This window comes from Anomalospiza imberbis, chromosome 1 (genome assembly GCF_031753505.1).
Source record: "Anomalospiza imberbis isolate Cuckoo-Finch-1a 21T00152 chromosome 1, ASM3175350v1, whole genome shotgun sequence".
Lineage (NCBI taxonomy): Eukaryota > Metazoa > Chordata > Aves > Passeriformes > Viduidae > Anomalospiza > Anomalospiza imberbis.
In genome coordinates, this window is record NC_089681.1 from 151755904 (window position 1) to 151858591 (window position 102688).

The 102688-nt window shown below is 66.5% G+C and overlaps 9 protein-coding genes, 1 long non-coding RNA gene and 2 other non-coding genes across 13 annotated transcripts; 5 read left to right on the plus strand and 7 right to left on the minus strand.

Annotated features, from left to right (window-relative positions):
• The first annotated feature begins 785 nt into the window (after nucleotides 1–785).
• Nucleotides 786–12480, plus strand: CCM2 (CCM2 scaffold protein). Of its 2 annotated transcripts, none has more exons than XM_068176678.1 (10): nucleotides 786–1044; nucleotides 5104–5277; nucleotides 5545–5628; nucleotides 5956–6139; nucleotides 6581–6717; nucleotides 7462–7597; nucleotides 8991–9048; nucleotides 9747–9874; nucleotides 10623–10761; nucleotides 11567–12480. In XM_068176678.1, the coding sequence occupies exons 1-10, from the start codon at nucleotides 1015–1017 to the stop codon at nucleotides 12342–12344; spliced, it is 1848 nt and encodes a 615-aa protein (XP_068032779.1). In that variant the 5' UTR covers nucleotides 786–1014; the 3' UTR covers nucleotides 12345–12480. The 2 variants fall into 2 exon arrangements, with proteins under 2 accessions (XP_068032779.1, XP_068032787.1); XM_068176686.1 differs by having other exon boundaries at nucleotides 788–1044; nucleotides 9736–9874; nucleotides 11567–11933.
• An 833-nt stretch (nucleotides 12481–13313) lies between these two features.
• LOC137465115 (nascent polypeptide-associated complex subunit alpha-like) lies at nucleotides 13314–13991 on the minus strand. Its single transcript, XM_068176880.1, has 2 exons — nucleotides 13743–13991; nucleotides 13314–13455 (listed from the first exon to the last, which is right to left on the minus strand). The coding sequence occupies exons 1-2, from the start codon at nucleotides 13974–13976 to the stop codon at nucleotides 13441–13443; spliced, it is 249 nt and encodes an 82-aa protein (XP_068032981.1). The 5' UTR covers nucleotides 13977–13991; the 3' UTR covers nucleotides 13314–13440.
• Nucleotides 13992–14020: 29 nt separating this feature from the next.
• On the minus strand, nucleotides 14021–19986 carry LOC137473107 (NAC-alpha domain-containing protein 1-like). Its single transcript, XM_068188871.1, has 7 exons — nucleotides 19947–19986; nucleotides 15498–19136; nucleotides 15031–15207; nucleotides 14860–14948; nucleotides 14702–14785; nucleotides 14287–14433; nucleotides 14021–14215 (listed from the first exon to the last, which is right to left on the minus strand). Exons 1-7 carry the CDS (start codon nucleotides 19969–19971, stop codon nucleotides 14036–14038), a joined length of 4341 nt encoding a protein of 1446 aa, XP_068044972.1. The 5' UTR covers nucleotides 19972–19986; the 3' UTR covers nucleotides 14021–14035.
• Nucleotides 19987–23284: 3298 nt separating this feature from the next.
• On the minus strand, nucleotides 23285–31055 carry TBRG4 (transforming growth factor beta regulator 4). The gene is made up of 10 exons (XM_068189001.1): nucleotides 30720–31055; nucleotides 29343–29657; nucleotides 28584–28755; nucleotides 27908–28065; nucleotides 27154–27264; nucleotides 26642–26786; nucleotides 25778–26000; nucleotides 24562–24699; nucleotides 24173–24287; nucleotides 23285–23418 (listed from the first exon to the last, which is right to left on the minus strand). The coding sequence occupies exons 1-10, from the start codon at nucleotides 31053–31055 to the stop codon at nucleotides 23293–23295; spliced, it is 1839 nt and encodes a 612-aa protein (XP_068045102.1). The 3' UTR covers nucleotides 23285–23292.
• On the minus strand, nucleotides 24744–24876 carry LOC137465369 (small nucleolar RNA SNORA5). Its single transcript, XR_010994627.1, has one exon. It is a non-coding gene; the product is annotated as a small nucleolar RNA SNORA5 (small nucleolar RNA).
• LOC137465363 (small nucleolar RNA SNORA5) lies at nucleotides 26394–26527 on the minus strand. Its single transcript, XR_010994626.1, has one exon. It is a non-coding gene; the product is annotated as a small nucleolar RNA SNORA5 (small nucleolar RNA).
• A 2157-nt stretch (nucleotides 31056–33212) lies between the features above and the next one.
• Nucleotides 33213–63511, minus strand: LOC137473231 (SCO-spondin-like). Its single transcript, XM_068189116.1, is given in 61 exon segments — nucleotides 33213–33266; nucleotides 33894–34044; nucleotides 34154–34284; nucleotides 34374–34434; nucleotides 34520–34615; nucleotides 34705–35108; nucleotides 35352–35704; nucleotides 36086–36227; nucleotides 36303–36416; nucleotides 36504–36668; nucleotides 36837–36886; nucleotides 36959–37114; nucleotides 37444–37720; nucleotides 37801–37932; nucleotides 38138–38305; nucleotides 38684–38804; nucleotides 38806–38882; nucleotides 39979–40179; nucleotides 40789–40889; nucleotides 40992–41149; nucleotides 41598–41761; nucleotides 43164–43658; nucleotides 43748–43839; nucleotides 44186–44314; nucleotides 44811–44985; nucleotides 45289–45468; nucleotides 45911–46231; nucleotides 46308–46510; nucleotides 46605–46686; nucleotides 46825–47060; nucleotides 47128–47278; nucleotides 47437–47637; nucleotides 47715–47855; nucleotides 48205–48357; nucleotides 48655–48868; nucleotides 49224–50227; nucleotides 50528–50758; nucleotides 51315–51715; nucleotides 52018–52111; nucleotides 52268–52417; nucleotides 53020–53129; nucleotides 53212–53339; nucleotides 53779–53978; nucleotides 54424–54558; nucleotides 54944–55200; nucleotides 55298–55645; nucleotides 56217–56463; nucleotides 56922–57093; nucleotides 57161–57382; nucleotides 57837–58009; nucleotides 58299–58425; nucleotides 58570–58708; nucleotides 59018–59258; nucleotides 59335–59542; nucleotides 60180–60265; nucleotides 60353–60511; nucleotides 60658–60760; nucleotides 61139–61497; nucleotides 62224–62306; nucleotides 62375–62569; nucleotides 63426–63511. Coding segments are annotated over 61 exon segments (11676 nt in total). The 3' UTR covers nucleotides 33213–33243.
• Nucleotides 63512–64994: 1483 nt separating this feature from the next.
• On the plus strand, nucleotides 64995–66008 carry LOC137465133 (uncharacterized). Its single transcript, XR_010994566.1, has 3 exons — nucleotides 64995–65434; nucleotides 65528–65608; nucleotides 65916–66008. It is a non-coding gene; the product is annotated as an uncharacterized lncRNA (long non-coding RNA).
• Nucleotides 66007–83546, plus strand: LOC137473308 (zinc finger protein Xfin-like). The gene is made up of 8 exons (XM_068189214.1): nucleotides 66007–67556; nucleotides 67770–67964; nucleotides 70284–70411; nucleotides 71002–71139; nucleotides 77121–77684; nucleotides 78404–78515; nucleotides 78788–78901; nucleotides 79445–83546. Exons 1-8 carry the CDS (start codon nucleotides 66197–66199, stop codon nucleotides 82417–82419), a joined length of 5586 nt encoding a protein of 1861 aa, XP_068045315.1. The 5' UTR covers nucleotides 66007–66196; the 3' UTR covers nucleotides 82420–83546.
• On the plus strand, nucleotides 69049–69954 carry LRRC61 (leucine rich repeat containing 61). The gene has a single exon (XM_068176817.1). The coding sequence runs from the start codon at nucleotides 69105–69107 to the stop codon at nucleotides 69948–69950; it is 846 nt and encodes a 281-aa protein (XP_068032918.1). The 5' UTR covers nucleotides 69049–69104; the 3' UTR covers nucleotides 69951–69954.
• RARRES2 (retinoic acid receptor responder 2) lies at nucleotides 70759–73103 on the minus strand. The gene is made up of 5 exons (XM_068176856.1): nucleotides 72915–73103; nucleotides 71780–71881; nucleotides 71185–71289; nucleotides 70998–71111; nucleotides 70759–70904 (listed from the first exon to the last, which is right to left on the minus strand). The coding sequence occupies exons 1-4, from the start codon at nucleotides 73086–73088 to the stop codon at nucleotides 70998–71000; spliced, it is 495 nt and encodes a 164-aa protein (XP_068032957.1). The 5' UTR covers nucleotides 73089–73103; the 3' UTR covers nucleotides 70759–70904.
• On the plus strand, nucleotides 83119–89859 carry LOC137473427 (zinc finger protein 747-like). The gene is made up of 5 exons (XM_068189245.1): nucleotides 83119–83194; nucleotides 84586–84741; nucleotides 85830–85925; nucleotides 86113–86967; nucleotides 89753–89859. Exons 1-5 carry the CDS (start codon nucleotides 83119–83121, stop codon nucleotides 89857–89859), a joined length of 1290 nt encoding a protein of 429 aa, XP_068045346.1.
• The last annotated feature ends 12829 nt before the right edge of the window (nucleotides 89860–102688 follow it).

A 102688-nucleotide genomic window follows, 5' to 3' on the forward strand; every position in this document is an offset into this window, starting at 1 on the left:
TTACGGTGCTCGGCCCCTCGAATCCACTTCCTTCTTGCTGGCGGCTCCCTGAAGCCCGCTGGATGCTCGCAGCAGGAGCCTGGAACGGGGAAGGGCAGGAGTGTCACCGCCACCGGCCCCACCGCGCCGGGCCCGGCCCCCCAGCTCCCACCGAGCTCGGCCGTGTGCGGGGATTCTATGACCGCCCCCGGGAAGCGCCGGCAGCGGCCTCAAACGGCCCCGCGATGCTCTGGCAGCGCCACAGGAATGGCAGGGGCCACGCCAGGCCCCGCCATGCTGGAGCCTGCGGCGGGAAACCGCTCCCGAGGGAGCCGCGATGCCCCGGGATGCCCGGGACAGCCCTGCCTAGAACGCGCCGCGCCGCGCGGCCCTCACGACCGCGGCGGGGCCCGGCGGGCGGGGAGCGCCGCAGCCCGCGCGGCCCCGGGAGCCACCGGAGGCGCTGCGGCCCGCGGCGGCGGCCCCGGCGGCGGGGGGGCCGCGGATGGCGGCGGATGCGCACGGGCCGCCATGCCCCCTCACCTGCTGCGGCGGCGGCCATGGCGGAGAGAGCGGGCGCCTCCTGATGACGCCACAGGGAGGCGCGTGTGGCGCACGGGGTGGGCGTGGCCAGCGAGAGGGGCGTGGTCTGATAACGCGATGTGACGTCACGTTTGAGGCGGGGTTATGGGGCGTGGTCAAACCGTGCTGGGCGTGGTCAGCCGGGTTCAGCGGCGGTGGGCGTGGCTTGGGGTGCCGGCCGTTTGGCGCAGGCGCGCTGCGCTCGTCTCCCCCCGGCGGCGGGACGATGACGTCACGGGAAGGCGCCGCCCAAGATGGCGGCGGGGCCGAGCCGCGGGCGCTGAGGCGGTGCCGGGACCAGGAGGGGGATCGGGATCGGGACCGGGACCGGGAGGCGGGGCTGGAGCGGGAACCGGGCGCGCCATGGCCGCCGCCGCTGCCGCTGCGCGTTGAGGCCCCGCCGCTCAGCCGGGCCGGGATGCCCCGGGGGGGGCCCGGGCCGCCGCCGGAGCCATGGAGGAGGAGGGCAAGAAGGGCAAGAAGGTGAGAGCGGGGGCCGAGGGGCAGCCGGGGTCGCGCCGTGCCCCCCGAGGGTGGCTGAGCCCGGGCGGGCCCCGGCCCGGAGCCCTCCGGCGGTGCCCGATCCCCTCCCGGGGCTGTTCCAGAGCCCCTTCCCGGGAGTCACCGGCTGCCACTTCCCGGGAGAGTGCCCGCGTCCCCTTCCCGGGGGCCCACCCAGAGCCCCCAGCCCGCTGTGACTGAGGGCTCGGAGAAGGTCATTAATGGACGGGGTTGATAGCTACGGAGCGATTAATTTATGAGTTTGCTAATTCATTTAAATTATTACTGGTGCGAGTTAATTGAATTCCTTCCTCTACTGGCTGGTGCCTTTGCGATGGCTCCGGGGCTCAGCGGCTCCAGCCGTGCCCGAGGTGCCCTGGTTTCCCTCCTTTCGGCCCATTTCCGCGTCCTCGGGAGAGGCTCAGCCAGGGCTGCTCCGCACGCCTGCAGCAGGAGCGTGCATTTGCTCCCAGCGTTCTGGGGAGAAGCTGGAGATTCTGGGAGGCCCTGGCCTCGCAGGGATCCCGGGAGGTGGCAGCAGGCTCCCGCTGGAGCCCTGCCCCAGTTCCAGAAGGAGTGAAGCCGAGTGGGGTTGTTTGGGGAATTGCCCTCCAGGCTTCCCAGACAGTCCGGTTTGGGAACTAGACCCCCGTGATGCCACTCTGGGAGGAATTTTTCACCTGGAGACAGCATGGTGCTGCTCTTGGGAAGGAATCAGCTCCCGAGGCTCCAGGGGGGTTAGGCAGAGCTCAGGCGTGTCTGAGGCACCCCACTGTATTTCCTGGCACGGGGAAGAGTCCGGATCCTTCCATCCTCCCTTCCCCAGGGACACGTTGGGCTGGTCCCCTCACCCTCTTATCCCACCTGGATAATCCCGACGTGTCTGATCCCCAAAGGCTCCTGGGGCCGTTTCCCAGGGCTGCTCCCACTGCTGTCCTGTCCTGTCCCATCCCGATGGATCAGGAGCTCCGCGGGCCCTCTGGAGCAGGGCTGAGCTGGCACCTGGCCCTGCCTTGGCTGTGGCCTCTCCCGAGCTGATCCATGGCCTTGTGGAGCTTCCTGGAGCAACTTTCCCGTGGTTTTGGTGGTTAGTTAACCCTTGGAGCTGCTGCCCGTGGATCACCATTAGACCTGGAGGATTTGGCTGCGGAGATGGGAAGATCCGTCCTTGTCTTCCTCAGGTGTTCCAGCTGCAGGGAGAACTCTTCTTCCTGCTTGTCCCGCTCTGTGGCTCGCTCCAGCAGCGCTCCGAGCTGAAGTGAAGGCACCGAGTTCCCCCAGTGCCGATGCAAAGGGAGTTCAGGGCAGGTTTGGTTGGGATAAGGAGGAAAATCCCAGCCTGGCTTTGGGGCCGAGTCCAGCTTTAGATAAAATCTGAGCTGGTTTAAACTGGAGCCCTGGAATTCCTTCCAGGAGCTCACTGGTGGCTATCCCAGCGGGAAGGGGAGCCGTCCTGGGATGAAATAGCATTTCCCACAAGTGTTGGGAGGCAGAATGGATCCACCCGGAATTCCGGCGGGCCATGGGAACCTGCTGGGTCTGGCAGGGGCTGGTGTCACACCTGGAGCCTCAGGTGAGGATGGGTGCTCCCAGGAAGAAGTGTGGGGGGAGGGGAATTGTCTGGGAGTGATGTCCCTGCTGCTCTGACTCCACAACCCATGCCAGGGATCCAAAGCTGGCACGGTTTCCCTGAGGGAATTCCCTGTGCAGTCAGCTGTTAGTGTGAAATTACCAGCTTTTCCAGCTCGGGGATGCCCTGGAGAGCTGAGGCTGGTGCCATCTGCCTCTCCCAGCAGCTGCTTCAGCATCTCCCTCCTGAAACATGGAGCTGCTGAGCTTGGAGTTTCATCTTTGGGGGAAATTCTCCTTGAAACTCCTTTGTTATCCCGCATTTCCAGCCCTGTGCCTGGGCTGATCCCCAGCCTGGGCAGCAGGAATGGGGATTGTGCCCCTCTGCCCCTCAGGTGAGACCCCACCCGCAGAGCTGCCCCAGCCCCGGATCCAGCAGCACAAGGACCTGGAGCTGCTGCAGGGCTGCAGCCCCTCTGCTCTTCGGGATAGAGTGGATTTTGGAGTGTCCATGCTGCAGGATGCAGGGGCAGTGTGGATGTGCTGGGAGACTGGGAATTGGGGTGGTGGAGGAGCTTCCACTGTCCCAGGCTGCTCCCAGCCCTGCTGGGTGTTGGAACAAAACAACTCTGAGCTTGGAAGAGAAACGAGGGCTCAGCCTCCCTTGGCACGGGGATATTCCCTCCTGGGCGTGGCAGTGGATGAAGGATTTGGGGTGTTGCCGGGGATTTAGGGGTGCAGGAGGCAGGATGGGAGCCGGGAACGGGCTCGTGCCCCGCCGTGGGTCCCTCCCCAGCTCAGTCTGTCACGTGGGACAGAGGAAGCTGTGGCCGTGGCACTTCCTGGCCCCGAGCGCCTCGACGGCGGCACCCCAAAACAAGGAGAGCGTTCCCTCATTCCCTGCGGCTCCCCCAGCACAGCTGGCTCCTGCTCTCCTGGGGAGTTCCATGGAGGACGAGGTGGGTGCTGGGCTTTGGGGTGCCCCGAAAGCAGAAGCTGTTTCAGGCTGCGTCACAGCCGGAGGTGCCTCCACCCGGGGTTTGGAGTCCCCAGTTCCCCCCAGGAGAGCACGGAATCGTCCCAGCCCTCGGGGTGCAGCCACATCCTGGAGGGAAAAGGGGGTTTTCTCTGGGTTGGGCTGGGTCTGGATCCTGCCTGGCGGAGGGGGAAGTGTCTGGGTGCAGCCTCGGTCCCGGTGGCGCATTCCTGCATTGCTCTGCTTTGAATTCCTGAAAGATTCCTGTGGAACTGCAGCCTTGGGCATTGGCAGGCAAGATTTCGGGTGGGACATCCCAAAGTTGGAGAGTCCCCAAATCTCTGTTCTTGGTCAACTGACCTGTTGTGTCCAGGATTCCCTTTTCTCCAGAGTCCCAGCCCCTTGGCAGGATGATGGAGTATCCTGATCAAGGATCGTGGGGTCCTTCTCCTGGATGCTCTGTGTAGGGATGCTTCCCAAAAATCCACACTGCTGATCCTGAGGCAGGGCTGTGGAGCTGTTTCCTCTCCTCTCTGTCCTGTAAGATGCCTTCATTTCTGTCTCCCTGATCCAGGGGATGTTTTTCCAGGCCGGGCTGTCCCCAATGTCCTTGCGTTTCCTTGTGAGCTGGTAATTCCCGTCATCCCAGGAGCTTTTCCTTGCTTTAAAATTAAATAATCCACCACTGGAAGCATGTTCTCTGCCCCCTTCAGATCCCACATTCCTTTCCCTTGCCCCTGAGGATCAGAAAAGCCAGGATGTGGTTGTCCTGGGGGGTGGGAAGCAGAGGCCCCCAGGGAATGGAACACTGAAGCCACATGTCCGAGGAGTTCCTAGATCCAGCCATGGATGTGTCTGCTCCAGACATCTACTTGCCCTGGGAAACCTGGAATTGGGGCAGTTAGGGGATGTTCCCAGTCATTTATCTGGTGCAGAGCTTGGTGAGATCCACATGGCATTCCCAGGCTGAAGGACAGCTGTGTGTTGGCTCCAGTGTTTTTCCAAACCTGGCACTTCAGGGTTTGGAATTTCCCATTTTTCCCAGGGAAATCCACTTTCTGTGTCATTTTCTCATTGTTTGGGGTCTCACTGGAACATTCCTCCCTGTTTCTTTGGCATTCCTTGTTGAGTTGCCCCATCAGACCCTCAGGGAGGTACAAAACCACGGAGAGTCCCTGTGGATCCGTTGCTCACCTGGAATATATTGCTGTGTATGAAAGCTGTATTTCTCTTACCTGGAAGGTTGAACATAGTGACTTTGGGGGGAAACCACTATATTTTGGTAGTGGGAACGCTCAGCACCTGTGCTGTGTCCCAGGAAAAGGGTTTTCTCTGGAAAGCCATGGATTTATCGCTCCAAACCGAGCGTTGTCCATGGGGCAAAAGCAGCAGGATGGGATTGAGGGTCGCTGGGCAGGAGGGGCTGCCAGACCCCGCAGTGCCAGTGCCAAACCCCCTTCTCACCCCGATCCTGGTGCTCCCATTCCTCTCCCCAGCCTGGAATTGTGTCCCCGTTCAAGCGAGTGTTCCTGAAGGGGGAGAAGGGCCGGGATAAGAAGGCTCAGGAGAAGGTGACGGAGCGGCGGCCGCTGCACACGGTGGTGGTGGCGCTTCCCGACCGCGTGGAGCCCGACCTGCTGCTCCACGACTACATCGAGAAGGAAGTCAAGGTACCCACAGGGGCCCTGCTCCTTGGGAATTCCTTCCTGATATCCCAGCTGGCAGTGGGAACCCCTTCCCCCTTGTCCAGAGTTCCTCTCCAGCTCTCCTGCAGCCCCTTAGGCACTGGAAGAGGCTCTAAGGTTTCTGTGGAGCTTCTCCTTGAACATTCCCACCTCTCACCCATCTCAGTTTTCCTTGGAGCATCTCCATGACTCGTTCTGCCATGTCCAGGATCGTGTCCGTGCTGTGGTAACGGTTTGGCTCTTCTGTCCCAGTATTTAGGGCAGCTCACTTCCATCCCGGGATACCTGAACCCCTCCAGCCGCACGGAGATCCTGCACTTGATCGACAACGCCAAGGTGAGCGCTCAGCTGCTCGGGGACTCCCTCCCAGCAGGCACAAATCCAGGCTCACGGAGCTCCCCCAGGCCTGGGCCAGCTGCTGCTGTTCCGTGGGTGGGAGGGACGGCTGTTCCCAAAGGGGAAACAGCCCAGTGAGGGAGTGGAATGGATTTCCCAGAGAAGCTGTGGCCCCATCCCCTGGAAATGCCCCAGGCCAGGTTGGATGGGAAGCGGCCTGGGATAGTGGAGGGTGTCCCTGCCCATGGCAGGGAGCTGGATCATCCTTAATCTCCTTCCAACCCCAACCATTCCACGACTAAATCCATGTGGATCCTGGTGTTCCAGAGAGCCCACCAGCTCCCGGGGCAGCTGACCCCGGAGCACGACGCCGTCATCAGCCTCTCTGCCTACAACATCAAACTGGTGTGGAGGGACGGGGAGGACCTGATCCTCAGGGTGCCCATCCATGACATCGCCTCCGTGTCCTACATCCGGGATGACTCCGCACACCTGGTTGTGCTCAAGACAGGTGAGCTGTGGCCATGGAGTTGGGATTGTCCCCCTGGGGGTCACCTGGGACAGTGGAACATGTCCCTGTCCATGGCAGGGGGTGGGGCTGGGTGGTCTTCAAGGTCTCTCCGATCCAAAGCATTCCGTGAGGGTTCCATGACACCTCGTTCCCTGTGCATGCCACATCTGCATGGTTTGGGAACAGGGAGCTGGGGAGAGCTGAGCCAGGGATTTATCTGAGTACAAACCTCATGGATAGGCTGGGGAATAAAGGAATAAATGCCTCAGGGGCTGGAAATCTGGTGGAAATTCTGAGCTGTGAGAACAGCCGGACAACTGTCAAAACCAGCTCCAAACTGGAGGCTTTTCATCCCATTCTCCTGCTTCAGGGCTCTTCCTCACCTGCAGGACTCCTTCCCATCCCGTCCCTGCCCTTCCCTCACCTCTCGTCTCCCCTCAGCTCAGGATCCCGGGATCTCGCCGAGCCAGAGCCTGTGTGCCGAGGGCTCCAAGGCGCTGACGTCAGGCTCGCTGTCCGAGAGCGCGGGGGGGCCCCTGGAGTCCTGCTGCCTGGTGGTCCTGGCCACGGAGAGCAAGGTATGGCTATCACTGCTCCATGGAACCCTGGGAGCGCCCCGGCCTGGGCTCGGAGTCACTGGGGTTGCTGGGACGTTTCTGGCTCTCAGATTGTGGTGATGGTGGAGCCACAAACGCCACAGTGGCCAAGTCCTGTGGTGCAGCTGGATCCTTCGCTGCTCTCACACCTGTGGGACACAGATTTAGGGATGGCAGGTGTGGTTGGCATTGCTGGAGCACCTGGAGAAGGACTCCTGATCCCTGTCCCAACCCTGGGACACAAGAGGGTCTCCAGGAAGCGTTTCCCTTGGTCCCTGTTGCCCAGAGCCTTCTGCAGCAGCACAGAATCCACGAGGACAATCCCACAACGGGGATTTGCTGACCAGGGTGTTTTCCCTGTGCTGTGCTGACCTGGGAATTTGTTTTATCCAGTGTCTGGATCCAGGGATTCCAGTCTCAGCCTCTCTGGTCTCCACTGAAGCTGGAGCTTCACTCCCCTCATTCCCGGCTCTGACATTCCCTGGGGCACCTGCACCCCTCTGGGATGAGCCAAAGTCCCAGGGAGCTGCATGGAGGAGCCTTGGCACAGAATGTGGGGGGCTCCTGGGTTGATGCTGGAGCATCCCAGCTCCTGCTGCCGGGTGGGAATGCTGGGAGGGTGATGGACCTGGGCTCCGTGCCATCCCTGATGCCCATCCCGCAGAGCCAGAGGGAGAGGGGGATGTCCCTGCGTGGGATCTGCCACAGCTCCCTGCTCCTTCCCAGGTGGGTGCCGAGGAGCTGTGCTCCCTGCTCAGCCAAGTCTTCCAGATCGTTTACACCGAGTCCACCATCGACTTCCTGGACCGCGCCATCTTCGACGGCGCCTCGACGCCAACGCGGCACCTGTCCCTGCTCAGCGGTGCGTGTGTCCTGTGCCTGGGGCTGCTCCGGCCACCCAGCGCCTCCCCAGGGCCACACACAGCCACAGCCGGGGGTGGCTGAGGCTGGGAGAGCCTCAGGAGCCCCCGAGCCCACACCCAGGGCCACACAGCCACAGTCGGGGGTGGCTGAGGCTGGGAGAGCCTCAGGAACCCCTGAACCCACCCAGGTGCCACACACAGCCACAGCCGGGGGTGGCTGAGGCTGGGAGAGCCTCAGGAGCCCCTGAGCCCACACCCAGGGCCACACACAGCCACAGCTGGGAATGGCTGAGGTTGGGAGAGCCTCAGGAACCCCTGAGCCCACCCAGGGCCACACACAGCCACAGCTAGGAATGGCTGAGGTTGGGAGAGCCTCAGGAACCCCTGAACCCACCCAGGTGCCACACACAGCCACAGCCGGGGGTGGCTGAGGCTGGGAGAGCCTCAGGAACCCCTGAGCCCACCCAGGGCCACACACAGCCACAGCTGGGAATGGCTGAGGTTGGGAGAGCCTCAGGAGCCCCCGAGCCCACCCAGGGCCACACACAGCCACAGCTGGGAATGGCTGAGGTTGGGAGAGCCTCAGGAACCCCTGAGCCCACCCAGGGCCACACACAGCCACAGCCGGGAGTGGCTGAGGTTTGGAGAGCCTCAGGAGCCCCCGAGCCCACCCAGGGCCACACACAGCCACAGCTAGGAATGGCTGAGGTTGGGAGAGCCTCAGGAGCCCCCGAGCCCACCCAGGGCCACACACAGCCACAGCCAGGAATGGCTGAGGTTGGGAGAGCCTCAGGAACCCCCGAACCCACCCAGCCCCACACACAGCCACAGCTAGGAATGGCTGAGGCTGGGAGAGCCTCAGGAACCCCTGAGCCCACCCAGGGCCACACACAGCCACAGCCGGGGGTGGCTGAGGTTGGGAAAGCCTCAGGAACCCCTGAGCCCACCCAGGGCCACACACAGCCACAGCTAGGAATGGCTGAGGTTGGGAGAGCCTCAGGAGCCCCCGAGCCCACCCAGGGCCACACACAGCCACAGCTGGGAATGCTTGAGGTTGGGAGAGCCTCAGGAGCCCCTGAGCCTGCCCAGCCCCCAGCACTGCTGAGGCCACCACTGACCCTGTCCCCAGGTGCCACATCCCCAGGGATGGGGACTCCACCCCTCCCTGGGCATCCTGTTCCAATGCCTGACCGCCCTTTCTGTGAAGGAATCTTTCTGAGATCCAGCCTAAACCTCCCCGGCACAGCCCGAGGCCGTTTCCTCTTACCCACTCGCTCATTCTTGCCTTTCTCCCTTCCAGCCAAGTCAGGAATCACTTTTTGTCTCTCCTGGCTTGGGAAGACACCGAGTTTGTGCCTCTCACATTCCATCTCCCAAATTGTTTCCCTGCAGATGACTCTTCCACCAAAGTGGACGTGAAGGAGCCCTTCGAGGCAGATGCCAGCACTTTGTGAGTGATCCATGGCCCCTGGAGGCGGGATTAGCACGGATCTGCTGCCATCAGCACACCGGGAAGCTCAGCTGAGCCCGGCCGGGTCCCGGGGGGGTTGGCACGGATCCTGTCTGGGCCTGGATTGTTCTGCATTCCAGGAGTCATATCCACAGCGAGCAGTCCCTGTGTCAGCACGGAGCAGGGTCACCCGCTGGAGCTGGGAGAAGGGTTTTCCCCAAAACCTTGTTATCTGGGGAACTTCTCCCTCCTGGTCACTGGAAACATCGACAGTGTTTGTGGGATGAAATCCTAACGCAGACCGTTGGTTAACCATTGCTCCTGGAATAGCCAGCATAAAGGGATACTCGAGGAATGTTTAACATGGGGGAATTGGGAACCTTACTGAAAATTGCACATTTAAGCCCAAGGTGTGGAGTGTGGGGGTTTTTCCCTGTGTTGCTCCCAACAAGGAAGCAGCCAGAGGGATAATTCCCCACAGAGGGCTTCATTGTCACTGTCACCAAAGCAGTGTTCACTTCCCTGGGAGTGTTGGGGTGCCCTCAGGAGCTGGGGGCTTCCAGAATCATGGACTGTCCTGGGTTGGGAGGCACCCCGAGGATCACCCCCGGCCCTGCACAGGCCACCACCAGCACCTCCCCAGGCAGCCCGAGGAGGCGTGGAGAGCTCACCCGTGCTCGGTGTCAGTTCCTTTGCAGACACGCTGGAGGCAGGGGACACGTCCCCGTCGTCCTTCTCGGCGCGCCCGTCCCCACACGTCACCACGGCCAGCGAGAGCGAGCTCAGCACCACGGCCACCGAGCTGCTCCAGGACTACATGATGACGGTGGGGTTGGGATTTGGGATTGGGGGGGGGGTGGGATCAGGCCCCGGGGGCAGGGACAGCTCGTCCTTCCAGCCAGGCTGGGCTCGGAGGGCCTGATCGTGGGCTCATGTCATGGAATCGTGGATTGGTCTGGGAAAGGGGCAGTAGGGATGATCCCATCCCACGCCCTGCCATGGCTGGGACACCTTCCACTAGCCCTGGCTGCTCCAAGTCCCATCCAACCTGGCCTGGGGCACTTCCATGGATGAGGCAGCTACAGCTTCTCTGGGAAATCCACCCAAGTCCCTCACTAGCCTCCCAGCCAAGAACTTTGTCCCAGTATCCCATCTAAATTGCCACTTCTCCAGTGGGAATCCATTCCCTGTGTGCTGTCCCTCCATCCCTTGTCCCCAGTCCCTCTCCCGCTCTCCTGGAGCCCCTTCAGGCTCTGGCAGGGGCTCTGAGCTCTCCCTGGAGCTTTCTCCTCTCCAGGTGAGCATTCCCAGCTCTCCCAGCCTGGCTCCAGCCCTGGAACAGTTCCAGGCCTCCTCTGGATCTCTCTGCTTTTCCCACAGGAGCATTCCCCCCCCACACTTTTCCCTTTCCCAGCATCCAAGTCCCCTCGTGCCCCGAGGCTCCACGAGTCACAGTCCCAGTGTCCCCACAGCTCACCCCTGCTTTCCCACGGGGTTCCTGGCGCTCCCAGTGCCATTCCCAAGGCTCCCAGCGCCCCTTGCCAGGTGCCATGAGGGCCCTGCTGTCCCCACAGCTCCGCACGAAGCTGTCCTCGCAGGAGATCCAGCAGTTTGCCATGCTGCTGCACGAGTACCGCAACGGGGCCTCCATCCACGAGTTCTGCATCAACCTCAAGCAGCTCTACGGGGACAGCAGGAAATTCCTGCTCCTGGGTGAGTGTGGCACGGCTCCAGAGCCAGGAGCCCAGAGGCTGGAGGGGTGAGGGGGTGGGGGCACAGGGAGGCCTTGGGGTGCCACCACCAGAGAAGCATCCCAGTCCATCTCCTGTGGAGATTCTTCCTTCCTGAGGACAGCTGGTCCATCCAGCCCTGCTCATCCCACAGCTTCAGGCTCTCCTCGGAGCTGTTCCCTGCTCCCACCTGCCTGTGAGGCACCTGGGAACCTCCTCCAGACCTGAGACTCTCTCCCAAACCCAGAAACCTCCTCCAGAGCCAGGGAATTTAATTCAGAACGAGAAATCTCCAGGCCAGGAAACCTCCTCCAGAGCAGGGATATTGAAACAACCTGATATCCTAGGAAAACGGGTCAGGAACACAAAACCCTCCCAGCACAGGAGCAGTGTCTGACCGCACCTGGGGAAAGGGGTCAGCAATTCAGACTGCCCACACAACAGGAGTAGTGTGTCTCACACGGTCCCCCTCACCCTGGGGACACCGAGGGGATGGGACAGATGTCCCTGAAGCGACAAATTATTGGGATAAGCTCAGCAAAGCCGAGCAAGATGCCAGGTGAGGAATTAGATCGTTTGGAGCTCAGAAAATCCCACTTGAGCCGGATTTTGCCCTCAGTGAGCAGTGGCTGCAGTCTCAGGTGTGAATGAGTGGGGGACCCTGGAGGTCCCTGTCCCTCCCAGGGACAGAGAGGCTCCCGGCCTCTCCTAGAAAGTTCAGGAACCCCCCGGGTCCCCGTGCTCACCGTGCCGGCCCGAGCCGTGTCCCTGCTGTGTCCCGGCTCCAGGCCTGCGTCCCTTCATCCCCGAGAAGGACAGCCAGCACTTCGAGAACTTCCTGGAGACCATCGGGGTGAAGGACGGCCGCGGCATCATCACGGACAGCTTCGGCCGCTACCGCCGCTCCCTGGGCGCCGCCTCTGCCTCCAACGGCACCGGCGCCGCCGGCAGCTCCGACGAGCAGTCGGTGCCCTCGGAGGAGGACGAGTGGGACAGGATGATCTCCCACATCAGCAGCGACATCGAGGCCCTGGGCTGCAGCCTGGACCGGGACTCGTCCTGAGGGAGCCCGGCATCCGCAGCTGCTCCCGCCTGGAACTCGGGGCTGCCCTCGGGGGGACCCCGGGGCACAGAGTCACCCCGGGGGGGGGACGTGGGGCTGCCCCCTGTGGGGACGTGGAGTGTGGAGCTGGTCCCAGGGTGATCCCGGGATGTGGAGCTGGCCCTGGAGGGACCCCAGAACAGGGAGCTGCCCTCGGGGGGATCCAGGACACGGAGCTGCCCCTGGAGCTGCTCTTGGGGGGAACATGGAACTTGGATCTGCCCCAGGGGAACTCTGGAGCTGCCCGAGAACACCAACCTGTGCCCTCATGGAGATCCTGGAACATGGAGCTGCCCTTGGAGGGATCCCAGAGCCCTCCTGTGGGATCTGGGGGCTCCAGCAGGGTGTCTGCACTGCCCCAGCCTCATTACCAGCGCCAGGGGCTCCAGCTGGGATGTGGGGGACAGACCTGGATTTGGATTTTGGGGACAGATCTCCTCCCAGAGGGACAGATCTGCTCCTGAGGGATGTCCTGAGTGTTGGGATCTGTTCCCAAGGGCCTGGATCTGCTTCCCCCCCAGTTTACAGTTTGCACAGCGGGTCCCCCAGAACTGCCCCCCCAAATGAAGTTTTACCACAATGTGAATTTTTTTCACCCTCTCATCCATGGTATTGGAACATTCCTGAACATTCCAGCTGCCCCACTCTGGGATTCCCCCAGTCACTGCCCCCCTCCTGATCCTCCCCAGGGTCCTGCTGGGGAGAGGAGCTTGGTGAGCCCCCAGAGCCCCCTTTATCTGCATCCCCTGGGGGGCTCCCTCCCTGGCTGGGGTCCCCAGCTGGGCCTGGAGGTCCCATTATCCCACAGCCACGCCCAGGGGCTCTGTTGCCTCCCCGCCTCTGGAGCCAGGTGCTGACTCAGCACTTTGGGGATCCAGCACATTCCAGAGGCTCCAAATCCCCCCAGTGCCCGTAACCCCTCTGCACCCAGCTCTGCCCCCTTCACGCTGCCCACCCTGGGGTGACCCCCCACACCACTACCCCACTGGTGAGCCCCCCCTCCTTTCCCAGGGGTATCCCTACCCCTCCCTCCCTCTGGAATTCAGGTGTTCCAGGAGCTGAGGCACCTCCAGGGAGTCACCTGGGGGACACAGAGTGTCCCGTCCTGCAGCCTTTCCCCTTCCAACACAAGAAAATGGAGAGCAGGAAAGGGTCCCTGAGACTCCTGGGATCTGGGGACCAAGAGTTCCCTCCCTTCCCAGCCCTTGGAGCTCAGGGGCTTCATTCCCATCCCAGGCCACACCCCAAATCTGGAGGGAAATGGGGTATCCCTGATCCCCAAGGATGCTGGGAGCACCCTGGGGTGCTGCCACTCCCCCAAAACCTGTCCTTGTACCTCCCCCATCCCAGTTCCACCCCTGGGCGCTGCCCCCCCATCCCACTGCTGGAAAAGGGGCTCCCCAAGCTCCCAAAATCAGGCCTGGGAGGCGAGGTGCGATCCAAGGGGTGCAGGAGGCCTTTATTGAGCAGTCCAGGGGGCCAGGAGGAGGATGGGGGGCAGCAGGAAGGATTTGGGGGGGCTCTGTGCATCTATACAGGGGGCCAGGACACCCCCGGCTGCTACATGGTCAGTTCCTGTGGGAGAGAGCAGAGGCAGAAATTCCAGGGTCACCCCCAGTTCCTGCCGGGGAGAGGGGTCACAGCCCCAATTCCCAGTGGGAAAAGGGGTGGGGGTCACAGCCCCAACTCCCCCTGGGAAAAAGAGGGGGGGGGGGGGGGGTCACAGCCCCAGTTCCCAGGGGGAAAAATGGTGGGGCGGGGGTGTCACAGCCCCAATTCCCAGTGGGAAAAGGAGAGGGGGTCACAGCCCCAATTCCCCCTGGTAAAGGGTGGGGGGGGGTGTGTCACAGCCCCCCACTCACCATGATGGCGTTGACGATGTCGTTGTTGTTGTGCCGCAGGGCCCGCACGGCCTTGGGCCGTGACACGTTGGCCTGGGCCATCACCAGCTCGATGTCCCGCACCTCCAGCCCCGTCTCGTCCACCTGTGGGGGGCACGGCGCTGTGAGACCCCCGCCCTGTGGCACACGCCCAGCCCTGAACGCCAGAGACCCCCCCGCACCCCTCCCAGGCCACTCCACCCTGGCCTCGGCCATCCCCAGCTCAACACCTGCACCTCCAGCCCTGTCCCGTCCACGCCAGGGTCACAGCACTGTCACCCCCCACGGCACCCGGGGGGCTCTCGGAGCCCCCCAGCACTCGCCTCCTCCTCCTCCTCGCTCTCCTCCTTGATGGCCAGGGCAGGAGCAGCGTCGGTCACGAGCGCCGAGTGCTCCAGGGGCACCTTGAACTTCTCAGCCGCTGCCTTGTGCACTTGCTGGGACAGGTCCTCGATCTGGGGGAAACACGGGGTCACCATGGGCCCCCCCGAGCCAGCAGCTCCCCCCCAAAGCCCCCCGAGCCCACCTTGGCCTCCCCAAAGACGATGTAGATGTCGGACGCGGGGCTCTTGAAGACGTCGGGTTTGGAGATGACGAACAGGATGTTCTTGGATTTGCGGATGGTGATGCGGGTGACGCCGTGGATCTGCCGCAGCCCCAGCTTGGACATGGCCTGGGGGGGGGCACAGAGTGACCCCCCGCACCCTGGCACAGCAGCTGGGGGAGGCACAGCCCCCCACAGCACCCCAAATCCCCGGGGTAACAGGGAGCCAGAGATGGGGGATGCTGTCCCTCAGCGCGGCCAGGATGGGCCCCCCCCAACCCACAGTGAGTCCCACCCCAGAGTGAGGACCTGCCCCTCCGAAGTCCCAGGACTGGCCCCCCTCCCCAGTCCCTGGGATGGGACCGCAACCCTAAGGGGCACCCCAGGGCCCCCCCACCTTCCGGGCCTTCTTCTCGCTGCGGCTCTGCTTGGCTTTGCTGAGCGGTTCCTCGCCGGGGCCAAGGGCGTGGCCAAGGGGCACCTGCGAGAGGTGGGGTCAGTGGGGCCCCCACACCCCGGGGGTCCCCACCTCCCCCGACCCCCCCAAAACCCCACCTGGGGCTGGGCAGGGGGCAGCTCCGAGCCCTCGGGCTCCTCCAGCTCCGGGATGGACTCGTCGTTGCTCTCGGACTCGTTCCCGGACCCTGCACAAAGGGGGGGGTGGGGCGGTGAGAGGGGCTCCCCGGACCCCCCAGAGGCAGGGGTACCCCGCGGGACCCCCCTCACCTCGGTGGTTGGGCTGGCAGCGCTGGGGGGCCGGGGGGGGCTGGGGGGCCTCAGCCTCGCTGGACGAGCTCGACTCCGACTGCAGAGACCCCCGGGGGGGGGCCCGGCCCCCCCCAGCCCCTGGGCCCCCTGCCCGGCCCCGGGGCTCCGGCTCCTTCTGCGGGGAGGGCTGGGGGGCTGTGAGGGCAGAGGGGCTGAGCTGGGGGGCCCCCAAAACCCCTCTGGGGGCTCAGCCCCGCCTGCTCGCCCCCATCGCGCTCCCTGGGACCCCCAAAGGCACCCCCAGCTCTCCCGACTGCCCACCCTGGTCCCAACACCCCATAGAAGGGGGGGGGGGGGGCTGAGCTGGTGGTGCCCCCCCCAAACCCCCCGTGTGGCCGCACCCACCCGGGGACCCCCCAGCGTCCCCCCGGGGGCAGTGGCCAGCCCAGCCCCACAGCCATGGGGGGTTTGGGGGGCTCTCTTACCTTCGAGGTGCTTCCTGGAGAGGGGCAGCCTCGGGGGGGGCTCCTGGCGGGGGGGGGGCCTGGGCAGGCTCGGGGCCAGGGCGGCAGGAGGAGGCACTTGGCTGAGTTTGGGGGGTGCAGGGCAGGGGGGCTCAGGAGGAGGAGGCCCCGGCTGAGCCCCCGCAGCGGGCAGGGGGCTGGCTGCGACCCCCCCCACGGGCTCCTCTTCCTCCCGCTGCTCGGGGGGGCCGGGGGGACTCGGGGGGACTTTGGCATCGGTGTCCCCTGCAGCGCGGCCGGGGGGCTCAAGGCCCGGCCGGGGGGTGGGGGGCTCCTGCAGGGCGGGGGGCAGGACCCCCGGGGCCCCCCGGAGCGGGGCGGTGACACCCGGCCCGGCCCCGCGCCCCGAAAAGGCACCGGGTGGTGGGAGCAGTTCGGGGGGGGCCGGGGGGGTCCCCACAAACACCTCCCGCTCCGAGGCCGTGAACCGCGGCGAGGGGGGCGCGGGGGCCGCATCCTCATCCTCCTCTTCCTCCTCCTCGGGCTCTCCGCGGGGCCCGGCGGGGCTCGGGGGGGCCTCTCCGGAGCCGCCCTCGGGGGCGGTGACGGTGACAGAGCTGGAGTCGGTGCGGGAGCGCGACGTGTCCGGCAGCTCCGGGGGCAAATCCTCGGCCGAGGCGGTGGCCGCGTCCCCCCCCTCCTCAGGGACATCTCCAGGGGGCTGTGACAGCGTCGCCTGTGCCAGGGGACACGGGGGGACAGCCGGGGACTCGCGGGATGGGGCCACCCCGGCTGCCAGCACCACGGGGGACACGGCCCGGGCCGGGGGACATGGGGCAGGGACAGCGGCCAGGGGGCTGGGGGCCACCGGGTCGGTGGCCACGGTGTCCACCGGGCCGGGGGTTACTGCATCAGCGGTCACGGTGGCCGTCTCATCCTGGGGGGAGGTTGGTGTCACCGGTTTGGTGTCCGTGGTGTCCATCACGCTCGGGGTCACTGGGGCAGCGTCCGTGGTGTCCATCAGGGCAGGTGTCGCTGATGTCACCAGGCCGGTGGCCGCAGTGTTACTCTCATCCAGAGCGGGTGGTGTCACTGATGTCACCAAGTCAGTGGCCACAGCATCCTTCAGGGTGGATGTCACTGGTGTCACCAGGACAGTGTCCACAACTTCCATCTCGTCCAGCAGGCTGGGTGTCACCAGCTCAGTGGCCATGGTATCCAGCTCACGTGGTAGGCTTGGTGTCACCGGTGTCACCAGGCTGGTGGCCTCAGTGTCGGGCTCATCTGGGGAGCCAGGTGTCACCAGTGGGATTGGTGTCACCAGGTCTGTGGCCACAGTGTCCGGCTCATCTGGTGGGCTTCGTGTCACTGTTGTCACCAGGCTGGTGGCCACAGTGTCCGGCTCATCTGGGAGGCTGGGTGTCACCAACGCCACGACATCAGGGGCTGCAGCACCCGACGGGCTGGGTGCCACCAGGCTGGTGGCTGTGCTGTCCATCAGGCTGGCTGTCACCGGAGCAGCGGCTGCAGCGTCCAGCTCATCCAGCGGGGTTGGTGTCCCTGGTGTCACCAGGTCAGTGGCCACAGTGTCCAGCTCATCAGGCGGGCTGGCTGTCACCGGGCTGGTGGCTGCAGCATCCATCTCATCCAGGGGGGTGGTCGGTGTCACTGGTGTCACCAGGTCAGCGGCCACCGAGTCCATCAGGCTGGGTGTCACTGGTGCCACCACGTCACTGGCCACAGTGTCCATCTCATCCAGGGGGGTTGGTGTCACTGGTGCCACCACGTCACTGGCCACAGTGTCCATCTCATCCAGGGGGGTCGGTGTCACCGGTGCCACCACGTCACTGGCCACAGTGTCCATCTCATCCAGGGGGGTCGGTGTCACTGGTGCCACCACGTCACTGGCCACAGTGTCCATCTCATCCAGGGGGGTCGGTGTCACTGGTGCCACCACGTCACTGGCCACTGAGTCCATCAGGCTGGGTGTCACTGGTGCCACCACGTCACTGGCCACAGTGTCCATCTCATCCAGGGGGGTCGGTGTCACCGGTGCCACCACGTCACTGGCCACAGTGTCCATCTCATCCAGGGGGGTTGGTGTCACCGGTGCCACCACGTCACTGGCCACAGTGTCCATCTCATCCAGGGGGGTCGGTGTCACTGGTGTCCCCAGGCCGGTGGCTGCAGAGTCCAGCTGGCTGTGGCCGTCAGGGCTCCCCACTGTCCCCGTGCTGAGCTCAAGGTCATTGTCACCATCACTGTCACCCCCAGGGCCATCCTGGGGCTCCCCACTGGTCCCCCCCAGCTGGTGGCTCTGGGGGTCCCGGGCACAGAGCACAGGGGCCTGGGGGACAGGGTCGGTCACTGCCAGCTCTGGGCACGGTCCCTGGCCCAGCGTCGCTCCAGAACATTCTGTGGCTGCCACCTCCTCCTCCTCCTCCTCCTCGGGGGGCTCCGGCGGGGGCCACGCCCCCGCGATGGTGACAAAGGCGTCGCCGTCCAGCTCTGCGTCCCCTCCAGGGGGTGCCAGGGGTGTCCCCAAGGATCCGGGAGCCGCGTCGTGGCCGGCGGGGTGACACGGGGACCCGGCTCGGAGGTGGAGCTCGACACCGGCACGGCCGGGGGAGGCCGGGGGGGTCCCCGGCGGTGTCGCCGCGTCCCCCGCGTGCCGCTCGCTGCCGTAGAGCCGCTCGTCCTCGTCCCCGTCGTAGGCGGCCGAGTCCGAGGAGGCGTCGGTGTCGTCGCGGAAGGCAAAGGCCTCGTCCCCCCCCTCGGGGATGGAGCTCTCGGACAGCGAGCGCAGGAAGGAAGCCGAGGTGCTGCCTTCATCCTCCTCCTCCTCCTCGGCGGGGGCCCGGGGCGAGATCTCCACGGCCTCGGCCTGGAAGAGGAGGCTGCCGCGGAACGGGAGCAGCGCCGCCGGGATCAGCCCCGAGCCCTCGTCCTCATCCTCCTCCTCCTCCGGCGTCTGCCCGTCCTCATCATCATCATCCTCGTCATCTGCACAGCCCGGCGGGGCGAAGGGACCGTCCTCGTCATCATCATCGTCATCCTCCTCCTCGGGGGACAGTGGGGGGAAGGCCGGGGGGTCCCCCAGGCCGGGGGGCAGCACCAGGCCCCCCCCCAAACCTTCGGCCTCACCCTCAGCCTCCCCCAGGCCTTCGGCCTCGGCCGCCAGGTTGGGGGAGCAGGACGGGGAGGTGCTGGCGGTGCCCGAGGAGCCCCAGCTGCCGCCCTCGGCCGTCATGTAGGAGCCCGAGGGGGACGTGGGGGGCGAGCACAGCCCCTCGCTGTCCCCGTCCGTCGCCTCCTCGGGGGGCGGCGGCCGCGCCCCCCCCGCCCGCACCGGCGTCGAGGGGGCCGTGAAGAACAGCTCGGGGTCCAGCGCGGGGGGGCGGCCCGGGGGGGGCTCCTTGGGGGGCGCGGGGAAGGGACAAGGCACGGGGGGCCCCCCCCGCGGCTCGGGCGGGGGGCAGCGCGTCTCCTCCCCCATCACAATGCGGGTGTCCAGCGGGTCCGCGGGCGGCGGCGGCCGGCACGGAGAGCCGGGGGGGGCGGCGGCGGCGGGGCCGGGGTCACAGCTGGCCCCCTCGGGCGGGGGGCGAGCCTCCTCCTTGGCCGGCATCGGCGGGGGGGTCGCGGGCATCGGCGAGGGGGCTGTGGAGAGAGGGGGACACCCCTGAGTGCCACAGCCCTCCCGGGGTCACCGCGGGGAGAGGGGGACACCCCTGAGTGCCACAGCCCCACCCGGGGTCACCGCGGGGAGAGGAGGACACCCCTGAGTGCCACAGCCCTCCCGGGGTCACCGTGGGGAGAGGGGGACACCCCTGAGTGCCACAGCCCCCCCCGGGGTCACCGCGGGGAGAGGAGGACACCCCTGAGTGCCACAGCCCCCCCGGGGTCACCGTGGGGAGAGGGGGACACCCCTGAGTGCCACAGCCCCCCCGGGGTCACCGCGGGGAGAGGAGGACACCCCTGAGTGCCACAGCCCCCCCCCGGGGTCACCGCGGGGAGAGGGGGACACCCCTGAGTGCCACAGCCCCCCCCCGGGGTCACCCTGTGACGGGGGAACGGGGGACAGCCAGGGCAGTGCCCGGGGGGCGGGCTGCTGTCACCCCCACCCAGGCAGGGGTGGGAGAACAGGGTGACCCCCATCGAGAGCACCTGCGGGAGGGTCCCTGAGGTCTGGGGGCACGGGGTGGGGGGGGACAGCAGCAGCGCCCCGTCCCCAAACCCCTCTCTGAGGGGGGCACGCGGTTGCACCAAGGCGGGACCCCGACCCAGAGCCCCCCTCCATGGGGTGGGGGGCGGAGGGCGCGTCCCCACTCACAGCCCCCTGCCCGGGGCGCCCCGTGCCCACACCCTGCGCTCAGTTTGGGGGTCCACAGCCCTGCCGTGCCCACCGCCACCCCAAAAAACACCTGCACCCCCCCAACCCCCCATCACCTGGGCCCCTCCCTGCGTCACCTGAGGCGCCTGGGGCCGGCTCCATGGGGCGGGCGCGGTGGGACCCGCGGTCGCCCCCGGCCCTGCTGCAGCCCAGACCCCTCGCCCCCCCGGGCGTTATAAAGGGGCGGGGGGCGGCGCGGCGCGGGGGGAGCCGGGAGGGGGCGGGGCCCCGCGGGGGTCTGTGCGGGGCAGGTGCCGCTGCTCCCCCCAGTCAGAAATGGTTCGGTCCAGCACAACCCCCCCGCCACGTGCTGGGGACCCCCGAAAGGCTCACTGAGGGGGGGGTCCTGTCCCACTCACACCCCCGGTGCCGTTTTGGGGGTGACTGTGCCCCACAAGGAGGGGGGGCTGCCGGGACCCCGTTAATTCGGCGCGTCCCTGCCCGGCCGCGGCTGCCCCACGCCTTGGGCGCTGTTTCGGGGTCCCCTCTGTTCACCCTGGAGGGCACACCCTGACCCCCCTGCACAGACCAGACCCTCACCCCTTTCTTGGGGACGCCCAGCCTCAGCTCTGGGGGGGCACTGAGGCACAGGGGCAGGGTGACACTGGGGTGTGTCCCTCTCCCCGTCCCCGCTGCCGCCAGCCCCGCAGGAAGGTGCGGATGGCCCTGGCGATTTCTCCCGGCTGTCCCCAGCCCCCCCCCCCGACACGTGACAGTGGCCCCCCGGGGACACCGGTGTGGGGTGACCTTGGGCTGTGCCTCAGTTTCCCACCATGGGGGTGGGATGGTGCTGCGGAGGGGGGGCGAGCCTCAGCCCCTCCGGTACGGGGGGCACAACCCGATGCCGACCCCGCTGCGTTCCTGGGGTTGAGGGTGGTGACCCCGGAGCGAGGTCCCCCAAGTGCCCCGTGCCCCGCCGGGGGGCCCGGGCCGGAGCCCCCCGGTTGTGCCAGGCCCGGAGCCCGGGCGGTGGCGGCTGCCGAGAGCCGCGGCCGGGCCGCGTCCTCCCGCTCCATCCTCATCCTCCCGCTCCGTCATTCCCGCTCTGCTCCTCATTTCCCCGCTCCATCCTCATCCTCCGGCTCTGTCCTTCATCCCCCAGCTCCATCCTCGTCCCTCCTGCTCTGTCGTCCATCGCTCCCGCTCCATCCTCATCCTCCGGCTCCATCATTGCACCTCTGTCCTTCATCCCCCACCTCGATCCACCTTCCCTCTGCTCCATCCTCACCCTCCCATCCTGCAGCCCTTCCTGCTGCGTCCTTCATCCCCCAGCTCCATCCTCATCCCTTCATCGCTCAGCCCTCCATGGCTCCCGCTGTGCCTTTCATCTCTCCATCTCCATCCCGATGGCTCCGGCTCCCTCCTGCCTGCTCCGTCCTTCATCCCACCGGCTCCATCCTCCTGTTCCATCCTCATCCTCCTGCTCCGTCCTTTCCGCTCCGTCCTTCATCCTTCCGGCTCCGTCCTTCATCCCCCCGCTCCATCCTCATCGCCCCGTTCCATCCCCATTCTCCGGCTCCATCCCGCACCCCCATCCCTGCGCTTCCATTCTTCCCGCTCCCTCCTCATCCTCCCGCTCCAGCCGAGCCCCCCGCGCTGCCCCCGGCCTCACCTGCCTCCGCTCCCTCCGGCATCCCGTTCTCCTTCTCCGATCCGCCCCCCCCGGCGGATTTCAGGGATTCTCCGGGCTCGGCGCTGCCCGCGGCCCCCCCCGGCCCGGCCCCCCCCGCTCCCCCCGCTCGGCTCGGCCGGGCGGACGCGGCTGCGGCGGCGGCGCCGGAGCATCAGCGGGGCTGGGGCGGGGGCGGGGGTCCCGGCCCGGCTGATGTCAGCGGGAGTCGCGTCCCGCCCGGCCCCGGCTCTGTCGCGACAGAGGGTTTGTGCCGGAGGGCGCGGGGCGGGCGCCAGGCGCTGCGGCGGCGGGGGGGGGAGCCGGGCCCACCCAGCGCTTGCATCAGCTCCGGGGGGGGGCGCGAGGGCGGGGCCCGGCCTCAGTTTCCCCCACTTTGTCTCCTAAAGAAGGGGGATGAGCATCCCGCGGTGTCCTGGGGGGAGCTGGGGAGGGGGACACAGGGCGGAGCCCCCCCAAAGCGTCTGCGCGAGCGTGGTGACAGCGGTGGGGGGACGGAGCGAGCCGCGTGTCCCCCCCGCGTGTCCCCGGGGGTGCGGGATGAGGGCGGGCATTGTCCCCCCCGGCTGGCCGTGCCCGCGCTGCCGGTGCCAGGCACAGCCCCGGGCGGTGACTCAGCAGCTCCCGCCCCGCCGTGTCCCCCCCGTCACCGTGTGTCCCCCCCCAGCCGGCCCGCGTCCCCCTCCCGGGGGGGCCGGAGGGGTCCCGGGGCCAGGTGGCCACTGATCCGTCCCCAGAGCCCTTCCCGGCCGCGGTGTGTCACCCCCAGGCTCGTCCTGAGCCACCCTTGTCCCCTCACCCCGTGCGGGGACTCGCGGCCCGAGGGTCACGGGGGACACGGTGGGGGCTCCGGCCGGGATGTGCCCCCCCAGAGACACCCCCAGACCGCGAGGGGTGCCCGCCCCCCTGCTCCCCCGGAGCCAGCCCCGTCCCTGTCCCCGTCCCCCCGGGGACAATCCCGGGATAATCGGGAATCAAGGCCGGTGGCTCCTGATGCCGATCCCGGCTCAGACCGGCGGCCCCGGGCACACGGCTGGGGGACACGGGGGGCGCGGGCACAGCCACGTGCCACCACCAGTGATGGCACTGACCCCACTGACACCCATCCAGTGTCACCCAACCCTGATGTCACCCAGCCCCAATGTCACCTGTCCCTGCTATCACCTGGCCCCAAGGTCACCTGGCCCCAGTGTCACCCAATCCCAATGTCACCCAGCCCCCATGACACATCCCCCATGCCAACCCCCACAGATGTCACCTGGCTCCCATGTCACCTGTCCCAGTGCCACCAAGCCCCAATGTCACCTGGCCATGATGCCAACGAGTCCCTACATCATCCAGCCTGGAAGTCACCTGGTCCCAATGACACCTGGCACTGATGGCAACTGTCCCCGGTGTCATGTGTCTCCAATGCCACGCATCCCCGCTGTCCCCAAAGCCTCCTATGACATCCCTCCCCAATGTCATGTCCCAAATGACACCCGTCCCCAGTGTCACCCATCCCCAATGCCACCTGTCCCCTGTGCCACCATGGCCACCACCATCCCTGTGCAGTTCTGGGTTTATTTGAGCCGTTGGTGACACGGAGCAGCAGCACTGGAGCCACACGGGGACACGGGGACCTCGCTGTGGGGACGTGCCCACCCGGGCACGGCGACCTGGTGACGTGACCACCTCGCTGTGGTGGCGTGGCCACCTGGGCTCAGCCACTGGGCCACCTCGGCATGGTGACCCACTCACATTGGCACAGGGACGCGCCCACCCGGCTGAGGTGAGGAGGCCACGTGGGCGGGTCAGGCGGCAGCGTCGGTGGCCGTGTCACCGGCCGTGTCACTGGCCAGGGCCTTGGCCACCTTGTCCTTCAGGTAGGCCACGCGCTGCCGCTCCAGCTTCAGCTCCAGGAACTCGTAGTGGGGCACCTGCAGGGGACAGGCGTGTGACACCAGCGCAGGGGGTCCCAGCTGTGTCCCCTCCTGTCCTGGCCCTGGCTGTGCCATGGCACCCCCCTGGGTGTCCGCACCGATCTGGGGTCCCGGTGCCCACCCTGGGACGCGCCACCACCCACCCAGGTGCGACAGTGCCACTGCCAGGGGAGTGACGATGAGACCAGGGGCTGACAGTGACCCCGGGGGGTGACACGTGGCTGTCACACTCCCCCCGGGCTATAATTACCCCCGGGGGTTAATCCTGGATGACCCTACAGGATCAGCTCGTCTGTGTCACCTCCCTGTCACCCCTGTCCCCCCCAGCACCTGGCAGGTGGCCCGGGGGGATCATGGTGGCTCATCCCTGCTGAGCCCCAGGCTCAGGCTGGTGTCAGTGCCTCCATCCCAACGGAGCCAGCTGTGCCCAGGTGTGCCAGGGGGACAATGGCACCCGGCTGGTGTCACCAGGGTGGCCACAGGCACAGGGACCATCCCCCGGGCTGGGCACAGGTGAGGCCACACCTGAGTCCTGGGGGCACCTCACAGGATGGGGGCTGGGCTCTGCTCCCAAGAGGGAGGTTCAGGTGGCATTTGGGGAATATTTTTGGGAACATTTTGGGAATATTTCTCCTGGAAAGGGCTGGGAGGGTTCAAGCGCCACGTGGATGTGTCACCCGGGGCCAGGGCGAGCGGTGGCCCTGGAGTGCTGGGCACACGCAGGTGCCGTCAGGGTGCTCCCGGTGCTCACCTCGGCCAGCAGGAAGCCGGCGGCTCGCAGGTGCCTGCGGGCCAGCGAGCCCCGGCCCAGCAGCTCCCGGCCCCGCGAGCTGAACTGCGGCATCTCCCAGCGCAGCACGGCCACCCTGGGGACAGGGGACAGGGGACAGGGGACAGGCACTGAGCACGGGCACCCCGAGCCCGCCCTGCGGTGCCTGAGCTCTGCCCCTCCCATCACCTCCTGTCCCCTGTCCCCTCCTCTTGCTCTCCCTCTCCTCCCACACTGACCCCTTCCATTCCCCCTCCTCATCCCCTCCCTGTTCCCCTCCTCTCGTGCCCCCCTTCCCCTGCTGTCCCCTCCTCTCCCCTCTGCTGTCTCCCCCTTCCCCACCCCCGGGAGCCCCCGCTGTCCCCACACACCTCCTGGCCCCCGGTGGCAGTGCCTTTGTCCCCTCGGAGTGGGACAAGTGGGGGGCAGCGAAGTCCCTCACGGGCAGGGCTTTGTTGTCACTGTCCAGCACCGCCTCGGCATCTGCGGGGATGGAGGGGACACGGGGACTCAGGGCCGCCCAGGGGCTCCCCTGACCCCAGCCCAGGAAGGGCCGTGTCCGTGGGGATCCGCCTCCCCGGGTCCCAGGCAGGGGACAGGGGACTTGCGGGGCACGGAACTTGCTGTGGCAGCCGGTGGCCGGTCCCCGACACTGGGGGACGGGGACCGAATTTGACTGGGCTGCAAGAGGGTGACAGGGGGTGGCAGAGCCAGGAGGGCAACAGGGAAAGGTGACAGGGCTGCGGGGTGACACAGGAAGGGAACGGGGTGACAGGGCTGGGGGGATTGGGGGTCACAGGGGAAGGTAGCAAGGGTGGGGGTGCTAGGGCCAAGGGTCAAGGGTGCCCAGGGTGGGTGCCAGGTGGCACTGGAATGTTCCCAGGTGGGTGGCAGGCCCGGAGGAGGCACTGGAGGGTCCCCAGGTGGGTGGCAGGCCCGGAGGTGGCACTGGAGGGTCCCCAGGTGGGTGGCAGGCCCGGAGGTGGCACTGGAGGGTCCCCAGGTGAGTGGCAGGCCTGGGGGTGGCACTGGAATGTCCCCAGGTGGGTGGCTGGCCCGGGGGTGGCACTGGAGGGTCCCCAGGTGGGTGGCAGGCCCGGAGGTGGCACTGGAGGGTCCCCAGGTGGGTGGCTGGCCCGGGGGTGGCACTGGAGGGTCCCCAGGTGGGTGGCTGGCCCGGGGGTGGCACTGGAGGGTCCCCAGGTGGGTGGCAGGCCTGGGGGTGGCACTGGAATGTCCCCAGGTGGGTGGCTGGCCCGGGGGTGGCACTGGAGGGTCCCCAGGTGGGTGGCTGGCCCGGGGGTGGCACTGGAAGGTGCCCAGGCGGGTGGCTGGCCCGGGGGTGGCACTGGAGGGTCCCCAGGTGGGTGGCAGGCCTGGGGGTGGCACTGGAATGTCCCCAGGTGGGTGGCTGGCCCGGGGGTGGCACTGGAGGGTCCCCAGGTGGGTGGCAGGCCCGGAGGTGGCACTGGAGGGTCCCCAGGTGGGTGGCAGGCCCGGAGGTGGCACTGGAGGGTCCCCAGGTGGGTGGCTGGCCCGGGGGTGGCACTGGAGGGTCCCCAGGTGGGTGGCTGGCCCGGGGGTGGCACTGGAAGGTGCCCAGGCGGGTCCCCCAGTGCCTCCGGCAGCGCCTCCCGCAGCCCCCGCTGCAGGGGGGTGGCCTTCTCTTTGTCCTTGTCGCCGTCCCTGTACCCCCCCAGCACCTCGGGAGGCAGGAAGGGCCCCTCGTAGCCCGGGGCCTCCAGCCTGGCCGTGGCGTTGATGTGCAGCAGCTTCAGCCACGAGCTCTGCGCCCGCGGGGAGGTGTCACCTGCAGGACGGGTGGCGACACGCTCAGGTGACACCCGGGGACACAGGGACGGTCCCCGGCGGCGCCGGGGAAGGCTCAGGTGGGGCAGTGGGAACGTTCCCCACGGAAAGGGCCGTGCACCCCCAGCCTGGACGTGGCTCCTGGCACAGGGGCCGCGTCCCCAGGGGCTGAGCCAGCTGGGGCCGGGCTCAGACGGCACCCAAGGGCCAGGGGAACGGCCCCAGGCAGTGCCAGGGGATGCTCAGGTGGCACGTGGGGAATATTCCTCCTGGGAAGGGCTCTGCAGCCCCGCCGGCTTCGACAGCCACGGGGCTGTGACACCTGGGACACAGTTTGTACCCCCAGGTGAACTCCAGCACCTGAGAAGCCCCCCCAGCCCCACATTCCCAGATTCCGTGTCTCCAGTGGGATTCGCCCCCCGGGTCCCACGGGAGGGGACGCGGGGCACGTGGGCACGGAGGTCACTGTGGCAGCCGGTGGCCGGTCCCCGCCATGGGGGGACAGGGACCGAATTTGACTGGGCTGCAGCTGCCAGCAGCACCTGCTGCAAGGGTGACCCCACCCACCCACCCCGCCCAGCTCCTGCCCAATCCCCGAATCCCGGCGCGGGGCGCGGCCGGCGCCGCCCTGCCGGGGCTCACCTCGCAGGCGGGCCTGGAACTCGGGGGACAGCACCTGGCGCAGGTGGGGGGCCCGGGGCTGCTGCAGGACGCACAGGGACCACACCACATCCGTCAGCAGGTGCACGTCCAGCTGCTGCTCCTGCCCCTGCAGCCGCTCGTGGATCTGCGCGGGGAACAGATCACGCAGGTGTCCCCGTGTCCCCCAGGTGGGGCTGCGGGGCCCCTCCCCGGCGATCCTCTCGCCCCACGGATTCAGCCATCCCACAGCCCCTTTCCCATGGGAATGTGCCAGGGGAACACCTGTGCTCCGGGACAGGTGACAGCTTGGGGGGGCACCTGGAGGGGCTTCCAGGGCCTCTCCCGGTGCTGAAAACGGGATCTGGGAGGGATTTGGGACACCTGGATTGCCAGGACATGGGAAAACGGGGAATTTGGGAGGCTTTGGGGAAGGAATCTGTAGCTGCGGGGGGGTCTCGGAGGTCCCTCCCCACCCAGACCACTCGGCAATTCCGGGATCCCAGGGACGTCACCATGGAGAAGAACTCCTCGCTGGAGCTGGGCTGGAAGTTGAGGCGGGCGAAGGACACGAGCACCCCGCAGAGCTGGGTGATGGACAGGTTCTGCGTGTTGTCCAGGCAATACTGTGGGAAAAACGGGAATGTGGGGCTGCCCAGAACAGGGGCGGGAGGGAGAGGTTGGACACATCAGCCGGAGACACCTGCCAGGTGGGAAAACCAGAGTGAGGGAATCTTGGGACTTTCTCCAGGTACTGAAACACCCCAGTGATGATGGGAAAGAGCAGGGGGATGAACCTGGAAGGAACTGGGCCGGAAGTGGCAGGAAGCTGGGAGAGGAGCAGCAAGGAAAAGGTTGGAAACATCAGCAGGGACCGTGCTGGGTGGGACAGCAGGGGTGAGGGATGCCTGGGATCTTATCCAGCCACAAGGGCAGGCCTGGGATGTCTCAGTCTGGATGGGGACGTGCAGAGAGGTGAACTGGGACACAAGTGGGACAGAACCAACACCAGCAGTCACAGCTCAGGGTCTGGATGCAGCCAAATCCAGTGGGAAATGATCCCTGATTCCCACTGGGAAAGGTGACAGAGCTTGCACAGGGAGGGGCCCTCACTGCCACCTGCTCCCAGGTGACAACGGCCCAGACCTGCTGGAGGAACCTGCTCTGCCCGGATCCTGCTGGGAAAGGTGACAACACCCCCTGCACAGGTGAGTGTCCCCTGCCTCCCCCATGGCCAGGTGAGGTCCCCCCTTGTCCCCCAGGCCTCACCTGAGCGATGGCCTCGGCAAGGGGCCGGCTGAGCCAGCGCAGGCTGGCGAAGGAGCGGGCACAGCGCGGCACCTGAGCCGGGCTCAGGCTGCCCAGGTGAGGCTGCAGCTCCAGGGACAGGCGGTGCAGCACCTGCGGCTGCTGGAAGCTCAGCTTACCTGTGCCAAGGGGGGACAGCTCAGCACAGGGGGCTCCGAGCACCTCTGTCCTGTGCCCCCCACACCACAGGTGACAGCTGGGAACGGTCACCTGGAGAGGAGAAGGCTGCAGGGACACCTCAGAGCCCTCCCAGTGCCTAAAGGGGCTCCAGGTGAGCTGGGGAGGGACAGGGGACACCCAGGGTGATGGAATGGCCTCACGCTGAGCTCCCAGGGATTTGGGACACCTGGAGTGACAGGACACCTAGAACAGCCTCCCCGATGTCCCTGGTTCCATACCTGGAGCACAGAGCTGACCTGCAATGCCCGGCCCCCTGTTCCCACTCAGGACTGGGATAACCCACCGGGGACCAGCTGCTCGGGCTCACCTGGATTCCCTCACCCCACCTGGCTGGGAGAGGAAAGGTTTGGGACCTCAAAGCTCACCTGGCGCCCCCCACACCCACTGCCAGCCCAGGGACCGCGACACGGAAGCACGGATTTGTCCCCAGCCCCCACAGGTGGCCCCTGGCACTCACTGAAGGCGAAGAGCAGGTCGGTGAGCACGGGCAGGGGCAGCTCGGCAGGTTTCTGCAGCAGGTGGTAGGACAGGGCCCGCAGCAGGGGCACGCAGCGGCGCTGCTGCAGCGCCAGCGCCAGCGCCACGCGGCGCAGCTCGTCGGGGTCAAACTGCTCTGCCAGCTCCAGGGCCTGGCAGGGACAGGGACAGGTGAGATGGGACAGGTGAGACAGGGACATAGGAACAGGGCTAGAACTGCCCTGCAAGCTCCAGCACCTGGCAGGGACAGGGACAGGTGTGACAGGGACCGGGACACAGAGGACAGCGACACAGGGGAGACAAGGACGGAGACACAAGGAAGGGACACAACTGCTTGGCCAGCTCCAAAGCCTGGCACGGGTACAGCGACAGGTAAGACAGGGACAGAACTGCTCGGCCACCTCCAGGGCCTGGCAGGGACAAGGACAGGTGAGACAGGGGACAGGGACACAGGGGCAGGTGAGACCGGGACAGGGACACAGGGGCAGGTGAGACTGGGACAGGGGAGACACAGACAGAGATCAAACTTCTTGGCCAGCTCCAGTGCCTGGCAGGGACAGGACAGGGGAGGCAGGGACAGGGGAGGCAGGTCACAGGTGGGAGAGGGGAGACAGCACAACTGGTGCAGGTGACCCCAGGGGGGACTGCTGACCCCAGGTGACCCCACCCAGCCCAGGCCGAGGGCGCGGGTCCCCCCCAGCGTCCCACCCGCTGCCGTGCCCGGGCGTGCGGGTCCCACCTTGTCCTCCAGGCGCTCCATCAGGGCGGGGGACAGGTGTCCCACCTTGGCCATGAGCGTCACCACGGTGCGGGTGCCGTCCAGCTCGGTCCAGCGCAGCTCCAGCTTGCGCAGCACCTCGGGCAGCAGGAGGCTGTCGTGGCCCTGCCCCGCCAGCTGCTCGGCCAGCTGCACCAGCTGCCGCAGGGGCAGGCGCCGCAGCCGCCACAGCACCTCCTGCTCCACCGAGCGCACCTGGCGCCCGCCCCGCGCCAGCCCCAGCGCCGGCAGGCTGCGCAGCAGCTGCAGCAGCGGCGTGTTCCACACCTGCGAGATCTGCACGGGACAGGGACAGGGGTGACACAGGGACACCAGCTGTGCTCCACACCTGTGAGATCTGCACGGGACAGGGACAGGGGTGACACAGGGACACCAGCTGTGCTCCACACCTGTGAGATCTGCACGGGACAGGGACAGGGGTGACACAGGGACACCAGCTGTGCTCCACACCTGCGAGATCTGCACGGGACAGGGACAGGGACAGGGGTGACACAGGGACACCAGGTGTGCTCCACACCTGCGAGATCTGCACGGGACAGGGACAGGGACAGGGGTGACACAGGGACACCAGGTGTGCTCCACACCTGTGAGATCTGCACGGGACAGGGACAGGGACAGGGGTGACACAGGGACACCAGGTGTGCTCCACACCTGTGAGATCTGCACGGGACAGGGACAGGGGTGACACAGGGACACCAGGTGTGCGCCACACCTGAGAGATCTGCACGGGACAGGGACAGGGGTGACACAGGGACACCAGGTGTGCGCCACACCTGAGAGATCTGCACGGGACGGGGACAGGGGTGACACAGGGACACCAGGTGTGCTCCACACCTGTGAGATCTGCATGGGACAGGGACAGGGACAGGGGTGACACAGGGACACCAGCTGTGCTCCACACCTGCGAGATCTGCACAGGACGGGGACAGGGGTGACACAAGGACACCAGGTGTGCTCCACACCTACGAGATCTGCACGGGACAGGGACAGGGGTGACACAGGGACACCAGGTGTGCTCCACACCTGCGAGATCTGCACGGGACAGGGACAGGGGTGACACAGGGACACCAGGTGTGCTCCACACCTACGAGATCTGCATGGGACAGGGACAGGGGTGACACAGGGACACCAGGTGTGCGCCACACCTGCGAGATCTGCACGGGACGGGGACAGGGACAGGTGTGACATGGGGCCCATCCCCAGCAGGCAGGTGCAGGGGCTCCCCTGGCCCTGTCCCCAGCAGGCAGGTGTGTCCCCAGGAGCACTGCCAGGTGCGTCCCCAGCAGCCAGCTGTGTCCCCAGCAGCCAGGTGCGTCCCCAGCCCGGTCCCCAGCCCACCTGCGCGTCCAGGGTGGCCAGCAGCTGCTGGAAGCGCGGGTCCCCGCGCAGATCGGCGCTGTCCAGGCGCTGCTCGCCGCTCATGCGGGCCAGGCGGCCGATGGCCAGCGCCGCCAGGTTGCTGCTCAGGGCGGGCCCGCGGCTCAGCTGCAGCAGCTCCTGCGGGCTGCTGGCCGCCCGGATCAGCTCCCGCAGCCGCTGCTCCTCGCCGTCGTCGCGCGGCCGCGCGCGGGGCCCCTCGGCCGGCCGGGCCGGGCCGGTGCGCAGGGCGCGCTCCGGGCCGGCTCCCGGCGGCAGCAGCCGGCGGCAGCAGCGGCGGAGCAGGTGCGCGGCCATGGGCAGGGCTCAGCGCCGCATCCCGGCACGGCTGCGCGGGCCGGGCGTTGGAACGGGTTACCGCTCCCGGCCTCCCCCGCCGCGTTCCCGCTCCCCACGGTCCTTCCCCGCGCCCGCTTCTCCTCCCCCGTGTCCCACGGTCCCGATCCCAACACCGCTCCCAGTCCCAATCCCGATCCAAACCCCAATCCCGATCCAAACCCCAATCCCAATCCAAACCCCAATCCCGTTCCCATCCCCGATCCTGTTCCCATCCCCGATCCTGTTCCCATCCCCGATTCCGTTCCCATCCCCGATTCCGGTCCCATCCCCAGTCCCGATCCCATCCCCGATCCCGTTCCCATCCCCGTTTCCGTTCCCATCCCCGTTCCCGTTCCCATCCCCAATCCCGATCCTATTCCTGATCCCATTCCCGATCCCGTTCCCGTTCCCGTTCCCGATCCCGATCCCGTTCCTATCCCTGATCCCGTTCCCGTTCCCATCCCCATCCCCGATCCCGTTGCCATCCCCAATCCCGATCCCGTTCCCGTTCTCATCCCCAATCCCGATCCCATTCCTGATCCCATTCCCGATCCCGTTCCCGATCCCGATCCCGTTCCTATCCCTGATCCCGTTCCCGTTCCCATCCCCATTCCCGATCCCGTTCTCATCCCCAATCCCGATCCCGTTCCCATCCCCATTCCCGATCCCGTTCCCATTTCCGTTCCCGATCCCATTCCCGTTCCCGATCCCGTTCCCATTCCCGTTCCCATTCCCGTTCCCGATCCCGTTCCCATCCCCGTTCCCATTCCCGTTCCCATTCCCGATCCCATTCCCGGCCTTCTCTGACCTCTCCCGCCCCGGCCCCGCGCACGGGCCGCCACCGAGGCGCGCAGTTACGACGTCACCGCGCCGCGCCCGCTCGTTATTGGCCGCTCGTTATTGGCCGCTCGTTATTGGCCGCTCGTCTGCGTCATCACGCGGCGGCGGCGCCTTTTCCGTGACGGGACCAGAGCGCGGCCGCCATCGGCGCCGGGGTCCCCCGCGGTGTCCCTCTTCATCCCAGTGCCCCCCCAGGAGATCCCCAGTTCATCCCAGTGCCCCCCAGGAGATCCCCAGTCCATCCCAGTGCCCCCCAGGAGATCCCCAGTCCATCCCAGTGCCCCCCAGTTCATCCCAGTGCCCCCCAGGAGATCCCCAGTTCATCCCAGTGCCCCCCCGGAGAGCCCCAGTTCATCCCAGTGCCCCCCAGGAGATCCCCAGTTCATCCCAGTGCCCCCCAGGAGATCCCCAGTTCATCCCAGTGCCCCCCCCGGAGATCCCCAGTTCATCCCAGTGCCCCCCCAGGAGAGCCCCAGTCCATCCCAGTGCCCCCCAGTTCATCCCAGTGCCCCCCAGGAGATCCCCAGTTCATCCCAGTGCCCCCCCAGGAGATCCCCAGTTCATCCCAGTGCCCCCCAGGAGATCCCCAGTCCATCCCAGTGCCCCCCAGTTCATCCCAGTGCCCCCCAGGAGATCCCCAGTTCATCCCAGTGCCCCCCCCCCGGAGAGCCCCAGTCCATCCCAGTGCCCCCCAGTTCATCCCAGTGCCCCCCAGGAGATCCCCAGTTCATCCCAGTGCCCCCCAGGAGATCCCCAGTTCATCCCAGTGCCCCCCAGGAGATCCCCAGTTCATCCCAGTGCCCCCCAGGAGATCCCCAGTTCATCCCAGTGCCCCCCCCCGGAGAGCCCCAGTCCATCCCAGTGCCCCCCAGTTCATCCCAGTGCCCCCCAGGAGATCCCCAGTTCATCCCAGTGCCCCCCAGGAGATCCCCAGTCCATCCCAGTGCCCCCCAGTTCATCCCAGTGCCCCCCAGGAGATCCCCAGTTCATCCCAGTGCCCCCCCAGGAGATCCCCAGTTCATCCCAGTGCCCCCCCCGGAGAGCCCCAGTTCATCCCAGTGCCCCCCCCGGAGATCCCCAGTTCATCCCAGTGCCCCCCCCGGAGATCCCCAGTTCATCCCAGTGCCCCCCCATCCCCCCCCGAGATCCCCAGTTCCAGTGCCCCCCAGGAGATCCCCAGTTCATCCCAGTTCGCACAGTGCCCCCCGGGTGAGGTTATCGGTTAATGATTCATTATCGAACTCCATCGATTATCGCTCGTTTATTGGTATCGATAAGGATCGATGCCGACGCAGGGCGGGGCCGGGGGCGGTGTCCGGGGGTCTCCTCAGCGCCGGCTGAAGTCCCCGCCTGCGGGACGGGGGGTTCCGGTGTCACCCCCGGCGCGCTGCCTGCTCCCCGAGCCCCGCACAGACACCCAAGGACCCCCGGGACAGCCCACCCTCCACCCGCAGCGCTCTGAGCCGTGCGGGGGCCGCGGGTCCCCGCCGGAGCCCGGCAGGATCCCCCCGAGCCCCGGCAGGATCCCCCCGCTCCCCCGAGCCCCGGCAGGATCCCCCAGCTCCCCCGAGCCCCGGCAGGATCCCCCCGCTCCCCCGAGCCCCGGCAGGATCCCCCCGAGCCCCGGCAGGATCCCCCCGCTCCCCCGAGCCCCGGCAGGATCCCCCCGCTCCCCCGAGCCCCGGCAGGATCCCCCCGAACCCTGGCAGGATCCCCCCGCTCCCCCGAGCCCCGGCAGGATCCCCCCGCTCCCCCGAGCCCCGGCAGGATCCCCCCGAGCCCCGGCAGGATCCCCCCGAGCCCCGGCAGGATCCCCCCGCTACTCCCGAGCCCCGGCAGGATCCCCCCGCTACTCCCGAACCCCGGCAGGATGCCCCCGCTGCCCCGAGCCCCGGCAGGATCCCCCCGCTCCCCCGAGCCCCGGCAGGATCCCCCCGCTCCCCCGAGCCCCTGCGGGATCCCCCCGCTGCCCCGCACCCCGGCAGGGCTCGCAGCGGCACTCGGCGATGCGGGGCAGCAGCGCGGGCCGGGGGCGGCCGCGGGGGCACGGCAGCAGCAGGGCCCGCACGGGCCGGCCGGGGTCCAGCCGGTAACTGCAGCACTCGCACAGCGACCGCACGTACGGCTCCTGGGGACAGCGGGTCACGGCGGCAGGGACAGCCCCGGACAGCCGCGGGCCGGGCTCCGGGGGCAGCGGGCGGCCCTGGGGTCCCTCCCGGCCCCCGCGCCCCCCGTACCTGCGCGCTGACGGCGGTGCGGGAGCGGCACGCCCCCGCGCAGTAGGTGACACGGACGCCCCGCAGGACACACGCGCCCTTGGCGATGGTCCGGATCGCCGTGAGGAGCCGGCACGGCCCGGGGGGCTCCTCTGCACCGTGGGGGGGGGGGGCCCGGCGTGAGCGGGGGGGGGCTGCCGGGGCCACCCCACTCCCGGAGCCCCCGGGTGCGGGGTCTCACCTGGCCACTCGTCCCGGCACACGGGGCAGCAGCTCCCGGGCTCCCGCACCGGCTCCGCGCCCTGCGGGGACCCCCAGGCTCAGCCCCTGCCCGCGGGACCCCCTCCCCCCCCCCGCGCCCCCCGGGCCGCCCCTGGAGCCCCCCACCTCCGGGCAGGTGAGTGCGGGGCAGGAGGTGGCGCAGGTGACGCGTCCCTCGGAGCAGCGACAGGTCCCGCACGGCTCCTGCCACTCGCTGCCGGCCTGCAGGAGGGCAGGGACCGCAAATATTGGTCAGGGACCCCCCGACACGGGATCAGGGACCCCCGCCCCGCGCCCCCCGCCCTGCTCACCGCTCGCAGCGCCCCGCGGTACCGGCAGCCGCAGCCCCCCGCGCTCACGCACTGCCCGGAGCCGTTCCGGTACCGCCCGGGGGCGCAGGCGCAGCGCGGGGGGGTCGAGGGGGTCCCGAGGGTCGCGGGAGTGCCGAGGGTCGTGGGGGCCGCGGGGATCCCGGGGGTGCTGGAGCTGTCCGGAGTTACGGGGGTCCCGGGGGTCGCGGGGGATCCGGAGGTTCCGGCGGTTCCGAGGGTCGCGGGGGTGCCCCCGCAAGTCCCGGGGGGCTCCGCCAGGTCCTGGCAGCTGCGCTCGCAGGCGGGGCCGGGGTCCAGCCATACCTCGCCCGGGGGGCAGCCTGGGGCCACTGGGAGTGGCACCGGGAACGGCACCAGCACCCCCTGATTCCCGGCTCTCCCTCCTTCCATTGCCCTGGCCCTCCGTCCACCACCTCCACCCCTCTCTCCCTTCCTTGCTACCTCCACCCCTTTCCCTCTCCCACCCCTCCGTCCCCCTCTCCCGTTCCCCCACCTCTCCGTCCCCTTGTCCCGTTCTCCCACCCGTCCGTTCCCCGTTCCCTCCCCCGTTGCCTCCATCCCTCCTTTTCACCGCTCCACCCCCGTGCCTGCCGTCCCTCCGTGCCCCGCGGTGTCCCCGCTCTCACCGGGGCACGCCTGGGGGTTACACGCCGCCGTCTCCTCCCCGGGGCTCTCCCCGCACGGCGGCCCCGCCCCGGGGCCCGCCCGGCACTGCCGCTGCCGCCTCCGGGTGCCGCCGCCGCAGCTGCGGGAGCAGCGGGACCAGGGGGACCAGGGGGACACGGCGGGGGACAGGGGGGTCTCGGGAGACAGGGGGAGCAGGGCGGATAGAGGGGGCGAGGGGGACAGAGGGGACACGGGGTGTGCGGGGGACAGGGGGGACACGGAGGACCGGGGGGACATCGGGATGGCGGGCGTGGCGGGCCCCGGCGAGGGACACGCCAGCGCTGGGCACGTCAGGGTCCCGTTCTCGCAGGTGCTGCACCGGGGGTGACACGCGTGTCACCGTCACCGCACGTGGGGCCCTGCCGTGTGGCATCGCCACGGTGCCCGTCCCACCAGCACTGTGCCGCTCCCCCCGTGTCCCCCGTGTCCGTCCCAGTGTCACTGTGCCCGTCCCCCCGTGTCCCCCGTGCCCGTCCCAGTGTCACTGTGCCCGTCCCTCCGTGTCCCCCGTGCCCGTCCCACCGTTCCCGTGCCCGTCCCGCTGCCACCACCGTGTCTGTCCGCCCCCTATCCCCCCTGCCGTGTCCCCCCCACCCCTGTCTGTCCCCGAGTGACGGTGCCCACCCACCGTGTCCCCCACGTGTCCCCGGCCGTGCCCATGCCGCCGCGTGACACCCTCCGCGGTGTCACCCACCAGTTGTGACACCCGATCTGGGTCAGGGTCCCCGGGGACACCTCGCGGCTCCCGTGCTCCCCGCCGGGGGTCCCGCAGCGGCAGCGGCTCAGGGGGACGCAGCGCCCGTCTTGCAGCAGCTGCCCGGGGGGGCACCGGCACCCTGGGGGCACGGGGGGCACCGTGGGTGTTCGGGAGCCGGGGGACGGCCGCGGGCGCCGGGGCGGCGCCGCCCTACCTGGCTCGCAGGGCCCCTGCAGACACAGCACCGGCGCCCAGGTGTCCGCGCAGGTCCGGGGGCAGCGCCCGGCGCAGGGGCTGCGGGTCCGGCCGCCCCCGCCGCAGCCGGGATCTGGGGGGGCACGGGAGCCCTGAGCGCCCCGGGGGGGCTCCCATGGCTGCAGGGAGGGGGCGCCCAGGGTGGCGGCGCAGGGGTTACCGGGGCAGGCGCTGGAGGTGCAGCTCTCGCTCTGGGTGCGGACCCCCGCACACGCCCGCCCGGGGGTCTCGGGGTTCCGGGGGTGCCGGTGGCGCAGGCGGGACCCCCCCACACAGGGGTCTCCGCAGGGTCCCCAGGGCCCCCAGGGGCTCCAGTCACACGGCTCTGGGGGGGCACGGGGGGGGCACCGGGGTCACCGGGACCCCCCATCACCCCCCCGACCCCTCCAGAACCCCCCATCACCCCCCCGACCTCTCCAGAACCCCCCAATGCCCTGTGAGACCCCTCTGCCCTCCCCAGGACCCCCCGGTCCCCCCTCCGGTCCCCCCATACCGGCCGCACACGCGGTGTCCCAGCACTCGGGTCCCTCGGGGGTGCAGGTGCTGCGGGGGGGACACAAGCGGTGGGTGGGGGGCGCTCAGACCCCCCCGGCCCCCCAGCCCCCCCCAACTCACCACTGCCGGCACGGGCCGGGGCTCCAGCGCTCGCCCAGCCCCCGCTCGCCCCCCGCCCAGGGGCACACGGGGGGGCACGGCGTCTCCTCGCAGCGCCGAGCCTGCTCCTGGGGGGCCCCGCAGGGTCCCGCCCCGCCCTCGGGGGGGATGGGAGTCCTGGGGGGCGGGGGGGGGGGGGGTCACACGGGGCATCGGCATGTGACACCCGCAGCCCCCCCAGTGTCACGTCGCCCCCGTAGGTTTCGCGCCCCCCCCATCTCCAGGTGCGTCCCCAAGGAGACGTGGCCCCCCCACCGGGTGCCGTGTGCCCCCCAGGGTCACGATCCCCCCAGCACATACCGCATTCCGCCCAAGTTCTGTGTGCCCACAGTTCCGTGCCCCCCCGCGGCTCTCACGGGTCCCCAGGGTGCCGTGTCCCCCCCACAACCCCCGTGTCCCCTCCGCGTCGCACCCCAAGCCCGTGTGTCCCCCCCGCCCCCGCTCACCTGTACCGCTCCTGCCGCCCCCCCCCGCAGGTGACACTGCAGGGTCCCCACTGGCTCCAGCGGCTCCAGGCGCAAGGGGAGGTCCCGGGGGGGGGTCCCGGGGGTGGCGCTCGGGGGGGACACCTCCCCGGAACGCAGCGCAGCCGCCCCCCCGCGCAGGTGCAGTTCCGGCAGCCGCGGGGGTGGCCGCCCCCCCCCGGCACCCAGAGGTGTCCCCCCGCGTCCAGGCACTCGCACAGCGCGGGGGGGACACAGCCCCCGTCCTGCTCCAGGGTCCCTGGGGGGGGACAGGGACGGGGACAGGCTCAGGGGGGCTGGGGGTCCCACAGGGGTCTCACGGGGGGCGCCGGGGCTCACCGGGAGGGCAGCGGCAGCCGGGCTCGCAGGGGGTCCCCCCCTCGCAGGACACCCCCTCCTGCAGGTCCCGGCAGCTCCGCGGGCACCGGCTGGCACAGGGGGACACCGTCTGCCCGGGGGGGCACCGCGGGCCTGGGGGGGCACCGTCAGCGCCCCGACACCCCCAGGGACCCCCCCATCCCCCGAGCCCCCCCAGGGCACCCCCAGCCTCCCGCAGCTCCCCCCGACGCTGCTCTCCAGTGGAGAGCCCCTGGGTGACCCCGCCGGCCCCCGCAGACCGCCCGAGTCCCTCCCGGCGCGCCCCAGTCCCTCGCGGTGCCCCGCCGCGCACCCGTACCGCAGGGCCGGGGGTTGCAGACCCGCAGCTCGTGCCCCGCCCCGGGGCAGGGGCTGCCCCCGTTTTTGGGGGGGGGGCGGGAGCAGGAGCGGCTGCGCACGGAGCGGCCCCCCCCGCACGTGACGTCACAGCGCGACCAGGGACCCCACGGGGACCACGCGCCGTTCACTGCGGGGGGACAGGGCGGTGACCCCCGGAAACCCCGGCTTCGCTCTGAGACCCCCAAAGCCCCCCAGTCCCCCTGAACCACCCAGACAGCGCCCCCGAGCCCCCCCGGTTCCCACAGCCCCTCCCAGCCCCGAACCCCCCGGTCCCCCTTTAGCCCCCCCCTCTCCAAAGCCCCCAGGGGTCCCCACGCCCCCCCAGTCTCCACAAGCCCCTGATCCCACCCCAGCCCCTCGGAGACCCCCCAACATCCCCCCCCGGGCCCCGCTCCCCCGGCCCCCCCAGTTTCCCCTCAGTGTCCCACCATAGCCCCCTCATGGCCCCCCACATCCTCCCAAATCCCCCCCAGCCCCCCGATACCGTCCCCAGCCCCCCCCGCACCCCGACACGCCGTCACCCCGCACGGCCGCCGCTGCTCGTTCCCCCCCCGGATTTGGGGGCACCAGGGGTCCCCGGGGCCGGGGGGGGCGAAGGCCCGGAGCCGCCGCTGCTGCCCCCCCCCCGCAGGGCCGCGAGCAGGACCCCCAGGGCCCCCAGGGGCTCCACTGGCACGGGCAGGGGGGCGTCACGCAGGGGGGAGCTGCGGGGGAACCCCAGCGTCAGCGGGACCCCACAACACCGCAGAACCTCCCACAGAGGGGCAGAGACCCTCCGGACCCCCCGCAGTGGAGCAGGACCCCCAGAGCCCCCCAAACCTCCGGACCCTTACAGGGGGGCCGGCTGCAGGGACCCCAAAGCCCCGCCAGACCCTCCAGGGCGCCCAGGGACCCCCAGGACCCCCGGCTCAAATGGCCCCCCGTAGCCCCCCCATAGCCCCCTACCCTGGCAGTGGGGCAGGGATGACCCCAAAGCCCCAGCCCCGTACCCTGGCAGTGGGGCAGGGATGACCCCAAAACCCCAGCCCCGTACCCTGGCAGTGGGGCAGGGATGACCCCAAAGCCCCAGCCCCATACCCTGGCAGTGGGGCAGGGTGCAGGGATGACCCCAAAGCCCCAGCCCCGTACCCTGGCAGTGGGGCAGGGATGACCCCAAATCCCCAGCCCCGTACCCTGGCAGTGGGGCAGGGATGACCCCAAAGCCCCAGCCCCATACCCTGGCAGTGGGGCAGGTTGCAGGGATGACCCCAAAGCCCCAGCCCCATACCCTGGCAGTGGGGCAGGGATGACCCCAAAGCCCCAGCCCCGTACCCTGGCAGTGGGGCAGGGATGACCCCAAAGCCCCAGCCCCGTACCCTGGCAGTGGGGCAGATTGCAGGGATGACCCCAAAGCCCCAGCCCCATACCCTGGCAGTGGGGCAGGTTGCAGGGATGACCCCAAAGCCCCGGCCCCATACCCTGGCAGTGGGGCAGGTTGCAGGGATGACCCCAAAGCCCCAGCCCCATACCCTGGCAGTGGGGCAGGTTGCAGGGATGACCCCAAAGCCCCAGCCCCATACCCTGGCAGTGGGGCAGGTTGCAGGGATGACCCCAAAGCCCCAGCCCCATACCCTGGCAGTGGGGCAGGTTGCAGGGATGACCCCAAATCCCCAGCCCCATACCCTGGCAGTGGGGCAGGTTGCAGGGATGACCCCAAAGCCCCAGCCCCGTACCCTGGCAGTGGGGCAGGGATGACCCCAAAGCCCCAGCCCCGTACCCTGGCAGTGGGGCAGGGATGACCCCAAAGCCCCAGCCCCATACCCTGGCAGTGGGGCAGGTTGCAGGGCCGTCGCTGGGTGCTGCCCCCCGCCCCGCAGTTTCCCCCCGCGCAGTCCCGGCGGCGGCTCCGGCTCGCGGGGCTCTCGGGGCGGGTGCAGGTGTGGCTGCAGGGCCCCCACGGCCCCCACGGCCCCCACGGGACCACCGGGACCGCCGGGGACCCCCCGGCCTCCTCGTCGTCCCCTGCGGGAAGGGTCCGTCAGTACGGCGGGGCGGGGCAGACCCCCGGGGTGGGCGGCACAGGGGGTGGGGACCCTCACCTGGGGCTGTGGGGCTGAGATCCGCTGTGGGGCCGAGACGCGATATGGGGCTGACATGCGATATGGGGCTGAGATCCGCCGTGGGACCGGGTTCTGATATGGGGCTGAGATCCGCCGTGGGACCGGGTTCTGATATGGGGCCGAGATCCGGTGTGGGGCTGAGATCCGCCGTGGGGCCGGGCTCTGATATGGGGCTGAGATCCGCCGTGGGACCGGGTTCTGATATGGGGCCGAGATCCGGTGTGGGGCTGAGATCCGCCGTGGGGCCGGGCTCTGATATGGGGCTGAGATCCGCTGTGGGGCCGGGCTCTGATATGGGGCCCAGATCCGCTGTGGGGCTGGGCTCTGATATGGGGCTGAGATCCGCTGTGGGGCCGAGATCCGCCGTGGGACCGGGCTCTGATATGGGGCCCAGATCCGCTGTGGGGCCGGGCTCCGCTGTGGGGCACAAACAACCGCTGACACCCCCGGGACCCCCTCGGTGGGGCTGGGAGCCCCGGTGCGGGGCGGGGGCTGTGGGGCCGTGACCCACCGGCGCACGGGGGCCTCGGGCAGGTCGGTGTCGCCGTGGGGGTCCCGTTGCAGGGGGAGCCCCCGGGGGGGCCGCAGCGCAGGCGACCCCACAGGCACGTGCTGGGGGGCAAAGGGGGAATCAGGGGGGCGGCAGGGAGGGGAAGGGGCGAGGGGAAGGACCACGGGGACGTGGGGGAGGCTCCCGGGGGGTCCCCTCCTCACCAGCGGGCGCAACGCACGGACAGGGTCCCGCCCGGCGGCAGCTCCACGATCGCGGGGTCCCCAGCGGGGCTCCCGGAGGGCTCCGGGCCGGGGGTGGTCCCGGGGGGGGTCCCGGGCGTGCCCCCCCGCAGCAGCGCGGCCGGCACCGAGCAGGGGCACTGTTGGGGCTGAGCCGGGGCTGGGGGGCGCCCGGGGGCACCCACAGACCCAGGGACCCCAAACCACCGCAAACCACAGCCCCAGGGGCCCCCATGAACCCCCCCGCACTGTTCCGGCGGGCACCCACGACCCCATAGAAGCACCTTGGGGTTCCCCCACTGCCCCAGGGGTCCCTCACCCCATCCCGTGATCCTCCCCAACCCAGGGACCCCCCCCGATCCAGGGACCACCCTGCCGGGGGGAGCCCATGTAGCCCCCATGGCCCAGGGACCCCCCGCACCCCCAGGACACCCCCACAAACCGGGAACCCCACGCCGGGACCCCCGACCACTCTGAGGGGCACCCGTGGATTTGTGGACCCCGCCCTAATCCCCAAATCCCCCCCCTTCTTTCCCACCCCAGGATTTGGGGGCAGCACCCATGGGGGGTGTCTCCCGGGGGTCTCACCTGCAGGCAGGTGCGGCGGTGCAGGAAGGTCCCGGGGGGGCAGTGACAGCCCTCCTGGCACCCCCCCGCGCACCCCACGGCCCCCCCAAGGTGGGCGCAGCTCCGGGGACACCCGGAGCCCCCCCCGCACTCACGGAAGGTCCGGCCCGGGGGGCACCCCGCCTCTGCACCCCCCGAAAAAACTCTCAGTGCCTGGGGGGCAGGCGGCCTGTGCCCCCCAAACATCCCTGAGCACCCCGGGGGCACCCGGCCTGTGCCCCCCAAAACCCCCGGCTCAGGGTTCCCCCGGGGGTGTGGGGCGGGGATGAGGGGCAGCGCTGTGGGACAGGGCAGGGCTGTGGGGCACTGTGGGGGTCTATGGGGTCTTTGGGGCAGCGCTGTGGGGCACTGTGGGACAGGACTGTGGGGCACTGTGGGGTCTATGGGGTCTTTGGGGCAGCGCTGTGGGGCACTGTGGGGTCTGTGGGGTTTTTGGGGCAGCGCTGTGGGGCACTGTGGGTTGTGTGGCACAGGGCTGTGGGGCACTGTGGGGTCTGTGGGGTTTTTGGGGCAGCGCTGTGGGGCACTGTGGGCTGTGTGGCACAGGGCTGTGGGGCACTGTGGGTTCTATGGGGCACTGTGGAGTCTGTGGGGCAGGGCTGTGCTCGGAGGCTCTGGGTGACATCTCTGGGTGACAGTGTCTGGGTCGGGGTCCCTGTCGGGGTCCCTGTGTCACGGTCCCTGTGTCACGGTCCCGGTGTCGGGGTTCCATGTCGGGGTCCCTGTGTCACGGTCCCGGTGTCGGGGTCCCTGTCGGGGTCCCTGTGTCACGGTCCCGGTGTCGGGGTCCCGGTGTCGGGGTCCCGGTGTCGGGGTCCCTGTCGGGGTCCCTGTGTCACGGTCCCGGTGTCGGGGTCCCTGTTGGGGTCCCTGTGTCACGGTCCCGGTGTCGGGGTCCCTGTCGGGGTCCCGGTGTCGGGGTCCCTGTCGGGGTCCCTGTCGGGGTCCCGGTGTCGGGGTCCCTGTCGGGGTCCCTGTGTCACGGTCCCGGTGTCGGGGTCCCTGTCGGGGTCCCTGTGTCACGGTCCCGGTGTCGGGGTCCCTGTGTCACGGTCCCTGTGTCGGGGTCCCTGTCGGGGTCCCTGTGTCACGGTCCCGGTGTCGGGGTCCCTGTCGGGGTCCCTGTCGGGGTCCCGGTGTCGGGGTCCCTGTCGGGGTCCCTGTGTCACGGTCCCGGTGTCGGGGTCCCTGTGTCACGGTCCCGGTGTCGGGGTCCCTGTCGGGGTCCCTGTGTCACGGTCCCGGTGTCGGGGTCCCTGTCGGGGTCCCTGTGTCACGGTCCCGGTGTCGGGGTCCCTGTGTCACGGTCCCGGTGTCGGGGTCCCTGTCGGGGTCCCTGTGTCACGGTCCCTGTGTCGGGGTCCCTGTGTCACGGTCCCGGTGTCGGGGTCCCTGTCGGGGTCCCTGTGTCACGGTCCCGGTGTCGGGGTCCCTGTGTCACGGTCCCGGTGTCGGGGTCCCTGTCGGGGTCCCTGTGTCACGGTCCCGGTGTCGGGGTCCCTGTCGGTGTGTCCGTGCGGCACTCACCACGACACACGTGGCTGTGGCAGCTCTGGCTCTGCAGCGCCGGCCCTGGGCACGGGGGGGTCCCGCAGCCCCGGCGCCGCCAGCGCTCGCCCCCCCCGCACGGGGCGCTGCAGCCGCCCCAGGGCCCCCACGGCGACCACCGGCCACGGGCGGCGACCGGCGGCTCGGGGGCCTGGCCGGGCCCTGTGCTCCACGGCGACACCGGCACCCCCGGGGACGCTGTGCTCCACGGCGACCACCGGCCGAGCGCGGGCTCCGGGGGCTCCGGGGACTCCGGGGGCTCGGGGGACTCCGGGGGCTCGGGGGACTCCGGGGGCTCCGGGACCCACAGCGGCTCCAGGGACCCCGGCACCCCGGACGGCTCCGTGCCCCACGCCGGCTCCGGGGCCCACGGCCACCCTGGGGACTCTGGGGTCTCTGTGCCCCCCGGAGACCGTGGGGACCCCGGGAGCCAGGGCGCCTCGGTGGCCCCAGGTGGCCCCGCACTCGCGGACTCTGGGAACAGACGGACACGAGGCTCGAGGGGCCGCGGTGGCACTCGGGGGTCCCAGCTCCGGGGGGCTCGGGGGGATCCTAGCACGTACCGGGTCCGCAGAGCTCGGGACAGCCCCGAACCTCTCGGGGGGTCCCGGTGCAGGGGGCACCGCCCGCCGCGGCCGCTGGGTTGGTGGGAGACCTGTGGGGAGTGGGAAGTGGGGCAGGACACCCCGTTATGGGGCAGGACTCCCGTTATGGGTCAGACCCCCCCCGTTATGGGGCAGGACCCCCGTTATGGGGCAGGACTCCCGTTATGGGTCAGACCCCCCCGTTATGGGGCAGGACTCCCGTTATGGGTCAGACCCCCCCGTTATGGGGCAGGACCCCCGTTATGGGTCAGACCCCCCCGTTATGGGGCAGGACTCCCGTTATGGGTCAGACCCCCCCGTTATGGGGCAGGACTCCCGTTATGGGTCAGACCCCCCCGTTATGGGGCAGGACCCCCGCTATGGGTCAGATCCCCCCGCTATGGGGCGGCCCCTCACCGGAAGCGCTGCCGGGTCCCGGTGCCGCAGTCACAGCGGGTCCAGGGGGTCCAGCGCGACCACCCGCAGGATTCAGGGGGGCCCCGATTCCCAGGGACCCCCATCACCCCCGCAGGGACCCCGCAGGCGCTGGAGGGAAGAGGAGGGTTACTCCAAATCCTGGGGAGCCCCTAGGAGGCCCCCAATGTTCAGGGCCCCATTTTCTGGGGATGCCCAACACCGGGGCTTGGGGTACAGATGGGTTTGGGGTGCAGCAGGTTTCACGGTGCGGGTGGGATTTGGGGTACAGAGGTGTCTGGGTTATCGGGGGTTGGGGTACAGCGGGGTTTTGGGGTACCCGGGCTCGATGCAGCCGCTCCCCTGCAGGACCAGCCCGGGCCGGCAGCGGCAGCCTGGGGGTGGGGGCGGTTCAGGGGGGCTTCAGCCCCTGTACCCCTCCCAAGGCCCCCTAAATCCTGCCCACCCCCAGACTGCTCCGTGCCCCCCGCCAAGTTCCCAAGCCCTCCCTAATTTCCTTCCCAGTCCCCCAAGACTCCCAAGCCCCCTCAAGCCCCCTCCACGCCCTTCCAAGTTCCCAGGTCCTCCCACATCCCCCAAATCCCCCTGTGCCCCCTGCCAGCCCTACCCAAGTCGCCCCCCCGAGATCCTCCCCCCGTGTCCCCCAAACTCCCCCCGACCTTCCTCGCAGCCCCCCGGGCACGAGCTGTTCCCACTCAGGTCCGCACAGGTGGGGGGGCAGGGGGGGACCCCCAGATCCTCGCACCCCCCCGGGGGGACCAGCAGCATCTGGGGGGGGCAGGCTGCGGGAGACACGGGGAGTCAGCGGGGGGAAAGGGGAGACTCGGGGGAGGATTGGGGGGGCTGGGGGAAATTTGGGGTGGCAGGGGGGGCAGCAGGGGTGTCAGGGATGGGGGAGGCCACTGGAGCAGTCAGGGATGGAGGGCATGGGGGGAATTGGGGGATCTTAGGGGGCTTGAGGGCTGGGGTGAGCACTGGGGGTTTGGGGGCTCGGGGAGTCCAGGGGGGGATTTAGGGAGGGGCAGTGGTGGCACTTAGGGACGGGGGAACAAGGTTGGAGGGGTGTCCCCAGTGCCCCCCCGTACCTGGGGGGTCCCCGCAAGGCCGCAGGTTGCAGGGCCGGCTCTGCAGGGCCCCTCCCTCGCACGGCCGCCCCCCGTTTTTTGGGGGGGGTTCGCTGCAGCTGCGGCGGCGGGTCTGGTGCCCACCCCCGCACGGGGCGTCGCAGGCGCTCCAGGACCCCCAGGGCGCCCACCCGCCCGCCACTGGGGGGCACGGGGCGGTCAGAGGGGTCAGCACCCCCACACCACCCCAGCGCCACCCCCTGCACCCCCTAACCCAGGTACGGGGGGGTGCTGACCCCCCTGACCGCCCCCCTAACCCAGAGTCCCCCCCTCGGGGACCCCTCTGGAACCCCCAAGTGGGCACCGAGCCCCCCCCTCACGTGGGGACTCCAATCCCCGAGACCCCCGCCCCCCGAGGATGCCCCTCGGCCTGCGGATGGGGGGGTCCCACTCACAGGGGGGGTGCCCAGACTCTGGGCGTCCCAGCCCGGAAATAGGGGTCGGTCCCACCCCACGCAGAGCCCAGACCCCCGGGGGTCCCACCCCGTAGTGGGGTCCCAGGCCTGCTGAAGGTTCCACCCATCACGGGGATCCCCACCCTGCTGGGGGTGCCCACCCTGCGGGGGTGCCGCTTTGGGGGTACCTGGGCAGGCTCGCAGGAAGCAGACGCGGGTGTCGGTGTTGAGGGGGTGGGCGCAGCCCCCGTCGGGCGGGGTCTCCCCCCGGCGCCGCAGAGCGACCCCCACCCCGCAGGAGCGACTGCAGGACCCCCACCCCCCCCAGGGCGGGGGAGCGCAGCCTGGGGGACACGGGGGGGGGGGCAGAGTGACCCCCGTGTTTTGGGGACCCACCCCTGCAACCTCCCAACCTCGGTGTTCCCGATTTTGGACCCCCGCAGCTCCCCCGGCCGGCCGTGACTGAATCCCTCGGCCCTGGGGGGCTGTTTCGGGGCGCGCCCACCGCCCTTCCACCGAGACTCCCCAGTCTCGGGGGGCCGTTCTGGGGGAGCCTTTCCTCCCCACCTCCCGGGACCCCCTCACCTGGGGGGGTCGCGGCGGGGACCCCCGTGGGAGCCAGCGAGGACAACGCACGGAGTTGGGGGGGCTCGTGGGGGGTCGCGGAGCCTCCGGGCGGTCTCGGGGTGTCCTCGGGTGGGGTCGCGGTTCTGGGGGTGCCCTCAGCCTCGCTGGGGGGCTCCGGGGGGGTCTCGGCGCTACTGGGCCCCTCGGGCCCGGCCGTGGGGCTGGAGGGGGCACAGTGAGGGAGAGGGATGCCCCCAGTGCCCCCCCGCTTCGGGGACCCCCAAATCCCGGTGCTCCACCGTGCCCCTCTCGTACCCAGGTCTGCCGGGGGCCTCGGCCGGCGCGGGGGGGGACAGCGCTGTCGTCATCCCGGGCGGGGTGGCCGTGACGTTGTCACCTGCAGCGGGGACGGACACGGCGGTGGTGGGCACGAGGGGATGGGGGTCACCTCCAACTCCCCTGGGACTCCCGGGACCCCTCACTCACCCGCGGGGCCGCAGTTGCAGCAGGACCCGCCGTCACCTTCCCGCAGCACCTGGCCCTGGGGACAGCGGCAGCGTCACCTCCACTGCCACCTGCGGCTCGTCCCGCCCCCCGCGCCCCCCACTCACCTGGGGACAGCCGGACTCGCGGAGGGGACAGTAGGGGACGCACCGGACGGCCCCACCCGGCAGGCACTGGCACACCTGGCAGGGGCCCCCGCGCCAGCGCTCGCCGGGGACGCGCCAGCGCCCCCGCTCCAGGCACCGCCGGCACGGCGCCGTGCGGCACCTGCGGGCGGGACCGTCACACATCTGGGGGACACCGCAGCCCCCCGCCACCCCCGGGCCCCGCTGACCGTCGGGCCTTGCGGTAGATGCCGCGGCAGTGCCGCCCCGCCCCGCGCCGGGCCGGGTTCGAGGGGCTGCGGAAGGACCACTGCACGCCGGGGGTCCCGCAGGTGCCCGCGCACGCGCCCCACGGCGACCACGACGACCACCCGCAGTCCACTGCAGGGGACACCGGGTCAGCCGGGACACCCGGGCACCGGGGCGGGGATGCCCGGGCACGGGGGTGACCCCTGAGCACCACCGCGGGGACAGCGGGTACCGGAGACCCCAGAGGCACCGGGGGTGCCCCCGGCACTCCGCCCCGCGCCGGGACCCACCTGAGCAGCCGGGGTGGGGGCGGCAGTGTCGCAGCTGCCCCTCGAGGCAGGTGCAGAGGCGACAACCGAGCGGCACCGGGGCGCCCGGGGGGTACCGGCGCCCCCCGGCCCGGCACGGGCACTCCCGCGGCCGCACGCACCCCGCGGGCCCTGCGCCCGGCTCGGGGGCGTCCAGCACCTGCCCCGCCGGGCACCAGCACCCTGGGGGGCGGCGGGCGGGTCAGGGGGTGCCCCTCACATTGGGGCGCCCCCCTGAGCCCCCCCCGTGTCCCCCTCACCTGGGCGGCAGGGCGGGGGCCGCGGGCAGGTGACGGCGGCCGCCAGGTCGGCGCAGGAGGCGGGGCAGGGGGCGCAGGGGAGGGGGCGCAGCCCCTCCGCGCACTGCGAGGCGTTGGGGCACCCCCCCGGGGCACAGGGGGCTGCGGACAGGGCTCAGACACGGAGACCACCTGCCCCATCAGCCCCCCGAACCCCTGAACCTCCCTCTGTGGAGGCCCCCACCCCAGCGGGAGCCCCCCCTGCCCCTGTCCCAGCAGGACCCACCCGTCCCACAGAGCCCCTCACCCTGAGGGGACCTCGCACCCGCCGAGCGCCCCCCACTCTGTGGGGCTCGTCTGCCCCTCGAACGGAACCCACCGGGACCCCCCACCCCATAGGGCCCCTGCCCCCAGAGCCCCACTCCGAGCCCCCCACCCGCTGGGCTTCCCTCATCCCTTCGGACTCCACGCCCCCAGACCCCCTTTCCCATCCCCCCCCCCCAGCACCCACCCATCTCCAGGGCTCCGGGGCTCCCCCCGCGCAGCTCCTCGCACGCGCGGCCGCCGTTCTGGGGGGGCTGGCACCCCCTCCTGCGCAGCCGGACCCCCCCGCAGCCCTCCGGGCAGTCGGACCAGGGTCCCCACGGGCCCCACGCGCCGTCCACTGCGGGGGGGCGAGTTAAGGGGGGGCTCAGAACCCCCAAACCCCTCGGACTGTGGGGTCCCCGAAACCCCCCCGGGCAGCCTGAACCGTAGGGGACCCCCGAATCCCTCAGGTACCCCATGAGACCCCCAACTCCCCCGAGGTCCCCCCAGGCCCCCCCTTAATTCCCTGGGCAGACGTGGCAGTACCGGGGTTGCCCCTGCCCGCGCTGCCCCCGGCACTCCAACACCCCCCGGCCCCCCCAGACCCTCCGGGTCCCCGGGCCCCCCCCAAGCCCCGGGGTCCCCCCACGCTCACCCGGGCAGGCCCGGTGGAAGCAGGGTCTCTCCTGCTCGCGCGGCCCCCGGCAGCCCCGGAGCAGCCCGGGGTGACGCTGGTGGCACCCCCGAGCGCGGCGCTGCCCGCCGGGCCCGCAGGGGCGGCTGCAGGACCCCCAGGGCCCCCAGGGCCCCCAGAGGCCGCAGCCCCGCTCGTCCCCAGCCGAGCCGCAGTCCCGCAGCCCGTCACACACCTGCGGGACACCGCGGCGCGAGGGGCTGGTGCGGGGACATGGCGGGGACACCGGGAATTCGGGGACACCTGGAGGGAGCTGGGGGACACTGAAGTGGCACTGACAGGGAGTCGTGGGACGCCGGGACACCGGGGTGACAGCGGGAAGGGGTGAGGGGAGTCAGGGATACCGGGAGGGGGGGTCGAGGGGCCAGGGGACAGCGGGGTGTCCCTGGAAAGGGGTCGGGGACACGCTGGGACACGGGGATGACAGCAGGAGGGATCGGGGACACCGCGGGGTCTCCATGGCAGCACCGGGAGGGGGTGGGGGACCCGCGGTGGCCCGGGCGGGTGGCGGTCCCCCTCGGCCCCCTTACCTGATGGAAGGTGACACATTCCCCGTCCCCGCAGTCGAACTCTGCGCAGGGACCCCGCGGGCTGCTCCCGGGGCCGGGGGGCTCTGGGGAGGCAGGAGGGCTCTGAGGGGTCCCCAGGGGATAGAGGGGACTCAGGGGGGCCCGGAGGTCGGGGGGTGTGGCTGGGGGGGTACCCGCCGCCAAGCCCTCCCCGGTGGGATCCCCTCCCTGCTGAGTTTCCCGTTCCCTCCCGGGGGGACCCCGGAGGTCGCCCCCCTCAACCCTCGGGTCCCCAGGAGGCGAGACGGGGGGCACTCCCAGACCTCCCCCCCACAGATGTCTCCAGAGACGGGTGCCGGGGGTCTCACCGCAGAGCTGGGGGCTCTCATCGGCGCTGTCGCGACAGTCGGGGACGCCGTTGCAGAGGCGGCGGGGGGGGATGCAGGCGGGGGCGCAGGGGCCGTGGCCGGGGTCGCAGGGGGGGTCGCAGGGCAGGTGGCCGGGGGCGCACGGGAGGTCGCAGCCTCCCTCGTCGCTGCCATCGGGACAGTCGCTGTCGCCATCGCAGCGCCACCCCCGCGGGACGCACCCGCCGCTGTGGCAGCGCAGGGACCGGGGCGGACAGGGCGCTGCCGAGGCGTTGGCAGTGCCGGGGACAGTGTCGGTGACGGGGACAGTGTCGGCGACAGCGGCGGTGACGGTAGCGATGTCGGCGATAGCGTCAGTGTCACTGACAGTGACAGTGCTCGCGACAGTGCCGATGGCCGTGGCGCTGCCGATGGCGCTGGTGACCGCGATGACAGCGTCGGCGGTGACAGCGTCGGCGACAATGCGAGTGACAGCGGTGACAGCGGCCGTGACAGCGGTGACAGGTGACAGCGGCGCGGGGGGCAGCGCCACCGCGCACCCCGCCGGACTCTCGTCCCAGCCGTCGCGACAGTCGCGAGCGCCGTCGCACACGGCGACCTCCGGCACGCAGGAGCCGTCGGGACAGGGGACGGTCCCGGGGGCGCAGGTGGCCCGCGCTGGGGACACGGGAACAGCGGTGACACCGCCGCCCTGGGGGAACGGTGTCCAAAGAGGGGGTCCCAGGGTGGGAGGTGGTCCCAGAGGGGCTCCTGGGTGAGGAGGTCACGGGGTGGGGTCCCCAAAGGGACGATGCCGGGTAGGGGGTCCCGGGGGGGGAGGCCCTGGATCGGGAGCCTCTCGGGGCGGATGGGGGTGGTCCCCCGGTGGGGGTCCCCGGTGGGGCGGTGCCAGGGCAGAGGGGTCGGGGTGGGCCCAGGGGGGGTTCCCGGAGCGGCTGTCCCCCCCGCGCCCCTCACCGGGGCAGTTGGCCTCGTCGGCGCCGTCGGCGCAGTGGCGGCGGCCGTCGCAGAGCGCGGCGGGGGGCTGGCAGCCCCCCCCGGGGCACGGCAGGTGCCCCTCGGGGCAGGCGCAGCCGCTCTCGTCGCTCCCGTCCCCGCAGTCGTCGCGGCCGTCGCAACGATGATGGTAGGGGACACACCTGCCCCCCCCGCACCTGAACTGCCCCGGCCCGCACCGGGGGGCGCAGCCTGCGGGGACGGGACCCCCAAGTGGGCACGGACATCCCGACCTGGGGCACTGGCACCGCACGGGGCACAGGCGGTTCTCTGCCTCCCGGGGACTCCCGAGCAGCGCCATCCTCGGAACCTCCAGATGCCGCGGGGGGGCACAGACCCGCAGGGCTGGGGGGCTCAGGGACCCTCAATGTGGGGCACAGACCCCCAAGGTTGGGGGGCTCAGGAACCCTCAATGTGGGGCACAGACCCGCAGGGCTGGGGGGCTCGGGGACCCTCAATGTGGGGCACAGACCCCCAAGGTTGGGGGGCTCAGGAACCCTCAGTGTGGGGCACAGACCCGCAGGGCTGGGGGGGCTCAGGGACCCTCAATGTGGGGCACAGACCCGCAGGGCTGGGGGGGCTCAGGGACCCTCAATGTGGGGCACAGACCCGCAGGGCTGGGGGGCTCGGGGACCCCACTGTGGGGCACACACCTCAAGGCCTGCAGGGCTCTCTAGTTCCCCAGGACCCCAAAACTCCGTGCAGCCCCCCATTCCCAGGATCCCCCGAGCCCCCCGTGCTCACTCACCCGCCTCGTCCGAGTCGTCCCCGGGGGGACAATCGAGCCGCCCGTCGCAGACCCGAGCAGAGGGGAGGCAGCGACCCCCGGCACAGGCGAACTCGGGGGGGGCGCAGGCGCGGGGCGGACACCCCGCCTCGTCCCAGCCGTCGGGGCAGTGGGTGACACCGTCGCACCGGGCCCCCCAGGGCAGGCAGCGCCCGCCGGGGCAGCGGGGCTGGTGGGGGGCGCAGGGGGGGTCGCACAGCTCGTCCGAGCCGTCCCCGCAGTCGTCCTCGTTGTCGCAGAGCCACGCTCCCGGCACGCAGAGACCCCCGCCCCGGCACCGGAACTCCCACGGGGCGCAGCCGGGGGCGGCGGGACACGGGGACGGGGTCGGGGGGCACTGCCAGCGCCCCTCGAGGCACGTGCTGGAGGCGGGAGACAGACGGGACTCACAAGGGGCCAGGGGGTCCCGTGCCCAGCGTCCTCCCGCCCCGGCGTTCCGGTGTCCCCCTGTCCCAGTGTCCTGCGGTCCTGGTGTCCCAAATCCCAGTGTCTCCGTGTCCTGGTGTCCCAATGTCCTGGGATCCTCGTCCCCCAGTATCCCATTTCCCCGGTGCCTCTGTGTCCCCATGTCTTGGTCTCCCAGTGTCCCAGTGTCCCCACATCCCGGTGTCCCGGGACCCCAGCACGTCGCACCCCGGGATCCCAGTATCCACCAGTGCCTCACCAGTTGCTGCAGCCCTGGGTCACGGTGGCCCCGGCCGGGAAGGCGAAGCCATCCCAGAAGCAGGGGCAGGCGGGGGGGTCCACGCACAGCCCGTCTGCGGGGGGGCACAGGGGTGGCACCGTGACCTCCCAGCCCGTTCCGGACACCCCGTCCCCCACCCAGCTCCCTCCCCAGCCACCTCCCTCCCCCCAGCCCCCCAAACCTCTTCTGTCCCCCAGAGCCCCCTCCCCGCGCTGTGCACCCCCCTCACCGTGCAGGACCCGCCCGGGGGGGCAGAAACAGCCCTCGAGACACCCCAGGGCCCCGCAGAGCTCGGGGGGGTCCCGGCCGAGGTCGCGGCAGGTGGGGGGGCAGGGGGGGCCGCAGGGGCTGTACTCCTGCCCCCCCTCGCACTGCAGGGCTGCAGAGATTGGGGGGTTAGGGGGGATGGAACCCCCAGTCCACAGTCCGGGACCCCCTAAACACCGCGCGAGGCTCTTGCGCCCCCCTCAGTACCACAGCGCCACGGGGGACCCCCCCTGCGCCATGGCCCCTATGGTGGGTCCTGCACCCCCAGACCCATTGCGCAGCCCCCAACCCCGGCACATCCCACCGGGGGCTCAGCCCGAACCTCCCCGTGTCCCCGGGCTCCCCCCGGGCCCTCCTGTGCTCTCCTGAGCCCCCCCAGACTCACGGCACAGCCCCGGCTCCTCCAGTGCAGGGGCAGGATGGGACCCCTCCCCCCCGTCCCACAGCCCCCCGGTACCCCTGCTGGCTCCCGGTACACCCGTGCCCCCCGGACTCCCCCGTGTCCCCCAGCCCCCCGCACCCCAGGTGCCTCCTGTGTCCCTCAGCCCCCCCATACCCCTGGACCCCCTCGTGTCCCCCAGCCCCTCGTGGTCCCCCAGTACCCCTCCAGTGCCCCGTGCTCTCCGGTACCCCTGGTCGCTCCTCGTCCCCCGGCACCCCCCGGTACCCTGGTCGCTCCCGGTGCCCCCGGGCCCCCCCAGGCCCCGGACTCACGGCACAGCCCCTGGCTCCGCCAGCGCAGGGGTCTCCCCCGCCGGCCGCACTCCTCGGCGTAGGCGGCGAGGGCCGTGCACAGGCACTCGCAGTCCCCGCCGCTGTCACACCTGGGGCACGCGCCGTGGGACAGGGCCCACACCCGGGACCCACCCTGGGGTGCGGGGAGCCCCCGAGCCCCCCCAAACTCACCCGCAGGCGTCGAACAGGCACCACTCGTAGAAGCGCTGGGGGGGCACCAGGTCGTGGCAGGGGGCGAAGAGCTGGTGCCGCAGGACCCCGCAGCGACCCCGCGCCCAGGCCGAGCGCTGGGGGCTGTCCTGGAGGGGACACCCCGTCAGAGCCCCCGTGTGTCCCCAGCCGGGCCCACACTGACTCCGTGTCCCCCCGTTGTCCCGGTTCGGGCACAATTTGCGGAGATCGCAGGGGTCTGCGCAGCCGGGGTGCCGGGGATGAGACTGCCAGGGGATTTCAGCCGAGTCTAAGGCACCTCCTCATCCTCCTCCCTCTGGGATTTGACTCCTCCCCTGATCTGGACCATCACTGCCTCAGGTTCTTTTGTAACCCCCAACGTCCCCCTGCCAACTCTTGTGTCCTCCAGTGTCCCCCTGCCAGCTCCCCTTGTCCCCCTGTGTCTCTCCGTGTCCCGCGGTGTCCCTTTCCAGTTCCCGTGTACCCCGTCAATCCCCCACATCTCCCCGTGTCAACCGCCGTCCCCCCATGTCCCCCTCCGTCCCCCTGTCCCCCGTGTCCCCGTACATCGCAGGGGTGCGGGCGGTGGCCGTCGGCCTCGGGGCAGAGTGGGCTGAGGCGCCAGGAGTCCCCGAAGATCTCGGGGGTCGCCTCGAGGGCCCCGTCCCGGCTCCCGAAATCGTTCTCGGCGTCGCCGTCGAAGTTCCCGCAGAGCCCGGCCAGGCGGCCGCGCAGCCGCGGGGACACGCGCACGTACACGCGGGTCCCTGCGGGCACGGCGGGTGGCAGGGGTGCCACCCATGGCGCCCGGGACCCCCCGCGGGACCGACGGCACCCTCACGGTCACCCTTCCTTGGTGCCACCGGCACCGCGGACCCCATGCGGCACCAGGGACCCCGCATGGTGACCCCCCCCGTGGTAGCACCAGGGACCCCACATAGTGACCCCCACCCCGCGGTGGCACCAGGGACCCCGCCATGGTGACACCGCCATGGCACCACCAGGGCCAGGGATGCCCCACAGCCCCCAGTACTGGAGACCCCCACCCGTGTCCCCCCGGGGTCTCACCTCTCTCCCACAGCACGGCCACCCCCAAGGACTCCCCAGGGACCCCCGTGTCCCCCCGTGTCCCCCCGGGGTCTCACCTCCGTCCCACAGCACAGCCACCCCCAAGGACTCCCCAGGGACCCCCGTGTCCCCCCGGGGTCTCACCTCCGTCCCACAGCACGGCCACCCCCAGGCGCGTGAGGAGCAGCAGGAAGAGCCCCGCGCGCTGCAGCGCCAGCCCCGACCCCCCGAACACCTTGGGGGGTCGCACGGCCACCCCGTTCACTGTCACCTCTCGCCCTGCCGGTGCGGCACCGAGGGTCACCCCCACATCCCCCCACCTCCCCTCGTGTCCCCTCATGCTCTCCCCCTCAAACCCCACCCTGCCGCGACGGAGCTGGGGTGTCCCTGTGGGTCACCCCGCCGTTTCTCCGTCTCCCTTCGTGTCCCCCCATGGCCCCCCATGACCTCCCGCGTCCCCTCGGGTCCCCAGCCCCTGCAACCCCCACCCTACCGCGACCGAGCCAGGATGTCACCGTGATAACACCCACAGGTCCCCGTGTCCCCCGTGTCCCCTCTCACCCCGCAGCATGTGCACGACGGTGTCCCCCGTGTCCCCCGTGTCCCCTCTCACCCCGCAGCATGTGCACCACGGTGTCCCCCATGTCCCCGTGTCCCCCCTTACCCCGCAGCATGTGCACCACGGTGTTCCCCATGGCCACCACCACGGACTTGGTGCAGGTGACGCCGCTGGCACCGCAGGGGACGTTCTCGGCGGTGACAGCGAAGAGCCCGGTGGCCTCGCGTGCCAGCAGGTACTCGCAGTCCCCCGCGAAGGTGAAGGCGCGGCCATCGAAGGTGACATAGTGGGGGTCCCCCGTGGCCACGCAGGTCCCCGCGCACTCCTCGCGCCCGCAGTGCCACCGCTGTCCCTGGCACACGCTGCGGGGACAGGCTCGGTGCCACCGCGGGGGCTGACAGGGGGCTGGGGGTGTCTCCGAGGGCCTGTCAAGGGTCTGGGGGTGTCCGGGGGTCCCACCAGGTGTTGCAGTCGCGGGCGATCGTGGCATTGGGCGGGTACAGCTGCCCGCCGTGGTGACAGGGACACTCGTCCGGTGGCACGCAGCGCCCGCCCTGCCACCAGACCGCGGTGAGAGGGGCTCGGGGGGAGTCCCACATCCCCATCCCCCCGGGGGTGTCACCCACCAGGAACAGGGTCCCGGGGGGACACACGCAGCCGTCGGTGGGGCCGCCGCAGGTGCCGGAGGGCTCGGCGGGGTCGCAGCGGCGCAGGCAGGACCCTGGTGAATGCAGCAGCCCCGGGGGACAGCGCGGGGCGGGGGGACACGGGGCCGGGACGCATCGCCACGACCCCCCTGCGCACACACTGCGGGGGGCGGGAGGGACCCCCGTCCGTCTGACACCCCACGGCAGGGTCCCCCCGCCCCAAAGTCCAGAACCCAAATCTCACCGAAGCCCCCCCAGGGTCCCCACACCCATCTCCAGCACCCTCCAACCCTCCGAGCCCCCCTCATCGCGGTGCCCCAAGCTCCAGCCCCCACATTCTGCTGAGACCCCCATGCCACGGTCCCCATGTCCCCATCCCCACAAATCCCGCTGAGCCCCCCCCAACGGGGGTCCCTGCACCCCCATTCTCATCTCCCAGCACCCAAATCCCGCTGGTCCCCTGCACCCCCACCCCCCGGGAACCCCCATCCCACTGAAGGCCCCTAACTGGGGTCCCCCCCGCTCCCCGGTTGTGCCGTGGCCCCGTCGCTGTCCCCACGGTGGGACACGGGACGAAAGCCCCTCCGTCCCGCGGGGCGTCACACCGGGCTGGAGGGGTTTTCATCATGTGTCACCGTCACCGCCACATTCTGCCTGGGTGACCCCATCCTGTGGGTGACCCTCCAGCACCCCAAACCTCCCCGCGACCCCCAAATTCCGCCGGGACCCACCAGGCCTGGCAGCCGCGGCGGATGCGGGTGCCGGGCGGGTAGAGGCGGGCGCCGCGGGGACACGGGCAGGCGGCAGGGGGGACACACTGGCCCCCCTGGGCCAGCAGCAGCCCCGGGGGGCAGCGGCAGCCGGGGACGCAGAGGGTGTCCGGAGGAGGACAGTCACTGGCTCCAGGGGGCTCTGAGCAGGAACGGCCGCAGGGACCCCCGCAGTCCCGGTACTGCTGCCCCCCGGGACACGGCTCGTCTGGGGGTCATGGGGGGGTCACCGGGGGGGCAGACGTCACCTCATCCCGTCCCCATCCCATCCTGTCCTGTCCCATCCCCATTACAGTACCAAACACATCCCATCTCATCCCATCCTGTCCCCATTCCCAACCCAACTCATGCCAATTCCCATCCCCATCCCATCCCATTCCATCCCATCCCATCCCCATCCCCATCCCAATTCCCATCCCCATTCCCATCCCCATCCGCATCCCAATTCCCATTCCCATCCCCATTCCCATCCCCATCCCCATCCCCATTCCCATCCCATCCCATCCCATCCCATCCCATCCCATCCCACCCCATCCCACCCCATCCCATCCCATCCCATCCCATCCCATCCCCATGCCCATTCCCATCCCATCCCATCCCATCCCATCCCATCCCATCCCATCCCCATTCCCATCCCATCCCCATTCCCATCCCATCCCATCCCACCGCAGAGGCTCTGGTTCCTCCACTCCAGCTCCGTCCCCTCCCGGGCGCATTCCCGGCCGTAGGCGCCGAGCGCCGGGCACAGGCACCGCTCCTGCTCCCGCTCCCGGCAGGAGCACACGTCCCAGCGGCACAGCTCCAGGAACGGCTCCGGATCCACCAGGCGGTGACACGGCTGTGCCGGAGGGACATTGTCACAGCCGTGTCACCTGTCCCCGCTCGCCTCCGCGCGGGGTCCTCACCTGGAAGGCCGGCCCCATGAGCACGGCGCAGGCGGCCTCGGCGCGCTCCCGGTTCCCGGGGAAGCCGTCGCAGGGATCGGGAACGCCGGGCCCCAGCGCCGGGCAGGCTCCGGCCGCCCGGAAGGCGTTGGCGAAGGCGGCGACTCCCGGCTCCACGTCCCCCTCCGGCGTCGTGAACTCGTCACGCTGGTCCCCGTTGAAGGTCCCGCAGAGCCCCCGCACCTGCCCGGAGCAGGGCAGAGCCCGGCAGAGCCTTATCCCAGCGGCTCCATCCCGGAGAGGGCAGAGCCTCATCCCAGCGGCTCCATCCGGAGCAGGGCAGAGCCCGGCAGAGCCTTATCCCAGCGGCTTCATCCCGGAGAGGGCAGAGCCTCATCCCAGCGGCTCCATCCGGAGCAGGGCAGAGCCCGGCAGATCCTCATCCCAGCGGCTCCATCCCGGAGAGGGCAGAGCCCGGCAGAGCCTCATCCCAGCGGCTCCATCCGGAGCAGGGCAGAGCCCGGCAGAGCCTCATCCCAGCGGCTCCATTCGGAGCAGGGCAGAGCCTCATCCCAGCGGCTCCATCCGGAGCAGGGCAGAGCCTCATCCCAGCGGCTCCATCCGGAGCAGGGCAGAGCCTCATCCCAGCGGCTCCATCCTGCTGCGACATCCCGCGGGTCCCGGGGGTCCCACTCACCGTGCCGGCCATGGCGGGCTGGAGGGTGATGAAGGTGTCAGGGGTCCCCAGGCCCCACAGCAGGTGGGCGTCGGGCAGCTGCAGGTGCAGGAAGGCCGAGGACGCGCGGCGGATGCTCAGCTCGGCACCGGAGAAGGGCAGCGTCACCTCCCGCCCGGCCACTGTCACCTCCCCTGAGGGCGACAGCAGTAGCTCCGTGCGGTGGCCACCGGGATGGGACCCATCGCCATGGGAACATCAGGGGCAGGCACTGGAGCGGCTCCCACCGCCACGGAGACTTGGGAACGGGCACTGGGATGTCACCCACCGCCGTGGGGACGGGGGGATGGGCACAGGGATGAGACCCGCTGCCACAGGGACACTGGGGACAGGCACCGGGACGGCTGCCACAACACCACCAGGGTGTGGGGATGATCCCAGTCCCGCTCCCGGTCTCGGTCCCTGTCCTTCCAGGTGTGTCACCTGTGCTGTGGAGCCGGGCCGTGGTGCGGCTGGTGGTGACAGTGAGGCTGCGGGGACAGCCGAGGGGCCGGTGGCTGTCACACGGCTCGTGCTCGGCTGTGATCAGCAGCCGCCCCGCCACGAAGTCCTGGGGGCAGAGACACGGTGACACCCCCCCGGCCACCACGGTCACCGCGACCACCTCCCCGTCACCAGCGCAACGCCGTAGCCACTACCAGAGCACCGCCCCGTCACCACTCGGCCACCCCCGGTGTCCCCGGTGTCCCCTCACCTCCACCAGGGTGTGGGCGCAGGTGGCCGGCAGGGAGAAGCGGCGGCGGTCGAAGGTGACAAAGTGACGTCCCCCCAGCACCGCGCACTCGGCCGGGCACCGCTGCTGGTCACAGCGCCAGCGGCCACCCTCGCACGTGCTGGGGACGCCGGGACACCAGTCAGCGGGGAGGGACACTCACTGCAGGGACCCCGGGGTAATGCGGGGACACCGCGGGGGACCCCAGGATGGGGGACACGTGGCAGGGGACACTGGGACAGTAGGGGACGTCACAGGGAACCTGGGATGAAGGGCGACACTCTACAGGAACCCCGGGGTGAGGGGACACCGTGGAGGACACCAGGATGGGCAGGGACACGCCACTGGGGACCCTGGGGCTGCCCATCAGCGGGGTCCCCCGCCGTGGGTACCAGCCCGGTGCCACCGCTGTCACCGCGGTGCCACCCACCAGCGGTTGCAGCGCTGGCGGATGCTCTGGCCGGGCTCGTAGCGCTGTCGCCGGTGGTGGCAGGGGCAGGCGGCCGGGGGGACACAGCTCGCCCCGTCCCGGGCCAGCCCCGGGCCGCACTCGCAGCCGCCGTGGCAGTGGCGGTGGCAGGTCCCCTGCTCGGCGCTGCCCGCGGTGACACAGGTGACCGGGCACAGGGACACGCAGTCGGAGAAGCGCTGCCCCGCGTCGCAGCGGCGCTCTGCGGAGAGGCGACACCGCGGTGGCACCGGCGGCACCGCGGGGAGGGGCCGGGGAGGGGACGCCCCAATTCCTACCGCAGAAGCCGGGATGACGCCAGGGGACATCGACCTGGCGGCGGGAGCACTCCCGGGCGTAGGCGGCGAAGGTGTCGCAGGCGGCGGGGGGCGGGGGGCCGGAGGGTGGCAGGGGACCGGGGGATGGCAGAGGATCGGGGGGTGACACAGGGTCCCCGTCCCCGCACAGCAGTGCCACACACGCTGCATAGAACCCACTGGGGTCCACCTGGGGGGGGCGGGGAGCAGCAATGAGACTCCTCCAAGACTCCCCAGAAGACCCCAGGACCTCCCTCCGGATGAACCCCCTGGAATTTCCCAGACTTTCCAGGACCTCCCAGAACCCCCAGGATGCCCCAGGACTCCTGACCCCCTTGACCCCCTGGGATCTTGCAGAACCCCCCAGGAAGTTCCAAGACTCCCCAGGACTCTCTGGAATCCACTGGGACCATCCCAACCCCCCCAGAGGCCCCTGGGAGCCCCCAGGACATCCCGGAACAACTCTGGGATCCCCTGGAACTCCCAGGAGCCTCCCAGTACTTCCCGGGACAGCCCTGGGACCACACGGTTCCCCCAGGACATCCCAGAACACTTCAGGACCCCCCAAGACCCGCTGAGACCCCCTGGAGCACCCCAAGCCCCCCAGGGCCCCCTGGTGCCGCTGACCTCGCCGTGGCACTGCCGGAAGGGCTGGGCCAGCAGCTGCCCACACGTGGCCACCGCCGGTGCCAGCTCACCTGGGCCACACCTGGTGCCACCCTCTGGCACGTCCCTGCATGGGGACTGAGTTGGGGGTCCCTCAGCGCGGGGGTGACCCCCGGGGACCCCCAAACGGGCACGGGGTGTCACCCTGGCCCCTCAGGTACCTCTGTGCCAGCCACCGGCACCTTCCAGGCGTTGCCAAAGGCGGCAGCGATGGCAGCGATGTCCCCGTCAGGGCTCACGAAGTCGTCTGGGGGGACAGGTAGGGTGGGGGCACGTGGGGTGTCCCCCGGCCCCCCAGGTGGGCTGGGGGTGGCACTGGGCGTGTGGAACTCACCTGCAGGGTCGTCGGTGTAGGTGCCACAGAGCCCCCAGGTGCCACCGCGCAGTTCGGGCTCCGCTGTCACTGTCACTGCCAGGTCCCTGTCCCAGGCCACCCGCACACCCAGGCTGCTGGCCACGGCCACCCAGTCACCTGGCCAGGTGACACCGAGCCCTGCGCGAGGGGATGGGGTGGGATGGGGACAGGCTGGGGACAGGGATTCTGGTGGCAGCTGGTTGATCACCGTGTCCCGGTGCTTCCTGATGGTACTGGGGGCTCATCAGCACCCTGCCCCGGGCTGGTGGCCTTGGGGACCTCACCTTTGTGCAGGTAGGGGCGTCCCTCCGGCACTGCCGCCCCGTTCACCGACACGTTCCGTCCCTGGGCCACCACCGTGTCCGTCCCGAAGGTCATGTGCAGCACCTGTGGCAGTGGGGGTGGCACTGGGACACTCATGTGTGCCACGGGCACCAGGGATGGACCCATGGGTGTGCCATCCCAGGTCCCAAACTCATCCCAGCCCCCAAAACCCATTCCAGCTCCCATCCCAGCTTCCAGTTCCCGCCCCAGTTCCCACCCCATCACCCAGCACAGCTCCCAGCCCCATTCCTCCTCTGGGAACAGGACCAGTGACCCCAGGTGACCCATCCTGTCCCCCCTCCCCCAGTGTCTGGGTGTCTGATGGTGACATCTGAGGCGCTGTCACCCATCCCTGCTCCTGACATCCATCCCAACCCCATTCCATGCTGGCAGTGACTTTGAGTGCCCCCTCCCCATGCCCTCCTGCCTGTCTCCGGGTACCCGGGGGTGTCCCAGGCGGATGGTGACGTCCCAGGTGCCGTCGGTGGCGCTGGCCAGGCTGTACCGGCAGCTCCCGGCGAAGCCGAAGTGCCGCCCGTCGAAGGTGCGGAAGCGTGTCCCGGCCCAGGCCTGGCACGTGGCCGGGGGGCTGCGGTGGCGCGGGGAGCCCCCGTCCCCGCCCAGGGGCAGGCGGGTGCAGGGCAGGCAGGGCCCCTCGGCATCCCCGGTGTCCCCGCGGCGCCAGCTGTGTCCCCAGGGGTGCCGGCAGCACTCGGTGCGGCTCATGGCACTGCCGTTGTGGCCGCCAGCGCTGTCCTGGCACTGCCACGCGCTGAAACAGCGGCCCAGGGAGCCGGGGCCTGTGGGACGGGGACAGTGGGTGACACCGAGGGGCACAGGGGGATGGCACACACCCCAGCACCCATCCCAGGCCCCAGTGGCAGTGGCACAGTGAGGGTATCACACTGGGAATGACGTGGTGGGAATGATGCTCATCCTAACTCCCATCCTGGCTCCTAGTTCCCATCCCAGTTCCCATCCTAGCACCAGTCCCAGCTCCCAGTTCCCATCCCAGCTCCCAGTTCCCATCCTAGCACCAGTCCCAGCTCCCAGTTCCCATCCCAGCTCCCAGTTCCCATCCTAGCACCAGTCCCAGCTCCCAGTTCCCATCCCAGCTCCCAGTTCCCATCCTAGCACCAGTCCCAGCTCCCAGTTCCCATCCCAGCTCCCAGTTCCCATCCTAGCACCAGTCCCAGCTCCCAGTTCCTATCCTAGCTCCCAGTTCCCATCCTAGCACCAGTCCCAGCTCCCAGTTCCCATCCTAGCTCCCAGTTCCCATCCTAGCACCAGTCCCAGCTCCCAGTTCCCATCCTGGCTCCTAGTTCCCATCCTGGCTCATGGTTCCCAACCCGGCTCCCGGTTTCCAATCCGTTTCCCAGTTCCCATCCTAGCACCAGTCCCAGCTCCCATCCTGGCACCCAGCCCTGCTCCCAGCACACCTCGCTGGGAATGACGCCCATCCCAGCTCCCGGTGGGAATGGCACAGCGGGGATGTCCCCAGGTGCCACCCCCGTGTCCTGCCTCACCCTCAGTGCAGCGGGCGCCGCTCCAGCCGGGACAGCAGCCACGCTCCGTGCGGTTCCGGACCACCGGCTGCATCTCCGGGGGGCTGTGGGGACAGCCCAGTGTCACCCAGCGTCCCCCGGTGTCACCCCGTGCCACATCCCCCGGGCTCACCGGTAGATGTAGCAGAGGGCGGGGTCGGTGCCGGTGTCCCCGGGGGAATTCCCGCGTTCCCGGCGCGTGCGGTCCCGGTCCAGCCGCCACCCGGCCAGGCTGTACTGGTACAAACTGGGACACGGCACCGCGGCCTCGCGCCGCGGCGTCACCTCCTCCTGCTCCGTCACCAGCACCGTCCGCTCGCACCAGCGCCTGCGGGCAGCCATGGCATCCGCCCGGGACCCGCCAGCACCCAGCACAATCCCACATCCATCCCAGCTCCCACCTGCCACCCCCCATCCATCCCCGCTCCGGGCACACATCCCAGCTCCCAGCCTCCATGGGAGCACCCACCAGGGATCCATCCTGGCTTCTGGCACCCACCCCAACTCCCACCCCAGCTCCTGCCACCCACTCCTGGCTCCCAACTCCCATTCCCAGTTCCAGCCCCTGATCTCCACTTCATACCCCCAGTTCCAAGTTCTCTTTCCCAGCTCCCAAACCCATTCCCTGATCCCCATTCCCAGTTCCCATTCCCCATTCCCCATCCCACGTCCCCATTCCCATCCCCCATTCCCATTCCCCATCCCCCATTCCCCATTCCCAGTTCCCATTCCCCATCCCCCGTCCCCATTCCCATTCCCCATTCCCATCCCCCATCCCCCGTTCCCAGTTCCCATTCCCATCCCCCATTCCCGATTCCCAGTTCCCATTCCCATTCCCAGTTCCCATCCCCCATTCCCATCCCCCATTCCCATCCCCCATTCCCCATTCCCCATTCCCCATTCCCATCCCCCATTCCCAGTTCCCATTCCCCATTCCCATCCCCCATTCCCATCCCCCATTCTCCATTCCCAGTTCCCAGTCCCCATTCCCATTCCCGTTCCCATTCTCATCCCCCATTCCCATTCCCCATTCCCCATTCCCAGTTCCCATTACCCATTCCCAGTTCCCATTCCCCATTCCCAGTTCCCGGTCCCCATTCCCATTCCCCATTCCCATTCCCCATTCCCAGTTCCCGGTCCCCATTCCCAGTTCCCGGTCCCCATTCCCATTCCCAGTCCCTCACCCTGTGGCTGCCCCCACGGCTGTCACCCACAGCACGGCGATGGCCACGACCCCCCCAGTGACCCCCGGCCACGCCACTGCGGCCATGGCGGATCCCGGCTCTCCTGGAAAAGTGGGATCCTCCATTGTCACAATTCCCGGGGTGTCCCTGTGGCCAGAGGGTCCCACGGGGTCACCCCAATGTCACCCACTCCAGTGCCACTCACCAGCCCCAGCCCGGGCGCTGCCCAGCGGCTCCGGGATTTATGGAAAGTCCCCAGAAGTGCCACCAGCTGTGGTGACGCCGATTGGGCACAGCTGGCGGCTGGCGGGGGGGGCTTGGTGACACCAGGGTGACATCTCCCCGTTTCCTGGGAGAAGGGAATGGCATGGGACATCCGGGATCCGGCACGGGGACACGGATGTGGCAGGACAGCGGGTCTCGGTCACACTCAACCCCCCGTGTCCCCACGTCCCTGTCGCGTGTCCCCTTGTGTCCTGTTTGTGTCCCCTGTACCCCCCCCCGCCTCCACGTCCCTGTCCTGTGTCCCCTCGTGTCTGCTGTGCCCTCCCAGCCCCGTGTCCCCCCACAGCCCGGTCCTGTGCCCTCCCGTGTCCGCCGTGTCCCCCCGTGTCCCCGTTTTTATCCCGTGTCCTTGCCCATTGTTCTCCCCATGTCTCCCTGAGTGTCCCCAGGTCCGCCGGTGTCCCCATGTCCCTGTCCGTGTCCCCACGCTCCCCCCCATGCTGTCCCCGACCCAGCCATGTCCGTGTCCCCTCCAAGGGGGACACCCGGTACGGCACTGGGGACACGGGACACGGGGACACGGGGGGACAAGGGCGGGACACGGGGGAGCACGGGGGTGCGGACACGGGGGTGCGGACACGGTGGGGCGGACACGGGGGTGCGGACACGGTGGGGCGGACACGGGGGTGCGGACACGGGGGTGCGGACACGGGGGTGCGGACACGGGGGGGGCGGACACGGGGGTGCGGACACGGGGGTGCGGACACGGGGGGGGCGGACACGGGGGTGCGGTCCCGGCGGGGCGGACACGGGGGTGCGGACACGGGGGGGCGGACACGGGGGGGCGGTCCCGGTGGGGCGGACACGGGGGTGCGGACACGGGGGGGCGGACACGGGGGTGCGGACACGGGGGGGCGGTCCCGGCGGGGCGGACACGGGGGGGCGGTCCCGGCGGGGCGGACACGGGGGTGCGGACACGGGGGTGCGGACACGGGGGGGCGGTCCCGGCGGGGCGGACACGGGGGGGCGGACACGGGGGGGCGGTCCCGGCGGGGCGGGGGGACCGGCGGGGCGGGGGGACCGGCGGCCACCGCGGGGGGCGGGGCGCGGTGGCGGCGGCGGAGCCGGTGGGGCCGGGGCAGCCCCGAGGCCACGGGTACGGGCGGGACCGAGACCGGACCGCGATCGCGACCGGGATCGCGACCGGGATCGGGCTCGGGAGGGGCAGGAAGGGCGGGGGGACCGGCGGGGAGGGGCAGGATGGGAGGGCGGGGACGGGAAGGGGGGCACGGAGGGGACAGCGGGGGAACAAAAACGGCTTGTGGGGGGACGAAGGGGGACTGAGGGGGCTGGGGGTGCGAAAAGGGCTTGGGTGGGGGTTAGGGGGGGCCCAGGGGGGACGGAGAACGGGGTGAGGTGGCCGTAAGCTCCTGGGGGACCAGGACGGGGACGCCACTCCGCGGGAACCCCGCGGACCACCCCAGAGCCCCAAAGAATCCCACGAGACCCCCCCGGATCCCTGCGAACCCTGCCTGACCCCTCTGGATCCCCCCGGACTCTCCCTGAACCCCTCCAGACCCCCCCGGACCCACCAGGCAGGAGAGTGTCTGCCTCCACCGTGCCCTGGGTACGTGCCCGGGGGTCCCGGGGATCCCGAGCCCCCCGGCGTGCAGGGGGTCCCTAGCTCGGGTCTGGGGGGCTCACCCCGTGCACCCCCACCGCAGGTCCCCCCGTGGCCAGGACGGAGCCAGAGGAGATGGAAGCACCGGGATGCACCGGCTCAGGTGGGGACCGGGAGATTCTGGGGGGGGCCCGGGGGTGAGCGGGGCCACCCCTGAGCCGGGGAGGGACCTGTCTGTGCCTCTTTGTTCCCCCAGCGTGGCTGGTGGTCCCCAAGGCGGAGGTGACCCCCGAGGATGACAGGGATGATCCAGGGGACGCAGAGCTCCACGACTCAGGTGAGGGACAGTCACACCGGCCGTGCCAGGCCTCTCCCGGGAATGCTGGGGCCCCGCGGTCACTGTCACCCTGTCCTGGGCCTGGTGGCAGTACTGGGTCCTTGGGGGATGGTCACCGTGTCCCCAGGGCCAGCGGCTGTGCCAGGTCCTTGAAGTGACGGTCACCAGGTCCCTGGTGCCGTTGGCCTTGATGGTCACCGTGTCCGGTGCCAGCGGCAGCTCCATGCCCTTGGGTGACAGTTCCCGTGTCCCGGTGGCTGTGCCGGGACACCCTGACGTTGGCATGTCCCCTCCCGTGTCCCTGCAGGGCAGTGGCTGGTGCGGAAGGTGAAGGTGGAGGAGGAGGATGAGGCCGAGGCCTGGGCAGCCGCAGCCGGAACCGGGGCCCCGCTGGCTCCGCAGCCCCTGCCCGGCGCCTTCCCCCCGGACCCCGCCGGGACACCGGGGTGCGCCGACGCCTGCAAAGCGGAGGAGCCGTGCCCGGAGGTGCTGGGATACGGGGTGCTGCCGGCCTGGGGGCCGGGGCCGCGCCTGGACGGCATCGGGATCGGCTTCGAGGTCGGGATCGGCGCCGGCACGGGCGCGGGGATGAGCCCCGGCCCCGCCGGGTGCGGGCACTGCCCGCAGCCCGGCCCGCGGCCCTTCTGCTGCCCGCAGTGCGGGAAGGCCTTCGGGAAGAAGGCGCACCTGACGCGGCACCTGCGGGTGCACACGGGCGAGCGGCCCTTCCCCTGCCCGCACTGCGGCCGCCGCTTCCGGCAGCGCATCCACCTGCGCTCCCACCTGCGCACGCACACCGGCGAGCGGCCCTACCCCTGCCCGCGCTGCGCCCGCCGCTTCCGCAAGAAAACCCACCTGGACCGGCACCTGCGCACGCACACCGGCGAGCGCCCGCACCCCTGCCCGCGCTGCGCCCGCCGCTTCGCCCACCGCCAGCACCTCCTGCGGCACCTGCGTCTGCACGGGGACCCCGCGCCCGGGCACGGACACCGCGACGGGGACGGGCACGGGGACGAGCCTGCCGAGGAGAAGCCGCTGCCCTGCCCGGGCTGCGAGATCGGCCTCACCTGGAAGCAGAACCCGGCATCGCAGCTGGGGCTGCACGCGGGACCGATGCCGGGGGCTGGGAATGGACACCTGGATGAGCACCCGGACGGGGGCAGGGAGGTCCCTGCCGAGGAGAAGCTGCTCATTTGCACCCAGTGCGGGATGAGCCGCACCTGGAAGCAGAACTCGTCACCACACCTGTGGCAACACCTGGAGAACCAAGCCCTCGGCTGTGCCCAGGACCCCCAGCAGCCCCCACAGGAGCCTGGAGACCAGGACCCCCAGCACCCCTCAGAGGTGCCCACGGCCGAGCGCCCCTTCATCCAGGACACCCAGCTGCTGTCACAGGTGCCCAGTGCCAACTGCAGCCGCAGCTGCGCCCAGGACCCCCCGCCCCTCCTGCAGCCCCCGCAAGTGCCCGGTGCCCAGGACCACCAGCACCGGCCACAGGTGCCCAGGGCCAAAAGCGGCCAGGGCTGTGCCCAGGACCCCCAGGACCCCTCACAGGTGCCCCCTGCCCAGCGGCCCTTCACCTGCCCACAGTGCGGGCGCGGATTCGGGCGCAAGGCACACCTGGCGCGGCACCTGCTGGTGCACTCGGGCACCCGGCCCCACGCCTGCGCCCGCTGCGGCCGCCGCTTCAGCTCCAAGACCAACCTGGGCCGGCACCAGGCCGTGCACACGGGGCTGCGGCCCCACCGCTGCACCCGCTGCGGCCGGGGCTTCACCCGCAAAACTCACCTGGAGCGCCACGAGCGCACCCACAGCACCGGCAGCGGCGCCGGGACAGGCACGGGGACGGGCACGGCCACCACCGGTGCGGGGATGGGCACAGCCGCCGCTGCCACTGGCACCGGCATCACTGGGTCCCAGCTGAGCTGGCCAGAGCCCCCCACCCTCTGCCCCTGAATGCCAGAGGTGCCAGGGGCTCCGGTGGGTGCCGATGGTGAATCCTTGGCACTGCGGTGTCAGGATGTGCTCGGAGGTGCCATGGGCCCTGATGGCTGCTGGCGGCGAGTCCTGGCACCGGGATGTGCCGGGATCCCCAGCGGCTGCCAGTGGCACATCCCTGGCACCCTGCGCCGGGGTGTGCTGGATGTGCCCGTGCCTGCAGCGGTGCCGGTGGTGACCCCTCAGCCCTGGGATGTGCCGGAAGGCGCCAGGATGCGCCGGTGCCGCATCCTGAGCAGCGGGATGTGTCGGGGGCCCCGGCAGGGGGATCCTACAGGACCCCGGGCCGCTCTGCCACCGGCAGCGGCGCAGGAGCAGCCGCCGGAGCGGTGTGGCCGGTGGCGCTGGAAAGCCCCCGGTGAGGGACACGGGGGGATGCCAGGCCGGGGACAGGAGGGGGTGTCCCCACCGCGGCGCCGCCGTGGGCAGGAGACAGCGAGAGCGAAGTGCCAATAAAGCCGTTTTTATGGAATTTCCCGGGAATCGCGGGAATCGCGGGCCGGGGGCGCGGGGGGCGTGGCCCGGAGGAGGGGGCGTGGCCAAGCCAGGGGGCGCGGTAGGGGCGTGGGCTTATAGTGGGCGGAGCACCGTCCCCATGGCAACGGGGGCGTGGTCTCGTCTCCATGGCAACGGGGGGCGTGGCCTCGGGGGCCGCCGGGAGCCGCCGTGCGGTGAGAGTGGGGGGGGGGGGAGCGGGTATTTGGGGAATTTGGGGGGACCTGGGAGGCATCGGGGGGTGGAGAGGGGCGGGTGGAATGGAGGGGCTCCGGCGGGGGTCACGGGGGCACCGGGAGGGCAACAGAAGGGTCTGGGAGCAGCCGGGGAGGAACGGGGTGGGGGGGGGGCTATGAGGTCGGGGGCTGGGTCCCGGGGCTCTGGGGGTGTAACGGGGGCACGGACGGGGGGAATGGGGAGGCCTGGGGGCACCGGGGGATGGAACACGGTGGGTGTGGGGGCTGTTGGGGTGAGGGCCAGTTGGGCTGTGGGGGGCTCCCCGTGGGCTCTGGACCTGTCCCTGTACCCCAGGTTCCCCCCAGATATGACCCCCCCGTGTCCCCTGACCCCACCAATGCCCTTTGGGTCCTACACGTGTCCCCACACCCCCAAGACACCCCCAGATGTTTCCCACATGTGTTTCTTCCGCACCCCAGTTCCCACCCAGCTGTGTCCCACACATGTGCCCGCACCCCAGGCCACCCCATAGCCAGCGTGTCCATCCACAGTCGTTCCCCAGGGCCACCCGCAGCCCCTTTCCCTGCTCAGGACCCCCCACGGGATGGAGGGTCGTGGGGAGGAGGAGGTGACACCCCCAGCTGTGCCCCACATCTCCTTGTGCTCCTCACCCCCTGACACGTGTCCCCTGTGCCCCAGACATGCCCCCTGTGTGCCCCACTCGCACACCACAGTGTCCCCACGCCCCAGGGCACCCCACAGGCCGCCCCGGGGGGTCCCCGGTGCCACCCCAGCCCCTTTGTCCCCCCAGGACCTCCCCGCAGGGATGGAGGGGCGCGGGGAGGAGGCACCAGAGCCGGAGGTGTCGGAGCCATCGGAGGAGGAGGAGGAGGAGGAGGAGGAGGAGGAGGAGCAGGATGAAGGCTCCGGGGTGCGGGTGACGCCGGCGCTGCTGAAGGCCACCACAGGCGAGTTCTCGCTGGAGTCCATCCTGCTGCTGCGGCTGCGCGGCCGCGGCATCGCCCACCTGGGCTGCCTGGCCGACTGCTCCAACCTGGAGTGGCTGGACCTGTCCGGCAACGCCATCGCGGGGCTGGCGCCGCTGGCCACGCTGCGCGCCCTGGCCGTGCTCAACCTGGCCGGCAACCGCGTGGCCAGCGTGGAGCCGCTGCGGGGCTGCCACAGCCTGCGCCAGCTCAACCTGGCCGGGAACCGCCTGCGCAGCCTGCGCCGGCTGCGCTGCCTGCAGGGGCTGCGGCACCTGGAGAGCCTGCGCCTGTGGGACCCGCTGGGCAACCTGGGCAACCCCCTGTGCGCCGCGCCCGCCTACCGCACCGCGCTGGCCGCCATGCTGCCCGGCCTCAAGGCCATCGACGGGCAGCGTGTGGCCGGCCGCGGCAGCGAGCTCTTCCGCCTGTGCCGCGAGCTGGACGCCGCGCTGGACGGCGAGAACGCGCCCGCCGCCGCGCCCGCGGAGCCGCCGCAGCCCTGGGTGCAGGCCGGCTTCTGGGAGGCGCGGCCCGCGCGGCGCAGCGCCGTGCTGGAGGAGGCCACGCGGCAGCTGGGCCAGGCCCTGCGCGAGTGCCGCGAGCTCGGCCGCCGCGCCGACGACTCCATCGCCCAGGCCCAGCGTGCGCTCGGCCGCCGCCACCTCGGCGACTTCGGCTTCTGAGCGCTACGGGCTGGGAGAGACCGCGTCGGGGCCGGGAGACCCCCCCAGAGGCGCCACGGCCTGTACTGTCTGAGCTGTGGCACCCCAAAGATGGGAATGGAGAGCCCCCCAAAGCCACCACAGCCCAAAGCCACCGTCATCCGAGCCACAGGCCCCCGGAAACGGGGCCAGGAGAACCCCCAGAGCCACACCAGCCTGTGGGACCACAAAACCAGGGCTGGGGTATCCCCAGAGCCATCATTAGTCCAGCTCCTCCATCTTCCGAACTGTGGGACCCCAAAAACAGGTCTAGGAGCCCCTCAGTGCCACCCCTGCCCAACTTCATTTTCTTAGCCATGGCAGCCCAGAAACGGATCCAGGAAAACCCCCAGAGGCCACTCTGTCACCGTGAGACCCCCCGAGCCACCACAAGCCTGTCTCCTTCCTCCTCTGAGCCGTGGGACCCCCGCACTGGAGCCAGGGTATCCCCAGAGCCACCCCAGCCCAGCACAGGATCCCCAGGGAGCACCAGAGGAGCCGTGGGGAGCCCAGCCTCAGCTCTGGGACACGGCAGGGACAGGGGCCATGGTGGCACTGTGCATTAAACATGTCCCACCCTCCAGTGTCCCTCTGTCCTGCGGCCACAGGGGTCCCTCCACTGCTCAGCCCGCACCCATCGCGTCCCTGTCTTTCCCCCCTGGGGACAAGAGGTGACACAGGCAGTGGTGACATGGAGCCCACTCCCCACCCGCCGTGTCCCAGTCTCTCGTCCCTGGGGACAACGGGGGGATGACGTGGGTGGTGCCAGGTGGGAATAAGAGCCGTGAGAGCGGAGCCAGCGCTGGGTTTACTGGGGAGCGGGGACAGGCGGGAGCGGGGGACACATCCGGGACCCTCCTTGGTCACACGGGGCTGGGGGGTGACAAGCGGGGCAGGCCGGGACCGCCGTGGCAGCGTCCATCGGTGCTGTGGTGCCTGGAAGGGGGACATGGCGTGGGGGCTGTGATGGGATCCCTGTGTCCCTCTGTCCCCATCCCGGGGTGTCCCCAGGGGTGTCCCCGTACCCACCTAGGCTGGCAGCCCCCGGGAGAAGGCGAACATTCCGGGCAGGTACGGCGTGTCGCCCCCTTTCCCGGCCTCCTCCACCGCCCGGCACTCGGCTTCGTCCCGCTGCCGGATCTCCTGCGGGCACAGCAGGGGCTGGCACCGGGTGGGGACACAGCGGGGACACATGGGGGACACCGGGGGCACTCACCTTGACGGCCAGGTGGTGGCTGGGGCCGCAGTTGTGGTACTTGTCCAGCACCTTGGGGACATCACTGGTGTCGAACTTGTAGCAGGCCAGGCAGGTCGGCTTCCTCTGGGGACACGGTGGGATGTCACCCCCGGGAGCCCTGGGGACCCTCTGGCGCTGACCACCATCCCCTCTGCCCCACCCTGGCACCCGCAGCAGCATGGTGGGGGGACAGGGGGTCTGTGGGAAGCTGAGGGGCTGTGGGACCCCTGGGATGGGGCCCAAGGGGTGTGGAAAACCCAGGGATGGGCCCCAAGGGAGAGGGGACACCCAGGGATCAGCCCAAGGGATGAGGGACATTCAGAGATGGGACCCTATGGAGGGAATGGGATGTGCCACAAGGGAGAGGGGAAACCCAGGATAGGCCCCAGGGGAGTGGGCATGTGGCCCAAGCGAGAGGGACAGCTTGGAAAGTGTCCTGAGGGAGGGGACAACGCTCCAGGATGTGCCCAAGGGAGATGGGAACACCCTGGGATGTTTCCCCAGGGGAAAAGGGACACCCGATGTGCCCCAGGGGAGGAGGGACACCCCAGACCTGTCCCCAGGGTCCCCTCACCCGGTTCTCCAGCACGCGGCAGTGCCGCTGCGGCGCTCGCTTCCGGCACGTCGTCTGAGCCAGGCCCAGGCGGAGCTGCACGAACGTCCCCGAAGGGTCCTCCTGCGGGAACGGGGGTGGCGGGGCGTGCCAGGGCCCGGACTCCCCGGAGGGACCCCAGCCTCCAGAGCGACTCCCAGACCCCACAGATTCCCAGGGAATACAGCCCCCGGCAAGACCCCGAACCCCAGGAGTGACCCAAGCGCCCCCAGAGCAACCCCAAATCCTGGGGGGGACCCTGAACCCCACAGATGCCACGCCCTGAGAGGGACCCCAAAGCTCCCATAGGAACCCCAAATCCCAGGAGGGACCCTGAACCCTGGGAGGGATCCTGAATCCTGGAAATCCTCAGGTAAATCCATCCCAGGAATGACCCCAGGGTGGCTCCAGGATGGGCACGTGGCCTAAAGTGGAGGTCCCTGGAGTCCTGGCCCTTCCCAGACACGGGACAGTGTCCAGGGGCACCCCAGGATGGACCCGGCTCTGGGGGCACCGGGATCAGCTCGGATCTGTTAATGAATAACCGAGCTCAGCCCGGCCAGCAGGGACGGTCCCGGCGCACCCCGGGACACCCCGGTGCCCGCCTATTCCCTTTGGGACACCTGACCCCCTCCCCATTCCTGTGGCCATCCCGGATCCCAGTCCTGAACCCCGAATCCCAAATCCCAAGCACACCTGCTCGATGATCCTGTCCATCTCCCATTCCCTCTGGGACACCCCAATCCCCTCCCCAAGCCTCTCTGTTCCTTCTGGGACCCCCCAAGACCCTCCCCATTCCCACGGTCATCCCGGATCCTGAACCCCGAACCCCGATCCCGAATCCTGTTGCTCCCATGCTCGATGACCCCGTTCACCCCTGCTCCCTCCAGGACACCCCCCCTGACCCCCTCCCTGTTCTCATGGCCATCCTGGACCCCAAATCCTAGATCCCAGTCCCAATCCCTGCTCATCCCCTTCCACCGCTGCTCCCTCCGGACACTCCGTCCCCCTCCCCACTCCCCCTGGGACCCTAACCCCCTCCCCGAAGCCCCTCCCCATTCCCGTGGCCATCCCGGAGCCCGAGTCGCGGCTCCCGGTGCCGAATCCCGTTACTCACCCGTTCGGTGACCCCGTCCACCTCCCGCTCCTTGAAGAGGAAATGCACGTTGCTGCGCCCGTGGAAATATTCCAGCACATCCCGCACCACGCGCCGCTGGAGCGGGGACTGGCCCGCGGCCACCGCGGCCACCCCCAGGGCCAGCGGCAGCCACAGGGACACCGGGAGCCTCATCCCGCCGGGAACGGCCTCACGGATCCACGGGCCGCTGGCGTCGGGCTGGCATGAGCCGATTTCCTGGGATCTGCCCCCAAATCCGCCCCCGGGACGGCCCCGCGGGTGAACCCCCCCCACCCCGCGGGGCGCGGGAGGAGGGGCTGGGCTGGGATCGGGGAGAGACCCCGGGAATGGCGTCACGGGCTGCTGGGAATGCCATCCTGCCCTGGGAACACCCTGCAGCCCCGGGAACGGCTCCTGCCCCCGGCAACGGGCTGCAGTCCTCCGGGAATGGGCTCCTGCCCCCGGCAACGGGCTGCAGTCCTCCGGGAATGGGCTCCTGCCACCGGGAATGGGCTCCTGCCCCCGGGAACGGGCTGCAGTCCTCCGGGAATGGGCTCCTGCCACCGGGAATGGGCTCCTGCCCCCGGGAACGGGCTGCAGTCCTCCGGGAATGGGCTGCAGTCCTCCGGGAACGGGCTCCTGCCCCCGGGAATGGGCTCCTGCCCCCGGGAACGGGCTGCAGTCCTCCGGGAAAAGCCTCAGACCCCCGGGAATGGGCTCCTGCCCCCGGGAACGGGCTGCAGTCCTCCGGGAAAAGCCTCAGACCCCCGGGAATGGGCTCCTGCCCCCGGGAATGGGCTGCAGTCCTCCGGGAAAAGCCTCAGACCCCCGGGAATGGGCTCCTGCCCCCGGGAATGGGCTGCAGTCCTCCGGGAATGGGCTCCTGCCACCGGGAATGGGCTCCTGCCCCCGGGAACGGGCTGCAGTCCTCCGGGAAAAGCCTCAGACCCCCGGGAATGGGCTTCTGCCCCCGGGAATGGGCTGCAGGCTCCCGGGAATAGGCTGCAGTCCTCCGGGAATGGGCTCCTGCCACCGGGAATGGGCTTCTGCCCCCGGGAATGGGCTCCTGCCCCCGGGAATGGGCTGCAGTCCTCCGGGAATGGGCTCCTGCCCCCGGGAATGGGCTCCTGCCCCCGGGAATGGGCTGCAGTCCTCCGGGAATGGGCTTCTGCCACCGGGAACGGGCTGCAGTCCTCCGGGAATGGGCTCCTGCCCCCGGGAATGGGCTGCAGTCCTCCGGGAACAGCCTCAGACCCCCGGGAATGGGCTCCTGCCCCCGGGAACGGGCTGCAGTCCTCCGGGAATGGGCTCCTGCCCCCGGGAATGGGCTCCTGCCCCCGGGAATGGGCTGCAGTCCTCCGGGAACAGCCTCAGACCCCCGGGAATGGGCTCCTGCCCCCGGGAACGGGCTGCAGTCCTCTGGGAGCAAACTCCAGCCTCCGGGAATGGGCTCATGCTCCTGGGAACAACCGCCAGTCCCCCGGGGATGGCTTCATATCCCACCGGGAGTGACATCCTGCCCTCAGGATCGGGCTCCTGCCCCCGGGAATGGCTCCTGCCGCCCCAGTGTTGTCACGTCCCCCCGGGAATGACATCCTGCCCATAGGAAGAAGCTCCTGTCCCCCGGCAATGACTCCGGCCCCCCGGAACAGCCAGGAATGACCTCTGCCCCCCGGGAATGCGGTCCAGGGCCTGGGAACGGCCTGCCGCTCTTCCCGGCTGTCCTTGTCCGGCTGTCCCCTCCCGGAGCAGGAGTGGGGGGGAGGGAGGTGCTGAAGGCCGGGGGATGGGGGGGCGGCATCCGGAGGTGTGGGGGACACGGGGGACACCGGGGAGCACCGGGAGCCGTGGCTGGGGGACACTGGGGGACACTGGGGGACACTGGGGGACACTGGGGGACACTGGGGCTGTACTGGGGGACACTGGGGGACACTGGGGCTGTACTGGGGGACACTGGGGGACACTGGGGGACACTGGGGGACACTGGGGCTGTACTGGGGGATACTGGAGGACACTGGGGGACACTGGGGCTGTACTGGGGGACACTGGGGGACACTGGGGCTGTACTGGGGGACACTGGGGGACACTGGGGGACACTGGGGCTGTACTGGGGGACACGAAGGGACAGTGGGGGACACTGGGGCTGTACTGGGGGACACGAAGGGACAGTGGGGGACACTGGGGCTGTACTGGGGGACACGAAGGGACAGTGGGGCTGTACTGGGGGACACTGGGGGACACTGGGGGACACTGGGGCTGTACTGGGGGACACTGGGGGACACTGGGGCTGTACTGGGGGACACTGGGGGACACTGGGGGACACTGGGGCTGTACTGGGGGACACCGGGGGACACTGGGGGACACTGGGGCTGTACTGGGGGACACTGGGGGACACTGGGGCTGTACTGGGGGACACGAAGGGACACTGGGGCTGTACTGGGGGACACGAAGGGACAGTGGGGGACACTGGGGGACACTGCGGGACACTGGGGCTGTACTGGGGGACACTGCAGGACACTGGGGGACACTGGGGGACACGAAGGGACACTGCGGGACACTGGGGCTGTACTGGGGGACACGAAGGGACACTGGGGGACACTGGGGCTGTACTGGGGGACACGAAGGGACACTGCGGGACACTGGGGCTGTACTGGGGGACACTGCAGGACACTGGGGGACACTGGGGGACACGAAGGGACACTGCGGGACACTGGGGCTGTACTGGGGGATACGAAGGGACACTGGGGGGACACTGGGGGGACACTGGGGGACACTGGGGGACACTGGGGCTGTACTGGGGGACACGAAGGGACACTGGGGGGACACTGGGGGGACACTGGGGGACACGAAGGGACACTGGGGGTACACTGGGGGACACTGGGGGGACACTGGGGGGACACTGGGGGACACTGGGGGACACTGGGGCTGTACTGGGGGACACGAAGGGACACTGGAGGACACTGGGGCTGTACTGGGGGACACTGGGGGACACTGGGGCTGTACTGGGGGACACGAAGGGACACTGGGGGGACACTGGGGGACACTGGGGGACACTGGGGGACACTGGGGGGACACTGGGGGACACTGGGGCTGTACTGGGGGACACTGGGGGACACTGGGGGACACTGGGGCTGTACTGGGGGACACTGGGGGACACTGGGGGACACTGGGGCTGTACTGGGGGATACTGGGGGACACTGGGGGACACTGGGGGGACACTGGGGGGACACTGGGGGGACAGTGGGGGACACTGGGGGACACTGCGGGACACTGCGGGACACTGGGGGACACTGGGAGGGCGGGGTCTCTCCGGTCCCTCCCATCCCCTCGCGGCTGCGCTGTCCCGCGGCACCGACAGGGGGCGCTGCCCTCGGGCCCCGCCCCCCGACCCGGAACGGGGCGCGGCCGGACGCGGCCGTGGCTGACGCCACGACGTCACCGACGCGCTGACGTCACGGAGCGCGTGACGTCAGCGCGCCGCGGGGCAGCGGCCGCCCGTGAGTTTCCCCGGGAGGGTCCCGGGGGGCGCGGTCACGTGGCCCGGGGGCGGCCGGGGGGCTCGGCGGGGCTCGGGGTGCCAGGGCGAGTTTGGGGGGGTCTCCGGTCGTGCTTGGGGGTGTCAGGAGCTGTTGGAGTCTCGAGGGGGGACACCCGTGGCGGCGGCGGGTCCGGGGCTTCCGCAGGAGGGAGCCGGTGCTGGGGCGCACGGGGGTCACTCCGACCCCCCCGAGGCTCGGCCGGCACCGAGGACAGCCGGGATCCCCGAGCGCCGGGGGAGCCGGGCCCGGTGGCCCCGGGGCTGTTCCCGGCTCCCGGGGCTGTTCCCGGCTCCCGGGGCTATTCCCGGTTCTCCAGGCGCTGCTGTACCGGGGCTGTTCCCGGCTGATGAGGTGATTCCACGCCGGGGCTCCTCCCGAGCGCCAGGGCTATTCCTGACTGCCAAGGCGAGGCTGTGCCGGGGCTGTTCCCAGCTCCCGGGGCCATTCCTGGCAGGACGAGGCTGTAGCGGGGCCGTTCCCGGCTCCCGGGGCCGTTCCTGGCAGGACGAGGCTGTGCCAGGGCCGTTCCCGGCACCCGGGGCCGTTCCCGGCAGGACGAGGCTGTGCCGGGGCTGTTCCCGGCACCCGGGGCCGTTCCCGGCAGGACGAGGCTGTAGCGGGGCCGTTCCCGGCTCCCGGGGCCGTTCCTGGCAGGACGAGGCTGTAGCGGGGCCGTTCCCGGCTCCCGGGGCCGTTCCTGGCAGGACGAGGCTGTAGCGGGGCCGTTCCCGGCTCCCGGGGCCGTTCCCGGCTGGGCAGGCTGATGGCGTGCCGGGGCCGTTCCCGGCTCCCTGCTCCCGCCTGCCGCTCCCATCCCATCCCATCCCGAACTACAACTCCCAGCGCTCCCCAGCTCTCGCCGTTCACAGCCGGATCCGGCCCCGCTCGGCGCCTTCCGCACCCCAAATTCCGGGGGGAGGAGGAGGAGGAGGACGGGGGGGCCGAGGCCGCCGGAGCCGCTCCGGGACTGCCGCGCTCCTCCGGCCTGGTTCCCGCTGTCCTTCCCGCCCCATCCCCGCTGCCCTTCCCGTTCCCGCTCCCATCCCGGCTCTCCCGCTCTCCCAGGACCCCGCCGCGGCCATTTGAGGGACTCGGTGGCGGAAGGAGACCAGGAAAAGGCTGGGCAGAGGCCGGGAAAGAGCCGGGAAGCGGCTGGGAAAGAGCCCTCGAGGAGACCGGGAGGGGCCGGGAAGGGCCCGCGGGAGCGATGTCGGCGGGGGGAGCGCCCCAGGTACGCGGGGGATTCCGGGGGAACTCCCGGGGGGATCCCCCGCTCCGCCACCACCCCAGGGCGTTTGGGGGCATTCCTGGGGGGATTCCTGTGGCCGGGGGCTTTTCCGATGATTTTTTTCCTCAGCCCCTGCAGCCCCCCCAAGAGTTTTTCCGGGAAATCCGCGCATTGGGAAGTCCCGCAGCGCGGGGCGGCCCCCACCCGCCCCGGCTCTGCCTCCACCGGGCTCCGGGGGCTTGGGGACTCGAGAGGGATCCGGGAGGGCACGGGGCACTTGGGGGGATCAGTGTCCCCGGAAAAGCGGGACTGGCTCTTTGGGAAAGGTTCCTCCCTCGGTGCGGGTCCTGGCTGGAAAAGAAGCTGGTTTGCGGGGAGGGGACAGGGACCCGGTTTGGGGGTCAGGGATCTGGTCTGGAGGAGCACGGTGGGGCATCTGTATTGGGGGAACAAGGATCCTGTTTGGGGAGGAGGGATCTGCTGGGGAAGCAGAGATTTGGTTTGGGGGGGTGGGGGTGTGATTTGTGGGAGCAGGGATCTGGTTTGGGGAGCAGGGATGTGGGCTCCGTCCTGGAGCAAGGACGAATGGGATATTTGGGATGCAGGAATAGGGGCACGATTCCTGTCCTTGGCCTGTGGCCAAACCCAGGGAAAGGTCCCCAGACATCCCAAAATGACCCAAATGGCCCCAAAATGCCTCTGAGCCGCTGCCCCCTCCCCAGCCCGCCCATGCTCTGGATCTGCTGCCGTATTCCCGGCTGAGCCCGGCGCCGCCGCGGGCCGGATCCCAGCTGGATGCCGTCGGCGCCGAGATCCCCTCGGACCCCTGCACAGGTGAGGGGGGGACACCCTGGGGTGGGGGCCGGGGTGGAATTTTCTGCAGAGCTCGGTGCATTTTTGTGGGGACTTTGAACCGGGATGATGAAAGTGTTCTGGGGATTCCCGGGGATGGGAGAGGCTGCGGGGAGAAGCCGCAGCCCAGGATGGCTCCGTCCCAGCTCACCTGGAGCCTGGTTCTCAAGGAGCGGCTCCATACCCCGGTGCCAGAGCCCGGCTCTCCCAGGAGCAGCTCCGTCCCAGCTCTCCCGGTGCCCGTGTTCCCCCAGGGTACCGGTTCTTTAAGCCGGGGGGTTTGTTCGGGATGAAGCCGCCGGAGGAGCCGTTCGGAGCCGCGCGGACGGGCCCGGAGGAGTCCAAGGCCCTGGGCAGCCCCTGCGCTGGTGAGTCCGGATTTGTGGGACTGGGGGAGCAGCGGGATTGGGGCGCTCAGGGGAAAAGACGGGCTGGGATTCTTTGGGGGCATTCTGAGCCAGTTTAGAACTTTTTGGGGCCAGTTGAGGGCTGTTCTGAGCCACTTAGGGCCAGTTTAAAGACCTTTTTCAGCCATTTTGGGCCAGTTTTCAGCCATTTTGGGGCCGTTCTGTGCCAGTTCACAGCCATTTATGACCAGTTTATGGCAATTCTGAGCCAGTTCGTGGCTGTTGTGGGCCAGTTTTGAGAGCCAGTTTTGGCCATTTTAGACAAGTTTTTGCCATTCTGAGCCAGTTTGGACCATTTTGGACCTGGGTGTCACAAACTGGAGGGTTTGGGGTGTCACACACCAGGAGAGGCGTGGGGAACTGAGGCCTTTTGGGGTGTCCCAGGTCCCCATGGTTCAGTGAGGGGCCCACAAGGCAGGGGGGGGCAGGGCCTGGGTCCTCCCCACTCAGGACAGCCTGGGATTCTCCGGGAGCCGGGATAACGCCGGGATCTCTCCGGTGCAGTGGAGCCCGGGCGGGTGAGCAAGGTGGAACCCGAGGAGAAGCCCGGCATCGGCGCCGGCTCCCTGGAGCTGTTCCCGGCTGCGGGCGGCAGCTCCGGCCGCTGGTTCCCCGGCGGGCAGCGCGGCCCCGAGCCCCCCCGGGACCCCCCTGCCCCCCGCGCCGCCTGCTGGGGGGCCCAAGGGGGCGTCCCCGGCCCCTTCCGCTGCGCCCAGTGCGGGAAGGGCTTCCGGCAGAAGCAGAGCCTGGTGACGCACGAGCGCATCCACACCGGGGAGAAGCCGTTCCGCTGCGGGGACTGCGGCAAGAGCTTCAGCCAGCGGCCCAACCTGCTGACGCACCGGCGCGTGCACACGGGCGAGCGGCCCTTCCCCTGCGCCCAGTGCGGCAAGAGCTTCTCGCAGAAGGCCAACCTGCTGGCGCACCAGCGCATCCACGGCGCCCACCCCGAGGAGGGCAAGGCGCGGGCGCGGGCGCCGGCGCGGGGCTGCCCCGAGGACGCGCCCTTCGTGTGCCCCGAGTGCGGGAAGAGCTTCCGGCAGAAGCCCAACCTCATCACGCACCGGCGCATCCACACGGGCGAGCGGCCCTTCTCCTGCTTCCTGTGCGGCCGCAGCTTCAACCAGAAAACCAACCTGGTGACGCACTACCGGGTGCACACAGGTGAGCGGCCCTTCGCCTGCGCCCAGTGCGGCAAGCGCTTCACCCAGAAAACCAACCTGGTCACGCACCAGAGCACCCACACCGACCTGCGCCCCTTCCCCTGCGCCCAGTGCCACAAGTGCTTCAAGGACAAGGTGTCCCTCAAGGCCCACCAGAAGACGCACATCCCCCGCCAGCGCCGCTGCCCCGCGCGCGGCCCGGCCCCCGCCGCGCCCTTCGGGGCCGCGCCCGCCCTGCTGCCCCCCGCGCCCGCCCCGCAGGACCCCGCCCCCTTTGCCCCGCTCCCGCCCGCCCCGAAGCTCCCCGAGGGCGCCGAGCTGTTCCCGTGCCCCGAGAAGGGCTTCCCCCCCCCGCCCCCGGGTGAGCCCTCCTTCCCCTGCGCCCACTGCGGCGACGGCTTCTGCCCCAAGGTGCCCCTGCTGCGGCCCCCCGAGGCGCCCGCCGTGCCCTTTGCCCCCGGCCCACCCATCCTGGGGCCCCTGGGGGCGCAGCCGGGGCCGGGGGAAGCCGTGCTCTCCCCGGAAAAGCCCTTCATCTGCAATCAGTGCGGGAACAGCTTCGGGCTCTGGCTCGCCCTCGTCGCCCACCAGAAGAGCCACGCGGGGCACAAGCCGTGTCCCGGCGCTCCCCCCGCGGAGCCGGGCACTGAGCAGCCCCCCGGGTCCCCCCCGGCGCGGGCGGGCGAGGGCCGGCCCTGGCCGTGCCCCGAGTGCGGGCGGGGCCTGGCGCAGTGCGAGCGGCTGCCGCGGCACGGGCACGGCCCCGGCGGGCGCGGCCCCTTCCGCTGCGACACCTGCGGCAAGCGCTTCAGCCTCAAAACCAACCTGGCCACCCACCAGCGCATCCACACAGGTGAGCGGCCCTTCACCTGCGGCGTCTGCGGCCGCCGCTTCAACCAGAAGGGCAACCTGGTGACGCACTACCGGGTGCACACGGGCGAGCGCCCCTTCGCCTGCGCCCAGTGCGGGAAGCGCTTCGCGCAGAAGCCCAACCTGCTGGCACACCAGAAGACGCACCTGGGCCGCCAGCCCTTCACCTGCCTCGAGTGCCCCAAGCGCTTCAAGAGCAAACTGTCCCTGCGGGTGCACCAGCGGGTGCACACCGGGACCCCCGGCCCGGCCCCAGGCGCCCTGGACCCCGCCGGGAGCCCCTTCCCCTGCGCGCTCTGCGGGGAGGCCTGTGCGGAGCACGGGGGGCTCCGGCCGGGCCACGGCGGCGGCGAGCGGCCGCACGCCTGTGCCGAGCAGCTGCACACCTGTGCCAAGTGTCCCCACGCCTGCGCCGAGCGTCCCCACGCTTGTGCCGAGCGTCCCCACGGCTGCGCCGAGCGGCTCCACACCTGCACCGAGCAGCGCCGCACCTGCACGGAGCATCCCCACGCCTGCACGGAGCATCCCCACGCCTGCACGGAGCATCCCCACGCCTGTGAGCGACCACACACCTGTGGGCAGCCACAGCCCTGCGCCGAGCGGCCGCTGCCCTGCGCCGAGCGGCCGCTGCCCTGCGCTGAATGTCCCCACCCCTGCGAGCAGCCCCACGCCTGCACCAAGCGGCCCCACACGTGTGAGCAGCCCCACGCCTGCGCCGAGTGTCCCCACGGCTGCGCCGAGCATCCTCATGCCTGTGCTGAGCAGCCCCACCCCTGTGAGCGGCCTCACCCCTGTGAGCGGCCCCATGGCTGCGCCGAGTGTCCCCACGCGTGCGCCGAGTGTCCCCACGGCTGCGCCGAGCGGCCCCACACGTGCGCCGAGTGCGGGAAGCGGTTCCGGCAGAAGGTGAACCTGGCCGTGCACCTGCGGACGCACACCGGGGAGCGGCCGTTCCGCTGCGCCGACTGCGGCAAGGGCTTCAGCCAGAAGGCTCACCTGCTGCGGCACCGCCGCACCCACGGCTCCGGCCTGGCCCCCCCCTGTGCCGCCGGGGACCCGCTGGGCAAGGGCCCCGAGCCCCCCGCGCTGCTGCTGCCGCCCTGCTCCCGCGGGGCCCCCCCGGCGCGCCCCGACAGCCCCTCGGGCGCCGCCGACATCCTCCTGCAGCTGATGCAGGAGGAGCCCCCCCCAGGCCCCGGCGCCGCCCCGGCCCCCGTGCCCCCCTGTAAGTGCCCCGGGGGGGGCCCGAGCCCCCGGGCGCCGGGGCTGCCCCCCCCGTGCTGCTGCGCCGCCTGCCTGGCCCCCCGCCCTCCTGAGCCGCCCCGCGGGCAGCTCTGGGCCAAGGCCGGCGGCTGCGCTCGGGCCTTCGAGGAGAAGCGAGTGCCGGGGCCGCCCGAGCGGGAGTGCGGCGAGGAGAAACCGGCCCCGTGTCCCGGCTGCCTGTGAGCCCCGGGACCCGCCCCGGCTGCCTGTGCCCCCCACGCTGGGACCTGCGCTGAGACCCCCGCACCAGGACTTCCACCCTGCCCCGGCTGCCTGGGATCCCCCACACCGGGACCCCCACTGGGACACCCCCAGCAAGGACCGGCCCTCGGCTCCTGCGCTCCCCCACAGCGAGCCTGGAGGAGATGGAGCCGAGGGGACGGAGCCAAAGGGACGGAGCCAAGGGCTTGGTGCCAAGGTGACACCGCCAGCTGCATTCAGCACTGGGACTTGGAGGAGCTTCCAGCCGGGGCTGTGCGGAGCCAGGCTGGGACATGGCACACTTCTGGCTTGGGAAGACACCAAAGGGCTGGAGGAGACAGCGCTGGACCTGGATCTGTGTGTGGGCTCCGGCCACACACACCAGGAAGAGCTGGGCACGGTGGAGTTGCATCCACTGGAGCCAGACTTGGGACAAGAGGGGCCCTCAAGGGCTCCCTCTGCTTCCAGAACCTTCCAGCCTGTTCTGGACTGGATAGCATTCCCTAAGGACACGGCTGGGATGGGAGTGCTGGGCCCACCCTGCTGTGGGCGGACCTGGGTCTCAGTCCAGCTCCACATGGAGGAGTTGGGAGCACACTGGGAAAACAGCCAGGAAAAGGGCCTGGAAGGGCTCAGCTCTGCTTCCAGAAGGGCCCCGGAGACGCCTCGGGTGCCGGGGGGATGGGGGGCAGCTTGTGCTTCTGCTTGCTCTGGGTAACTGCGCGCTTTGGGACTCAATATTCCGGATTTGGGATGGGTGACGCTGGGGCGGCCGCTGGAGCCGGAGCTGGAGTCGTGGTGGTGGGGGCTGTGGGAGGCTCCAGCGGCACAGGGGTGCTTTGCTGGGGTTTGTGTGGCCTCTCCCTGTCCCCTCGGTGTGACAGAGCCAGGGATCCACGGTCTGAGGCGGAGCTTTGGCCACAGACACCGCTGGGAGCTGCCATTGCTTCATCCCAAAGGGAATCGGATCCTCCGACGGGACCGACACCGGGACAGCCACCCCCGGAGCCCTGGCTGGGCAGGGGGTCCCACTCCAGTCCCCCTCCCCCAGCTCTGCTCTCTGCAATTCTATTTTTTGAGGTTATTTAAAATAAAAGCTTCTGATGGCTCTGGGGCTCCAGGTGCTCTGTCTGGGGCTGGGGGGGACACAGGGGTCTCTCTGCAGTCCTGGCATGAGCCCCGGGAAAGGCTCTGCCCCCTAGCCCATGGCCAAGGGGCCACCAGGACAGTGCCAGTGCCTTCCAGTGTGCTCTGTGACCGCCAGGCCTCACCTGAACACCGGGTGAGAACTCGGGATTAGGGTGGCCACCAGGCCAGCCCCGGGGTCACTGTCACATCCACGGGGGTGGCACCAACGCCTCGGTGCTCCCTGGGGACAGACTGGGGGGGTGGGTCTCACACTGGGGAGACCGACTGGGGACCGACCGGGACACAGACACCCTGTGCCACGGGCCAGGCGTGTGGCTGGGGACACCCGGTGCCACCCGGCTGGGGTCTGGGAGGTTTGGGCACAGGGGCTGCAGGGTGTCCCTGTCCTGGGGCTGACACGCGGTGTGGGACCCTTCGGGCTGGTGTCCGCCGGTGTGGGAGCCTGCAGTGCGGGGCTCCCAGATCCCCGGAGTCACCCGGCCGGTTCCTCGGGATCTGGGGGGGGCGGCTCGGACGGGGTCCGTGTCCCCGAGGAGCCCCGTTTGGGGGGTGGGTGACGCTGTTTGGGCGAAGGGGACGGGATCCCGGGCCCACCGGGCACGGGGAAGGGGCCGGATCCCGGCCCCCACCGCTGCAGCCGCCGCCGCACCGCCAGAGCCCCTCCTCGCCCGGGGACCCCCCGGCGCCCCCAACACCCGGTTCCGGTGCTCTTCCCCCCTGCCGGTGCCGCTCCCCCAGCCCGGCCCCTTCCGCCGCCGCCATCGGCGCCGCCCGGCCATGCAGCTGGTGAGCCCGGGCCGTGCCCGGGGGCTCGGGAGGCAGCGGCCGCCGCGTCCTGCCCCGGGGCGAGGGGGGCTCCGGGGGTCCCTGCGGAGGGTGGGGGGGTCGGCGGGGCTGTCCCGACGCCTCCGGCGGGGATTAGCGGGGGCTCGGGCACCCAGAGCCCGGGGGAGCCCCTGGGCGTGCCCAGCGAGGGGCGGTGCCGCCGGCCCCCCTGAGCCCCCCGCTGTCCCTGCCAGGGGGTGCCCCCCGAGGTGACATTCGAGGAGGTGGCCGTGTATTTCTCCCCCGAGGAGTGGGCGGAGCTGGCGCCCTGGCAGCGGGCGCTGCACCGAGAGGTCATGTGCGACAACTACGACCTGGTGGCCAGCCTGGGTGAGGGGACGGGGCGTGGAGCTGGGGGTGCCCAGAGGTGGGGGTGTCACGGGGCTGGGGGTGCCCGGGGCTGGGGGTGCCCGGGGCTGGGCGTGCTCAGGGCTGGGGGTGCCCAGGGTTGGGGGTGTCACGGGCTCGGGGTGCCCAGTGCTGGGCGTGCTCAGGGCTGGGGGTGCCCAGGGTTGGGGGTGCCCAGAGCTGGGGGTGCCCAGTGCTGGGGGTGCCCAGGGCTGGGGGTGCCCAGTGCTGGGCGTGCTCAGGGCTGGGCGTGCTCGGGGCTGGGGGTTCCCAGGGCTGGGGGTGCCCAGTGCTGGGGGTGTCACGGGCTCGGGGTGCCCAGGGCTGGGGGTGCCCAGGGTTGGGTGTGCCCAGTGCTGGGCGTGCCAAGGGTTGGGGGTGTCACGGGCTCGGGGTGCCCAGTGCTGGGGGTGCCCAGGGTTGGGGGTGCCCAGGGTTGGGGGTGCCCAGGGCTGGGGGAGCCCAGGGCTGGGGGTGTCACGGGCTCGGGGTGCCCAGTGCTGGGGTGCCCAGGGTTGGGGGTGCCCAGGGTTGGGGGTGCCCAGTGCTGGGGGTGCTCAGGGCTGGGGATGCCACGGGGCTGGGGGTGCCCAGTGCTGGGGATGCTCAGGGCTGGGGATGCCACGGGGCTGGGGGTGCCCAGGGCTTGGGGTGCTCAGGGCTGGGGACAGAGCTGAGGGGAGCGGTTCAGAGGCTGAGCTGGGGGTCTGGAGGCTGAGCCTGGGTTTGGGGGGCCGGCTGGGGGTCTGAGGGCTCGGTCGGGGTTCAGAGGCTCAGCCAGGGGTCTGGGTACATGGTGGGGGTTCCGAGGCCGAGCTGTGGGTCCGGAGGCCGAGCCGGGGGTCTGCAGCACGATGGCCCAGCAGAGCTCACCCCCATCTCTGCGTGCGGAGCGGGGCTCGGGCGTGTCCCGGCTGCGAGGAATGCCGGCACCGGGTAGCCCGGCACCGGGTAGCCCGGCACCGGGTAGCCCGGCCCCGCCGCCCCCAGCACGGCCTAGTGACGATTGCCGGTGACCGTGACCCTCCCGGGCGTTGCGGGGGTCACTGAGGGCCCTCCCTCCCACACAGACCCCAACTCCAAGTTCACCCACATGAAGGAGGAGTCACACGGGGGGGTTCCCTGCGCGGGGGGGCACAGCGGAGATACCGACACCACCGACACCTGTGAGTGACCGGGGACACCCCGCGGGGACACCCTATGGGGTGGGGGGGTCGCTGTGGGACGAGGGGCTGGCCCTGGCCAGCGCCCCTGTGTGACACCCCCGGACTGGGTTGGGAGTCCCCCCACGGTGTCACGGGGCAGCGGGGCTGTGTCCAGCACTCTGCCACGGTGACACTCTGTTCTCAGCAGGTGCCTGGAGCGGTTCTGACAGCAAGGATGACACCGGGGGACGCTGGGAATCGGGGTCCGGTGTCCCCCGCTCCGGCTGCCGTGCCACTGAGCGGGGGGACCGTGCCTGGGCCGTGCCCCGGCGGGTGCCATCGGCGTCGGGGCCCCTCCTCGGCGGCAGCCGCGGGCTGAGCAGCGGGGCCGAGGCGCACCCGGGCCGGCCGTATCTGTGCGGCACCTGCGGCAAATCCTTCCGGCACCGCCGCAGCCTCCTGGCGCACAAGAAGCTGCGGCGGGGGAACCGGGCCCGGCACGGCTGCGCCGAGTGCGGCCGCAGCTTCTGCCTGCGCGGGGACCTGCTGCGGCACCGCGACACGCACCGGGCGCGGCCCCCGGGCCGCCGGCGCAGCCCGGGCGCGGCGGGGCCGGGCGAGGAGCGGCCCTTCGAGTGCGGGCGCTGCGGGCGCGGCTTCAGCTGGAGGGAGAGCCTGGAGCTGCACCTGCGGGGACACCGCGCCGCCGAGCGCGCCCACCCCTGCCCCGAGTGCGGCCGCGTGTTCCCGCACCGCGGGCACCTCCTGCTGCACCGCCGGGTGCACTCGGGCCAGCGGCCCTTCCCCTGCGCCCGCTGCGGCCGCGCCTTCGCCTCGCGGGCCAACCTCAGCTCCCACCGCAGGACGCGCCGGCACTGCCGGCCCCGCAGCCAGGGCCCCCGCGGGAACAGGGACAGCGACAGGGACCCCTGTGGGGACAGGGACAGCGACAGGGACAGGGACAGCGACAGGGACAGGGACAGGGACCCCTGTGGGGACAGGGACAGCGACAGGGATAGGGACCCCTGTGGGGACAGGGACAGCGACAGGGACAGGGACCCCTGTGGGGACAGGGACAGCGACAGGGACAGGGACCCCTGTGGGGACAGGGACAGCGACAGGGACAGGGACCCCTGTGGGGACAGGGACAGCGACAGGGACAGGGACCCCTGTGGGGACAGGGACAGCGACAGGGACCCCTGTGGGGACAGGGACAGAGACAGGGACAGGGACCCCCGCGGGGACAGAGACAGGGACAGGGACCCCCGCGGGGACAGGGACAGCGACAGGGACAGGGACCCCCGCGGGGACAGGGACAGCGACAGGGGCCCCCACGGGGACAGGGACAGGGATCCCTGTGGGGACAGGGACCCGCCTGGGGACAGGGACAGCAATAGGGACCTTCGCGGGAACAGGGACCCGCTCAGGGTCAGGGACCCCCGCGGGGACGGGGACTCGCTGAGGGATAGGGACATGGATAGGGACCCCTGCGGGGACAGGGATAGGGAGAGGGACGGGGATAGGGATGGGGACAGGAATGAGGACGGGGATAGAGATGGGGGTAGAGATGGGGATGGGGATAGGGAGCCCCATTGGGACAGGGACCCGCTCAGGGATAGAGATAGGGATGGTGATACAGTTAGGGACAGGGATAGGGAGCCCTGTGGGCGTGGGGACCCACTCAAGGACGGGGACAGGGATAGGGAGCCGCGTGGGGACGGGGAACCGCTCAAGGACAGGGAGCCCTGTGGGGACGGGGACCCACTCAAGGACAGGGATAGGGATAGGGAGCCCCGTGGGGACGGGGACCCACTCAAGGACAGGGACAGGGATAGGGAGCCCCGTGGGGACGGGGAACCGCTCAAGGACAGGGAGCCCAGTGGGGACGGGGACCCACTCAAGGACAGGGATAGGGATAGGGAGCCCCGTGGGGACGGGGACCCACTCAAGGACAGGGATAGGGATAGGGAGCCCCGTGGGGACGGGGACCCACTCAAGGACAGGGATAGGGATAGGGAGCCCCGTGGGGACGGGGACCCGCTCAGGGACAGGGACCTGCTCAAGGAGAGGCACCCCCGCAGGGATGGGGCCGTGCTTGGGGACAGGGACCCCCTCGAGCACAGGCACCTGCTCAGGGCTGGGGAACCCCTCGGGGACCGGGACCTCTCGGCGGGTGACCAGCAGTAGCCGCGGGACCGGGGTCGTCCCGGTGCTCCGGTGGAAGTCGGTGCCGGTGCTCCGGACCTCGCCGGTGCCGCGGCCACCCCGGGGCACCCCCGGAGCCACGAGCGCCTGGAGGCTTTTGGAACCCAGGGACTTCTCCGTGTGCCTTTAGACCTTGGGAAATCCCTCGGGATGTGACTCCGTGTTCCCTTTGGATCTTAGAGTATCTGGGATGTTTCCCCATGTCCCCCTGGACCTTGGAAAATCCCTCTGGGACGATTCTCCATGTGCCTTTTGCACCTCAGAAGGTCTCTCCAGGACACTTCTCCGTGTCCCTTTGGACCTTGAAATGTCCTCCAGTGCTTCCCAGTTCTCCCAGACCCTGGGAAATCCCTCTGGGATGGTTCTCCGCGTTCTCTTCAGACACTGAAGTACCTTTGGATCCTGGAATGTCCCTCCCGGGCATTTCCCAGTCCCTACGAGTTCCACCAGTGCCCCGCCCCGTCTTCGTATTTAAAACCAGAAGTTTTTAAAGTCTATTTATTTTAAGTTTTTTCTATGTCATTTATTATTCTTTCTGTTTTATTTTATTCTGTTTAAGTTATTCCAGTTGTTCTCTTCTGCTTACTCCGGTTCTCCTTCTCCATTCTGTTCTTCCTATTCCATTTAATTCCATTAATTTTCTATTTATTCCATTTAAATTTTATTTTAGGAGGGAGGGAGGGAGGGAGGAAGGAGACTCCTCTGGGCTCTTTGTCATGGTTGAACCATGACAGGGCTCTTGGGACAGTAGGAGCCACCACGTGTCCCCCCAGTGTCCCCCCTCCCCCAAATAAATAAACGCCAAAAATCCGAGTTAATGTGGAAATTAGTAAAAGCTGGGGAGGGGGGGGACAGCCACCGGGACGATCCACACACCTGGGGGCACCTGCAGCCCCGCAGCTGCCCCCAGTATGGCCCAGTCCATACAGGGAACCCCGGAGCCCCCCGGCGCGGGAGCTCCCCTCCCTTCCCAGTGAGCCGGGGGCTGCTCCGCACTGGGAGCACTGGGAATGTCCCCCAGCCGGATGTCACCGAGCAGGGGACAGATGGTGGCGTTCCCATGGGAATGGGGACAGACTCCCCACTCGCACTCCATCTGCCCACAGAGCCGGGAGGGAGGGAGGGCGGGACACGCTGGGGAAACTGGGACACCGCGGAACCAGGGAACTGTGGAGATGGGAAAACCCCCGGTGCCCCCAGCTCACCTGTCCCCCAAGGCCACCACTGACAGTGTCCCCAGGTGCCACATCCACACGGCTTTTAAGCCCCCCAAGGGCTGGGCAGCTCTTTCCAGGCGGAATATTCCCCAAACATTTCCAAAATCCTCCCTAATGCCCCGCTGGTGCTCCCTGAGGCTGCTCCCAGCACTCCCAGCCCGGCGCTCCCTGGCGGTGTCACCCTGTCACCTCCCTGCCACCCCCGGCTGTGACAACGCCGCGGCCCCGGTGGCTTTTTTGGGATGCCCCAGTACAACGTGCCGGGAGCACACGTGGAGGAGCCGCTGGAATCGGGGTCGGAAGGACGGGACACGGAGGGGGAGGCGCTGGGCCCGGTCCTTTGTGCTCGGGACTCAAATAACCGGGAAAATTCCCCAATTTCCCTTTGCGCTTTTTTTTTTTTTTTTTTTTTTTTTTTCCTTTCAGATAAGATCACGAGGCCGGGAGACATTTTCCCAATTAAATTCCTGAAATTAGACCGGAGCCGGGGGCGCGCGGGGGGTTGGGACGCTGAGGTGCCTTCAAGGGCGTGAGTCTGTGGGGCTAAATCTCCTTAGTGCCAAAAAATACGGGAATTCCATTCCTGGCGCTGAGCTCCGGAGGGAGGGAGAGGCTGGACGCGGCTCCCGCTGGGATCTGCGGGGCTCTGGCACCCGGGGCACCCTCGGGCTGCCCCAGGGGTGGGAGCCAGGCCCGGGAGGACGTTTCCTCCTTTTCCCCACATCCTCAGGGTCACACCGTGCCTCTGCCCCCACGGCAGCTTTCCCAAGGGAAACCCAGTTCTAAGGAAACGCCAGCAGTGTTACCAAAATCAGGGGAAATAAAACTCCTGAACGCCAGGGTAGCGTTAAGAAACAGGAATTCCGCTCCCTTGGTGCTAAGGAGGTTTATTTTTACCCATTTCTGGTATCAGTGTTGGCTCCTGGATGGGACCTACTCCTGAATTTCAGCGGATCCGAGGGATCGCGGCACCTTGGGGGAATTTTGGGGAGAGGCTGCAATCCCCGGACTGCAGGAAATGGGAGCAGGACCCCTGGGAGGACCGGGGCATCCTTCCCTTTGAAGGGTGGAGGTGCACAAAAGCTTCCCAGGGCAGGGTTCAAAGGTCCCTAAGGGTTAGGGGCGCTTCTGGGAGCTCCTAGCCGGGAATGGGTTCCGAATGGCACATTTTGGAATGCTCCTGACTGGGAATAGCTTTGGAATGGCACATTTTGGAATGCTCCAGGTTGGGAACAGGTTTGGAATGGCCCATTTTGGAATGCTCCTGGCTGGGAATGGGTTCGGAATGGCACATTTTGGAATGCTCCTGGCTGGGAATGGGTTTGGAATGGCACATTTTGGAATGCTCCTGGCTGGGAATGGGTTTGGAATGGCACATTTTGGAACGCTGAGCTTTGGGGAACCCCTCTTTGAACCCGGCCCTGTGAAGCACAAAGCAAAAATTGGTCAAAATCCTACAAAGGGCAAAAGAAGTGATTCCCAGGAGGTTGGAAAGTCCCCGGTAATTCCAGGGAATCCGTGAGCTGACGGAGGCTGCTGGGAAAAGGAGCCCTGCACCAGCACCTGGGATGTCCTGGGACAACCTCAAATACCAGTGGTCAGCACAGCCCCATCGCTGGGAGCCTCAGAAAATCCCAGCAGGTGATTGGTAACCTGGTGTGGGCAGGTAACTGTACAGTTAATGGATAACAGAACTAAAACATCAGGAAACACATTGGGAAATAGAAAATGCACTGATCCGTTTGCAAAGGAATATAGTGAGCACAAATACGGCGGAAATGAATAGATCAGTCGTTGAAAAATGTGATTTGTTTGTAAAATAATCCCAAGGAAGGCAGAAGGCCCCCCCAGGGCTGGTAAAGGGGGGAAATTCCCCAGGGGATTATTGGCAAACTGACTTTGCAGAGCTGCCCGGGCAGGAGGGGGACTGGCACGATTTGGTGTCGGGAGATGGCCAGAAACTTCCCCATGTCGCACTGGCAAGGCAAGGGAAGGCTCAGGAGTTCTGCTGAAATTAATATTTAATTGCACTGGGACTGACTCTTCTAAGTCTTGTGAGATGCTCGGTTATCAGCAGATCCTCGGGGCTGTTTATTCCGGGAAAATCCGTGAATCTGTGCATGAAATATGGTATCTAAACAGGAGCTGCTTCTGTGGTCAGCACACACAATGTCTGGGAGGAGAAACCCCCCGTGCATCCGGCCAGATGAAGAATTCCTGCTGTTTAATGCTGCTCTGGCGTGAAGGAGTTTTATTTTACCGATTTTTGGAAACAAAACGATGCCATGGGGGCGATAAAATCTGGCCATGAATTGAAATCCAGCCAGCTCTAGTGCAGCGGGGTGCTGGGGAGTTGGGTGGGCAGCAGAGAGTTAAAATCCCCGGAGCAAACGTTATCGGCACTGATAAGAGTCACTGCTGCTCCCTCGGGGTCACTGCTGCTATCTCAGGTCATTCCTGCCTCCCTCAGGTCATTCGTGCCTCCCTCGGGTCATCCCCGGCTCCCCCAGGTCATTCCCGGCTCCCCCGGGTCATTCCCGGCTCCCCCAGATCATTCCCGGCTCCCCCGGGTCATTCCTGCCTCCCTGACGAGCGGATCTCAGCGCTAGCAGCAGCCCAGGGACCCCATCCCCGCTCCTGGGGTCACAGCTCTGGGGTTTCGTTGGAGCTCAAACCCAAATTCCTGGAGCTGCGGGATTAAACATTGAACATGGAACATGGAACACTGAATATTGAACATGGAACACCGAATATTGAATATGAAACATGAAACATGGAACATGGAACATTGAATATTGAACATGGAACATGGAACACTGAATATTGAATATTGAACATGGAACACTGAATATTGAATATTGAATATTGAACATGAAACGTGAAACATGGAACATTGAACATTGAATATTGAACATGGAACACCAAATATTGAATATTGAATATGAAATATGAAACATGGAACATGGAACATTGAATATTGAACATGGAACATGGAACATTGAATATTGAATATGAAACATGAAACATGGAACATGGAACATTGAATATTGAACATGGAACACTGAATATTGAATATTGAACATGGAACATGGAACATGGAACATTGAATATTGAACATGGAACACTGAATATTGAATATTGAACATGGAACATGGAACATGGAACACTGAATATTGAACATGGAACACTGAACATTGAATATCAAACGTGAAACATGAAACATGGAACATTGAATACTGAATATGAAACATGGAACATTGAATATTGAACATTGAATATTGAATATGAAACATGAAACATGGAACATGGAACACGGAACACTGAACATTGACTATTGAACATTGAACATGAAACATGGAACATTGAATATTGAGCATGAAACATGAAACACGAAACGTTAAACATCATTAAACATGAAACAGTTCCACCCGGGGCTCTCACCGGTGTGACCGCGCGGTGCGGCCGCACTGAGCACCGGAGATTCCCAAACCCAGGGAACCTTTGGTTGCTCTCTTTTCCTGGGAATGCTGGCCCTCCCCAGGCACAGAAAATGGAATTCAGGAGCTGGCAGTGGGGCGGCTGCCAGTGGCTTTGGATGAGAAAGCCCAGAGCCAGATGAGATCATGGCTTTTATGCGCTTTTAGTGACTTCTGTGGTTTTGCAGCGGAACTGAATCAACACCCTGTGGTGGATTGCTCCTTCTTTTTTTTTTAAATTTTGATTTTTTTTTTCCTTTATAATGATCCATCTGTAGCAGGTTGAACTTTCACTTCTCCTTTTACAGGAACAGAAGCCGGTGGGACTTTTAACCGCCCCCATCATCGCTTGTATTATCAGTTGGTTTTGGTGACTTGTTCGTGTTTTCATCCAGAGCAACTTGTTGGGAAACCAAATATTAACAGAATTATGTAAAACAAACCATTTTATGTGTTGTTAGTTTGGTTTTTGCTGGTTTTGTTTTGCCTTTTTACTGAAAAAGAGAGAATAACACGAGAAAAACTTTTATCTCATGGGTTCATGCTTTTGTTTCAACCAGGGAAGAATCAGAAAATCCAACCAAACTGGGAGCTGGTGTGAGAATTGATGCATATTTGGGATCATGCAAACCTGTGTCAACCTTCCTAGGCCTGCTCAGAAGGATTTAAATTTATGGTGATTTGGGTAACTTTTAGAAAAGTATTAATGAGTGAACGGAAGGATTTTAACAGAAGAAAACACCAAAGCGGGGAGGTGGATGAGGTGCAGAAAAGCCTTTTAGCAGCTCTCAAGCCCTGAGAGCATTTTTGGAAACACTTGTACTCCCACCTGAACACGTCTGGGGTACAGCTGGGTTTCCTGCCGTGTGTCCTAAGGAAGAAGTGAGGTAAAATTAAAATCCTATATTTTCCAGTGTTAATTATAGCACCGCTCTGCACCTCGCGTTCCGAAACGGTGAGTGCAGTTCCCTGCAGCAGGATTGTAAAGGGATGGGATGGGGCAGTTACGCACAGAAATTAAAAACGGGGGAGGAGAGGCAACAGCTAGGTTTGAAAAGGAATTAATTTTATTTATAACCTCAACGACAGTCAAGCCACAGCTTTTGTTTTGTGTCAAAATTAAACCACAGCCGTGACCTCTGGCCCCTGGAGAGCGTAGGCCTGAAGTAAAAACGTGCATATCTTACATGAAAAGGTTTTTAATAGGTCTTACCTGAAAAGGTTTTGTGCTCTGTGCTTTGTGTGAGAACTTTTGTACATAAAAAATTTACATACTGCACCCACATCCCACAGGCACAGAGCTGGGGAACATTTCAGCTCCCGGAAACCCTCACACCCCCACAGCAACTCACACCCCATAACCCCCAACACCCCATAGCCCCTCACACCCCATAGCCCCCCACACCCCATAACCCCTCACACCCCATAGCCCCACACATCCCATAACCCCCAACACCCCATAACCCCCAACACCCCATAGCCCCACACACCCCATAGCCCCCCACACCCCATAACTCCACACACCCCATAGCCCCACACACCCCATAACCCCCAACACCCCATAGCCCCACACACCCCATAGGCCCCCACACCCCATAGCCCCCAACACCCCATAGCCCCCCACACCCCATAGCCCCCAACACCCCATAGCCCCCCACACCCCATAGCCCCAAACACCCCATAGCCCCCCACACCCCATAGCCCCCAACACCCCATAGCCCCTCACACCCCATAGCCCCCAACACCCCTGAGCCCCCCACACCCCATAGCCCCAAACACCCCATAGCCCCCCACACCCCATAGCCCCCAACACCCCATAACCCCCAACACCCCTGAGCCCCCCACACCCCATAGCCCTTCACACCGCATAGCCCCTCACACCCCATAACTCCCAACACCCCATAGCCCCTCACACCCCATAACCCCTCACACCCCATAACCCCCAACACCCCATAACCCCCAACACCCCATAGCCCCCATAGCCCCTCACACCCCATAACCCCCAACACCCCATAGCCCCTCACACCCCATAGCTCCTCACACCCCATAGCCCCTCACACCCCATAGCTCCTCACACCCCATAGCTCCTCACACCCCATAGCCCCCAACACCCCATAGCCCCTCACACCCTATAGCTCCTCACACCCCATAGCTCCTCACACCCCATAGCCCCCCACACCCCATAACCCCTCACACCCCATAGCCCCCCACACCCCATAACCCCTCACACCCCATAGCCCCTCACACCTCATAACCCCCATAGCCCCTCACACCCCATAACCCCTCACACCCCATAGCCCCCAACACCCCATAGCCCCTCACACCTCATAACCCCCATAGCCCCTCACACCCCATAACCCCTCACACCCCATAGCCCCCAACACCCCATAGCCCCTCACGCCTCCCCAAATTCCTCACACCCCTGAGCCCCCCACACCCCATAAGCCGCCACACCCCGGTCCCTGGGGATCACGAGCTGCCCGTGTGCCAGCAGTCAGTTTTTGGTGGTGGGCGGAGTTGCCCCGCAGACTGCCCCACGCGGTGTGGAGTGAGATCCCTGTTCTCTGTGAACAGCCCCACTGGCACCACGCAGTGCCCAGCACGATGGATCCGCACAGAACCCAGAGATCCCCTCGGCTGGGGGAGACACGTGTTTACTGTGCGCCTTTAACGTGTATTTTAATGTTTGGCTGTGTTTAATACCTGTATTTAACATATATTTTAATATTCAACCACGTTTAGTACGTGCATTTGATGTGTATTTTAATATTTAACCACGTTTAATACATGTATTTAATGTGTATTTTAATGTTTAGCTGTGTTTGATTAATGTATTTAACAAATATTTTAATATTCAACCACGTTTAGTACGTGCATTTGATGTGTGTTTTAATATTTAACCACGTTTAATACATGTATTTAATGTGTATTTTAATGTTTAGCTGTGTTTAATACATGTATTTAACATATATTTTAATATTCAACCACGTTTAATACCTGTATTTAACGTGTATTTTAATGTTTAGCTGTGTTTAATACATGTATTGAACATATATTTTAATATTCAACCACGTTTAGTACGTGCATTTGATGTGTATTTTAATATTTAACCACGTTTAATACATGTATTTAACGTGTATTTTAATATTTAGCTGTGTTTAATACATGTATTTAACATATATTTTAATATTCCACCACGTTTAATACATGTATTTAACGTGTATTTTAATATTTAGCTGTGTTTAATACATGTATTTAACATATATTTTAATATTTAACCATGTTTAGTACATGCATTTGATGTGTATTTTAGCATTTAACCACGTTTAATACATGTATTTAAAGTGTATTTTAATATTTAGCTGTGTTTAATACATGTATTTAACATATATTTTAATATTCAACCACGTTTAGTACGTGCATTTGATGTGTATTTTAACATTTAACCACGTTTAATACATGTATTTAACGTGTATTTTAATGTTTGGCTGTGTTTAATACATGTATTTAACATATATTTTAATATTTAACCACGTTTAGTACGTGCATTTAACTTGTATTTAATACCTACATTGAACTGTGTTTAGTATGTGCATTTAACATGTACTTTAACCATATTTAGTACATGTATTTAACGTGTATTTGAATATTTAACGGTGTTTAGTCTGTGCATTTTAATACCTATATCTAACTGTCTTTAGTACCTGGATTTAGCGTGTATTTTAATATTTAACCACGTTTAGTACGTGCATTTGATGTGTATTTTAATATTTAACCACGTTTAATACATGTATTTAACGTGTATTTTCATATTTGGCTGTGTTTAATACATGTATTTAACATATATTTTAATATTTAACCACGTTTAGTACGTGCATTTGATGTGTATTTTAATATTTAACCACGTTTAATACCTGTATTTAACGTGTATTTTAATGTTTAGCTGTGTTTAATACATGTATTTAACATATATTTTAATATTCCACCACGTTTAGTACGTGCATTTGATGTGTATTTTAATATTTAACCACGTTTAATACATGTATTTAACGTGTATTTTAATGCTTAGCTGTGTTTAATACAAGTATTTAACATATATTTTAATATTCAACCACGATTAATACATGTATTTAAAGTGTATTTTAATATTTAGCTGTGTTTAATACATGTATTTAACATATATTTTAATATTCAACCACGTTTAGTTCGTGCATTTGATGTGTATTTTAATATTCAACCACGTTTAATACATGTATTTAACGTGTATTTTAATGTTTGGCTGTGTTTAATACATGTATTTAACATATATTTTAATATTCAACCACGTTTAGTACGTGCATTTGATGTGTATTTTAATATTCAACCACGTTTAATTCATGTATTTAACGTGTATTTTAATGTTTAGCTGTGTTTAATACATGTATTTAACATATATTTTAATATTCAACCACGTTTAATACATGTATTTAACGTGTATTTTAATGTTTAGCTGTGTTTAATACATGTATTTAACATATATTTTAATATTTAACCATGTTTAGTACGTGCATTTGATGTGTATTTTAACATTTAACCACGTTTAATACATGTATTTAATGTGTATTTTAATGTTTAGCTGTGTTTAATACATGTATTTAACATATATTTTAATATTCAACCACGTTTAATACATGTATTTAACGTGTATTTTAATGTTTGGCTGTGTTTAATACATGTATTTAACATATATTTTAATATTCAACCACGTTTAGAACGTGCATTTGATGTGTGTTTTAATATTTAACCACGTTTAATACATGTATTTAACATGTATTTTAATGTTTAGCTGTGTTTAATACATGTATTTAACAAATATTTTAATATTTAACCACGTTTAGTATGTGCATTTGATGTGTGTTTTAATATTTAACCACGTTTAATACATGTATTTAACGTGTATTTTAATATTTAGCTGTGTTTAATACAAGTATTTAACAAATATTTTAATATTTAACCACGTTTAGTACGTGCATTTGATGTGTGTTTTAATATTTAACCACGTTTAATACATGTATTTAATGTGTATTTTAATGTTTGGCTGTGTTTAATACATGTATTTAACATATATTTTAATATTCAACCACGTTTAGTATGTGCATTTGATGTGTATTTTAATATTTAACCACGTTTAATACATGTATTTAACATGTATTTTAATATTTAGCTGTGTTTAATACATGTATTTAACATATATTTTAATATTTAACCGTGTTTAGTACGTGCATTTAACTTGTATTTAATACCTACATTGAACTGTGTTTAGTATGTGCATTTAACATGTACTTTAACCATATTTAGTACATGTATTTAAAGTGTATTTGAATATTTAACTGTGTTTAGTCTGTGCATTTTAATACCTATATCTAACTGTCTTTAGCACGTGGATTTAGCGTGTATTTTAATATTTAACCACGTTTAGTACGTGCATTTGATGTGTATTTTAATATTTAACCACGTTTAATACATGTATTTAATGTGTATTTTAATGTTTGGCTGTGTTTAATACATGTATTTAACATATATTTTAATATTCAACCACGTTTAGTATGTGCATTTGATGTGTATTTTAATATTTAACCACGTTTAATACATGTATTTAACGTGTATTTTAATGTTTAGCTGTGTTTAATACATGTATTTAACATATATTTTAATATTCAACCACGTTTAGTACGTGCATTTGATGTGTATTTTAATATTTAACCACGTTTAATACATGTATTTAATGTGTATTTTAATGTTTAGCTGTGTTTGATACATGTATTTAACATATATTTTAATATTCAACCACGTTTAGTACGTCCATTTGATGTGTATTTTAATATTTAACCACGTTTAATACATGTATTTAACGTGTATTTTAATATTTAGCTGTGTTTAATACATGTATTTAACATATATTTTAATATTCAACCACGTTTAGTACGTGCATTTGATGTGTATTTTAATATTTAACCACGTTTAATACATGTATTTAATGTGTATTTTAATGTTTGGCTGTGTTTAATACGTGTATTTAACATATATTTTAATATTCAACCACGTTTAGTACGTGCATTTAACTTGTATTTAATACCTACATTGAACTGTGTTTAGTATGTGCATTTAACATGTACTTTAACCATATTTAGTACATGTATTTAACGTGTATTTGAATATTTAAGTGTGTTTAGTCTGTGCATTTTAATACCTATATCTAACTGTCTTTAGTACATGGATTTAGCGTGTATTTTAATATTTAACCACGTTTAGTACGTGCATTTGATGTGTATTTTAATATTTAACCACGTTTAATACATGTATTTAACGTGTATTTTAATATTTAACCGTGTTTAGTACGTGCTGTGCATTTCTAGGGTCTCGGGGTCCGGGTGTTGGAGTGACCCCAGAGTGTGACAGTGCTTGTTGTCCCAGCCCTGCAGCCAAGGAAGGAGTCTGGATGCTTGGGTCGGCTTCTCCAGGTTGTTTATTTTCCCTTATCCCGAACATTCTCTCTCTGCCCTGCTGAGCTCTGTCCAGCAGGTCGGCCATGGCATTCTGTCTGTCCTCAGGGCGGTGTTCACATTTTATCCCAAAAGTTACCTATAGTCTGTTTACAGTAACGTTTGACAGCCAATGTCTGTCATTTATGTGGGACAGTGTGTGTGCCTTAAACCAACAGAGAAGTGTCACCATCACAGCAAGACAGGGAGGGCAAGGAGAAGGAGAAGGAGGCCAGGACACACCCAAATCCCTCCATCTTGTCCCCTGAACCCCATTCTAAAAACCCCAAAATTCCACTTTTCCACCCTGTGTTAATTCACCTACCACACCACTCAAACCCTTGTGGCTTGTAATTCCTCACACAGAGCTGGCAGCTTTTCCCACGGCTGAAATGGAAGCCACAGGTGTTTTTGACTCGGTGCCAAGGTCTCCCAACCCCTGCCAGGGTCTGGAGCCAGCCAGGGCAGCCAGAGGGATGTGCTGGGTTCCCACACCAGGGGATGCCCGGGATGGGGTTCAGAGCTCCAGCCCGCTGTGGAGCCCCGGGGCTGATCCCAGCCCCATGGGCTGGGGTGCCCCAGGAGGGGCTCCCTGCCTGGGACGGGATGGGATGGGATGGGATGGGATGGGGTGGGATGGGGTGGGATGGGATGGGATGGGATGGGATGGGATGGGGTGGGATGGGGTGGGATGGGATGGGATGGGATGGGGTGGGATGGGGTGGGATGGGGTGGGATGGGGTGGGATGGGATGGGATGGGATGGGGTGGGATGGGATGGGATGGGATGGGATGGGAGGGGTTGGGATGGGATGGAATGGGATGGGGTGGGATGGGATGGGGTGGGATGGGGTGGGATGGGATGGGATGGGATGGGATGGGATGGGATGGGATGGGATGGGATGGGCTGGGATGGGATGGGATGGGATGGGGTGGGATGGGATGGGATGGGATGGGATGGGATGGGAGGGGTTGGGATGGGATGGAATGGGATGGGGTGGGATGGGATGGGATGGGATGGGATGGGCCGGGATGGCATGGGATGGGCTGGGCCGGGGATGGGTTGAGATGGGATGGGATGGGATGGGATGGGATGGGATGGGATGGGATGGGATGGGTTGGGATGGGTTGGGATGGGATGGGATGGGGATGCTCCTCACCCGGGCCCTTCCCAGCCAGGACTGGGTTTGTGAGCAGTTCAAATCTGGGGAATCGCCCTGGCCCAGCTCTAGTGACAGTGAGTCAAGTCTGTCTGCAGATGAACTGTTTATTGAACCGTCAGGAAATAACAGATGGAAGATCTCAACCACAAACTGTCCCCGGTATAAAACTGAAGATCTGCCAGTAGATTACAGCACAAAACAAACACTGCAGATACCGAGGGGCCTGTGTGAAAGCTGGCAAAGGAATAAAAAAAATGATTGGGAGTCAAATGGAGCTTCCCATGGAAATGGGGAGATGTTCTCATATTTCTTCACACACATTTATATATATAAATATATATAAAATTACTTCACATAATTTTATTTACATTTTTAATATTTATGTATTTATACATTGGTATATTTTATATTTACATATTTAAATATTTACAGATTCATATATTTATACATATTTTTATATATAAATATAAAATATACCTATATATTAATCGATTTATATGTAATAGCACTTAACGTAAGTGATATGAAATAGATTTATTTAATTATATATTTATACTATAAATATAATTTATATATTTTATTTATAAATTTTTATAAAGAAATATTTTTATATTTTTATATTTTTATATTTTTATATTTTTAAATAGATGTATATATCTATATTTAGATACATTTATATATTTACATATAATTCTATTTATATACATTTAAACATTTATATATTTATATATTCATATATTTATATATTTATTTATACATATAATCGACCTATATATTTGTATATTGATATATTTATATTTAACAGCATTTAACGCAATTTTATTTAGCTATATACATATTTGTATATGTATATAGATTTATATGGATGTACAGATCTATATATAATAAAATGTATATAAATGTATATACATTTATATACATTTTATATAATATGTATTCTATATTATGTATATAAATATATACATATATATGTATATATAAATATATATATATAATGTATATAAAATGTATATAAAATGTATATAGATTTATATATATGTATAATAGATATATAAAATGTACTTATATATTTATAAAATGTATATATTTTATATAAAATATAAAAATGTACTTATATATATTTATATATTTATTTATATATTTATTATATATATATTTATATATTTATATATTTATATATTTATATATAATATTGCTTAACATAATTGTATTTAAATATTTATGCCTATTTGCATATTTGTATGAATATTTACATATTTACATATTTATATATTCCTATAAAATTGTCCCTCCTGAGCAGGCCCTGTGTGTGTCGCTGAGCTGGTGACACAAAGCACGAGCTCCCGGGGGGTGACATTCCCGGGAACCGGCTCTGGGAGATCTCCCGGGGCAGCTTTGGGGCAGGGAGCTCGGGCCACGGGTCCGGCAGGAGCCAGAAACGGCTCCGGGGAAGGGATCGGAGAGGGGCTGGACGGGACGGGAACGGCACATCCTGCTGGAATCTGGAACTCTGGAAGTGTCCCTGTCCCGGGATGGGAACGGCACATCCCACTGGAATCTGGAACTCTGGAAGTGTCCCTGTCCCGGGATGGGAACGGCACATCCCACTGGAATCTGGAACTCTGGAAGTGTCCCTGTCCCGGGATGGGAACGGCACATCCCGCTGGAACTCTGGAACGCTGGAAGTGTCCCTGTCCCGGGATGGGAATGGCACATCCCGCTGGAACGCTGGAAGTGTCCCTGTCCCGGGATGGGAACGGCACATCCCGCTGGAACTCTGGAACGCTGGAAGTGTCCCTGTCCCGGGATGGGAACGGCACATCCTGCTGGAACGCTGGAAGTGTCCCTGTCCCGGGATGGGAACGGCACATCCCGCTGGAACTCTGGAACGCTGGAAGTGTCCCTGTCCCGGGATGGGAACGGCACATCCCGCTGGAACGCTGGAAGTGTCCCTGTCCTGGGATGGGAACGGCACATCCCGCTGGAACTCTGGAACGCTGGAAGTGTCCCTGTCCCGGGATGGGAATGGCACATCCCGCTGGAACGCTGGAAGTGTCCCTGTCCCGGGATGGGAACGGCACATCCCACTGAAATCTGGAACGCTGGAAGTGTCCCTGTCCCGGGATGGGAACGGCACATCCCGCTGGAATCTGGAACTCTGGAAGTGTCCCTGTCCTGGGATGGGAACAGCCTATCCCGCTGG

Coding starts and splice junctions, on each gene's coding strand:
- LOC137465115 (XM_068176880.1), bottom strand. CDS start 13,976: ATGGCCGAGGCCAGGGTGGAGTGGCCTGGGAGGGGTGCGGGGGGGTCT.
- LOC137473107 (XM_068188871.1), bottom strand. CDS start 19,971: ATGGAGCCGGCCCCAGGCGCCTCAG. Junction 14,949..15,030: donor CTGCCAGCCCAACCACCGAG/GTGAGGGGGGTC, acceptor CCCTTTGTGCAG/GGTCCGGGAACGAGTCCGAG. Junction 14,216..14,286: donor TCGTCTTTGGGGAGGCCAAG/GTGGGCTCGGGG, acceptor TGTTTCCCCCAG/ATCGAGGACCTGTCCCAGCA.
- TBRG4 (XM_068189001.1), bottom strand. CDS start 31,055: ATGGCCGCGCACCTGCTCCGCCGCTGCTGCCGCCGGCTGCTGCCGCCG. Junction 28,066..28,583: donor CGACCTGCTCTTCGCCTTCA/GTGAGTGCCAGG, acceptor CCCTTGGCACAG/GTAAGCTGAGCTTCCAGCAG. Junction 23,419..24,172: donor CCGGCTTCCTGCTGGCCGAG/GTGAGCACCGGG, acceptor TGTCCCCTGCAG/GTGCCCCACTACGAGTTCCT.
- RARRES2 (XM_068176856.1), bottom strand. CDS start 73,088: ATGAGGCTCCCGGTGTCCCTGTGGCTGCCGCTGGCCCTGGGGGTGGCC. Junction 71,882..72,914: donor TGGACGGGGTCACCGAACGG/GTGAGTAACGGG, acceptor CCGTTCCCGCAG/GAGGACCCTTCGGGGACGTT. Junction 71,290..71,779: donor GCCGCGTGCTGGAGAACCGG/GTGAGGGGACCC, acceptor CCGTGTCCCCAG/AGGAAGCCGACCTGCCTGGC.
- LOC137473308 (XM_068189214.1), top strand. CDS start 66,197: ATGAGCCCCGGCCCCGCCGGGTGCGGGCACTGCCCGCAGCCCGGCCCG. Junction 67,965..70,283: donor GTGGCGCTGGAAAGCCCCCG/GTGAGGGACACG, acceptor TCATTTTCTTAG/CCATGGCAGCCCAGAAACGG. Junction 70,412..71,001: donor ACCCCCGCACTGGAGCCAGG/GTATCCCCAGAG, acceptor GTACCCACCTAG/GCTGGCAGCCCCCGGGAGAA.
- LRRC61 (XM_068176817.1), top strand. CDS start 69,105: ATGGAGGGGCGCGGGGAGGAGGCACCAGAGCCGGAGGTGTCGGAGCCA.
- CCM2 (XM_068176678.1), top strand. CDS start 1,015: ATGGAGGAGGAGGGCAAGAAGGGCAAGAAG. Junction 5,629..5,955: donor ACTTGATCGACAACGCCAAG/GTGAGCGCTCAG, acceptor CTGGTGTTCCAG/AGAGCCCACCAGCTCCCGGG. Junction 10,762..11,566: donor CAGGAAATTCCTGCTCCTGG/GTGAGTGTGGCA, acceptor TCCCGGCTCCAG/GCCTGCGTCCCTTCATCCCC.
- LOC137473427 (XM_068189245.1), top strand. CDS start 83,119: ATGGGGGGCAGCTTGTGCTTCTGCTTGCTCTGGGTAACTGCGCGCTTT. Junction 84,742..85,829: donor CGACCTGGTGGCCAGCCTGG/GTGAGGGGACGG, acceptor CCTCCCACACAG/ACCCCAACTCCAAGTTCACC. Junction 86,968..89,752: donor CGACAGGGACAGGGACCCCT/GTGGGGACAGGG, acceptor TTTTCCTTTCAG/ATAAGATCACGAGGCCGGGA.